The sequence below is a fragment of the Gymnodraco acuticeps genome, unplaced genomic scaffold (assembly GCF_902827175.1).
Source record: "Gymnodraco acuticeps unplaced genomic scaffold, fGymAcu1.1, whole genome shotgun sequence".
NCBI classification, from domain to species: domain Eukaryota; kingdom Metazoa; phylum Chordata; class Actinopteri; order Perciformes; family Bathydraconidae; genus Gymnodraco; species Gymnodraco acuticeps.
This window is the reverse complement of record NW_022990889.1, coordinates 2,262,527-2,385,659: the sequence shown is the minus strand read 5'-3', so window position 1 is coordinate 2,385,659 and position 123,133 is coordinate 2,262,527. Positions and strand designations below refer to the sequence as shown.

Sequence of the window (123,133 nt, the reverse complement as noted above, 5' to 3'; positions counted from 1 at the left end):
TTCAAGCCTTTTCAAATATGTTTGGTGGGCAGTTACAGTACATTCAATATCTCATCACATGACCCTTTTGTACTTTAGTATCCCATAGCCACATTGGTTTTAGTTCAGACTGATATGGGGTTGTATCACCAGCAGATGGCGGCACATGTCTAGCTGCTGTTGAGGTGCAAACTACCTGCTAACAACATCACACTGGTTTACAAAGTGGATAAAAAAAATTACAAACTTTCCATTGTTTAAAAATCTACATTAGAAAGATCCAGAGGCCATTTGCTCAACTACTATGTTCTCACATTAAATTGCAAATAGTAAGTAAACCAGAACGTCTGAAATGTCTTATTCAAAAAATAAATCACACTATCTCTCTTTCAGTCGGTGGAGAAATAACGTCTTATCAGCGAACATGATATTCTTTTAACTTTGTTCTTAATCAATCAAATGTACTCAAACATAGTGTGAAGGAAACATTCTGAGCCAAATTGGTGGTAATTTGCTATTCCTAGCTAAATACTTTACATACGGATTTTCCTGGTGTAAAAGGAAGTGTGTTTAAGTGTATGCAGGCATGTACTAATGTGGCAAAGTTGCAGGTAATTTCCTTTTTGTAGAAATAATAGGTGCCTGAGGCTATACTCTGACTTCTCTAAAACCGGACATGGAAACTATGACACATGTGAAGCTGGGAAAATGAGGATGTGGCTGTGTGGGTGTGTATAAGCTAAAAAAGAACCAATCAGAGGAGCGGATATATTCAGTTTTTGACTCTTTCAAATAAAGTACCGTATTCACTTACCGTACAGGACACCAATGTGGTTAAATGAACATCATCACACAAGGCCAGCTGCAGGAGGTTTAAACATGCTGGCCCTTAATAGGAGAACAAATCAATTAAAATATATTGACTGAGGAAATAGTTATTTTAAATTAATCGAACTGTTTGAAAAACTCCTTTTGTCTCTGCGAAATGTAGACTATCACAAGTAAACCTTTCACCACACCTTGAAGCGCAGGCAGGCACAGTAGAGACAAAGTTATGCATGCGTATAACACACAGGCACAGATACACACACACACCCTCTCTCTGAACTGTAGCACTGACATGTGTACCAACACATGCAGCCTCACATGGTGAGAAACATGTGCCCTGCTGAGATCTGAGCTGTGTGGCCTTTGAAACTCTCGCTCTCAACTGGCTACATGAGGCAAAGGATACCCAGCTGTGGAAAACATGCAGTATTGTAGCTCTCGGAGACAAACTGGGCAATAATTCACCAATTAAGGTTTTAAAGAGAGGTAAAGTGGTTACTCACTAAACTTCAAGCAGATTAGAAAGAACGCATGGCTAATCAAAACACTTTTTTCTCCATTGTAGATTGTGGCCAGAACAGCAAATGAAGCGAATAATTACACATCACAGATACTGTGGAGTGCGAGGCTATAGTTTGGAGGCTCAATCAGATGTCTTTCGATTTACTGCACTTTAACTGTCAAATCAACCGTGCCAAATACTGGATATGAATACATGAAATAACAAAGAGGAGCACCAAGATACCATCGATAAGAAAGTCAGTTATTGAGCACAATAAAAAAAAAAACGAATATAAAGGTTACAGTCAGCCAACCTATGCCGTCAACTGACGTGGATTGTTTCTAATTAAGGGAACAGCAATAGGCTCTGACCTCATCACTTCCTCTTTGCATACACCAGGGTCAGAACAACAGACACATCAAATACAGAGATGACGACAGCTGCCATTATAGACTCTACTATGTGTGCACCATGAGGAGGATAACAAACACCTTCTATGAATGTACTGGACAAAAGAAACCATATAGCAAGTCCCCAACAATACAGTGACTCCAATAAACTGAAATAAATCAAAACCAGTATCCGCCTATAGTGCAGTAGCAGTCTAAGACATATGAAGTAGTGCTTACAAAATGAATTGATTTATTGTTATGGTTGAATTGTTGATCATTTGTTCATTGATTGATTCTAAGTGATAAAATCAGAGAGAAGAAAATGGGTACCACTTTACAATAAGACTACCCTTATAAAGGATTCATAAAGGGTTTATAATTAGGTTATGAATTAGGTTGTAAACACTTTATTAATCATTAAGAACCATTTATAAACCAGTTCTAACATAGTTGTCATACATCAACACAGGCTCACTATTTGGCAAGATGACTAAGCCTTGTATTGGCTACTTAGGGAGAATCAACTCACTGAATAACAGATACCAAGGATGCTGGCTGATGAAGAAGACAAGTAAGCTAAGTAGCCAATATAAGGATTAGCAGTACAGATAAATGTGGGCTCACTATTTGGCAAGCAACCGATCACAGTTGCCCTGTTTATCTCATGTCTTATGAAAGCTTATTAATGATTTATAAAGTGTTCACAACCTAATTAATTAATTAATTACAAACTATTCGTAAAGTGGTACCAGAAAATGTTTACATTGTGCTGGTGATATCATCTTAATTGTGAGAATGTGCTGTTTTGCTGAGTGTTATATCACTGTAGGCCGACTTTAGGCTAGCCTATAGCCTATTGAATGTATTGTGTATTTGAACTTTTAGTCCTAAAAAACAAGCAATAATAAGATTGTGGTGACCACCTATTTAACCACTGGGACATAATTCAAACTTGGAACTACAGTTGCGGTTATTGTTCCCACACGGACATGTTATGGGTTACCTATAAATAGTGTGTACCCTCTTGGCTCTCTCTTGTCGACCCGGGCTGCGACCCGACAACATGTCCTTTGCAGCTTGTGAATAAATCACTATTCTTGCACCTTCCTTGCACCGCCTCTGACTCCATATCTCTCGGCACTACACTGGTGACCCTGATACGTCTTGAGAAGTTTCCGGGACGGAGCCGAACACGGCAAAAGGAACTCGAGTTCCTTTCTCGAAATGCCGGGGTTTGATTGGAGAAGTCCGTGGCTGCCACCGGCACGCGGACTGAGGCTCGGTGCGCGCTCCGCAGAAGGCTGGAGACGTTGCTCGCCGTTCCCGCATCGGCTTTCTATCCAACGGGGGGACGATGCACGACCTGCTGGGTCGACCAGCAACCCCATTGCTACCTCATGGGTTTGTTCTTCGGGGCGTGCGGCTGCACGTCCCGGCTGCTAACCACGTGGAGCTAACGACGGCTGGCAGCTACCCATGGCTGGCAGCTAGCGGCTAACCACGTGGGGCTAACGACGGCTAGTGCTAACAGCTATCAGCCCTTTTGAGTTTTGAGTTTTTCTGGTGCCGGAGAGGAGGTTCGACCAGCCGGTTGACCTCATGTGGACACTCTCACCTTTTTCACCACCTCCACGGCGGTTCCAGACGCCACTCACGTTTCCATCGACGCCGGTGCACTCCTGGACCCCGTCTCGCCTCGACGGTTTTGGACGTCGCCCATGCTGCCATCGGCCCGTGGGTGGCGCGCTCCGGAGCCTGTCTGGCCTCTCCTGCCTTCCGGGGATATCCAGACGCCACTCACGTTCATCGGCGCCTGGGTGGCGCACTCCTGGACCCCCTCTCGCCTCGACAGTTCCGGACGTCGCCCATGCTCCATCGGCCCATGGGTGGCACGCTCCGGGACCCTGTCTGGCCTCTCCTGCTTCCCGGGGATGCCTCCGCGCCTGCTGAGGACTTCATGCCCGCCGCCGCGGCACGTCTGCCTGCGGCCGGGTTGCTCTCCTGCTTCCCGGGGATACCTCGACATCTGCTGAGGACTTCATGCCCGCCGCCGCGGCACGTCTGCCTGCGGCCGGGTTGCTCTCCTGCTTCCCGGGGATGCCTCGACGCCTGCCGAGGACTTCGTGCCCGCCGCCGTTGCACGTCTGCCTGCGGCCGGGTTGCGCTCCTTCCTCCCGGGGGGACTGCTCCTCTCTTCCGGGGATACCTCGACGCCTGCCGAGGACTTCGTGCCCGCCGCCGTTGTGCGTCTGCCTGCGGCCGGGTTGCGCTCTTTCCTGCTGGGTTCTCCGCGACACCTACTGCGGCCCCCTTACGACGGCCCGCCCCCGGTGTGGGTGCCCTCGCCCTCGTTAGGGCCCCTGCCCTCTCCTGTGGCCCCCTTTTGTGGCCCGGTCCTCACCTGCGGCCCCACCCTCCTCGGCCCTTGTGGTGCTTCCTCCACGGACGTGGGGATATATATTTGTTTGCCATGTTTGAATTCTGGGGGGGCTTGTGTGGTGACCACCTATTTAACCACTGGGACATAATTCAAACTTGGAACTACAGTTGCGGTTATTGTTCCCACACGGACATGTTATGGGTTACCTATAAATAGTGTGTACCCTCTTGGCTCTCTCTTGTCGACCCGGGCTAGGACCCGACAACATGTCCTTTGCAGCTTGTGAATAAATCACTATTCTTGCACCTTCCTTGCACCGCCTCTGACTCCATATCTCTCGGCACTACAAGATAAGACTTTATTTATCCCGAAGGAAATTGTTGTGCCAGAGTAACAAAATACAATAAACACAATAGCAGCACAACAGCAAAACTGTACACTAAAAGTGCAGCAAAAAGAGCAATTAAACATCTACAGACAACATGAAACATAGATGGTCACACAATCAATGCAATTATTAGCAGTATTTAGTAGTTAGTAGTGCAACAAATAAAACGTAGTGGCAGTTACGTAATTGCACGTTATCATAGCATTATTAATCATACTAATAATAATATTGCACATAGTTATATATAGCAGCGAGTGTATTGTAATGATGGTAATTATATTGATATGTATATTGTAAATAATAGCTTAAGATATGAGGAATTGTTATGGACATTTCCACATGTTCTGAAATGTCTAAATGAGATTAGGCAATGTATGGAGAACAGTGAACAGCAAAGTGACCTAAAAATCTTAAGTTTTTTACTTACAAAATATATCATTCATTGCACTAAAAATGCAATGAATTATATAAACTCACAATTCCCATTAAGTCAATATTACAGAAGAAATGAAAGAGGCTGAGTGCAAGACAACAGTCACTGATTCTACAGTTAGGATGCATCGAGTAAGCAGAATGCTACTAGGCAGCAACACATTTGCAGAAAAGCCAGTAAAAATACAGAAACACCTTCAAGAACAACAATCTAAAACCATCAAAGAGTTATTTTGTACTGCTTTTTAACTCAACATTTAAGCATCATAAATCATGAACCAAACACTGATCACAGGAAAACCAAATTTGACAACAAGCCAATGTTTCACACGAGTCGACACACTGAAGACAGCAGCTTTAGCATAATGGGCGGTTAGCAACAACAATCATAGCAAACACCAGAACAACATAGCACAAAATAAATTCAAGTTAACACGTACTGCTCAACCTACCTTGTTCAAATGACGCAATGTTATCCAGCAGAAGAGTCTTTGGGAAGAGTCGTCATGGTCCAAAAAGGCAAGTTACTTCTCCTTGGTCTTGAAATGAGTATTAGCCTATAGGGTGAAGTTACACCTGATGCATCAAAAATATTCCTCCATTGCTTCATGTTGTTTTAAGTTATTGACAGGGAAGCTTGGTAGTGATATGATACTTAACTTGTGGCATCACTGTAGAGCCTGCATTAAAGCTAGGCCGCAGCTAGCAAAGCAAATCAGAGCGCAAGGATCGAAAGATTGAACCGGGTGCCATTCTGCAAAGGGTGCGTTTGATTAATGATACAGCGACTGGACAATTTCGTGTGTAGTACACGTTTAAACATAACTGTTTCTTGGTGTTTTTTCTTAACCCAACTCAAATAGCCATGATTACAATTTAATTGCCATAACATCGTTAAAAAAACAAGGAAAACACGTAATAAAGATAATAAATGTGCAGTTTCGAGTTACTGTGTTTTTTTGTTTTTAAAGAACATGATATGCAATTCTCCCTGTATGCATGGCTGTAACCTATCACTAATATTATTTTAGGCTGCCCACTATTTAAACTTTGCAAAACACATGGATCATAAAAAGGGCCTTGTTTATTAGACAAACTGGTAGTGTTATCCCAGACTTAGTTCACAGAAATATAGGGGATTTCTCCGTTTTGAAAGTGCTTTATGATCCAAGATCATTTTTGATAGAGTAGTTCTACTTCCCTAGAAATGAAAACATTTACTCCATGCATATTCTTTACACAGTATTACACTATCACCTGTGTGAAAGAGACCTGAGATAATGTAATATTTAAAGAACATGTTAAAGCCTTTTCAGTATGGTTAATAACACTAAGTAGCACTGCACTATTTTGCACCGAAACATTTGTAACTACTGTTATGGAAATCTAAAAACCCCAATACTGTAGAGTACAAGTCAGAGTGATTAAAACAAATAAATGGTGAATCAGACAGAGTTGTCTTTCTGGTGATGTTTATTCGAGGCCTCAAACAAACATTAGATACAATAAAATATAGACACAGGTCTCACAGAGTATAAAATATGTCTGCGCGAGTGTGCGCAGTTCAATAGAGTAAAAAGGCTTATATCCAATAAGGGGTGGGAAGGTAAGAAATCTGTCTTCACACAGTCACATTGTTATTAGACACCTGGCCTTGAGCTGTAGAAGTTCTCGTGTGACTTTGTGTGAGTCTCAACCCAGTAGCCAAAACAGCTCTGTGGCCTTGAAGTAGAGTAGATAGAGGCAAACAGCACATCTAACCAAATGAGAAGCATTTGGTTTAAACATATCAGGATATAAGGGACATTTCCACTACATTCCCCCCTTTTGATCATACTTGATCAATAAAAAAAAAAAAAATGACAGGATAGACTGATATAACACATCAATGAATACACTCCATCGCTGGTTTAAGTAAACACATCCCAAATATATCATAGAAAATTGGCTGTTTTTGTGGAGGACAGACTCCAATATAATGTAAGCATAAAGAGGAGAGTACACTCGATTCACATGATTATATTGATTATATTGTAGTGTCGGAATCAGACTCTTCTGATTCTAGCTGGTCTATCTCACTGTGGCGCAAAGGATTGTCTTGTAATGGAATAGCAGTATACTGAACGAAAGCTAAGGATACCAGGCTGGAAAAACCTTTCTTCAGTATTGGGATAATCAAACAGGTACAACTGATTAATAGGCCGAAAATGATCGCCAGGGGTGTAACTATCCTAGCCAGCCATCCTTCCTACCCGCCCGATGTAAGTCAGGACTACCAGTCCCAGCCACCTGCGTTGGATATGTCATCCGCTTTCATGTCAGCTAACAGGTTGTTAAAATGCAGCACGGTGTCAGTGATGTTCGTCTCGTAAGTGAGGTTCTCTAGCCGAACGTGTAAGGTATCTATGTTATGGGCTTTTTACCTTGTGGTGTTCGTGGTGTTGGAACTCTGGGTAATGATGTGTCGTGTACATTAAGGACGTGAGGACAGTGACTGCTGGATTCAAATCCACTAGAGTGCATGTACCTATCCAGAGGGGAGCCAGCATCTGATAGAGCTTGTCGCCGCACAACCAAACATAATCTTGTGGCGAGCTAAACCCAGCACTACTGGCCCAGGCCAGTTGGAGGGAAGTATGGTTAACATCAGGGAAGGCTACGTTAGAAAGGATTCTTCCAGGGACACTAAATATGCAATACGAGATATTGTAAACACCGTAACTGCACTGTGCTATCTTCCCCATCCCTTAGAGTAATGTTACCAATCCCTGTCTTGACCAGCCCCTCTGCCCATGTGGTTCGCCCTGCTCTCCCCATGTACCTCTTAGATACCTCGATTTTGGCTGACATTCTGTGTGCTGACCATGGATACATAAAATATAGGACTAGTCCTAACACAACTATCATGGCAAATATGCAGAGGAACCATTTTATGATTGTCCAGGCTCTCCAGTAGTATCCACATTGCTCACGGTTGCGTCGTCGTTTTCCCAGGCGAGCCGTCATCACGAGGTGGGAATGCTCCATGGTGTGTGTGTGTATTCCCTCGGTTGATTTTGTGACACGGACAGTCAGACTCCGCACACCGGTAACACAAACGAGGAACCAGAGAGCATATGGAACCGCTCAGCTGGCACTCGCTTGTGACACCTTGTGTGTAGTGTGTTTTGGTGTATGTAGTGCAAGTGTGGTGCTGGTGGTATCTAGGACACGTCACTTGTTGTCGTCTTCTTCTTCTGTTGGTGACTAGGACACGTCACTTGTTGTTGTCTTCCGTTGGTGACTAGGACACGTCACTTGTTGTCGTCTTCTTCTTCTGTTGGTGACTAGGACACGTCACTTGTTGTCTTCTTCTTCTTCTGTTGGTGACTAGGACACGTCACTTGTTGTCGTCTTCCGTTGGTGACTAGGACACGTCACTTGTTGTCGTCTTCCGTTGGTGACTAGGACACGTCACTTGTTGTCGTCTTCTTCTTCTGTTGGTGACTAGGACACGTCACTTGTTGTCTTCTGCTTCTACCGTTTCTCCTTTCCTGTGACTACGACCTTGCAGTGGCTGGCGTGGAACCACGTAGCTCTCTCTCGGCGACCTTGACCGCTGTCTGGTTGACCAGAAGCAGGTAGGGGCCAACGATTGGATTTCCAGCTCTTTCTCCGGAAATCCTTGACCAGCACGAAGTCGCCGGGTTGGAGATGGTTAAGTGGACCAGTGGCAGTCGCTAAAGTGGATGACAGGTTAACATACAACATAGCAACATAGCATCCTCACACAAAGTTGTGGAGGGAAGAGGACATCCTGGAGCCTTGAGTCCAATCTGTGGAGGAGCCCCAAAAAGGATTTCAAATGGCTGAGTTGGCTCCGTGTTCGTTCCCACATCCGCATGTACATCAGCACAATGGGCAGAGCTTGTGTCCATGACAGACCTGTGTCTGCACAGCATTTTGCTAGTTTATTTTTGATTGTGCCGTTCCCTCTTTAGCAAAATGTGAACCGTTGTTCTAATTTAAGATGCTCTGATGGGCTAAACTCAATTAAATCCAGCATTAGGTGCTCAAATGAATTTTGCATAATGCAAATTAGGCATGCTTCACCCCCCTTGTGAACCACTCCTGATTTATAACCTCTAACATCCCCCCTTTTGACACATTGTCCAACCCATGTGTCAAAAACAGCCCCAACAGCCTTCCACCGAGCCTTCTCAACTGGTGTAGCTAGCTGCTGAAATGACGACATGTTGTCAGTGAAAGAGGAGACAGGGATTCTAACAAATGAGTGTAAGGTGCGTGAGGTGCGAGAGGAATCAGACTCTTCCTTTGCGGCTGAGTCAGCAGATAAATTAGCGGACCCAATTTCTTAGGGAAACTGGGTCTGTACTGCTTGCAGAAATTGTCTACACTTCCAAATAGCCACAAAATCGTGCACTACCCCAAAAGCATAGCGTGAGTCAGTGTAAATAGTCACGGTTTTGCCTTCTGCAAACGTGCAGGCTTCAGTTAGTGCGATGAGCTCTGCTGCTTGTTATGAGAGGTGACATGGGATTGGTCCGGAACGGAGTACAGCAGAATCTGAAACAACAGGAAAAACCCCACCCGATTAGTGCCCCCTTGGTCGCGAGAGGCAGACCCATCAACATACAAAATGAGGTCAGCGTTGGTCAGAGGAACGTCTTTTAAGTCCGGTCTAGGTGTGCACACAGTCGTGTTCGTCACCTTCAGGCAAAGGTCAATAAGAGGGTTCTTACACCTTTTCCAAAATCAAATTCAAGCACTTTTCAAGCATCTTACAGCTGTTGTAAATTACATATTTATATGCACATACTCAAATGATTATTTCCCTACCTCACATTAACTCAGATGTTCTTTATGCTATAAACAACCAAATGTGTGTTTCGTGATAGCATTCTACACGAGGATGAAAAATTAAAGAAAAGAAAACTAAGTTTAATATTAATATCAAAATGAGTGATCTGTACATCTAAAAAAAAAAATTAAAGCGACCTTTCACCTCCACTTAATTAAATGCACTGGTTGCAAGATAAAAAATGTGAGTTAATTGATTTAGATAAACATTTTAAGTTGCAACATTAATTTATAAGTTGTGTTGACGTAATAATGTTGGTAATTACATCAACTTAATATTGTGTCATTTGAACTCTGATTTCTGCATTAATTGATTTCAAACTAAATTCAAGTTGAGGTATTGTAATGCAATTGGCTTGATAACTTAATTGTTCTTTTAAAGGCAAAAATATGAATAAGCTAAGAGCTTAATTAATAGGAGCAACTTAATTTACAAATGGCTGTCAACTTAAAAGCATCTGTCCATGTTCAACATGTGGTAATTAAGTATACACAACTTAAGATTACCTTTAAATCATACGGTAAAACAAGTTGGAACTTTGGAGTAATCAACTTAAAAACTTGTGTTTATGCTACCAATTATTAAGTAAGTGGTAATTAAAAACACCTCTGATTGTAGAGGAAACGCCTTTTCCCCTAACTCAAATGACTTTGTTGCTTTAACAAAATTTCATTAGAAGTTGTCTTAACTCAATAACCATCGATGCAACCTATTGCCTTGATTCTCTTTGTTAAGCCAAGCATTTGTTTTTAGAGTGTACGTAGACTGGGCCTCCCATACAACCTGGCTGAGCCTATATAAAAACAATCAGCCAAATAACTTTTCAATACATTATTGATTACTATTCTTTAAGGTACTTTTAGGTTGGCAGTGAACATAAGTCAGAGGTACATGGTGTACTTTTCCTTCACTACAAGTATTTAATACCTTTAGTTACTTCACAGACGTGGATGAATGATGTGAAATCTAATCAAGTGTTAAATCAGACTTTAGTTCCACCTGGAGTAAATCCACAAGCTACCCTGCAGTATACAAAGCCATTCAAACTAGCTGCACCTTTACCAGCTTTGAGAACACTTTCATGATCAATCATTATAAAACATATCATATATATTATTCTGAAATGGACCAATCTGCACAATGAATACTTTTACCGTATTATATTTTGATAATACTTTTCTACTTCTTCTTGAGGAACATTTTGAATGCAGGACTTTTACTGTACCACTCTGGTACTTCTACTTTTATTCAAGTACAAGATCTGAGTACTTATTCCACCTCTAGTAGTGTATTAGTCTGAATTGTAGCTACAAAATCACGCTGAGCTGCGTAAATATAGCCTCACAATGGTAACAAGTGGAAAATAATATTTACAAATGTATACAATGATTTTAGGTAATTTTGACTACTCAGAACACCTGACTTATACAAAGGAAGACTGTGTTCATTTTACAATTACATGGGATTAAAGTAACATGTAGTTGTACTTGTATAATATTTCCATTTTGTATAAAAGACAGTTTGTTTTCATCTGTTTTAGAACAAACCAAGTATTGGTCATCAGAATACTAAACTTGTTTCGGCAAATTCAGATGATAAATACAACTTTGAAGCTTGTAACGGCATAATTACAAGCAGAGAACGGACTAATGTAACATCACAGCAAGCATAACAACAGCCGTGTGTTATGAACACATACGCCAAAATGACATGACCCAAAAATGTAACTGTTCTTTGTACATATTGGAGTTTAGACAAACTAGCCTTCTGGCCTTCGGCTGCGAGGTATTTTAACAAGGAAATGGTATCAGCTCCACACTGTTCTGCTGTGGGTGCGCAAATCACAAGGTCATCAAACTGGCCTTGTATGAGAGCGGTGCCTTTAGAAACTTGGAGAGAGACCAACCTTGTATACAATGCCTGGTTGTACACAGTAGCCTTGACACAAACGTGTGAATCTGTAAGGTTTACCCTTATATTCAAATGTGAACAAAATTGACTGTCTTTGTGTACAGGAACACTGAAAAATGCATTTGAGAGATCTTATGACAGTAAAAAAAATGCTGCAGAGGCAGGAACTTGGGAAAGAATCAGATAAGGACTTGGGACGAGCGTGCATAGCTGCATAGCATTTACAGCTGTAAATCCTGGACAAATCTCCACTCGTCAGGAGGTTTTGTCTCTGATCTTTTTGACAGGAAACACTGGAGTGCGTACCGGAATCGTTACACGGAATAATGACCCTTGTTTAAACAGAGAGGTAAACACTGGCCGAATGCCATCAACAGCTTCACGTTTCAATGGGTACGGGGGTTGATTTGAACGGAACGTGGACATTAACCCTACGTCATATCTGTGAGCTGCCCAGAGTGAGTATGGCACATCTGAAAGCGCGGCAGGAAGCTCAGAGATATGAGAATTACCCGTAAAGGTGGAAAATGGCATCACCAACGTCATCCTCCTTAACCAACAGCAATGTGCGCAGAACGGCTACGTTCGTGCACATTTTCATCTTATACATGTCACCTGACATATAGTACATAACATATTCTGTGTGTGTAGGTGTCCAATCAGTGACTGACTCCAAATCTTTAACGATTAGATCCAAATCCCTCTATCTCTCAGTGGGGCCCCTGACTAGTGAAATGTGTGGACCGCCCCTGGGATTTGACACAGTTTGTGTTGTGTGGGTGGACAGGAACCAGCTGCGCAGCAAACTTCAAGCATAGTTTTAAGCATGAGCTCCTCATTCACACATTCTAACAGAAAACTCTCATCATTCCCGGTCAGGGAACCACATTTACACGGAACATCAACAACGTTAGTACAAAGTAAAAAGAAGCTTCCATGAACACCGCAGGTGGAAAAACACGTTGATCAGTCAAACGCAACAACGCCTGAGAATCAGGATATGTCAGCAGCCATTTCATACACATTGACACAGTTCTTTATCATCAAATGCCAGTTTTTGAACCATCGTAGGAGATGGCTGCCGGACTTTAAAACCCTCATTTCTGGAATAAATTAGATCTAAGCCGAACCGGAGTTTCAGATCACTGCCCAGTAAATGTATTAGGCAGACGGAGGATAAAAGAAACTGTTTTTGACTGATGTGGGAAATGGATTACTATCATCAACGTTATCTCTACTCTGAAGTGATACAAACACTTCTCCTTTACAGTCACCCCAGCCGCTCCTATTGAGTGCATAAATCCACTAAATTTGCAATCAGGCAAATCTGCCCTTTTTACTATATAACATCAACACGCATGATAGCTAAAGTTAGTGTGGGACATTTCTCAAATGCTGTTTCACTGTCATATTTCAAATATGTACCCTCTTTAACCACAGGCATGTCTTCTACATTTTCCAATTTTCAATAGCATGATGTGTGTGTGTGTGTGTGTGTGTGTGTGTGTGTGTGTGTGTGTGTGTGTGTGTGTGTGTGTGTGTGTGTGTGTGTGTGTGTGTGTGTGTGTGTGTGTGTGTGTGTGTGTGTGTGTGTGTGTGTGTGTGTGTGTGTGTGTGTGTGTGTGTGTGTGTGTGTTTGTGTCACTTCCCTGGTTAGATGCTGCTGGCAGTGGTTCTCTCTCTCTCGACCGAATTTCCTTCCTTTCCCCACTCCCTCCTTCGACTACAGTCAGTTTGAAGTATTGTCTTTGTTACAGTCCGATTTATCCGATCGAAAGTTCTTTTTCTGCTTCTCGTGTGGGCATTCAGCGAACCAATGACCCATCTCTCCGCAGTTAAAACATCTGCTATTGCGGTCTCTATTGCGGTCTCTTCCTCCTCTTCGGTTCCCTCTGCCCTGGCCATCACCTTGAGCCCAGGTGGTTGTAACAACCTGGACCATGGTCAGCTTTTCTTTGCGAGCGCGGCGTCTCTTTTCCTCACTGGCTTTTTCTTCTGAGAGGCGTTTCTCAGCCTGCACGGCATGTCGGCGAATTTCTTCCAGCCGGGCACCGTCCATTACGCCAATGCAGGAGTTTCGCACTGATGAAGAAATAGCCGGGATAGGCCTGTGAGGAAAGCGTTTGAGAGGTGTGTTTCCCAAACTCCCACACCGGCCTCTTGTTTGATAATGCCGCTGTTCTCAATGAACACTTTTTCTAAGCGGTGGTAATAGTCATTTACTGTTTCCTCCCGGTTCTGCCTGCATGCCCAGATTCTTGACATGTCGACTTTGGCGGGGAACTTTGTAGTTATTGCGGCCTCTGGTCCAGCCGCCTCCTCAGCAGGCAGGTGAACAGCGAGGGAAGGTGGGAAAGGAAATCCACAGTCGAGGAGAGGATCCCCCACGCCTGCAATGGAAAGACACAGAGATGTCTGGGGTTTACATGGTTTTGGAAATAATTTATTTTCCTTCTTTTCTTCACATTCATTCCAACCTTAATATTTTCTTTAATGCCCAAGGCCAACTGCCTTCTTTCACGGCATTCTGCTTAATCCTCCCAGTATTTATTATAAACACTTTCTGTGAGTGTCCAGTTTTCTATATAAGTATTTTACTTTAACTTTATTTTTACTTCTTCTTGTAATTTATTCTTTAGGTTCTTGATTTTTAATTTACTCAAAAACCTCCCTTTGGAAATCCAAACATTTCCGTCCATATCTTTAATTTAGACAGACTGTCCTCACCATATTTTACTCTCATGACATCCACAATCGGACCCTCAGGGGGGTGTACAAGCCCCCTACTTCGCCTTGCTCCCATGACAAAGTCTCTAGATGTTACCAGACCACCCCTGACAAAACAAGGGGTGTTTAAACACCTTTCTTTTGTTTTCATCCGTCGATGATGTGATATTTGTTTCTCAGTACAAATCACGCAAAAACTGATCGTAAACCCACGATCTACGACGGGATAAACCCTACTTTCGAGCAGTCCCTCTCATAAATGTCATGGAGTTTTAATTACGTTTAACTTTAAACAATTTAGACACTGCACTTCTCACCCAGTATTGGAAAGCCTTTTTAAGTCCGTTGGATCCCGTGAAGTCAATCAGTTCCACCCCCGGCGCTGGTCCTCTCGTCCCATACGGTTTCTGTCGGGGTAGAGGAAGATCCGCGGATCCTGGAGGGCCCACCACCAGCACCCGGAGGTGTCCCCAATCGAACTTGCAGAGACCCTGCTCGCAGCGCCAATTGTTATGGAAATCTTAAAACCCCAATACTGTAGAGTACAAGTCAGAGTGATTAAAACAAATAAATGGTGAATCAGACAGAGTTGTCTTTCTGGTGATGTTTATTCGAGGCCTCAAACAAACATTAGATACAATAAAATATAGACACAGGTCTCACAGAGTATAAAATATGTCTGCGCGAGTGTTCAATAGAGTAAAAAGGCTTATATCCAATAAGGGGTGGGAAGGTAAGAAATCTGTCTTCACACAGTCACATTGTTATTAGACACCTGGCCTTGAGCTGTAGAAGTTCTCGTGTGACTTTGTGTGAGTCTCAACCCAGTAGCCAAAACAGCTCTGTGGCCTTGAAGTAGAGTAGATAGAGGCAAACAGCACATCTAACCAAATGAGAAGCATTTGGTTTAAACATATCAGGATATAAGGGAAATTTCCACTACACTACAAAACTATTTTTTCTAATTTCATAATACACCATGGAGGATTCAACGTGTCATAATTGTATTAGACCCTTGGGGCACGACATAATTCTGACACATATGACAAGAATACATATCTAAAGATACCTAATTGAAACAGAACTTGGATTGTGGTGAAAATCTTCACCCACAAGCACTCATCTGTCATTTTCATAACCAGCCCCAAGACACCTCCATCTGTGTAGTCTTAGCATCAACAACTGAAGCAACACCTTACAACAGTTAAGACATTCATTAAGGCAGTATCGGTGTTTAAAAAGCAGCCAATTCTTCCTTCATCAGATTGATTGCAGTTTATTCTCTGACGTCAGCTGCCATGAAAAATGAGGCTTATGCTAACTTGAAAGTGCAGTTTTGGGGCTTCAACCATGAATGTTTCAGCCGTCTTACACATGGCAAACTCTTTCCTCAGTGCCAAGGGTTGTGAAACATTTGTTCAAAATGACACTGCAATTTACCCTGGTCTATATCAGTTGGTTGCCCAGTAAACCAAAATGGCAAATGACCCATCACCAGCTTCCATGTTTACCCTCAGTTAAATAACGTGACTGGAGGCTGTGGACCACTTGTTATCTCTTGTTCCTGATGCTGTGTTATATTTACAGCCCTTTTATGAATCATATGACGATACAGTATCCCAATGTACCGTGATGGGCATTGATTTTTCCTAGTCAGTGTCCTTTTACATTACACTGACTGAAGATGTAAACATATCACAAAGCCTATCATGCTGGTTATGCATGTTTTCCCCATTTCCATTACTAAAGTTCACCAAAATATTATTAAATCACCGAGTGACGGAGGTACGGGTTGAGTCATAATGTTGGTGAAAATTGAGCTAAAAATAAACCTTATTTTAATTCAAACTGATGAATGAGGAAGAGGGCTTTCATTTATATGGAGTATTTTTAAAGCACGACAGAGCTTTGAAATCATAATTAAGCTTTAATGGATCTTTTGGTACTTCAACATGCGAGCAGAGGAGTCTGTGTTTCATCTAAATGAGACTTCTAACCGTCTTGCTGGTTCATTATAATACAAATGGCAATTCATTGAATTAGGTATTTGTGGAACTACCGTGACATTGGATTTCTCCCCTAAAATAGATAATTAAGTTGAGAAATGGTATAGGATGAGATCATAAATCGAATAAACAATTTGTTCTAGAGTCTACACAACTTTTAGAAAATCTCCAAGTCAAGGACAAACAAAGTCAAGGGAATGGGGACTGTGAGGCCCCTCTGTGGTTTGTATGTTAGTTCTGTAAGTGGATCATAGTAAGTAGGACAGTTAAAATGACACAGACAGACCCAGATGTGTCTCATCACTTTTTCCTCTCAGAGAAACTGATCAAGCACCAGACTGTGGGTGGACTGGGCAGACAAAACACACTAGCTAATGACCATACCTTGCAAATAGATTTGAACTAATGGGAGATTTCATCAATTTGAAATGATCTCCCACCATTTAAAAAAAAAATACGCTTTAAACGGTTTTCAGTCCTGACACTGATTGTTTGGATTTTGATGAATACTACATGTAATGATTTACTTCTTTTTAAATGTGTTCTAGACCAGTGGTTCTCAACTGGTCAGGCCTCGGGACCCACTTTTTCCTTTGTCAATAAATCGCGACCCGGAATGTTGAACCACTCAAATCTATGCTTTTTAGCATACAATATTAATTAAAGTGAAGTACATTGCATATATCCCTTCACAGAACTAAAGTAGGCTTTAAAAAAAGGTTTAATGAGATGATGGATCCAAAGCTGAACTGTACATAAAAAAGGCACATATGCTGAAAACCCAACCCCAGAAGGGGGGTCTGGGGGTATTCTCCCCCAGGAGCTTTTTTTAAATACTAACATAAACTACACATTCTGGTACACTCTGAGAAGAAAATAAATAAATCTATTACTACCGGACATATTCATAATATTTTATGCCATTGTTTGTTTTTCACTTTGTTCTGACAGCTGAACTTGCTGCTCCACAGAGAGAAGAGTAAAGAGGAGATAGTCTGTGTGAATTACTTTAAATTGTGGGTAGGGTAGATAGCCCCCATTGTTCTGTGACCTGTCAATCATCAAACCGGGGGTCATATTTCATTATGTGTTCATTTTTATCTGAAGTTGTAGTACAACTTCCATGGGTACAACTGTTGTACCCATGGATGTATAAAGAATAGTTCTACCGCAAAGTTATTCTCCGTGGGGACTTCCGGCAACAATCTTGATTCTGATTGACCAGAAGACTGAGAGAATGATCACTACGTGACAGAAGTTTTCAACACCGTTTATGGTCTCCGGGCGGTATGCTACTTTCAGTCCAACGCCTACTGCATGCACAGCGTTAGAAAATCGGGTCTTCAAAATAAAAGTTTGAGTTTTTTCCACAAAAAATTAATAAATGTAAACATTGATTTCGATTTTTTTTTTTTCTCTCACACATCTGCGACTCACTCAAAACTAGGGATGGGTATCGTTTGAAATGTATCGATTCCGATTCCGGTTCTGCTTATCGATTCCGGTTCTTATCGATTCCCGGTTTCGATTCCAAAATTGTAAAAGAAAGAGGTCAAACGTTTAGACAACAAAAATATCTTTATTCTTTAAAGCTTTAACTGACATTTTTACAAATAAAAAATATACATGCAATACAAATGTATTGCACAATAGCTGTGCTTTATTTTAACTGAGCTATGCCTGTGGCAAGCTATTAACAGGCATTACACTGTGCCTTGTCTTTTTATTTTTTTGTGTAGTGGAGCCTCACTTTAGAGCATTTACCGCGATCCATCTTTGGTGTTATGATGAGCTCGTGAACTGTCTACGGGAGGGCGGGGGAGCCTCGCTGCGGGGCAACTGTAGACCTCTGTCGCCTGTCAGCGCAACTTACATGATGCCGTTTAAAAAAATTAAGGGCGGTGCCGGCCGTCAGCAAACCGAGCCGGCCGTCAACGGCCCGCTGACGGCCGGCTGTTCTGTGATTCTCCAGAACACACAGATGGCCAGTCCGCCCCTACCCTGGCTGTATTCCACTGGGTCACCGCGGCGCAGACGGACCCGGTGGAATACAGGGTCTACCGCGTTTAGGAACCGTTAAGCAGAACCAAAATTGTTTATTTTGTATGGGTAGCCTACCCGGTACCCGGCATTTTCTTATCGGTTCTCATCTGGAACCGATTTTCGGTTCCCAACCCTACTCAAAATGGGTGGGTCACGACGTGGTCACGACCCACCAGTTGAGAACCACTGCTTTAGATGTCATACACATGATGTTGTTAAGTTGAAATATTCTGATGTCTAACATTGATAGAAGAAGAAAGGAACTTCTATTGTAAGTTGATAAAGAAAGGGGTTGAGCTTTTTGATACGAGCATGTATAGGCCCATCATATTGACCATGGAGACAAGAAAGATAAATCCTTTCAAAAGCCATATAATCCTCTTTTACAATATTGAACAGCATTAATCAAATTACCTGATTAAAAGAGGTTAAAATGTTCCATGATGTCAGCAGTGATGCTGAGTGATTGTTGTTTCAGCGTCATGATACCAGTGTTTGTGGCCCCACTCTTCAAATTGGTAACACCTCCTTCAATGTTCATCCAGTACCAGGTTAGTCATGAGTAAGCTTTACACTTTATTTTAGCTGCGTCATTAGGCTGTGTGAGGACACAACACGTACAGTAAGATGAAACTAGACCCTACTGACACACACATACACACACACACTGCCGATGCCTGGTGGTGCTCCAATCTCAGTGGAACTGCAGTATTTATTTTTATTTATCCATCTATTATCTTTATTTCAAAAGGATAAAGTTAAGTTCAAGTTTAGGTTTCGGCTGAGACACATGAGCTACTTTATGGTTTAATTAATAGAATGACTTGACTCAATATATTCCACATTATTTCCAGTGTGACAGTGACCATTCTGCCTCTGTCTAGTTAGTGACAATGTCTTTTCAAAAATTGCCAAATTCAACCTGATGGAATCACCTTACATCTTGTTATCTGTATAGACATTTCCCAGTATATGATAAGGTCGAGAACACCTCATGTTGTACTGTATCTGCACGTAGCAGACTCATCACTTAGCCTGTGCACCTGTCCTGTGTGACAGCACCCTCTCAATCACCTCAGGCTCTGCATGGAGCCGAGTCCAAGCGTGACCGGTTCAGTATACAACAACCACACATACTGTAGGCAGGACTTCCTCACATCTGATCACACTTGTATAAACATAACCAAGGCGTTTCAACTTGCTCAACCCTGCTCTCATACGTACAGTAGGTGCTGAGACTCCATATGAAGCTGGTGTGTTGTTTCAGGCAATCACTCACAAGCAGGGCTGTTTAATTGTTAGTTATCTTGACAGTACGTCAGTAAAAAATGGGAGGCTAATAATAACTCATCATGTGGCATGTGCAACACAGCAGTTGTGTGTGTTCATTTCTCAGTTGCCCCCAGTGATGAGTCTGATCACCCTTGTGAACATGCTGTTCGGATGGTTAAATGCATTTGGACAATCAGGACAGGGCTTGCACAATGTTGTCTGCATAGCCATTAAACAGTTAGGCAAACAGTCTGCCAGGACACATATCATGTGACGGGGGGTGGACTCAGGAAAAGCTGGATTCATTTGATTAATAGCTAACTTTTGTCCATCTTAACAAAAGTGAACAAAATAAATCTAAAGTTGATTAAATAAACAACATATAATGTGAAATAATGACTAAAGTTTCTTTGATAATTATCTTCAAAGATAGCATAGCAACGAGAAGTATATTTAAACTAAATAAATAAAACTAACTGTGCATGATTAGGTAGGCCTACTGTGCACCGAAAGATGACACTGTCTTCCTGTCTGTGTTTTTTTTTACCTCTTGTGATAGCACCTCTACTCCCATGGCAACCAGGCTCAGCTCCAGGGGAAACCATGGAGATCCGTCCTTTCATGTGTGAGATGCTTTTATTTCGACACATAAGTTGATAGACGCTGTCCCTGTCTGTTTGATTCAGATGCATCTCAGCTTCAGTCGTGCTGCTGCTTGCATCCAAAGCCAGCTGTCAATGGATCCTTCCTGTGCATCTGAAATGAAGCGGGGGGAAAAGTCTGGATTTTGTGTTGTAAATATTCCAGGCTGCCTTCAGAAAAGTATTCAAATACATATAATTAAAGTACACTGTCTAAAGGCTATTTTCGCTGGACATTTGATTGATTGCAATGGGAGTTGGATACCAAATTACAAAAGAGGTCCACTAGCATTGTCCCTATTTCTAAAGCAGCTGTTACCCTGAGAACATAAGTAGGTGGGGTACCTACAGGTGACAACATTGGTCAAACATGTTTACAGTGACATTTGACGTTGTCTGCTGTGTGTTTTGGCACAATACAAGTGCCTGGTAAAACAGAAAATGTGATAAGGAGACTGGTTTGAACAGACTGATTTACACTGGGTAAAAGATATGGTAGGGGAAGGGAAACGTTTGCTTTTCCAAGTAAAAAAAACAACATTCGGTCTCCAATCCAAAAAACATTGAATAGCTTTTGCAGCAGTTATAAAGCTGAATGGTAGCAGGACATTCACAAATATGACTGTATATTTAAGTATATTAGTGTAAGTATACCTGATGTTTTCTAAGTGTAGTTGTTGTCTATTCCAGCTCATTACTTTGAAATTGTAAATGTGCATTAGCTGGGCAAAGGCATCCTGATGAATGAAGGTAACCAGGCAACTGTTTTCAGACACTTGAGATTAAGCCAGTGCACTTCCCCCTGTTGCGCCTTTGCATTCATGATGCACAGCTCTTAGGGAGACAGATGTTTCCTACAGATAATATGAAATCACTTCTAGTAATCAGAGGTAAGTACCAAAAACACTGCAAATTATGGACACACACCCACAATCTTGTATTCCCATTACTCAATCTTACATAAGTCTTTTATGTTCAAATGGCAAATATAAACATTGATTTGAAAAATATTATAGCGCATTTTAAACAAACATACAATATACTGTACTCATAGGTATGTGTATGTTATATTTCAAACTGTTAGATATGGAAAGAAAGGTTTGTTTTTTAATCATGTAAGAAGGTGAAAGGGTTAAAGAAAACGGGATACATTATTTGGATTTACATATGTTTTTCAGGAAGTAGCTTTTTTCAAGGGGTAATATCAATTGCTTACAAGCCGTTATTTTATGCTTTTGTTCAGGAGCAATTCACAGACTTTTGTATGAGCGGCACCAGCTTGGATCAAGGCCCTAATGCTGCTGTAACAAATGTGCTATATAAAACCAACGCTTCCGCTCCTTTGAATATAGATAGATCAGTGGAAATCCCTCTGAATCCTATCAGTGGTTGACCAGCACGGGGAATCACGGGTAATTCTCATTTATTACAGGGTATTCACAGCTGAGTCAACACTCAATGCAAAAGTGCCTAACAGTATCAGCCTCTTCACAGGATCTGGAAATGCATCCTTTTAAGAGAGGTATTGTTGAAAAATGTAGGTTGTCTGTGTGGGATGTTTATGTGTTCCTTTGTTAGAAATAAGATGCTCCTATGTATTATAATGACACAAAAGCCTGCGTGTTAGGCCTGGTATTTTAGAAACACAAAACCCTCATTTCCATCAAAACAATTGAGAAGGAAATGGAAGGTTTTTGTGGCTACGCTGAATCTGTAGTTCCAACTGAAAGTGGATCATGAGCTGTATTTGTCCAAAGGCTTTTTCTCAGTCGCACAATCCAGACTGGAAAATCTTGTAAAATATTTGCATTATAATACTTCATTACAGACACTGGACTTTAAAGCCAATCTCCAAGCAGGTAATTCTTTGGTGAAAAAAAGCTAATGATATGTATCTCCTCACATTACTGTATGTTGTTTTGACATCTACTGTATAACCAGCAGTTGTCAGTCCCCTATCAGTGCTTTTTCTAAGCCCTGAGAAACCTATTAATCTTTAACTAGGAGCTATAGTGGCAGCCGGAGCTTTTAAGCCTGATCTTTATTGCTGAAAGCAGCAGGATATATGCGCCTGCAGTCTACATTAAGAGCTCCTGCTCTGTTCAGTTGAGTAAACATGTATGTATTGCATGAAAATGTGCAGCTTTTTGTCTTCAGCATGAATTTAATCTACTTTGTTCTGTAGTTGTCTGAAAAAGACCTGTCTTTATACACAGCTGTTTTATTTTATTATTCCTTTTAGCAGCCTACATTTATTTGTAACTATGATATTTTCAGTTAGAGCTGACCGTAGTAAATTCATTTTGTTTCATAACAATAGTAAAAGTGTCATTTTGAAAAAAGTATTGTAAAAAATCCAAAACATCCTTGAAGGCGTCATATGATACAAAAAAAACACATGCATTCTACGTCTCGAGTATGGGTTGTTCATGAACATATTCCGTTTTAACGGTAATTGTTATAGGTATTATGTATTCATACTGGGTGAAAAACAGATCTTCTTTTGAACACTTTTTACAATTATGCATACTCGACGGTGAAAATTCCCCTCTCAGGTTTCTGGTTTGTAGTGATATTTTAATCATTGGAAAGGTCAGGAAGAAAACAACAGGCTTATGGGACAAATATGAGACTGCAGTTGTCTCTGGCCAGCTCATGCTGCAGCAACATTAACAAACCAAAAGCCTGTATATCATTATATTTACATCCTTGTGTTTGTTTATCAGCAAATCCTAAGTGGGGATTCACTTTGGTGGTGCATTTCTTTATTCATGCTTATCCTAGCATTGAATCATAAAAAACACATATAGAGAAAATTAAGTTATTGTTTCTGCAGCGATACAATTTATGGTTTACAATTTTTTTATAAATGTATTAAAGACAAACAATGTCATCGTTTTCCATAATTTAATTATATATAAAATCTTGTTTTACAATACAAAATAGAAAATAAATAATTCAAAACATAAATAAACAGTAAAGGAAGTACTTATTTATGATGTCACAATGCTAGAAAGAGGCAAATCACAGTTGCCAAGGAGATAGTCTCTTTTCAGGGTGGACATTTTGTTCACCACTTTAAAGCGAAGGGACCGCTGACTGATGTCTTCCTCTGAGATACTATCAAAGAAGAAATCCTCATTGAAGATTGGATTACGGCTCTTTCTGATGACTGTGCTGCGTTGCTTCTGGACTTTTCCGGGCACCAGAGAGAGGCTGACGCTGCAGTTGATAATCTTGGGGTCTACAGAGAGTGGATAGAGACCCTCAGCACTGATCAGTCGAACCCGTAGTCTTTGGTTATCTGGGCAGTACTCTGCTGAGAGTCTCAGGCTGCCATCTCTCCCTATGGGTGCCATTCTTTCCTTCATTACCCTCTCTTTGTGCAGAGTCATGTCCATAGGGAAGATGTTGGGTGGCGCCAGGCTGTAGCTGCTCGGCAGGCCTTCAGCTAACGCATCTGATGCCCTCCTCATGACATTGGGGCTATTGTCTGTGGAGCTGCCTTCATCTGTGGACAGGGAATTGTTCCTGGACACCATTGCCTTCCTCATGTTCCTTGACAACAGCAGATCATGGCTCAGTGCTTTGAAGAGGGAAGACTTGGCAGGGCATCTGGTCAGCAGTGGTGAGCTGTAGGGAGAGGATTCAGTGGAGGAAGTTGTATCGCTGTCCAGAGCGGCCTGCCAGTTCAGAGAGTATCCTCTCGGGGAAAGCCTGGAAGTCAGGGAGTTGAGGCTGAATGAAGAATGAGAGGAGGAGGGCGAAGTTGAGGGGGAGAGTTTGGAGCACAAGCTGGACCGACTTCGGGGCAGCAGCAGGGGAGAGGAGCCAGGATCAGAGTGGAAGAGCGACTCCTTCCTCCTGGTGTGGGGGCTCTCCAGTAGGGTGCAGAAGCCATAGCAGGTCTGAGCTCTGGCCATGTGTGGAAGAGACAAGGCAGCCTGGCTCTGGGGGTCTGCATTGGTGGTCTCCTCATCACTGCAGCCTTCATAGGGGCTCTCATCCACACTCTCCACCTGGATGATGTGCGGGTTCATGAGCTCATAACTTGTCACCTCTATTTCAGGGCTAGCCCTCTCACATGGCGACGCCTTGGTGACTCGAGCAGTTCGGCTGTGCTCCGTATTTTTCATCTCCTGGAGGGAGGGGATGGTTGGGGGGATGCAGAACTCTGGGATGTTGTCTGGGGTGATGACGTAAGGACACAGGTGAATTATTTTGGGTTTGTCGCCTTTTTCTCCAAACATTATGTCACCAATTTTAAAGCTTAGTTCTGCTGATGGGAGAGGCAGGTTAGATCTCTCCACTGACACACGGATCTTATCCACCAACCACATGGGTCCTCTGGTAGCAAGTGGGAAACTCTGTAAAAATCAAAAATATATCATTTAAAATTGTGGTATTATGTTCGGAAATGTAACACTCAAAGTGAGATCATATCTACAACCTTGAACTTTTCCGAAAGCTTTCCTTACCTTTTATATTCTGAAGATATAAATAATCCACAAGGCTGTCCCACACAGGATGGACGGATAGCTCCTGCTTAAATCTCAGCCTGTTGTGAGAAATCCCAGAGGCTCTCTTGACAGCAGATGGAGCTTCTCTCTTGGCAGGATCGGCACATCTGTGGCTGTTTGAGAGACAAACACAGTTTAAATGAAGCAGGAAACCAGTGGATGTAACACACGCCTCCCCCCTCCCAAACACTGATTGCACAGGATCCTCCCTCTCTCGTTGTCCACCGGTTCCCATGGAAATATCCAAACTACAACAAAGCGCATTGCCCCTGTAACCGCTGCTCTGTGTCGTGAGATAAGCTTTTACTTCTAGGTGAACAGCTGTTTTAAAGCAAATGGCAGACTTTTGATAAGATGGGGTGTATGAGTTTGTTCTGTGAACACAAACAAGGTTATCTGATAAGATACAAATTCAAAACATTTTTAGAACGTTTGAAGTTCCATTACCAAAAATTAAAGTGATAAAACAGGCCTGGCGTTAGAGCAACAGCTCAATCCGGCCTCTTTATAGCTTTCTACTGAAGCCCTTGTGGTATACAAATACATGTAGCAGGTGTTATTGGCTTGGTATGAGTATAATATCTACCAATTCCATTTCTTCATTGAGGCCCTACAGTATATCACTAATTTATTAATTGAATAATTGATTAAAGAAATATTAAGATGCTTAACACATACATCATTGCCTCATAATTTCGCTTGGAAAATTCCAGATATATTTTTGCATCACTAAATTCACATGTCCCAGTTGTACATTGCACCCTAGGTCTTCAACCTTCATGAAACATTGTCATATCAGTGCTACCCTCTTGTGGTGGCACAGAAGCTATAGGATGAATAATTACCAAAATGCAGGACAGAAAACTGTAATTGTGGTGGATCTGCACTTTAGCTATAGTAGTTACTGTATTTAATCTGAAAAAATACATTAAACTTTTTTTGACACAGACTTACACAGTACAACTGCAACAAGCATCAGTTGTGCTGGTTTTGGTCTGTTTTCAATAAGATGCTAATGCGACAAGGACAGTCCCTTTACTATTGTCCTTTGGCTTATCTCCGCTCTCTTGGGATTCTAGAGGGAAAGGAGGGATCGTGTCAAAAAATTCCACTCTGCCTTGGCCAAGGTTCAAGTGGAGTAACTTGTTTACAATGCGTTACCAGGCAGGCACTCAAAGACAGAATGATGTCAGTGTTAACAATATACCAGGAAAGTCCTAATTGGAGGAGCTTCTAAGAATTGTTTTTTTGAAAACGTTCCAGACTCATCATCAATTGAGGCTTGCGTCTTAAAAATCTTGTGCCTCTTACACCAAGGTTAAAATAATAAATTTGAGTTAAATCATAATGTACATACACAAATATTAACTATTTCAATGAAAATGTAATCTAAGACTAAAATTGATCACACACAGCTCCATAGACATACAGATGTACTGTGGGTCTTTGTGTGAGTCAACTTTTTGTTGGTGAATACAGTTTTACGCTTTTCAATATAACATGTCTAGTAATAAGCAGGAGGAAAGGTTTGAAGAAATAGTGTACTGTATAATACTGAATTTTACTAGTTTTCTTGACAACCACTGGTTTCTTTTCCAAGCGTTTATGCTTGTATGGAGGCTTGAACATCTCCATTAGATGGCAGTATCTGCTCAGATTAAAAAACAACAGCTCAGAGATGATACACTGAGAGAAAGACGTTAGTGTGATTGAATACTCTCTAATTATTACAGAGATGTAAATCCAGCCAAAAACTCATCAAATGAAATAGAATACAATGTTTATGAAGTCATGATGCAATTATTTCAATCATTATTTCAAATATCTTAATAGGATAGGACTACATGTGTCCCCCCCCCCCCCCCCCCCTCTTTTACATCTTTCGTGCGTTAATATTCAATCGCGTTTCTCGGGTTCATTTGATCTCGCACGATTGCTCATCTGTATCTCTGAGCCTAGCGTTGAACCTTTAAACCTATCTTCATCTGGCTAGGTCTATGATTATCACAAACCAGTGGTGCCTGTGACGTTGCTTCCTTTTTACGGCGCATAGATATGCGGTCGTTTCTCTTTTTTCCCCATCTCTCTCCACTGTACGATAAAACGAGGAGGGGCTTGATGCTGGGGAGGAGGCAGGCAGGCTGAGCTGACCCGCTTGCGGTGTGTGTGTATCGCTTAGCCTACATCCAAGCCAGGTCGCATGCATTAACGAGTGACAGACATCAGGTAGGATTTCAGATTATTTTCTTTTTTTACCCCCTGTGTGTTTTCAAACCCTGGCGCTGTTGTTCAAGGTGCTGTTCCTCCCAAACGGGCTCACTACAGGGAGGACCGCTCGATGTTGGCTCAGCAGAAGCGCTAGAAACATCTCATATTCATAGCCTGCAGACGACCTTTTCACATGATAATGGGATGTGTTTTACTTCTCCGGGTCCTTGCTTTTATTTTGATTTAACACCAGTCGATCTGCTTCATCCGGTGCGTTATTACGAGCCTGTCAAATCTATTTCTTCGCCTAATGTTTGAATGACTGCTTTTGACATTGACAGATAAGAGGTAATATGATGAATATTTAATTGGCTACTTGTTTGGCGTTGTTGCTGCATGTTAAATATCTAGGCTTGCCGAAAATCGGAATGGGCAACTAATGCTGCCCAGCTCCAGCATCCTTGCTGGCTGCTCTGCAAAGAAATGTGGTACAGTAACTTGGACTTGACCTGAATGTTATCTGGATCGGCTTAACATCAAAGCTGTGTGGGACTGTCGTAGCATGGAGGGATGTAACCAATGATGATTTACAGTAGGCTGACAGAATCGTGGGCAGAATAGGCAGGGGATACTCTATAATGGTCTGTTTGGTCAAGTTTGTTGAGCTTGCCAGCCCACTAATCCTTCGGCCCAGTGATAGAAATCTGCATTTTTTTGGATCTCTGTAAGAGAATTCATTTTTTATCTCCCAGCACCTGCATGCTTGCTGAGGTCAGAGTGAATGCTCACCTGGCTCTACTTTCTCCATGACACCTGCAGGGGGGATGTGCATCCCCTGAAGGACATGACTCCCTACTGTAGGCCGCCCTGCTGCCTCATACAGATGTGTGTGCGCTGTCAAATGTTACTGCGTGAATGTGAAATACAGGGGCCATGCAGTACACCCCTACATATTTCCATGGTTTCTATTTTACAGTTTGTGGAACACATGTATGAGACCTGGGCTAAATTGCTATGCCAAACCACATTAGCAACACGTCAGCCTCTTTCGACATTCTCATTTACAAGAAAAGCTTTTGGCTGCTATCACAAACTGTTAAAAAAAAAATCACCCCACCCCTCTACAGTATTAGCAGCTGAGCTTTCTCTATGAGAGGCATCTTCGACATTAAGGGTCAATCCAAGGATACTCATGGCGTGAGGGGGTTTCAAACAAAGATTGAAGGGTGACATGAGTGATTTAACTAGAAGAGTTGAGCTGTATCAGCAGGCAGCTGTGATTCTGGATAGCTTTATACAGTAAGGCACCACATAGAGAGCTGAGGCTTGATTCCAAGTGGGAGTAGCCGTACTAAAAATGGAATCCCTGGTGGTGCTGTAAGGCACCAGTTAGTGTAAGATAAAAGCATCCGACAACCACATTATAGGGAAAGGTAAGGGCTCCGCAGCATGCAGCATTGTTGCATGTTGCTTAATTGGTCTTTCTAATTCCCACATAGCATCTGTGTTTGTGTTTGTAATCAATTACATGCTACAGTAGGGCCGCTTTCTGGTTGTACATGTTCTAAAAAGTAAACAATCAGCATAAAGTGTCTCAAAACCAACGGTTCGGTTGACAGTTGATGGTGTCAAGCATTACCGTTTTAGCTTTTTTCTGCTTTAAAGTGTGCTTCATGTGTGATGGTAAAATGATCTCAGCTTTTAATTAATAGCATTACCAAAGCCATGGAATGTTTCTGTTATCAGATATATGGATACTTAACCTTAATAATGCTTACATTCAGTGATATATGTCTGTAGTGCCATTTATAAATGTGACAAGGATGATGTAAAAAAAATTGGGATTTTTTTATTTCTTTAATTGTGTAAAGTATTTTAATAAGAAGTGTTCAAAAGCTGATTGGTAAAATGTGCCAATAGAAAATAATCTCCAGATTACACAGTGCTGGAAAGGCTTTATGAAGCCTAAGTACCTTTCCCCTATAATGGCATTGAGCTGGATTGTCTGTAGGATTAATGTTTTGACTAGCCATAACATATTTGCTCCTTTCTTGATATTTTGTAATCAGATACCTAATTTTGCAGGTACACTAAAGCAAAATCTCAATAGAGGTACACTGCACCTGTTGGTTCACCGTACAGTAAGAGCATTCGGCTTGCCAATGAGTCCAGAAGCGTAGACCTTCCCAATCTGAGCATCTACAATGAGCACTGCACACTTTCCTACAGCACAGTACACAGATATAATTAGATCACAGCACCACCAATGTCACAAGCTCACATGAAGCATGCATCTGCCAACGGCAACGGATACAAGCCTAGTGTTCCACCAAACACAACACTGGATACTATTCACAAGACCCAAGGTTATAAAAGCAATGTTTGTGAGCTTGTGCCAAAATAAATCATAAACATATTAAACTTATAACATAATAAAGAGCCCAAACTCGTAAGTAATGTGAACATTCTACATTTCCTCCTGCCTAATCTTTTGAAGTATTAGATAGCGGTAATTAAAACCAAGCACTATTTAAACGGTGCCTTTTTCCCACTCATTGCCAGCTATTGAAGAGGCCATTACCACAGTGATTCCGTATTATGGGAAGCTATTAAGGGTATCTCTGCTACAACAACTTTAGTCCACTCTTTCAACTCTGCGCCTAATTTACTGTGAATCACAGGTCACAAACATGGCCTTTAAATGCACCGCGTGCTCCCGTAAAGTGCATTTAGTCAGTGTTCTTTCAAATTGTGCAACCCGGGGCGAAACATACAATCGTTGAACTGTTCCATAAATAACTGTAACAAGGTTCATGTATTTCCAAGTAAGTATTTTGATCCACAACGTGTTGAGAACAAGCACAATAGTTAAAGACAAAGGCTCAACTGTATTTGCTGTTCATTAGAAAGTGATTTTCCTCTCAGCTGTTTCAGTTGCTCCGTCATCAAGAATACATTCCTGGTCGGAATTCCCCAGGAAATGTTCTGCTGGGGATGGGAAGTAAGGGTTTTGAGAGTCATTGGAGAGAAAGATTGTTGAACCATATTTAATGCATGAATGTGTAGGAGGTGGAAACTCAAACACACCCCATGCTGGCGCTGTGACCCAGCCTTTGTGTTTCTTCTTTACCAGTGAAATAGATCTCTCTTGTGTATTTCCTCGCTGCTGTCTCTCTGTGATCGCAGCCTCTTTAGGGCCTGGCTCGTTTCCAGATATGTTTCTATAGAAAAAGAGGTGGATGTATGAGCTGGCAGCCATCCTTACTCCTCCACCACATCAATCTGAATTCATAATTCCCTATCAGATGACTGTGGCAGGCAGTCAATATGTGAGAGCTATAATGCAGATGGGAAATGTTTTCACTTGCAAACAGTTCCCAATGTGCTTTCAGATTTAAAGTCAGGTTGATCTCACATTAGTTTAAATTGGGGACACACATGATTTCTAATTGTTGGCCAATCTATCGATGCGCATCAGTATAAGCACATCCACAGGTCAATCTATTGTTGGTCCAGTAATGTGCAGCAGTTTAATATAACTATTTTTAACTTCAAATTTGGTGATTATATCTACAATTATATGATTTTACTTTAATCGAGAAAGAATGCAGTTAATTGTTGTTTCCTCTTTCTTTTTTTGATCAGATCAGCAGACCATGTTCACAGGACATGACATCATTTATTATAATTGATGTAGAAAGACCAATATTAGGTGACGTGGTAATGTACAGTATTGAATTGAATGGTGAATAGTGGTGTCTGAAACAGCACTTACCAAAGTATTTACCTTACATGTGGTCTGATCCGACGCGGCTGTAGTGATGCGTAAGCGGACTCAAGAAGTAGGTCAGTCGAAGCCGGTGTGGTCAGGTGTGCTTTGGGTCAGAGGCAGTGGCACAGCCATTGGCACTTCTCATCAACAGGTCGAATTAGCTGCCAGTTTAAAGTAGCAGATGACAGGTCTGACCTCCCCGTCATGCACTCAGTATAGCCCCCCGACTGGTTTAGTGGCATAAAAGAAAAGAGGTGTGATCTGAAGGTTCTCTTAGCACCAGCGGTCAGCTTAAGTAAATATCTGCCTACTTACCTTTGGTTGCCTGGCTGCTGATACATTGGAGTACATTTAGGTTTTTCAACTTTGGCAAATCTATCTCATACTTTCACCAAATCTCTTTTGTGTGTTTTGAGGTCGGGCTATTCTGTTGAATTATAATTTAGCATTGAGCAAGTAATCTGACAAAAGCTTCAGTAGTTAAGCTGACATTTTAAGTAACTCACACTTGTGCAAATTGCATAAATAACTCTATTAGCATTCAGTTGTACTTTTGGTAATTGTGTAATTCACACTTAATTCTGTTTACAGAGTAACACAGGAATGATTGGGAACATGACCCACTCTGCCTGAGGCAAACTGATTATCAGTGCTAAAGCTCATGTGATACCTGTGCTAAAGATCATGTGATACACAGCCTCCTCTGAAAAGGGTAGAGTGGCTGACATGTTTCTCCGTATAGCAAGTTTGAGGGAATACAATGAGATTCCATTGTCATTGCTTTGCATTTAAGTATAAAAGGAGTAGATGTACTCTATTGTGTTGAAGTCAATAATTTTCCTTCTGTTCTTACAGTACAAAATGGCAGGTTGGGTTTTAATGGACACAGAATCCATAGAGCACAGTTCACCACCTTGTAGTCTTTGTTCAGTTATAATGGCTGCTTTTGTCGACTTGCTGTAACCAGCCAAGCTTCTTGTAAGGGCTGCTCAGAGCATCTAACTGTCTCTTTGTTGAGAGATTTGAAGGTACATGCCAGTTTTTTTTCGTGCATTCACAGTTTCTTTTGGCTCTGAAGAAATGTTAATCACGAATCTAAAGAATATCTGCTGAGATTCTGTTTTTATTTGTTCTCTGATTTTGGTAGTGTTTGTTGTAGCCAGTACCAGGAAGGAATCACATTTGAGGTTTACTTTCAGAGGCTGTGATGGTTTTCCCCCATTTATCAGCATGCTGGTAGTGTTTTTTTCTGGCAGGGGGTCTCCTAGGACCGCCACAGGAGCTAGAGGTCAATGACAGTGGGGCAGAGATCCAATTGATTGAGACACTTGCCATCGATCTACATCAATGATACATCACAGCCAAATACAGCAGAGTTCAGACAATAATCATTTGATGAGGAAGTGAGTTTTAACACCGATGACACAATACTTTCAATTATTAATAAAGATCATAGAGCAGATTGAAGTGATCCCAGTTTGTAATTTGCACACAATAGGAAATCTCCAAAGCTTGAGAGGCTTACACCATTTTTGGACGGAGAAAAGCTACAGTAGCTGCGTTTGGTCAGAGGTGAAATGAAAACAAAACAGATTAATAAAGTAAACACAGAGATATTGCTGGTGAATGGCATGGTACATCTTGTTTTAAAGAGAATTGACGAGGCAGCAGCTTCACATCAAGGTTAATTGAGGGCCATCGGGTCCTCTGTGTTCACAGCAGCTGTCAGGCTGTTTTTGTGACTGCCTGAGGGGAAAGACTCTCCTGTCTGAAGAGCACCACTGAAATTACTGCTATCCTCTGCTCTGATCCTCTGCAGGCTGCAAGGGCCGCTGACCGAGCGAGAAATCCCCCCCTCCACACTGTATTTTATCCATCCTCTCTCTCTCTCTCTCTCTCTCTCTCTCTCTCTCTCTCTCTCTCTCTCTCTCTCTCTCTCTCTCTCTCTGCTCAGGGTGATGTAGTGTCAGCACCTTGAGTCTCAAAGAAGAACTGTGGACTGCCCTGACACACTCTTGTTGAAATGATTTCACATTGCCCTCAATGGCCAGGCGGAAGTGCATTTAGCAGCTGGATGCTGTACTGTAGTGTAAGTGATGGTGTTACTTTAGCCTGTATTTTCAGCTCATCAGCAGTGCAGTGACCTTGTGGTAGGGCAGAGGGACTCTCTGGTTACCATCAGTGGAAGGCAATAGCTAGGATTACATTCGTTGCTCTGTTTTTGGTGATAGAATGATAGTGTTCTCATGTGACCATGCGATGATTTGTATTATCTACCCTAGCATTTCTAAGTTGTTTCTAACACGTTGAAATCAGGATTATTTTATAATTTAATGTACTTATTTTATTGATGCTGCTGCGGCTCTAGATAGCATTTATCATATGAAAACGCTGGCATCTTTCGAAACAGAAAAAAGGGGTTTATAAAAGAAAAATGAAAATGAGCACTAGTGTCAAAAGATTTAAGGCTTTACGGCTGCAGCTTTACTAAAATGCACATGCAACACTTTAAAAGGTGTGCATAGTGAGCTATACAGTAGCTCATCGGTACAGCATTCAACATCTGTTAATTAAAAAAAAGAAATTACATTCATCTGCCCTCATGAATGTGTTGACTCAACCTTAGTTGTTCTGCTGATCCTCTGGGTCAAGTGCAACACACATTCTAAATGGTCGCTTTGGGAATAGGGTCACCTGGCCTGATGGCACAAAATCATTAGCAAAGGAGGAAATTGTAATTCAAGTCAGGCTTTCATTATACACAATCTTGATTCATACAGTAACCTTGTTTATCAGTGCGTTGTTGTTCTTAGAGCTGAACGAGAGCTGAATATAAATGTTGACTTTCCTCAAAACATGTATTGTCTGGGAAACCAGAAATGATGAGCTCACTTGAGTTTGTGTTCAATTTCCTGTAGCTGTGTCAGCAGCACTGAAGTGAGGGAGATATCAACATCCTCCTAAAACAGATTAAAATATAAATCCTCGACTCTCAGCATGTCCTTTTAACATGTCGTTATATCCATACCATATCTGTTGTACGTGTAGTACGCAAACAAGTGCTTTTTATTTTCCCTTCCCTTCAGGTTTTCTCTTTTACTTCTTCACCGTGGCTTTTCTGTTGTGCCACTGATTAAACCTGCTTGTGAACATGTGCATTACAATAATACAGGTATTCAAAAGGATAATCATGTTATTTATAGAAGCATTGCTTCATTTTCTGAATCATGTTGTCAAAGTCAGTGAGCCATCAAAGCAAGTGGTCATTGTTCCGATGATGCACTGCCTTTTCCATACAGCACAACATGAATGGAGAGGGTTTATGTAAGATGAGACATCTTGAAAATGCTCTAAATAGGGCAACCATTATATGCCTACTCTATGCACGTGCTTGCATGTTTTCACGGATACTCCCTAGCACTCAAGCTGTAAAAGTTGCTGGACTTGGACTGCTTATAACTGTTAGCAGTCTTTATTGGATAAAACAGTGGCTACTTAAACTAAATAAGGGGCTTAGTAGCTTTGATTTGAGGTCCCTAATGTACTTGGTTGTACAGACAGTCAATAGTTTGGCAGCAAACAAGAACAGCCCTATGTGCTACTTACAGTATATAGTTGATGTTAATAAGGAATATTTTGTACCTATTGGAAAACTGATATTTTATGCGTTCTACTCTACAAGATTAATGGGAAATTTGAACTTATACAAGCACAAGTTACAATTTGCACCAAGTATAATGTAGGCTCTCAAGACACCTTGAATCTCTTTTTCAAATTGGATCGCTTTCTAAAGGTAAGATGTTAAATATTTTCATCAGCTAAAGTGCTGCTGGCATCTCTGTATTTTTTCAACATCCCCATGAAATGCTCAAGTCTTTGTCTTCTCTATTAATGCAGTTGGCATACAGTAGGTAAAGTCGACGCTGTTTAAATTGCTATTAGATCTACATAACTGAGGACACTGCAGTCACATAGTCCCTCATTTCATGGCATTTGACTTGCAGGCCAAGCACACATGGATCCTTCTTTGCAAACACAAACTCTTGTCATCATCTGTTCATTTATGTTGCAAAATGAGAAATATATCCAAGCATGACAAATGTTTAATACTGTATGTGCAATAGTAATATAATAATTCTGCAACACTGCAACTAAAACTATTAGTAGCTAATAAAAAGGAGCTTGTCTAAGCAATTGCTTCCTCACAGTTGTCATTAAGCCTCTTGTACAATAAGCAGTGTTCCTTTCATCAAGAAAACATCAAAACATTTTCCCCTGATGGATATGAAAACATTTCTACGGAATCATCCAGTGTGCAAATATTACTAAAACAATCTGTATTCAAGAACATGGCACAGCTTTAGCACTACATTTGAAAGATATAAGATTAGAGAAGGGTTAAAGGGGAGACATGTATTTTTTTTTTGCCCGAATAGAGATGCTGTGTATAAGTTTAAAATGATATGGTGTTAAATTCTTGCCACCCTTACCATCTGTTGGGTCCGATATGGCAGCTGTTAGCTTCTCTCTCTGGTGGGTCTTCAGTTTCTTCAGACATGAGATTGATGGACCTGCAGCCAATAGAGGATAGCTGCTCACCCGCAGTGGATATGCTACCCCTGCGAGGCTATACCCACGAGATGACACCCTCTCACCCCAGTCTGGCTGGAATGGAGTCATATATCATAGCCAGGTGTGTGTGCCAGCCTGAGGTCAAGGGTCATCGCAGTGCTAATGATCACGGCTCTCTTTGAAAACGCATGAAGTGGCTGATGTTCATCTTGCTGCCTCTGGTAATTCTTAATTTCCTCTAATTTGTGGCTGCTGTGTCTCATTCATTATCCATGCGCTCCGCCCTTTTCATAATCCAAAATCAAATGTAATGTAGTTCTGCCACACTATTGATGCGGTTATTTAATGACTGTCAGGGTATTTGGCATATATTTGTGATTTACGGCCTATGTGAGGAGCTCATACTGGGAAACATGCACTATCTTTACAGTTTGATTTGATTTCTGTGTGCCTGGGAAAAGCCTGTCATAAATTACAGGAATCTCATAGAGTGAGGCACTGTGAAGCTTTTTTAATTCCCCACTGGGAGGTGGGACAAAGAGACAGCAGATCAGGCTGTGCTCTGAAAGGGCGATCTGTATGCAACTTCAGTGGGAGACAGCATCCTCGACACATGGCAAAAGCTCAGAGGCATTGCTAAGTATGTGGCTGGCTTGTCATATAAGGCGGCTCACTCTGCACTCTGTTAGCTGGACGCCCTCCTCATTCAGCCACACTTTGGGTGGATAAGGATTGCTCAGGAGGAACTCCTTGGTGTCTGTAGGGCATTGATTCCCAGGTTTATTTATTCCCAGCAGTATTTTAGTGCGTGAGCCTTCCTTTAATTAAAATCAACAGCAGTAAGGATGGGATGCCAATATCTTCTGTGCATGCATAGACCAGGCCTGCATGTCTCACTGAGAGGGATCCGTCTGCCTCCCTTTGGTGCAGAACTGTGGGACTAATTGAATTACACAACCCCCTCCTCAGCTTCTCAGTCCCATGGGAGTGCACGACTAATCATTTGGAATCTCTGTTTTTCAGAAATGGGGAATGGGCCAGTATATCAATGGTTCTCCTATGAGCAACCAACTGTATAGCCATTTATTTTTCCATAACATCTCCATAGCTACCCTAGGATTAGATGTCGTCACTCCAGAAGACTCAAAGCCTTTTGACCTCTGAAGGTCATGGTCCCGCCAGCTGGTGCCCAGATGTATCTCACTAAGCTACACTGCTCTTCTCAGTGAAAGGAGAGTTCAATTAAGTAAGTTGTCTGATGACCTTTCCTCATACCACAATATTTAAATGTGGTTACATTTATGTCATTCCACACATTTACTGCTCTTGATTATGTTGGTGCAGTTTGCCAAAAATAATTGTGTTTGTAATTTTGAGAGTGTGTATACAGTAGATTGTATTTTACATTTTGAACTACCATACTATTCTTTATACTTACACCTTATATATATATATTATATATATATATACATATACTTATATATACTTATATATATATATATATACACTATCATGTAAAATGCACTTTTTGATGTATTTTATACATAAATATGTGTCCCCGGTGTGTCAGGGAACTCACGCAGCATCAGAAAATAAAACCCTTTCTTTTTTTCTCCATACCCAAATCTTTTAAAAACGGGGGTACAACAAGCGGATACAGATTTGCTGCCGATAATTTCAGATGGTGGACCCACAGAAAGTTGCTATCAGAAACAATGCCTGACGTGTTTTGGACGTAATATGGTCTGTGTTTACATTAGCAACCCTCGCTAACACTCAGAGCTAACCTGTACTGGAGAGAACTTTAAATAGCAGGAAATAAAAAAAGGAACTCACCTTGTGATAAACCCGCAAGAGAAAAAGCATTTGAGCTCCATACTGTTTCAGAAATAATCCTTGATATGGTTTAGAACAGGATGGCGTTTTATCACAGCAGAATTTAACTTTATCTCTGGTAGAATTCTGATCAGGCATTAGCTCCGCCTCCTCTTTTTGTTTTTTTCAAGCTAAGGACCCAAAATCCACGTTTCTCTAACAGGGCTGGAATAGAGGGATATGAGGGATGTCTAAAATGCATGATCTGTTTGTATTTTGAGCAAAACACATCATGGTCATGTTTTTATATTTTTTTATATATCTGAGACCCATAATATATGCCTTAAAATAGCATGATAGGTGCACTTTAAGAGAGAATTAATTATATGAGCAGTGTAATTAAAACACTGAAATAGATTCTTTTTTTTTACGTTTGTTTCGTTATTATTGCTTGAGAGGTCAAACTTCACCTGACTTTTCTGTATACAGTTAATTGATTTTCTAAATGCTTCACTTTTAGTCATGATATTTATATAAGGAAAATCAGTTAAGCTTAGAAAAATCGGCCTTTCAACATGACTGTGGCAATAACAATCTGCAACAACAAGCAAAGTATTCTGTACCTTAAAGTGTTCCTCTTTGCCCTCTGTCAAAAACTCTCAAAGCTGTGGTGAAATGTAGGACATTGGGTGTCCCTATCATCTGTCATTATGGATCCTTGTGACTGTCTTTCATTGTCGCCCTCTCATCATAAATCAGATTTACTGCTACATCTGTAGGGCCCATGCTAATGAAGTAACACCCAGTGCAGAGACACAGCATTGATTTCATTTCCTGCCTCTCTGGCTGCTCCCCGGGCAGCTCGATGGAGATTACATGGCGATGTCATATAAAAGGAGAGATTAAAGAATCTGTATCCAACTAGAGTGTCACAGTTGTGTGCTCAGCGTCACAATTAGATGCAGAAATGTAAGAGACGGCAGCAGAGATGGGGCTCATACCGTGGGCTTCGTCTCTTTCCTACAGATCTTTGGAGCGAAACCTTTCTGTCTTGTTAGCCCATGCCGGATGTGGAGGTTGGCAGGTTATTTTCTCTCCCACACATCTGCTCCAATGAATCGGGTGATGCTACTCCCTGTCAGACATCTGCGGAGAGGCTACAATGAAATGGATGGGTTGTCCAGTTATTACAGGACAGAGGAGGGCACCATTTGTTGGCTGCCTGCATGCTTGCCTGCCTTCTAATATGCTTCCCCAGTGCCTGCAGTCTGTCTGCCAGTCTTTCTTATTGGTGGTAGAATGATAAAACAAGCTTGACTGAATTGTATAGTATTGTAACAATGTATTTATATTCTTAGTTTGTAAAATAAAATAATGTTGTGAGTAGTTGCATGAAAGCTGAAATATCTTCATGTTTAATGCATTGTTTTATACCTTTCTTTGGTGAGTTATTACAAGCATAAACTGACATTTTCAGTATGGCTGTTATCAAGAAAAGAAAACACGGTGTGTTTTTCTTCAATGAGGGCAGGGTGTTCCAAGCTTTTTGATTTCCCAGACAATTTTGATGATTGATTACTTGTAATTTGTATCTTTAGTTGAAGCTTTATTACCATGAAACAGCGAAACTGTTAAGAGAAGGGCTGGGTATCTTTCCAAATATTCAATAATAAGAACTTATTCCTGGGTCCTTTTTTTAATGTTATATATTTTTTCCAAACCCATTTAGTAAAATCCATTTTAACAAAAGATATTACAAATTACACATTATGGTACAAATCTTTCTTTTCATAACTGGTACGCATGCGCGGCAAAAATCTGAAATTCATACCGTCACTTGTGTCACTAAGCGCCTTTGCGTACCGACGTAGTTGTGATGCTTTTCCTGAGTCGGTCTCTGTGTGCACAGACGGGGTTGCTGTTAACATCGGTCTGTACAACGGAATTGTGCCAAAACTACGCCAACCGGCTGCGGAGGGAGACTCTCTTTTTTTGATACTTTTGTGTTGACTCAAATCTGGTGTTTACCTATAAGTATAGTTTAGAGCCCCTAATGTTTAATAGTAAATTAAATTGTCTTTCACACACAAATATTGCCACATATACAATCTCCCAAATATCTGTTTTGTGGCTTTGTCAGTTGAAATACTGCAGCTTCCTTTCTTTGTATTTCCCCTCAGTGCACTGCAATGTTTGAGTGTCCAATCAATCAATGTTTATTTATATAGCCCAATATCACAAATGTTACATTTGTCTCAGTGGACTTCACAGTTTGTACAGAATATCAGTATGACAATACAACACCCTCTGTCCTTAGACCCTCACACCGTACACCCCAGCACGTGCACTCCGCTCTGCATCAACCAAACGGCTCGCTGCACCCTCGCTGCGAAGGGGACCCAAGTTCCCATCAGCAAAAACACGTGGGTTTGCTATCCTGGCTCCTAGATGGTGGAATGAGCTCCCCATTGACATCAGGACAGCAGATAGCTTACACACCTTCCGGCGCAGACTGAAAACTCATCTCTTTCGACTCCACTTCGAGCGATAGAACTATTAACAAAGCACTTATATACTAATAAAGGGCTGGCTTATCTAAAGCCAGTTGAGTAGCACTTGAAATGTTTTTGCTCTATGAAGCCTGATGTACTTATATGATTCTGTTTTCTTCAAGTTTGTATTTTGTTGGTCGAACGCACTTATTGTAAGTCGCTTTGGATAAAAGCGTCAGCTAAATGCAATGTAATGTAATGTAATGTAATGTACAAGGAAAAACTTCCAGAGAAAAACCCCACAGTTTAAAGGGGAAAATGGAAGAAACCTCAGGGAGAGCAACAGAGGAGGTATCCCTCTCCCAGGACGGACAGACGTGCAATAGATGCCGTGTGTAAATCGAAGAGATAATACATTTTACAGCATAGGTAGACCAAATGTTTGGAAATGCATGTGTCTACAATAAGAAGATGAATCCACGAGGATGTCAACAATCTTGTGGAAGCCAACAGGGAAGTCAATCAAGTTTGGAGCAGATGCACTTGAGTGCCTTAAGTGTATTTCTATGTCAAGGCACTAAAAACAATTGGGCTATTTGAAACTCTGAATCCACATGCTTGTAGCACATTACTTGGTTAAAGCATGGCAAATGCTTTAAGCTTTTTTCTGTGATTTAATTATTTCTGTCTTGAAATCATGTGCTGTTCAATTTGAGAGTTGCACTGTGTGCACTTTCAACCTTTAGCCCACTAAACAGTTTTTGAGTATGTCTCCCTACTTTCTGTAAGACCGAAACTACTATGGCTCTCATCATTACAAAACGAACACATTTGAAACAATGAACTAACAAATAAATTATCTAAATTAATTGAACGGCTAATAATCTCCAACCAGAATGTACAATGTATGCTTTTTCATTCATTAACTGTGCCTTCCTCTTCCTCATTTGGGTAAAAAATCAAACGTTGTCCTAATGTCACTAAAAGGTAATTGCATTTTGTAATTTCAGATAACAGCCTTGCTATTATTGTGATTTATAATGGTGGAGCATCCAAAATATGTACTTTTCACGTGCTCGCTTTGACAAAACATGCTAATGTCCTCCATTTTCTTTGAGAGAAGAGAACGGCACTAGCCTAATTACTGCATGCAATAGATCCAAAAGACAGTGCACTTTACGCACTTCCCCCAACTAAAATACAAGGAATAGCCTTGTTGCACTTAGTAATTCGGACAGATCATTACAGATCAAATATGAAATGTTTTCCATGTTCCAGCCCTGTGGCCCGCTGTTCCTCCTTTTTGTTCTTACCTTTGCTGAGCACATTCTCTGCCCCTTCACTGAACATAAAAGTGTGTAAAAAATATTTTGGACAAAAGAGCCAATTAAATCCATGCCTACGGCCTGGAGCCTAGTTCTTTCTATGAAATTGTTAACTTTATTGTTGCCCAAGGAATTAAAATGTAGATACTTGAAAAGATAGTTTGTTGATGCCCAGATGTTCTTCAGAATAGATTAAAAGACAACTCTTTGTTGGGCTTTTTAATGAGGGCATTAACTGATAGTATGTATAGGAGAAGCTGATATTCAACTCAGGTTTACAATCACCTCTTTGATGTCCGGGGTATTGAGATGTCGTTTTTTTCAATTTTGCATTTGATGTCCTGATACTTAATTTAAAATCCAAATCCCCACACTCTCTGTGATAGATGTTTGCCATATTCTGATCCGTGCTGTCACTATACTCACCAATTAATGATAAATGGCTGTCGATTTTGCACTAACATCTGTAGCATGGTCAGTAGCAGTAACAGTAGCTACTGACCATGCTACAGATGTTAGTGCAAATTCTACAGCTCCTCCACCACAACCATCAGCAACAAGTGGACATGGAGAATTACATGAACTACATGTTGCTAAATCCACCACGGGGCATAAACAGAAGGGCAACCATGGCAACCATGCTCTGGGGTCTTCTTCGCTGCTTTTGGTGTATTTTGTGGCGGAAGTTACTACGCCACTTACAGGCCCGGCATTATGTACTACAGCAGGGGTACTCAAATACAAATCTTAAAGGTCCAAAATAAATGTTTCAATAAGACAAAGGTCCGTTTATTACGGTCATTCAAACTTTTAAACAATTGCAACAAGATTCTTAACACGAGGTTGCAAAAACAAAAATAATCTGTATGCAGCAGTTTTCATTGTTATTGTGTCTGTGTTTGACCCCTCAGAGTCGCAGAGTAAGAGCTGCACAGTTATGAATAAAGGCAGCTGCACCCTCTTTCATTCAGCATTCCCATTATTGCTTTATAAATGTCTTGCCCCCTTGTGTGTCCACTGAGGTTCGTCAGGCCCAACACATCTTCAACAAACTCCCCCTTTGCCTCATCATAAAAACTCACAAACACCAGCAACTGAGCATTGTCAGTGGTGTCAGTGGACTCACCCACAGCTAAGGAAATGCACTGTGCATTTTTTATTCCATCACAAAGCTGATGAATCAAATCACCAGCCAGTATTTATGTTCTTCTGGTTGCTGTGCAATCTGAGAGGGGATTTGCTTGATTTGACCTGTTATTTCCTCTTTTTGTTTGCCTTCAACATGGTCTCCATCACTTCAGTCATACATTCTTTTATACTGCAGTTATTATCCAGTGGAAAGCCCTTACCTACTGGCCTAGTTAAATCAAAGTGGTTACTTTTTTTTGGCTGGGCAGTGTAGTTTTACACACCGTCTTATTTGACTTTCTCAGGAATTAAAACAGTTTTTTGGGGGCAGACCCCCTCAAAGAAAACAATATATTTACACACGTAAGGTCATCATCTTAATAGTTTTGTATGCTCATCCGTGAGCAGAGCATCAAGTTGACATGTCTATTACAGCTGAATGTGGCGATTACCATCTTGTTCAGCAAAACGCCTCACAAACGTATTAAGATCAACAGCTTTAGTGCGTTTTGATTCAATGCTGAGTACAGCCAAACTGACAGTCTCTTCTCTGTCATTGTAGACCGCAAATACCTCATTCCTTCAGTGCTTGGGTCCGAATGCTTCTCGTTTTGCGCCGTCCAGTTAAAAATGAAATCGCCGCCAAATCGTATGTTCACGCTCGCGCCAGGACCGGGGGAGGGGTTACATGACGTGCATCTTGTGCTGCATTCACTTGCACTCGGACATTAGAGACTTTCTCTCATAAATGTCCGATGAGCCACAACTTTTCTTTCAAAACAAAGCTGCCAACTGGGGTGGCAGCTGGAGTGGCAAGGCCTATTTTTAGGGTGTCAGTTGCCACCCCGGTAGGTGAAACTAGGCTACTAGCTACAGTACAGATGGAACTAGATGAGCTGTTAACTCTCGCTCTGAATTTTTTTTTTTTTTAATTCTCGCTCTGACTTAGACAGGTTGAAAGAGACACACACATTTTTCCCACCCGCATTCCGCGAAGACCCGCCCTACTGTGCCTCTGATTCGCAGATTCTTTGGGGGGAAAAAACGCTGACTGGATGCTGAATGTGATTGGACCAAAGCGTTGACACACAGGTGGAACACAGTGGAACAGTCAGACATGCAGAGCGCTGTTTGCAGTGGACATAGCGGAGAATTTTGACTCGTTGCGAATGCGTTGTGGCGATGTCTCACATATAATACAGAGAGATCATACATATGAAAAGTATAATTTGCTCAGAGTCCGGAGACAGTGCTGGTTCGGTCCGGATCCGGACCGGAGTCCGTAGTTTGAGGATGCCTGTACTACAGCGTCTCCAGCGCTTTCGAGCGGTCTCGTGCGGAAGTACAGCGCCACTTACAGGCCCGGCATATGTACTACAGCGTTTCCAGTGGTCTCGTGTGAACGGACACGTTGAATGAGCCGAATGCGTGTGAACGGGAGACTTTTTTGAAAACGAATTTGGTGCGTAAACACAAACGTTCCCGTGTAAATGGGGTCTTAATGTATTAATTTGTAATAGGCTGTTGGTGTAGGTGTTGTGTTTAGTGTAGATAATGAAATGTTGTTATAGAGACTCAAAAAGCAGAAATAATAAGAATTCAATTTATGGGCTGGCTGAGTGCCCCCACTTAACTAATTACAAGTCTGTGTCAGCATCGGTCAGCATTAATGAGTTTGTGCTATGGCGGCGGAATTCATTTAGGCAATTAGTAAGTCTCAGAAAGCACGACACTCAACGGCAAATTGCTGAGCTACAGAGTTGCTGGGTCACTCATCACTGACAGCAATCAGCAATACGCTGCCCCCAGGAAGACCTCTGGTGAACAGACTGTGACAATCTGCTGCACGACAATGTTAAGTTTACCATTAAGCTGAGGCACCGTGTTGTCATGCTGTATAAAATGATATCATGCAGGGTAAAGTGTTGCCGCGTGTGTTGTGAGAACATCTTTTCAGCTGAGTGCGCAATTAACTTGCCATAACTAGAAATCAGGAGCAGATGATGAGAATATTCTATGAAAGAGACTTTTCAACATCAGAGTCACTTTGGTTATCTGAAGTATTTGAACCAGCTGTTCAAAACATAAAGAAGTGTAATATGTGAGATGCTTTCTTTGAGAAAATGTATATGTTTGGATATTGCTTCAGTTAGTTTTAAGTGATATTGTCCAAAATATGTTACTACAGCCGTTGACTGTGAGGCTTTACTTAGGCACATGGGAGCTTTGATCTTACTTCTAATGTCAACATGTTAACCATGTTCACATGCCAATGTTTAGCAGGTATAATGTTGTTTTTCACTATCTTAGTTTAGCTTGTTAGCATGCTGACATTTGCTAATCGGCACTAGACACAGAGTGCATCTAAGACTGAAGGGAATGCTTTTAGTTGTTATTGGACAAACTAAAATGTGAACCCGATGAGATTCCTAGATAAAAAGTCAGGGCATCACCAAAGATATTAGAATTCATCAACTGGTGACCATAAACGTCCCTAAAAGTTGTATTATGCTTCTAATTACTGTAGACATATTTCACCAAAATGATGGAGCGACAGACCTACCGTACAACCCGTCCCCAAAGACTGGAATATAGTCTTTCACTTCAGCCTCTGTATTGTGTTTTATAATAAAGAGCCTGGCAATCAAATTAGATTGGTTCTCAGACAGAACTGTTAAGATGTTTCTCCTATATTTCCATTCCAGAGAAAGCTAACTGGCATGTACAGGACAAAATAAGGCTTTAAGTATTGTTGCGAAGCTGCAGTGTTTTACAAATGAGTTTTCCAGTGGATAGGACATAAAGGCAGCTGAGATAAGCATGACAATGTGACAGCTAGATGTTTAGTTTGGTGCTTTTAAAGTAAGATATGTCGCCAACAGAGATGAAAATAACTAAATAAATACTGATCTTTGAATTGTATTAATTATACATGCATGTATGATATTTAAGGGAACATTGATATAAATATATTCTTATTCAATTGGTAATTTGACTGCAAATAGGCAAGTACTTGTTCTTTATTTCTCACTGTGTTGGAAATGTCAGAGGAAGAGATTATTTGTGAGTCTGCACCGTGCACCAGGGATCCTTTTCATTCCCTCAGGATGTTTCCAATCACTGAGTGGACTTCAGGTGAACCATCACAAAGAAATAGTGATGTGCTTGAGTTTCGCTAACCTCGAGACACATTGCCACATACTGTCTCGGGCTCAATGTTGTGTTACAGTTTATAAATGAGACACACCAACACAAACTCTAATGGATAGTCTGTTTGTGCCACTTTGGGAAATCTTGTTTTCCTTTTAGAGGATGATGGAGAATGAACCTGCAGAGCTGTGAGATAGTGAGTGAAGTGATGCAAGGGACACAGCATACCCACACACTGATGAGTGATTTTTAGATTATTTTTTTCAAATAGAAGTCAGTGAGTAACAAAAAATGATCCTTTGCTTGTTAGTATCAATCAAACCTCATCTTTATCTGACAGCCCCGTCAGCTAGTACCATGTAGTCCACACCTAGACTGTCAGAATTCTTGCAGTAACATATATTTTTTATCAGCGCTGTAAAAATGTATTTCCTTCAAGGACAGGGTTATTTTCACAGTTTCTGTCCATTTATAATAGTGTTGAATTTGCCCTGTCCTTCAACTGCTCTGTCTGTGACAGCCAGGCTAACAGACTTAATTACACTGTGATTGCAGGGAGGAAAATAACTGCTCTTGTAAATTATATTTTGCTCACGAACACCACTAAATGCCTTGCCAAGGTTCCCAGAGGGTTGTTGATGCTGTTTATTAGTTGATCTTGTAAACAATTTGAGTCAATGAGTTGTAGGGTTACTTAATACTTATTGTCATAAATCTCAGCACCTTGTGAGTAAGAATATTATGAATTTATGTATAAATACAGAGCTTTTAGATGACCTCCCACACTGCTGTTTAATCTACTCTCACTTACTTGTTAAATTGATATGCACAGTAATTCTGAAAATGAATAGTAGTGCCTTAAACTTGTCTTTCTCCTTCAGCATGTCCTTCAGTTTTTCCTTCAGAGCATTTCAATTATATTTAACACTTTTAATTCAGTTTAAGATACGACTGCATGATAATTAAATTGGCTACATCAATTATACAAATGTATCTTTATACTCAACATTATCCTGTAAGAATTTCACTATTAAACCTGTAAGATACGAAATATAACCTCTAGTTCAGTGGTCCCCAAACTAAGGCCCGCGGGCCGGGTACGGCCCGCCTCCACATTTGGCCCGGCCCCCTGAACAATACCAGAGACGCATTATGATTTTTTTATTTTGTTTCAGTCTGGCCACGCGAATCCTAGACTAGCCCCTGTCAAAATGTTGTGACCTGCTCCATCGAAATCAGTCGCATTGACCCGAAGACACCTTTTGAGTTGTATACACTGTTGGAAAGAGGATATTCCTAGCTTTCTAATGATATCAGGATTGTTTTTGTACTTCAAATATTAAGCGAAATATGTCACATTATATAATGACTGTCACCGAGTCATCATTTTGAGAAAAAGGCCTTCAAAGTTGTCTCTTCTCTGGAATCCATCGATCTGATTGACTATTAGCGGAGCAAATGATCAAAATACTACCGAGGGAAGATATTTTCGTTTGGAGGGGAAGCTCGCGAGTGTGTGTGTATACGTGTGTGTGCTTGTGTAATTTTGCGTTTGTGTGTATTGTGTTTGTTTCCCGGGGAAAACACTCACGAGAAACACCGGCTGTTGTTATGCCTGCCATTCTCCGCTTGTAATTATGCCGAAGCTTCAAAGTTGTATTTATCATCTGAATTTGCCGAAACAAGTTTAATATTCTGAAAGCCAAGACTTTGTTTAATTGAAATCAGATGAAAACAAACTGTAACGGACCCTGCCGTGTTATCTATGATTACTATACTCTTACATTCATAATTTCAGCGGAGTGAGGGGGGGGGGGGGGGGCGGCGCTGCGGAAGAGCAGATTGCGAGTGAGAAATAAATAAATTGGAAATAAAAGTTTCATATTCTGAAAGCCAAGACTTTGTTTGTTTAAAATCAAACAAAACGTAATAACGTAACCAGATGAGTGATTACAGCGCCCGGTATCGTTTGACACACATTTGTATCACACAGATGCAGGACTTGCACACGCCTGTTATCTAACCGACAGGTCCGCACGCACTCTCCAGCTGAAACTATCTCCTTATTAATTTAAGCATTTTACTTATTAATGTATGCAGACAATCACACAATCTATGTGATTTTTGGATTTACCGTGCCTCTCAATTGCCCGTGACAGGTTGGCAAGGTCGATGAATCCTGAAGTTGCCCAAGGATTGTTCAGGGAGCACGAATCCTTGTCAAAAAGAAGACATGGCCAGCAAAATAGACGCTGAAGTTTAGCGCTTCCAGTTAGCCACTCCGTGCGGACATAATTGTCCTCATTGAACGTCCGATTCTCTCCCTTTTTCCTCTGTGTACACACAGCTGGAGTGCGGGCATTGACCTGTCACCTGATTTAATTTTTAGTTGCTGCTGTAGCGGAAGTTTAGTAAAGTTATGTTTGATTAAGTACGCCAAATCTCCACCCTCCATAATGCTTCATTTGCTTGATAATTTCTAACGGCGGTGATTCAAACTGATGTTGATGTGATTTGATTGGATGGCAGTGTCCAATCAAATCGCCAGCCGCCTGAAGGGAAGCAAGAGGCGGCTGGCTTCCCTTGGCATGGCCCTGACCAATCACAGGTTGGCAGGGGCATCACGTGGGCCTCATCTGATTGGTCAATCCCTCCATTTTTTTTCACCAAAGGAAGCCAGATTCGGCTGGCCTCCTCTCGCAACAGAGAGTGCAATCTACTGTTTCACCATAACATCTAGAGGGGCGCTGTTTCACTCTTTGTAAAGTACTCAATGAGAATGGGGGAGAGACGGGCCGGCAGCAACACACAGCAAAGGAGAATTATCGAAACAAAACAAAGTGTTTTTATTTATTTATTGAAATTATAACTACAATCCGAAAAAACAGGAGCCTCCAGGAGAAAACGCCACTGACCCAGAGAGGGTTATCTGGTTATTATTTATTTCATAAATAGTGTTATTTATTTCATTAATAGTGTTATTATTTATTTCCTGACTTTTTTTCTGTGAAGATCCCGGAAAGGGTTATTAATATTTGGTTATGTGTGGCTTTCTAGAAAACAATAAATGTTTACGTTTAAACACCCATGCGATCGTCACACTTTTTCTGTTACAAACTGACCCGGCCCCCATCAGAGAAGGGAAAAGTTATGTGGCCCTCACAGGAAAAAGTTTGGGGACCCCTGCTCTAGTTGATGGAGATGAATTTCTTAGTGTCAGTCGTTTTTCTTTATACAACTTACTTTAATAATGGAGTAATGGAGTTTTATTTCCGTGTTCCTTTTATCCTTTTGTGTGCAAATGGATAACCTTATCATGGTGTTTGGTGAGCTTGCAACAAGAGAAAATCTCAATTGTTTTTAGTCCACAGATGATTACCCGATGATGAGTCAATTAATCATAATTTGGAGCAGCACCTGGCAGTAAGAGGCAAATTATACAACAACAACTTGTGTGTTGGCAGAGTTAATCTCATGTTACTCCAGCAAACATGCATCTATTAAATACTCTTGAACCAGCTGCATATGCACGGCCTGGCAGAATGTCCATGGATGTTTTGGAAATGTATCAAACCTCGGTGTCCCACTTCACAGAAATATTATAAAGTCCCATCCACTTGGAAATACAAAATATACCTGACTGGTTTAGGTGCATCTTGTTGTCTTTCTTGGTGTCAGATTGCTTGAAATGCCAACCAATGAACAACCTTTCCAAGCCAAAATTGCTTCTCCCAAAGGATTTTTCTTTTAATTAACATTTTTATTTATTCTACTATTTCAACAATTAGACAGTTTATACATCCGAAAAACACAATTTGTAGAAGCGGGAGGGCAGAAAGCATATCTTATACAGATGTAGCTCTCCCGTTAGTCATCCAGTTGCAGGATAAAGAAAAAAAAGATAATTCCGTAATTAAATACTCTCACAGATAAACAAAATTCTACATACACATACATATACTGTACATACATACACCAATTTCCAGGGTGAACATAAAAGTCCATGTTCAGATAACAAGACAGTTTCATTTATCATACTATTGTTATGTAAACTATGATAATTATGATAATAGTCATTATAATTATTATAGTATTTATAATTATTATTATCATTTTTGTTATTATCATTATCATATATCCATATAATGGTTTTTTTAATCTATTTTTAAGTTAATCCAACGGCACAATGACCGGAAATGTCCTTATCATTTATTACTGCCCAGACACATACAGTAATACAGGCAGGTATATTTATTTTGTCGGGCCGCATCATTTCCTAGGTATTTGAACAACTGTTCTTCGAAGCTGTCCTGCTTCACCTTTTGACCAAATGGCAATTTTCTGGGCTCATCCATTACCCTACCAATTTCTCCAATGAGGACCTAGCTTTGCACGGTTTGAGTCAGCTTTGCTTTCAGCTTGCAGTGTGAGTTCAGAGAGTGAGTGAGTGCAGTGTGTTTGTCTGCATTCACATTAGATGTTGTGCATCCAGCAGTCTCTAAGCTCATTACAGTAATCAGGTTAAAGAGAGGGGAACTGGGGAGCGCTTGGCCTGGGCATGTTTCCTCTGGACTTCCCCAGTGAGACGGAGAAGCTTTTAACACAGGCTCTTGCGGAGCTGCTGGGACCCGACCTGCAGACGCCTGCTCCTAATGATCGGCTCCCGCTGCTTCTGTTTGTATGAAACCCACACTGGGGTAGTCAACTGCCCCCATGCTGTCATAATGACCAGCTTGTAATTGTAGAGCCCTACGGATATACAGAAGTTATTCTCTAAGTTCCTGATCCATTTTTCATGGTTCAAACCAAAACATTGAGTAAATAGTCAATCCTGCCATCTGCAAATTACATTGACTTTGGGAGAGATCTTTTTTCGCTTATGTTGCTTTGGGTTTTGTAGCGAGGACATATTTTGCTGAGTCACAAAGTTGCAATTCAGCAGTAATAATAGTTTTAGCATGACCTTCCTGTTTGTGCCCTTTTTTCTGTGTTTATTTTTGCATTTCCAATGATAGGATTTCCACTGAAATTATGGAGTGAGTTCAGCAAAAGGGATCCAGACATATGATCGTAGTGAGTGTGTATATCCATTGTAGAAACCTCAGTGACCATCCTAAGAACCGCTAATGAAAGTCAGAGCCTTTTATCATTCATTGGTTTCTGTTGCAAACGGCACTGAGTCGAAAAGTCCCCATTTTTTCCTCCCAAGCTGACAGAAGCCACCCGACATGGGAATTGCCCAAAACCAGGGTTGCTATGGCAACCAGTAGATGTGGAGCATGAAATAGTGAGCCTGTGAGTCCTTAACTAATTGTGGCAGCATCCCTTACACGCTGCACTCAGTATCGTGTGGCTCCTCCAGCTGCAGGATGTGTCCAGAGGTGCAGCCAGTGTTTCCGCCAGGGGGGCGTCTTGCCATCATTAGACGCCCTTAGTCAGCTTGGAACGCCCTGAACTCGAACCGAGGGCGTCCAAAAATAATAATAATTCGAGAGAAGATCGAGAGTTGAAATTACGAAAAGGAAAAAGGACAAGGACATCCCTCTGTTGGAGGGGCAAAGGAGTCTGGTGGGATTCTTTTCGCCGCCAGCAAAGCGTGTTCCTGTGACGGAAAGTGTACTGCCGGCGAGCCTTGGTGTTAGTGAACTGCGAGCACTGAAGCCTCGCAGCGGCGAAACTGAGGCCCCGTGGTAAAATGAAGAGCCGTTTAGGAGCCGAAAGAGCCGGCTCTTCTTAGTGAGTGATAACTTAAGGGACGGCTCAATTCAAAAATTCAAGTCACGTGACACGACGTGACGTCACCCCCCCCCTCGCTCTTGGGGTGGACGCCCTCTCAGCCCTGGTCTGGTGGAAGAGCGCAGGAAGAATTTAAAGTAGTCAGTGTGTTTCTCTTTAGTTCACCCTGTTGCACAATATGCTAAGGACATCCATGCTGATTGTGGGTGGGTGGGATAGTTGACCAGATGTTTGTGATGCAGATTTAAGCCAGAGATGTTTGTTCCTAGTAATCAGGAACACTTGGGCGTAGTTTTGGGGTGGAAAAGGGGGAGGTTTTTGTGTCCCTGTTTAAACCATATTTATCTCTCTTGGTGCTGTATTATATGTTTCACTTGTCCTAAACAGATCCCAGGGGCTGAAAGGAGCTGAATACAAGAGCTGTTTTCTTTCTTTCTTAACCCTTGTGTTATGTTCATATTTCGCACCCTTTGGTAATGTTCGGGTCAAATTGACCCGGGACATATTTCAAGGTTTAAAAAAAATACAGAACTAAATTCAACATGCACAATTCCTTATATATATTGTCTTTAACTCATTCCCCAACAATATAAATGAAATATATGATTAGTTTTTGAAAATACTCTTTGCTAGATCAAATTTAACAATGGAAGTATCCATCGTTTTTTGTGATAAAAATGTAATTTATGTTAAAAAAAAATACACTTTAAAAAAACTAGGTTTACATTTTGCTCATGCTTTTCTAGGACAAATGTAAATGAAACATTTTTTCATTAATGTTTATTATTTTTAATCTGTCATATCAAAGCCCTGAAGGAAATAAAGCAATTTAACAGCAATTGAAACACAAGAACCACACATCCAAAAGTATTTGGCTGTGAAATATATAGAGATGATGAAACATCCATATAAATGACATAGAACAGATATAAACACAAAGCAAATAAAAACAATTAACAGTCACTATTCATAAAATACAGTATATCCGAAAAATATATTGATGAAGTGACGCTGCAGAACATCATGTGAGTCAATGGGCAAGTCCGTTTAGGAAACACATGATGTACAGAACTTCTTCGTGTGTATAGCACAGATGTACTTGTTGCAGTTACTGCATGTAGTCTGTGTCTTGGAGTCCTTTGAGGGTCCACAGACCTCACAGCTGGCTGTGGGGGTCTTCCAGCAGCTGGCTATGAGTCAAGTTCATCTTCCAATTTGCTGTCAAATTCTGAGTTTACCTCCACATTATCCTCATCTTCAGAAATGTCTTCCTGTTCCACTTCACTGTGTTCTTCTAATGCATTCCACTCACTCATCCATTATTAGCTCCAAGGCTCTCTGAGCAGAATATCTTTTGGCCATTTTGTTGGTAGATAATTGTAGTTCTGCACTACACTGTTACTACACTGAGGTTATGTCTCTGTTTAGTCCCTCCTCCGGCGTGCAGGTGCGAGGGGGACAGTGCGAGAAAATGTAAAATGTTTATACATTTCTGGAAGATCTAAAATGTTTATAATGTTCTAGGATAGTTTTGTGTACACACTACAAAGGGTAAAGATCAAGGGAAAACAGGATCAAATAGCTTCTCTATGCATACAATTGTGTGTGTGTGTGTGTGTGTGTGTGTGTGTGTGTGTGTGTGTGTGTGTGTGTGTGTGTGTGTGTGTGTGTGTGTGTGTGTGTGTGTGTGTGTGTGTGTGTGTGGTGTGTGTGTGTGTGTGTGTGTGTATTTAGTTTGTGTGTTTCTGTGTGTTTTTCTCTGTCTGTCTGTCCTGGTATTGTATCCGGGTCAGATTGACCCGAACCTCTTATGAAGGACATAAATGCGGGTGGGCATTTTTTCATAAGTGGAAAAAAACCAAAAACAATTCCACATGTCCTTCACAATAAATAAGCCCCGGCCATTGAGTTTCAGGTTGAACGAAAATATCCTTATATTTTTTTTTATTCATTGAAAATGGAAATTGGGTCCATTTGACCCGAACACCACACAAGGGTTAAAACGATATTTCTGTGATTGTAATACATTCTGGTAATATTTCATGCATTTTTCTGACAATACTCTGACATCAGGAATACAACTTTAGGTGAATAGTTATACTATATCTTTTTTCAACGTTTGGAAATGTAAGTTTAACAGACTTGTACACCTTAAATATACTCCCATTGCAAAGTGGGATTTATTTATATTTCAAGCATTACATCAAGTGTTTGCCGTTATTTGATTATTTTAAAATCAAATAACATGCTCTTTCTTAAATTGATACACCTATATTTATAGTCAAGCACAAATGTGAAATGCACTAGTTTTATATAGCACTTCTCCCCACTGGCTGATTGTTTTAGTAGAAGAGAAAAGAAACATCTTGTTAAATATAAGTAAGTCTTTGAAACATTCTTTCAGAAAAAAGATTTCCAATTTGTTCACCGGCCTCCACAGCCACAGCCTTCGCTTGAAGAACTTTTTGAAGTGTACAATATTTGTCTGAGGAAAAGTTGTTGTATACACCTTCTCCAGCCAATTCAAACATTTTACTCTCCAGTGCATTTAGTCTTTGCGGAGAGAAAAACAAAGCTGCAAGGAGTCGCATAATGATACTGGAATGTACTCCCAAGCTAACTGAGTAATGGGCTTTTCCGTTTGCTTTGGCCTTACAGTTTGCTTTTAACTTTATTGTTTGCTGTAGATGTTGAGCGATCATTCCTCATTTCGGGAGGGGACATACTTTAGGAGGCTGTTTTGTTAATTATGTGAAGGGTAAAGGTTCTCGTTTAAGTGCCTTTTCTTTTCATTCTGTGTCTGCATGTCTTTGTAAACATACGTCTTATTCATTACACCGTGGGGTTCAATGCGCTGATAGACAATATCACAGACAGTGTTTCATTCTCCTGGCTCTGCACAGAAAATGTTACATTATGTTTCTCTGTAGAACCTTCACAAAAGCAGTTAAACTGAAGTGACACTTTCACATAAAGGTAGTTTCATTTTTCCGACATACCCTATCAAAGTTAATCAAAGTCAACTCCCTCAATCTCTTTTTCTGCTGAACATCTCCATGTTCTGTGACAGAATAGCTAAAGGGGCCTTCTGAATGAATGTAGCATTGTGCAGTCATGTTACCAGAAAAAGCAGCCTTTAACATTGTCAGAGCTCTTTCTTTGACCTTGTCTGCTTGACATTTAAAAACCTAAGTCCTGAGAACAGTGCAGAGTGTACCCTGCATCCAGATGACCCTGGGTGCAGTTGCAGCTGCGGACCTGAGGGCAAAGTGGAGGTGGCTGCTGCTGCTGCTGTCCAGCCTTATATGTCCAGGGAAAGGTGGGCACAGCAGCAGCCATGGCAACTGTGGGCAGAGTTTCTGATCTGGAAACAATGGGCCAACAACATGGCCTCTCCCTGAACCTCGTCTCATGCAACACCGTGGTTTCACTCACTATCAACACAGGATTTTATTGTTAAAGAGACCACTTTGATGTGGTTATACATTACCATGTTGGTTAGTCTCATGCTCCTCTAAGCTTACTCAAAGAACGATTTATAACACAAGACATTGTGCAAATTGCACCTTGTGATTAAACTGATACGACTTCTTACTGCATGGTGTTCTTGGATAAATGGTTGGTTTGGCTTAAAGTGCTAGAACAGCAAATCTCCATCTCTGTGTGTCAGGTTTCTTCTTTAACAACATGCCAGAGAATATAAAATGCTGACAGAGTCCCTCTGTGCATCACACTTTGGAGAGAAGCCAGTGTATGTTCCGTACCGCTGCTCTTGATACTGTAATCAGCATGCAAGTGGTAGTCTGCTCCTGAAGTATGAGAGAGAGCCTCAGTGATGGGGGGGGCAGCGCACACCGGAGATTGGAGTCGCCTGATTTACAGGACATGACACTTCAGACAGAAGATGCTGATTGTGGGAGTCAGAGGTGTGTTGTCTTATACTCAGAGCACACTGCTGGGCAATCTGTTTGAGAATATCTAAACAAACAAACAAGTCGGTGTGGTTTGTATAAATGTATTATCCATATTCCCGTCACACTAAACCTTCAGTTTGCTAATAAATGCTCTAGATGACACTAGACCGAGAAATATACAGTATTGTACTAAAACATCCAAAATTGGAGAGTATATTTATTATCAAATATGCCGTATTTAATTTAAAACCTCATTCGTTAACTCCAACATGATTTGTTAAACAGTTCATAAAAGATTGTGATCATTTCTCATGTTTCGTGTCAGAAGATAGTGTGTGGCAGACAGATCCCAGCGCTGCTTTTCATGGAGAGGCTGCATCAGTTTGATTTTGTGAAATGGTGCAGGAAGACAGATCGACGGTGAGATATTCAGAGTGAGGTTAGCATCTTAATTGTGACCTTATTTTAATTATGACGCAATGTTTTCATAAGCCTGGTCTGCCTTGTTCTTACAAATTGTATCCTCGCACTAATTACTGTCGTCTTCTAAGTCGGTTCCTGATACTCCTTAATCTTTATGCGCCAGTCTGTCTGCATTTGATAAAATGGCGTCTCAATTATGTCATACTGTATTGCTATCAGATACAGTAGTCCTATCATGTTGTGGATAGGGAGAAAAAGAAGGCTTATTATAAGTCTCCCTTTTAGTTTGAGTGACATGGCTCAGAATCTAGAAGGTTATTCATTTGGTATGATATTGCGATTTTCTGAAATATTTTCATTTCTGGGTTGTGTACTGTATCACCAATCAGAAATAGACATGTAGATCAAGGGTCCATTAGGATAGTGATGTTTGTCTAGCTGACATGTTTGTCTAGCTGACATCTCTCAGTGGATGTCTGCTCACCACCTCAAGCTCAACCTTGACAAGACTGAGCTGCTCTTCCTTCCGGGAAAAGATTGTCCCACTCTTGACCTAACAATCAACATCGGCACCTCAGTTGTTTCCCCGACTCAGACTGCAAGGAATCTGGGTGTGACCCTAGATAACAACCTGTCCTTCACTGCAAACATCGCTGCTACAACCCGTTGCTGCAGATACACGCTTTACAACATCAGGAAGATACATCCCCAGCTGACACAGAAAGCGACTCAGGTTCTGGTCCAGGCTCTCGTCATCTCACGCCTAGACTACTGCAACTCCCTCCTGGCTGGTCTACCTGCATGTGCCATCCGACCTCTGCAGCTCACCCAGAATGCAGCGGCTCGTCTGGTCTTCAACCTTCCTAAATGTTCCCACACCACTCCGCTCCTCCGCTCCCTTCACTGGCTTCCGGTAACTGCTAGAATCCACTTCAAGACACTGGTACTTGCTTACCATGCTGCGAATGGATCTGGCCCTTCCTACATCCAGGACATGGTTAAACCGTACACCCCAGCGCGTGCACTACGCTCTGCATCAGCCAAACGACTCGTTGCGCCCTCGCTGCGAGGGGGACCCAAGTTCCCATCGGCGAAAACACGTGGGTTTGCTGTCCTGGCTCCAAGATGGTGGAATGAGCTCCCCATTGACATCAGGACGGCAGATAGCTTGCACATCTTCCGGCGCAAACTGAAAACTAATCTCTTTCGACTCCACTTCGAGCGATAGAATTATTAACAAAGCACTTATATACTAATAAAGGGCTGGCTTATCTAAAGCCAGTTGAGTAGCACTTGAAATGTTTGGCTCTATGAAACCTGATGTACTTATATGATTCTGTTTTCTTCAAGGTTGTGTCTTCCTGGTCGAACGCACTTATTGTAAGTCGCTTTGGATAAAAGCGTCAGCTAAATGCAATGTAATGTAATGTAATGATGTCAAATTAAATAAATATATAAATAAGGAACTGATTATTCATGATTATTCATGATTATTCATGAAATTGTTAGAATTGTCAAGAAACCAAAAAGAGGCATAATCACTTAGGAGATAGGATGATTTAAGAAAATCAAAAGCAATTCTCATCCAAATGTCCTTACACACAAAGTGTCTTCAGCTCAGTAAATACAGCAGAATGTGCACCACACTTTATCTCATGTCCTCCTGTGATTGGTGTGATTCAGAAAGGTGCTGATTACACTCTGCTGATTACCAACCATTTAACCATGACAGACAAACAACACCCATATCTTTAGGTACAAAAAAGCATCTGAGAGAAAAAAGAAAAAGGCTGAATAAATCATATCCAGTGACAAGTGTATAAACGCTCCATCACTCCAGAGATCCCTATGAAAGATGGTTTAAATGAAGCTGTCCTTTAGTTTGACAAATACATTGTGAAGATAAATTATCAACTCATTCTGCTTGCAGTCCATCACATGCCCATGCTGGTGATTCTGGTCCTTGCCACATCAGTTATGGTTCACCATCCCATAATGTTCAAATGCACTGCATGCAGCTAAAGTCACAGAATGTATGCTTTACAGTTGTTGTGAGTACTGACAGTAATTTCTCTGTGGTCACCAACCCAAGATGCAAATTAGTTTTACTGCTGAAAAAAGTTCATGTTTTTCCACTTAAAGTCGTTAAAGTTTTGCGGTTTTGTACTGCTGTGGTTCAGGTTTATGTGACAGTGTGGACACTTATATACTTTATTTCATTTGCAAGGTGAAGTTCCTTGTTGCCTTGTACACTCGGCTTGGTAAGTGCATACTGTGTACAGTAGGAACTAAATATGATATATTTAATAGATTATTTAAATAAGATTACAACTCTGTTGCTATTTTGCAGTTAGGAAATTATTTTCGGGATGTAATTATGGGGAGTATATGCCTACTAAATTCAAAGTATTAGAGTAGTTAAGATTAAACAAGCCATTGTGATATGCAGTGAACCGTGTTTAATAGGCAATCCTGTGAATTGAATGGTACTGTAAAGGCAAAAAGCACCTTTTCAATATGTTATTATCATACTGGTCATAAATATAGCCATACTTCTTGCATACATATTTTAGGAAATTCACAAGGACTAATTAAATAAAATGGATTTCTGTGATCCACCCCAATGCTTAAAGAACACTCACTAAACTGTGAATATTTGTTGTGGTTTTCATGTAATTGTTTTAATACTTTTTCATTGCATCGGTTCAACTCGATGTTTTTAAAACTACAAAACATTGTTAAAATCACACCAAGTGCAAACCAGCTGTTCATATTCATACATAAGTGTTTAAGTTAATTAAAATCTGAAACTGTAGGGTGCTAAATCGCAACTTTTCTGTTAAATTAATAATGTTGCTTCAAGGAACAAGTCGGATTGCCCTTATTTATCTTATTTTTGCAGCAGCGATTAACTATTATACTACTATAAAGAAAAAGTCCCGACAGGGCATCAGTAATGAGCAGCCTGAGAGTCATACAGGTTGGGAACACGTTTCCAGGTTAGTCAAACTGTTCTACACTGCTAAGAGTGCTTCTCAGTGACCGATGGTGGTGGTGGTGCTCACAGCTCACAGCTCGTTTCCATCAGGGGCTATTGACCCTGAACATGTTTCCTGTTTCATATCTCTACATCACTTTGTCTGACATAGTAATCAGTCAAAAAACAAATGTAGGCTAGTGGACCAGAGTCTCCATTCTGAAAATGCTGTTTAAGAAATGTATGGTTCAAATTGAGGCTGATAATGATAATGAAATCATCGTGGGCTGAGTCCTTTGTAGTTTTAGGCTGATCTGCATCCATCAGTGTCTGGAATTAAAAAAAAATGTTGGGTAACATCTGTCGGAGTCGCAGTAACCACTCCCACTGAGAGACTGATGGGTGGAGCGCTCCTCCTCCAGGAGCTGTTTCTGTCTCCATCTGTTAGCTAGCTCATTCTTCACATCTCTAAATGAGGGATGAGTGATTGATTGTACATATTGAATAAGTGTTGCGCATTCGATACCCAGTCTTATCATTTCTCAATGTAGTGAAGGATATGTTATCTTATCTTCAAGACTTACAATTCGATAATTTATAGAATTTCTTTATTATGTGCTGCCATGTATTCTAAGTGTAGGTATTAGTAAAGGCTATTGTCTTTTAACGATTAGGAAGAAACTGTAACATGTATTGCAGTGTTTCTGCTCTGGATCTGTTTGACACAGTGCTGCTGGAGGACGCTCTGCTTCACAGGATATTTTTAGTGTAACAGGAGCTGCTCTCTCCCTCCCCCGCGACAAGGGCAAGATTCATAATTTCTGTCAGCATCCATACCCTCAAATTGCATTACTGCAGAGTATGCCGCCCAGGAGCAGAGCCTGCACTCCAGAGGGAGGGTCATAGCGACAAGGTTCAATTTGAAATGGAACTGAAAAATAGAAGTCAGTGTAAATGTGTGCGGCTCTAAAATTAGAGCGAGGGTATGATGCCTTTTTTTATCTAGATCGACAACCACTGCTTCACTAATGCTATATTGAGTAAAATAAAACCAAACAAGCCACTTGTAATCTGACAGCTTGTTCATAGTAATTCTAGTGAACTTTAAATAGCTAGGGTCAGGTCTGCTTCATTATTCTGTCCGGTTATTACTGTGTTCTGCTCAAGCAATGATTAATTCATTTATGAGACGTATGGAGGAAGTGATAAGGATGGAAGTGAAAGCCTTTGACTTATTAATTATTTGAATTGCAGTCAGGTAGACTCCAGTTTCAATGGCGGTTCTTTGCAAGGACATCTTGATAAAGAAAATGATATATTCTCGGGCGCTGTTAAATATTGTGATAACTGTATTACATGAAATACAGATTTTAAGGTTCATGCAATTCTTTCTGTTGCTTTCACTATACTGCAAAAGAAGCAGAAACATGTTTTTGTTTAATTAAAAGACTAAGATTATATTGGTCAATCAATTTCATTATATTTTAAAGAGCAATAAGTATCAATATATTTTGCAATCATACAAAAGGCATGGTAGTTTTTACATCTGCTATCTGAAAAAAAGGATACTTATGCCCCTTCAATCCTATTTTTGGCAGTGAACAAATATTTGACGGTTCAGTGTACCTTAATCAAATTCTCCTTATGGTATTAATGTGGTGAAGCCAATGTCTCTTTGGCCCCAGGTTACTATTTAGATTACAGCCGTGGGCTGTTAAATACATGTATAATAATGTGCTATGAGTAAGTCAAGTATTCTTTTCACAGTTATAATAAAGGTGTATTTATGGTGATTGATTAATGCATGCTTCTTGTGCATTGCTAGGGCTCTAATTCAACAAATTAATATCATTAGGAGAAATGTTTAAAAAGCCGCAGTCAATTAATCTAAACACAGTTTTAACATCCTGTGGTTATAACATGCTTGACCTTGTCACATTTCTTCATGGTGGAGCTGGCCAAGAATATTGGATTTTAATACACAGAGGTTCAAAACAACAACCCTTGTTTGCTGTTACGTGACCCCCCTCCTTGCCTTTGTTCCAGTAAAACGTAATAGTCTCCAGAGACATACTATGGTCTAGCAGGAAACTGACCTTGCTTTCAATCAGACAGGGATAAAAGGCTGATGTTGTGCTCAGAGTGTCGTGCAGGATGTGAAGAGGAGAGAGAAAGAGGTGTGCTGCGGAGCAGTTTAGCCATTTTGCATTTTCTCAAAGCACACATGCTCTAATCCTGCTGTTCTCGACAGTCCTGAGAACTGCTGAGGTCGGAATTACTCTCAGCCCTCCTTTGAATCCATTAACATACTACATGCTTAATTAAAACAATAACAAACAGTCCTCTGGGATGGATATATGGTGTAGTAAATGCCAATTCAGTGTATTTGTGAGGTTAGTGAAGAAAGCAGCCACACTTTTTTACTGCCTCTATTCTCCCGCCTTTTCTTTTTTCTTTCAGTTTTGGGATTATTTTCGACTGCATCACAGTTTGTTAAAATGTAATTGGCATCCTTCACAATAACTGTGCCTGCTTAAGTCAACATACAACAACATTACACCAAAGTAGCTTTTGTGTAAGCAAGACAAAAGATATTTGCATCTGCATCACTTTTACTGTTTCCTCTCACAAATGGCCTTGTTTACCAGAGAATCATTACTGTTCCTCATCTGATCTCAGTTTCAAGGGCTGACCTTGGAAATCATGTAGCCATGTGGGGGGATGGTTTGGATTTGGTGCTTCAAGAATACACAATTATATGTATTATAAATGTGTTATATTCCATTGTAATTTAAAGGGGGCATATTATGAAAAACTCACTTTTGTCAGTGCTAGGGCACATACATATAGTTATCTAGAGTGCCTAGCAACCCTCAAACAATGAATTAAGACCACACATCAGATTTTGGTGGGCTGCCTGAGTAAAAAATAAATGGGATTCAACAAGCCTTTCAGAGGTGGTCCCCTTCCTTTGTCACATGGAGGATCATTAGAATAGACCGCCCCCCATCTGAGTATATATGAGAGTGAATACAGGTTAAAAGAAGAGTGTTATATGAACCTTAAAGCATGTAAACATGGTCTAGTATGAACCCAAAATACAAGTATGAATTTGAAAATTGGCCTTTAACTCAAGTTACTTTCTGTGTTTTCTCTCAATAAATAACTAGAGAACTAACTCTAACAAGTAGTTAGACTGTGTCTTCCTATATCACAAGCTTTTTCATGTGTTTCGAAAAAATATCTTGCATTTCACAAAATACAAAGAATGAATTGGTTTGGACCGCCCGCCCGTACTCTGTTGTAAATTGCAGTGAACAATCTTGCGCACCGTGGGTGGCACACACAATGCTGTAATTGCTATATCATATTTACATTGAACGTGTTCAAACCATCTGTACACATCTTGTATGCTTCATTGTTGTAGTCACCTACAAGAAGCCCAGGCAAAACTCTTTCAGAAGAACAATTGATGTTGTCTTTTGTTGAACTCTGCATGTCCTACAGTACATCTTCATGTCCTCACTGCATGAGGCACGTGATTTCTCAAAAAAAACGAAGACTGAGGCACCCCAGTATGCACTGTTTGTATTGTTGGTGTCCTTGGAGGAATGTTATTCATTCTCATCCACACCCTGGTATGTTCTCAAGGGTCATTCTGCTTCAAATGTGTTCTTCTAGTGTAAGTATTTTGAAAGCTGGTCCAAGCAAACAGCTCCGGCCTGGACCAGCACTGTTCGAGTCACCTCCTAGGTTGTTGTGTGACGGGTGCAGAGATCGGGGTCTGAGCTGCTGCTGGTAATACAGTCAATCATTAGAGCTGTATCCTCTTCAGATGGCTCCTGCGCTCCCTGGTCTCTATTGAATTGTCCATGTTTAGACCCCTAGCAAGCTGCTCTTTGGCCATTTCCATGTCTTAATTTTTAGAGTAGTGGCCGATAATTCAAAGCAGGACTCTTTTCTGATAAACTAGTGATTGTCAGAGTGAGATTATCTAGAAAACGTGATTAAATAGATAACACTCAACAGATATTCGTAGTTGTTTCTCTCTGCTCCTCTCGTAGACGTGGATGCAGCCATGCTTTAAATCCAAGCTAATGAGGAGCTGGCTGCTTCAGACTGTTTGCACGAGGATCGTAGTGAAAAATGTGCTCTCTCACTACTGTAAGCTCAGGGATTATCATTATCCTCATGGGTTCCATCATGTGGTTTCTGCAGTGCTTACTCTCTGAAGTGACTGATGCTACTCACAACAGATACTAAAGTGACTGTTGCTTCAGTATTAGACAGACAGTAATCTTCAGCAAATAGCCGTCGTCAGAGGCAACATTGGCTTTTTTATGTTATGGACCTATCTGAAAATCCATCAAAACTTTACAAAATGTAAGAAAAAATGTATTTGCAAAATCTATATTTTCGGTGTGTGGGTGTTGTTATCTGTGAGTCTACATTGTGAGTGCTCATATTACCATGGGGTCTGTCATGTTGTCAGTCTGGGGTCTGAAGCTTCCTGTCTAGAAGAAAGTATGTGTAGAAAAGCCGGATGACAGAAACTCGGTGGGGCTTCTCTGCCAGCCTGTAGACAGGAGAACTCATGCGGCGCCATTACCCTTTCTTCCTTGTGTTGTCTTTCCTACTTTGTATGAAGACAAACTCAGAGAGGGAGAGGGGCTATTGGAGAGGAACCCATAGCCATGAGAGAGCCACAGTCACAAGTGGTCTCTTTCACAACTCCATCATTATAGAAAGTTTAGCGCTTCTCTGCTTTGGCTCATGAGGGGCCTGTGGACGCCTGAGCACCAAAACTGTTTCCAAGTGGAGCCGAGTTCTGAATCATGTCATTATGAAGATTTTATACATTTCCAAAAACACAAAAATGATCTTGGTGTCCAAGTAGAATTTGGAATACAGTAAAATAATCAATTGAATGATTAGTTTAATAATCTGCAATTATGTTCATAAATGATTAATTGTATGTATTTTTAAAGCAAAATTATAAAAATAAAGGATTTGTCTCAAAAATGTATATTTAGTCTTTTATGATATTACTAAAATTCAATAAAAACATCATGTTTTGGACCACAGAGAAACCGGTTATTTGAACATGCCAACTGGATTTTATATAAATTTGATGGGAATATTTTCTTTTCACCATATTCTCATCAATCAATCAATAAATGGATAACATAGTGAACATGGTACACTTGATAAAGAAAAAGCCTGATAGTAGCTACTTGTATGCTGATATACTTACCTCTCCAGAGGCCTAAATATTTGTGTTCACACAAATGAAAAACTAGATCTTAGGTCTATAATGTGATTAAGAATGAGGCTGTGAGAGCCTTTCAAGTATAGATGGCCTTATTTATAATTGCCATGCCTTCCCCTGCTAAAGCCAAGGTCAAGGAAGAGGAGAAACACTCTGCAGTATCAGTCTCTTTCCTTTTTTTGCGCATATGAGTCTCAGAATAACCAAATTGACTCGCCCTAATTGCAGTATGTGACAAAACACCCACTGATTTGTCTCACAGTGAATCTGCTTCTGGGGGGAAATGCGAGCCAGGAGAAGAGCGAATAATGATGCGGTGGTGGAAAGACATTTTCTGTGTTTTGACTCGGCTCCTGTTATTGCTGACGATTAGAGAGATTTGCTCTCATTTCCTTTTTTCTGCTGAAAGGTTATGTCGCTTTCCTTGGTTCAGATAATTCTACACACACAGCAATCATGCAGAAGCTCTCCGTGCACTTAACCATTTAGTGTCCGTAGCACAGCAGAATGAGGAGCTGCTGAGGCAGGTGTACAGCGAGCTTATCACACTTTTAATTTAACAGCTAAAAATCTCTCCAAGGAGATAATTGTGACGGTTTGTTTTGTTCTTTCTGGTGTTGCGCTTGCCATCTGAGACTTTGTCTTCACACTTTCCTGCAGGACTTTCTTAGAGAACATTTTAATTATGGTGTGTTAATAACACATGGCGTCTCTTTTGGATTTTAACCAGCAGTATGACTTTACACACTCCACCTTTACTTAATGTTTATACTTCTGTGTTTTCCAGGTGTGTGGGTCGGTGAGGCCATTATACTACCTTCCAAGATGATGGCTTTGTCACTAAAGATCTGTGTGCGCCAGTGCAATGTGGTGAAGACGATGCAGTTTGAGCCCTCCACGCCTGTGTATGACGCCTGCAGGATCATCAGAGAGAGAGTCCCCGAGGCGCAGTCAGGACAAGGTTGGTGGATGATTTGGGAAATGTAATTTGCATAAACTAAATCTATAGGCATTTACATTTTCATGCTGAGTTTCACTTTGTGTTTCAGCGTCAGATTATGGCCTCTTCCTGTCTGACGAAGATCCCCGGAAAGGAATCTGGCTCGAGTCTGGAAGAACCCTGGATTACTACATGCTGCGAAATGGAGTAAGATTAAGTCATATAGTTTGGGAAGGAGAACCTTCAGTTTCAATTATCATCTCTTAATGTGATTTACATTTTTTCTTCGGGCACCTGAGATATTCATGCTTCCCTGCTTTCTGGGAGCGACTGGTATGATCACAGGGGTTGTGGATGTCATTTCGCTTCCTCTCCTATTCTCTCAGGATGTTTTGGAGTATAAGAAGAAACAAAGGCCGCAAAAGATCAAAATGCTTGACGGCGCAGTTAAAACCATCATGGTGGATGACTCAAAAACTGTGGGGGAGCTGCTTGTCACCATATGCAGCAGAATAGGTAAGTCCAGCCATCGTCCAAGGCTTGAATTATTTATCCTCTATTTTATTTTTAGTCTAAGTCATGCCACTTGACTTCATATTGTCTTATTAGATACTATTGAATTCATATTTAAGCAGCAGCATTTGTTCAGTACCTTAGAGCATTCATGTATGCTTGATAAATTCCTAATCACGTTTTGTTCAGAGCACAATGGTCATGATTCATCACGCTTAAAAAAGCATGTTTCTATTAAACTGAAGTGTTCTTCCTAAGGCAAAGGACCGTGCCATACTTGCCTGTCACAGAGGTGTTCCCTAAGCTGTATATTTCAATTATAATGGCCTGCCATCAAGCTCAATTGGGTGAGGAGGAGAGGGATGTGTGCGTGGCAGATAGCTTTATTGGAAAATGTTTGTTTAGAGTTGGTCTTTCTGCTTGGCTTCTTCTCCTCCCCGGCTTCCATTTTAGTTTGCTGGCTCTGTACCAGCTTCCCTTCACTTCTGTTTCAAAGCAGAGAGCAATAGATAAAAATAAGAGTGCAAGAGAATTGCAGAGGCGCTTTCTCTATCACAGCTCTGCTTATCGTGCCGGTTTAAGGCATCTCCTCCTCTGAGAATCCCCTGGCAAACTTTCACTCTTTTCAGGAATCACCAACTATGAGGAGTACTCCCTCATTCAAGAGGTGACGGAGGACAAGAAGGAGGATGGAATGGGGACACTGAAGAAAGACCGAACGCTGCAGCAACGAGATGAGAGGAAGATGGAAAAGCTCAAAGCCAAACTTCACACAGATGATGACTGTGAGTGTGAACTCTGGGAAAAAAGCCTCCGGAAGTATCGCTGATATCATGATGACTTTTGCACCAGTTTCTTATGTTCGCATTCATAAATCTGACTCCTTCATCTGGACAAGTGCTTTATTACTTAAGTTTAATTTATTGTGCGGACATATCCAATGAATTACATCTGTTATCTCTTGCCAAGAGGACACCAATTATAGTCTGAAACATAGGAATATATAAATCACACTTTGATTTTGGCTGGAAACAAGCATTCCACTGTAAAAAAAGACGCCGGGCAAAATGTTCACTTGACTGTGATTCATTTGTTTGATTCTCTGTCCAAGCTGATCAGTCATGTGTTTGAGATTCATTTCACCATCAGTATCTTCTTCTAGTAACATATTTATAAAGTGGATGTCTATTTATTTCAGCGTGTGTGTTAACAGAGTGTGTGTATTGATTGTTCAGTGAACTGGCTGGACCACAGCAGGACGTTCAGAGAGCAGGGGGTAGAGGAGAGTGAGACTCTGCTGCTCAGGCGCAAGTTCTTCTATTCAGACCAGAATGTGGACTCCAGGGACCCTGTGCAGCTGAACCTGCTCTATGTTCAGGTAAACAATCACACATACCTTCATGCTGGTGTATCAAAAAATGGACGTTTAAGAGGATGACCTACTGCTCGCTCATATTTCTGCTGTTCAGCAAAACCTGTAAAATTACCATAGGAATTACACTGCCATTTTTTGGGGGGGTGTTGCTGTTTTTTTCCAAAGTCTTTCAGAAGTCACTGCACGGTGTAATTTGGCTCAATAACTATGTTGTAGGAACAATCTGTGGATTTGCCACACAAGCAATCTTTTTCACATTACTGATGCTTGATTGATCCATTTTATATAACATTTATACTCTAGCCCCTCTCTCCTTCATACATACATATAGTTGTCAGCGCTGTTTCTATTGCCTTTTGATGAGCTAAAACCTTAAGAAAGCCAGATGTTTAATTGTTGCCGGAGTATATTTGCAACACCATTTTCTTTTTTCTCTGTGTCTTGGTAAGATTAGCTCTCTTTATACATGATTGAATGAATGCACTACTTAATGGGATGGCTTTGGTTTTTGCTTTTGGTTTACAACTTTCAGAAATATAGCTCTGGTTTTGGAAAGTAACTACTAAACTGTCCAGTTTCTTAAAATCAGTGATCCACAGTGTAACTTCAAAGGCTCTCTGGGACAATGAGTTTGCAAGTCTGTACTGACTGACAAACAAGTGATTTCAGTGGGTGGAAGAGGTTTTATCTAAAATAATATAATAGTTGTTCCTGAGGTTCAGTAGTTTTCAGAGGCAGTGGGTCACGTACTGTTGTTTGCAGATTTGTGCAGCATGTCTGGTCCCAGAGATATAGTTTGGCTTTTTGGAGTTACATCTAGCTGTGGCAGTGTGTTTTTATTGAAATCGTTTATTTTTCTATCTGTGAGTGTGTGTGTTGGTTCTACAAGTTGTTAAACCGAGGCAGCCCTGCTGGCACCGGGGGGTTCCCTGAGGGGTTTAGCTGAGTTCATACCACACAAGTCAGGGTTGACTCACTGCGCACATCATTACATGCACATTAACCCCTCCTGGAAACAGCATGGTGTGGAGTACCCAAAAACACACACATGCAGATATTGGATAGAGGGAGAGTATGGGAGGGATACTCACAGAAATGGATGCAACATATGAGTTTAAATAAATACACTAACGATAAGATTCTACCCCTCACACACAACATCTCTGCAAAAGCAGCACTTACCATCTATAGTATAGATTATACTAGATATATACCGTGTCTGAAATGTGTCGTAGCTGTTCAAATTGCGCTCTCTTCAGCCCTTAAATCCCTGCTGTGTTTCTGAACATGTTCATAAAAGGCATCTAACCACCAACCCTCCCTGCCTGCTCCCGCTGCTCTTCTCCATTCAATCTGTCTGTTCCTGTTGTTGCCTCTATTTTTTTTACCATCCGTTTCCTTCCCTTAAGGTTTCGCCTGTCTCCACTCCCTTTCCATCTCCTACACATTCTGACATAATCGCACACATCCCCACCCTGTTACCCTGGCACACATTACAGTTTAGTTCATATCATCCTCTCAATAATTTCCTTTGACAATAACAACCCCGCCCCTTTCCCCACGCCTCCTCATTGCCTCTCTTTTGCATTCACCCATCTATCTTTCCCTCGTTTGACACACACTCAGATTGTTACACAGGCAGATCGCTGAGACTCTTCACATGGCAGTGGGTTTCATTTGTCACTATGTTAAAAAGGCCAAAGGGAGCCAGAAGGGTTCTCTTCCACTCTTGTGTTGTTAGATAGCTTTTTACCCCATCCATTTTCCTCTTTAACGTCCTTCATCATTCATAATTCCTGTTATTCTCACAAACTCTGCCGGATTGAGTAATTTAATTCAGATGGTGCAGATGATGACATTATTGCTGGCATGTCTTTGACAGAGCATCCCTGCAAATCAGCGATGTCAAATGTTTATTAATGGTTTGAGGCTTCCATGATTTCAAACCCTCCCACACACACACACACACACACACACACACACACACGCACACACACACACACACACACACACACACACACACACACACACACATATACGCATAATGGAAGCTCTGCCAGTAACAGACTAATCTCCTTTACTACTCGGCCACTCCCTTTCTGTCATGTATTTGTGCTAAGACTGGGATAAACCTCGAGCAATAGCATCACCATGTGTGTCCTGCTCTTTTGCTTTAACTTTTGCTGATTTTTGTTGATTCCGAAAGTGCACTATTGTACCATGAGACTACATTTACCAGAGCAGGGACAGAGGAAGAATATGCTGTCAGAAAATTAAATATCTAGCTGCTTCCAACCATTTCATCATGTTTGTTTTCCATCAACAGTTCTGTTGTGACAGTTTGTGATAGCATTTTAAGCATTAAGCATTTTAAACCTTATGACAAATGTCTGCTTTAATGGAAAATAAAAGGACATTTCGAAATGAAATAAGCATCAAAGGTTGGATTTGAACTAAGGCCAGTTCAGGTACAGTGCTGTAGCTTACTGAGCCGTCAGGATGCCCCAAAATCATCTTATCATTCAGTATTTGTCTCAGAGTAAATCTGTGTTATCTAGGTCATGGAGCTGTTCAATATTCCTTCACTCTCTGATTTATTGGTAACCGCCCTGATCGAACACAGTGTGCATTTACTCACTGCAGTGTATCCCTATGTCAGCATTTATTTGTAAGGCTGCATTATTCTGTGCACTCTGCTGGTCAGTGGACTGGTTGACCTCAGTGTTGAAGCCTCAGGCTGTATGTGTCACAGCTTCAGATGTCTAGTGCTTCACTTCCACTCAGGCAGCTCTATTAAAATGTCCTAACACCAGTGCTTGTATCACTTGCCTTATCCGCTCTGTGGAAATTGAAGGTATATCCTCACTGTCTTGTCTGTTAACAATCATGGTAGAATACTCTAATCAGTCCTTTGATCAAATACAGACATGTACAGTATGTGTTTGCTTAATTAATGTGAAAGAAAGACACAAATTATTCGATTTTGTGTTTATACTAAACTTTATAACGGTTTGATCGGTTGCTTGGGGAGCCTGTTAGGTCAGCGGCCAACAATATTTCTTGAATGAGTAAGTCAATATTTCCAAATTAGTCAAGCACACACTGAACTCAAGCATAGAGCATAAAAAACACAACATTCATATCTTGAACCCTAGAGAACACAAATATGTATAGTAAAGGCCAACTGTCAATATTACATTACATTACATTGCATTTAGCTGACGCTTTTATCCAAAGCGACTTACAATAAGTACATTTGACCAGGAAGACACAACCTTGAAGAAAACAGAATCATATAAGTACATCAGGTTTCATAGAGCCAAACATTTCAAGTGCTACTCAACTGGCTTTAGGTAAGCCAGTCCTTTATTAGTATAAAAGTGCTTCGTTAATAGTTCTATCGCTCGAAGTGGAGTCGAAAGAGATGAGTTTTCAGTTTGCGCCGGAAGATGTGCAAGCTATCTGCCGTCCTGATGTCAATGGGGAGCTCATTCCACCATCTTGGAGCCAGGACAGCAAACCCACGTGTTTTCGCCGATGGGAACTTGGGTCCCCCTCGCAGCGAGGACGCAACGAGTCGTTTGGCTGATGCAGAGCGTAGTGCACGCGCTGGGGTGTACGGTTTAAACATGTCCTGGATGTAGGAAGGGCCAGATCCATTCGCAGCATGGTAAGCAAGTACCACAGATATGTCAATTCAATTGGATTTATTTAACCTGACTATTTTGTCATATCACTCTGCTGACAGCCCTACCAACACAAACACAGGACCCCCTTGAAGGTTTTGTTTTGCCTTTTAAATAATGTGTTATAAATCGTCAAGTCCTTAACAAAAACAAGATATGACATTTGTCTGCACTATTGATAACTGGTCATTTTCATAATTCTCAACAGACTAGTATCGAGGTTGCTGATAATCTGTTCCTCATTTTTGGAACAACTGACACAATCATTTATGAGAAACCCACTTTGCTTTCTGACCTGGCCACTGTTGCATTTACCACTCTGCTGGATATTGGCTCCCTCATTACATCCCCAGTAATGGAAAATGAGAGCAACAACCGATAAAATATTTCCCTTGCATTACCAGTGTCAAATTTTCACTTTCATTTTAGGGCGTAGATTATTATATGTATTGTTTGTTTTTATGGCAAAGTGGAACTGGAGAAACCTGGATAAAGAGTTTACATCCAACAGTATCCTAGTTTCTGTCAGTGCTCTAGCTAACACATGAGAGTTTCTTGAAACCAGGAATTGTGTGACTTTATTTCCGAAACCATATTTACATATGCAAATGCTAACCAGGATACTGAAAAAATACAATGTTCTACTGGTCTACATGTTACATGCTGTGAGATAATCAATGTCTCTAATTAAGTGAGCAAACCCAAACATAGGCTCTTAAAACCTAAATTATTCTCGCTAAATAATAGGGGCCCTTTTTAGCAATCCTCACCCACCAAGCAATACTTTCGTTAAAATTCAAATTGGTCTTCTAGTACACCCCATCTTTCACAGCATGTCTCAATAATACTGCCTATTTTCAACAACATAATTACTCTGTAGCTATGTTAGTTTGACAATAAAGAACCTTGAACCCTAGTGAATAGTGTGTGTACCACAATGAATGACATGTGAGGGGGCTAATTTTAGAGTATCTTCTCATGTTCAGTAAGAGCTTATACACTCCACTGTGAATTGCGCTTGGGAACGGACTTGATTGTGAGCGAGGAGATTGTTGTCCTCATTACAGCAGTAAGCTTCTGCTGCTTAGTCTTTCATTGATGTAATGGGACGTAAGAATAAGTCAAGTCCACGCTGTGCACTGATATGCTAATGCTTAAAAGCACTGATGGAGCCTTTCTCACTGGCAGCGAGGCCTCTCAGCTTTTGGAGCCATTAATTTTGCAGAAGTGAACTAGAAAGAGGGAGTGAGAAAAGACAGAGTGGAAGAGAGAGAGAGTGGTAGAGCTGACTGCCCCCTGGAGAAAACAACACACACTGACAGCCATTTGAAAGATGTCAACAAAGGCTTCTCCCTTTCCGTCTACCTTATCCGTGAAGATAATGTAGACAGCCTGGCTGAGAAACAATGAAACATAATTGTTGTCACAACAGCAAACAGGCACATGCTTTCTTTTCTTTGGCTCGGTGGAAAGAAAATACATCCAGTCATTAGATTTCCCTACAAAATATTGAGGGCCATTCTGTAATGCAGATGGGATATTGTGAAAGACTGATGCATTCCTGTAATGTGTTTTCCTTTTTAATAACACGTAATGGGCTGCGATGACAGATTGTTGTAGCTGGTACATTTAAAAGCCAGCAGATTGGCTTGTATTGTCACAAACAAATCGTTATCTAGCTCCCCTGCGTGGATGAATCTCAGTGATGATGTCCCTGCTCTAGAAATACACTTAGTCACTCACTTAGAAGACATCCTCTCTGAAGCCACAGTGCATTCAAAGCACACAACGAAGTGCTCATTATGGAGCTCTGAAGGGTGAATTTGGGATAATGCTCATGTCTTTGTAGTTCTATCCTTTTCCTGGATGTGTGTGTTCTCCCTCTCACTTTCTCACCTCCCCCCTCCCGCTCTCTTCATGTCTCCTTCAGGCTAGGGATGATATATTGAATGGATCCCAACCCGTCTCCTTTGATAAAGCCTGTGAGTTTTCAGGCATTCAGGCCCAGATCCAGTTTGGACCCCACGTGGAGCACAAACACAAGCCCGGATTTCTGGAGTAAGTTTTGAATTCTCGAAAATATGTCTTGACTCCAACATTCATAATAAGTCTTTACAACGTGCTGAACTTTTACATGTTCACATCACAGCTGTGCATACACAGTGGTTATCTCCTGCTTCAGTACAGGCTGTTGCTTCAGGGATTTCCTCTAGTGGAAAGCTCAGGGGTGATGTCAGCTGTTACAACTGTTTTCTGATATGTAGGCAGTAGGGCAAGAATGACCTCATAGTAGAGGTATGTTAACAGAAAAGAAAGGCCTGTAGCTCAAAAGAGTAACCATGTAAAAATGTATCTCCGTAGCCTGAAGGAGTTCCTACCTAAAGAGTACATCAAGCAGAGAGGGTCCGAGAAGAAAATATTCCAGGTATGTACATTACAAAAAAGAAAAGTGCTTAAAACTGTTTGCCGCCCCCTTTGAATAATAGTAATTGGTTTTCTGTTGAGGTATACGTTGAAAAAATCTCAAACTAGAAGACAATGTGACAGAAAACATGACATATGTAACACTCAGTCAATCAATGATGTGGAGGTGTAACTTCTTCTGTTTATCCAGGAACACAATACCTGTGGAGAGATGACAGAGATTGAGGCTAAAGTGAAGTATGTGAAGCTCGCCAGGTCTCTGATGACATACGGAGTGTCCTTTTTCCTGGTGAAGGTAAGAACTAAAACCATTACACTTTACACCACTAAAGAGGGGAAATGAATGACTCACATTTACCAAAAAATACCATTAAAGGATTAATACAACATGCATTTTATTCTCCTATTCTCATTACAATTGTATATGCTATGCTAACAAGTTAATTGCATTACATTTTAAAATGCTGCAACATTGCCAAAAAGAAATAAGATAAATAAAGGGACAGAATCAGTCAAACCTATTTGGAATAGAAAACAAATGATAATGATGTACTGTTCAAATTCCTGGTTCAACTTTTACCTTACAAATTGATAGATAAACTCTTGGCCTGTTTAGAAGTGTGGTAATCTAATTAATAATAATTCCTTACATTTATTATAGCGCTTTTTCAATGACTCAAAGCGCTTTACATATACACACATTACACATACACATACATGCAATGGTCAGATACTGTGGACAATACCCACAGGAGCAAGTTCAGGTGAAGTGTCTTGCCCAAGGACACACCGGCTTTACAGACACAGCAGCGGCGGGTTTCACCCCTTGATCTGATGATCATTGCACTGCGCCACACCGTCCATCTTCACGTCCATCTCGAGGTCATCGAGGCGCTTTTACAAGTACACATTAGTATTATACATGTACTGTGGACAATACCCACAGGAGCAAATCCGGGTGAAGTGTCTTGCCCAAGGACACAACGGCCTGACGCAGTGGCGGCAGGAGCGGGTTTCAAACTGGAGTTCCCCAGCACTCCCCCTTGATCTGATGATCGGATGCACAGACCACTGCGCCACCCGTCCCACAATCTGGCTCACTTGCCTCTTTGTTCCAGCAAAGTGCCATATTTAGCACATATCTCAGTATTAACTAATGGTACAATATCATCATAAGTGATACAAATGAAGGCCAAAGGTGTGAAAATGAAACCAACTAGTAATTATTAAGCAATATCAGTTTAATGATACATCAGGTTAGAGAAAACATGCACATGGTGCTTCTGTGCTAATGAGTCGCAGCTGTGATTAGAGTGCTGTTCTCATGTACACTGTGCTGTGAAACAGTTATTGAAGCCTGTTGAAAACACCACAATTCCCATTATCACAACACATCAGAAGCTCGGTGTGGAGGCTTGTGCGTTCAGCAGCACACTCAGTGCTTTAATTACTTGTGACAATACAAATTCTGTTCTGGTTTGGCGGACACACAAGTGGAATTGGAGTGCAGCATGTTAATGGGATGAGGTCGCACCAGTTGCTACTCTAAGAGCTCTCAGACAGCAGCCCATTTGGTTAGGAACTTGCCGGAGAGGGGAAAAAGAGGAAGTGTACAGTTGTCTGATGGGGTCCTAATGGATGATAAATGGAATGTTTGGCCCTGGAGTTAAAGCAGGCTGCAGAGTTCAGAGTATGTTTGTGCGTGTATGGAAGAGTGTGTGTGCATCAACATGTACCAGCGCTGTCTGTGTTCAATGAGGAGATGTAGTGATGGAGATTGCAAGACTCTGTTAAATAATTCACTCCAGCTGCACTCTGCTCTCGATGCTAGCAGAAAGCACAGACCTGGCTTTGAGGAGGCACATCTGAGAGTTTATTGTTACCTTCCTTTTCTCATCTGTCAATCTTTAATCACTGCAGGTTCTAGCTGGGCTAGCCTTATATTGCTGTTCACTTCACAGCAATGAAATACTGTACAAGGGAAGTAAATAAGCCTGTACTGTGTGTGTGTGTGTGTGTGTGTGTGTGTGTGTGTGTGTGTGTGTGTGTGTGTGTGTGTGTGTGTGTGTGTGTGTGTGTGTGTGTGTGTGTGTGTGTGTGTGTGTGTGTGTGTGTGTGTGTGTGTGTGTGTGTGTGTGTGTGTGTGTGTTGTGTGTGTGTGTGTGTGTGTGTGTGTGTGTGTGTGTGTGTGTGTGTGTGTGTGTGTGTGTGTGTGTGTGTGTGTGTGTGTGTGTGTGTGTGTGTGTGTGTGTGTGTGTGTGTGTGTGTGTGTGCAGCCATGCACAATACAAAGCTAAATCTCCTATTGTGAATTCTGTCCCGAGCAGATTTTCAGCAACAATAATCAAGGTCAAACCATTTAAAATAATATAATTCCTCAGCTAGCCACTTAAGATTAGAAAATCAAACTTCCTGCTCTTATACAGTTTTGATTATTGTAAAACAATAGAAGTTTTTAATAGACCATTGTATGAAGATATCATGAACAGTGGGATAATGTTATCTGTCCTTGTGTTTAAGAGCCCTGAACCTGGAAGCTGATCTACTTATCGGCCTTTGTGCGCTAAAAAAGAAATGATATACAATAGCTGTGAGAATGCATGTATTTTTAACTCACCATCTCTACAAACCTCTAATTTCTGTGTCGTCCTCTAAACCCCTGGAGGGGAGCCAAGTGTGGGTTATGTCTCTGAAGTGAGCTGTAATAGATTTTCAGTGGGCAGAGAGAGAGGACACAGAGCTGTTGGAAGCACCATGCTGGTGTGCTGACAGTGACTAAACCCTGTGGAGACCCTGCTCAATAAAGCAGCCGTTAAACAAGGCCATACTCTCCTGGGTCATTCCACAGCTGCCCTCCTCCTCCATTCGGAGCCTTAAGCCATGAACGCAGCATGTGTAATACAGCAGCAACCAGCAGCAACTGTTTTACATCCGCGCCTTGAATTAATCATCTGTGTAGGTGTTGTAAATGTTGTCTGATATTTTTCTCTATCTGACAGGAAAAGATGAAGGGTAAAAATAAGCTTGTCCCGCGGCTGCTGGGGATAACCAAAGAGTCAGTGATGCGAGTGGATGAGAAGACGAAGGATATGGTGCAGGATTGGCCTCTGACAACGGTCAAGAGATGGGCTGCCTCCCCCAAAAGCTTCACGCTGGTACGGTGTGACTCTCTACATCAAGTCTTCTAAATTAATCAGATTATTCACTTCTAATGCGCATATTCAAATATTCTGTCCACATTGTTAATTACATGGCTCTGCATCACATTAACTATTCCCTCAGTTTTCATTTCCCAATACAAACAGCCTCCTCAAAATTGTTGAAACCTCATACTCCAATATTGAACATTTCCAGCATGCAGAATTTAAAGTGGACCTATCATGCAAAATGCACTTTTGTACGTCTATTATACATGAATATGTGTCCCCGGTGTGTCAGGGAACTCACCAAGTAAAATCAGAAAACACAACCCTCTCTCTTTTCCTCCATACCCAAATCTCTAAAAACGGGGCTGCAACAGATCTGATACAGATTTGAAAATTCGTCAGGAACGAGGAGCTCCGCCTATATGGGCAACTCTCCACCTATCAGGAGGAGACAGCCACGGCCATTGCCGTTCGAAAGCGCTGGAGACGCTGTAGTACATATGCCAGGCCTGTAGGTGGCGCTGTAGTCTGCCACAAAAGCAGCGAAGAAGACTTCTCAGATTCAGCCCTTGCAAAAACAGGGCTAAAAAAGAGCAAATAGAGCGAAATGAGGCATGGCTAAAATGCATGATCTGATGGTATTTTGAATAAAAAACTTCGCAGACATGTTTTATATAGGTATGGCCCTACAATATATTATTCAAATATAGCATGATAGGTCCACTTTAACAATAGATGCCCTGGAAAGAATGTGCAGAAATTAAAGGAGCACTGCATTTAAAGATGAATAGATTATGCAAAATACAAATATATACTCTAAGCCAACATTTATTTTACCTAAAAATATTCACCCTTGCATTTCAGTAGAAGGCTTTGAAGTGAGCAGTCTTGAAATTCACTCAATTTAATTTTAAATCAGCTCTTTAGAGAGATGAGATGGGCCCTAGAAGCTTATTAGTTATTAAAAGTGTTTGCGATGCCAGATATATGTTAGAATACTGTCCTGAATCTTTGCTGTTTTCAACCAATATCACAGGATTTCGGAGAGTACCAGGAGAGTTACTACTCTGTGCAGACTACAGAGGGAGAGCAGATATCCCAACTTATTGCTGGATACATTGACATCATTCTTAAAAAGGCAAGTAACTAGAAATTGAATGTAGAAAACGTACACTACATATACTTCTCTATACATTCAGCCATCATTGTTAACTGTGATGTCTGTTTTTTTTTTCTACAGAAACAAAGTAAGGATCGTTTTGGCATAGAGGGAGATGAGGAAGCAACCATGCTGGAGGAATCAGTGTCCCCTAAGAAGTGAGTAGTGCTTGTATATTATACTGTAACAAAATATTGACCATTCAGATTCAGCAAACACATTCTTGGTATTCTTCATTAATCGAAACCTCACTGTTTAATTATGCATGTAATTAAATTGCCGGCAGCCCAGCAAACTAACCCCAAGAGGGTTAGAATTAAATACAAAAACAGCACTTTGAATTTCAACAAAAACATTAACACTGTTCCGATAATCCAGAATACAATTTGCTAAATTACTCCCTCGCATTATTTTAGTTTGTTCTACCCTGCCTCAGGGCGAGGACACACAATTATCATCTAATTACACAATAGAAAGCTGCATCACTCAGATGTTAAGATATCATGCAGGTTGAGATATCACCTCATTGAAAGATGGTTTATTCAATAATATTCATCTCCCAGTTGCATGTCGTCTCTGCTGATTTCTCCCATGAAGCTTAGTAACTGATGAAGATGAAGGTACTGCTGATGGATCAGGGCTCTATCACACAGAGCTTGGAAATGTGTTGTCGTTGAAAATCCACACGGCTCTTAGTGAAACCACTATCTGGCAGAATGGGGCATCATATTCCTGCTGCTTATGGGCCAATTGACTCATCTTGTGGTTCTCAGCACAAAAACATAATTGCTGCCTCTCAAAACAAGCCATAATTAACCAATGGAGTCAGTAGCATCTGTTGAGCTGGGCAGCAAAACAGACTTTTTTTTTCTTGTACCATATTTTTTCTGACAATGCCTACTCACTGTGAGAACAGTTGTTAGTGTGATAATTGTTTTAATTATAATATTGTAATTTCCATGATTCAAATTAGTAACGGTTGCGCTGTCATATGGGACTACTATCTGCATACAAAGATGCACTCACTAGTAACACAAAGGAATACAGTCAACACTAGAACACCTTGACACCTACTGTAGATTGAATGTGTTTAGTTATGAAGTTCAACCTATCTCTTTTTTTCTATATCAGGTCCACGATTTTGCAGCAGCAGTTTAATCGGGTGGGTCGTGTGGAGCATGGCTCAATAGCACTTCCAGGTATAATTAGGTCTGGGTCTATTGGCGGCCCTGACACCTTCAACATGGGAACCATGCCCTCTGCCCAGCAGCAAATCACCACAGGGCAAATGCACAGAGGACACATGCCCCCGCTGGTGAGTGAGAGCACTTACACCTTCATGCAAACATGGGGCCCTTCTCACTTCTCTTATTTTTCATTTCCTCGCTCCTCGGTCTCGGTCTCACCGGAAGTTGATTTGTCTGCGCCATCTTGAGTAGCGTCCCAATGGCCTAATTTTTGCCGGAGGAGCGAGGAGCGATAATAGAGGAGCTATAACCGAGGAACCACCAGACCATCCTTCGATGAAATCCTCAGACACTCGCCCCGCCCCCTTACTGTGTATCGCTCACTGATTGGACGATGCAGCGCATGCACTGATCTGATGCTTCTTGACATGAGAGCAGTTTCCCAGCGGAGTGAAGAAAATACATGAACCTCACGGGAGTCACTCCTCAGTTTATACCGTGTTTTGTTTCAATTAATGTATAATTTAGTTACAAATATGTGATATATCTGAACAACAAAGTGGTAAAAAATCATTTTATTCATTTTTTGGAAACATTTTCATGATCGCTTTTTTTGTTTATACATTTTAAGAATGGCGTTTATCTTTTTTGAGAATTAGTTCTTATTTTATTTAATGTATTTGGGTCTACAACAGATGATACAAATGTTTGTGTCAGTAAATGTGTACTAACAGAGACAGAGCTGGCTGCTGTCAGACGATCAGCTGTGCAGCGTCATCACAAACGGACGTCGCTTCACGTCACGCTCCGGAGGAAAGGACGTCCCATTGCTCTTAAAACTCATTTCCCTGCTTCTCGTGGTTTCCTTGCGTCTCTCCATGCTTCCCTGGTGGGAGGGACTAGTCACAGGGAAACGACGCAAGTGAGGGATGCAAGGAATCCATTTAACCGAAGTGTGAAGGGCCCATGGTGTCCTAGATAAATGTCATAGTTCCTCTTTATCACCAGATTTGGAAATGAAATGGTAGCACCCAAACCTTTGATTCCGATCTGTGTCATTTGAAAAATGAGTAAACAAAAAAAATGGAATAAGGAAATTATGCAGCAATGCTCAATCGAGTATGTTTTATATTATAATATCAGCATACTGTGTCAAGGTACATTATGAAACATCATGCAAATATTATTGCTGTCAACAATGAAGCACAATGAACAATACAAAGAGGCTGTGAGAGAGAAATACAAGGACATTTTCTCATATTCACACTAAACGCCCATCTGTCTCTGTTTATAGACATGAGATTGAAAGACACAATACATATTATGTATTTAAATTGCTTTTCTCATTTTCATGCTCTGTCTCTATTGTTTGTTGTTTTCAGAGTCTGGCCCAACAGGCCCTGATGGGGACCATAAACAGCAGTATGCAGGCTGTGCAGCAGGCTCAGACTGACCTGGGATATGTAGATAATCTGCCTCCACTGGGCCATGACTTGGTAAATCTTCTCACTTATTAGGACATATTTTAGAATAGCATGGATAGACGCACTATTAGTCCACATCATTTACGGCAATTCCTTGAGTTTCAATATTCTGACACTCATGAATGTTTGCTTTCTGATATTGTAGCCTCTGGTTTAGCAAAGACAGATTGGATAGAATTAAGCATTTCCATCACATCAAAGTCCATCATATTTCTCAAATATAATTATAACACAGCACTGGCTGTAAATACGGAGTCTGTATTTAATGCTTGAGTGTTTCCAAAGCTGTAGGTGTTGTGCAGCACTAGTCCTTTAATCCTGTACGAGAAAGCTTATGTGAACTGAATATCACCCACTGTGATGAAAGCCAATCGCTCTGCTTTTCCTCCTCCACCAAAAGGCGTCCAGGGTTTGGGTTCAGAACAAAGTGGATGAATCCAAACATGAAATCCACTCTCAGGTTGATGCCATCACCGCTGGAACAGCATCTGTGGTCAATCTCACAGCAGGTGAGTGCCCAGGAGAATATTAAACAGCTTCAGCATTCATATATCTCTACACCAGAATGGTGGCTTATGAAGTCTGCGCTGGGCAAAGGAAATAGCTTTTTTATTGAAATATTGTCTTATTTTTACATTACTGCAACCCCAAGGTGTGAATCAATAAAACGGATTTTGAGTTAAGCCCCCACTGATGATGAGCTTTTAAACAAAAGTGGTTTTCGATTATTTTCTCCTAATAGAAATTTCTACTGATAAATAAATGTGGAACTTTGTATCCTTAAGCTCATCTAACTTGTAATGTATCTCTCTCTGCTCCTCTTGTTGCTTGGCACAATGCCCGTCAAGTTCCTGCTGGCTTTTTTGTGGCTTTTAATCTGACCTCACCATCTGTTTGGCTGCACTAGCTAATACAACGTTTTTCTTCTTTATGGCCACTTACTTCATCAACATGGATCTCAAATAGGCTCTGATTATGACATTGACACTGATATGTGTGTCTTTTACAGGTGAGCCCACAGAAACCGACTACACAGCAGTGGGCTGCGCCATCTCGACCATCTCGTCCAACCTCACTGAAATGTCCAAGGGTGTCAAGCTGCTTGCGGCATTAATGGATGATGAGGTGGGCAGTGGACATAAGCTCATGGGCGCTGCTAGGATGCTGGCAGGAGCTGTGTCAGATCTGCTCAGATCTGTTGAGCCTGCAGCCGCTGAGGTGAGACGCCCACTGATTGTACTAACTTGGACTCCATCCTCCATTGAAATCATAGTAGCCTCAAACAGTGTTTGACTGCATGTTGATTGTTTATCAGGGTCCCAGTGAAGATGAAGGTATTCTGGGATGATTTTTTTTGATAAATAAAGTTTCAGATAAATCATGTAGGCCTGTGTGAGGACAGGCCAGGCTGAAAGAATAAGTGTGATGATGTCATTCTCCCACAGCCCAGACAGACAGTGCTGACTGCAGCAGGAAGCATCGGACAGGCCAGCGGAGACCTGCTCCGTCACATGGGGGAGGGCGAGACCGACGAGAAGTTCCAGGTTGGACACCACCCACTCACTGTTCCTATGACACTGCCGGCCAAACAGGAAAACACAAAGTCTCAGGCCCCCTTTAAAAATGTCAATACATACTGAAGTTATCACCTCAGACTCTACTACTCACGACTTTCACGTTATGTGGATTTTATAACAAAGAAGGAACATTTTTGGTACAACATTAAACTGTAGTGTCTTAAACAGCCATTTTAAGTTATCTGTGGCCCTAAATATCTACCTCATTCATGATTTTATATTGAAATATATTTACCTGTCAAATACACATATTTTAGTTCCCAGATATCTTCTCATAGCCTCAACAACACATGGATATATAATGCTACACAATATTATTTTCTCCCCCTACAACTCATAAACACTCTCTGCCTCTGGCTTATTATTATGTTATTGTCGCACCCCATTTAATTTGTGTATGCATTTGATATCCAGTATTCACACTCACACAAATTGAGCTAAAACATTCACTCTCCTGGTCCCTTTTCTCACATGTGCACAGCTGTGTAGTGTTTGAGTGAATGACATTGATTAATATGTTGCAGGACACGCTGATGAATCTGGCCAAAGCAGTGGCCAATGCAGCTGCTATGTTGGTCCTGAAGGCCAAGAACGTGGCCCAGGTGGCCGAGGACACCATATTGCAGAACCGGGTGATCGCAGCTGCCACTCAGTGTGCCCTGTCCACCTCACAGCTGGTCGCCTGCACCAAGGTACTGATTTAAAATGGATCCTCTCAGTAGCCAAGTAAGTAAAGGACATACCAACATGCAGGAGATCATCCAAAAGGATATATGTCCCTGACCATTGCAGCTTTTTACTAAAGTGTCCTATGGGGATGTGCAACATTAACCTAAAAAAAAATTATTTGTGTCATATCTTGAAAAAATTGTGACTTTTTTAAATCAGAAGCTTTCAAATCACAATTATAAGTTATTATACTTGGTTGTATAAAACAAGAATTACCACGATATAATCTTTCAAATGTGATACAACTTTTCTGATTCTCTGCTGATGACTGTGTGTGATGCAGGTGGTGAGCCCAACAATAAGCTCCCCAGTGTGCCAGGAGCAGCTTGTGGAGGCCGGAAAGCTGGTGGACCGCTCAGTGGAAATTTGCGTGAAGGCGTGCCGTTCAGCCAGCGACGACGGCGAGCTGCTGAAGCAGGTCGGGGCCGCGGCCGGCGTGGTGAGCCAGGCCCTCAGCGACCTGCTGCAACACGTCCGACACTATGCCACTTGCGGAGAGCCCATCGGACGCTACGACCAGGCCACAGACACCATCATGAACGTCACAGAAAACATTTTCACTTCTATGGGTGACGCTGGTGAGGACAAAAATAAGTACTAGAGAACATGGGTGTCAGGAGTTAGTAATGCTTTCAATTGAAGTTGTTTAGTGTCTCTCAAGTTTCTGTTTACCCACAACAAGGACTGAACAGTAAAAACTAATCAGGTGATATTTAACAACTGCTTTCATTTAACCTGTTCATATTTGTTTTGACTACATATGAGGGCCTCAAATTGTTGTCTGTATTTTTGTTCATGTTAAGAGATCTAAAAGATCCTGTGGAAACATTGTCAAAGCTCAGGCTATTTGTTATGGTTCAGGCGATGAGGCTGAAGAATTTCCAAACTCTGACAATTCTCAAGGGGTTGCCAAACATGTCATCCAAAACCACTACAGAGCTCTCAATCTGGTCTCAATCAGTATCAGGCCGGCTTTGAAACCTAAAAGGAAACATATGAATGTGCCATTTTTGGAAGGATAAACCTTTTACCTTGTATAAATCTAAATATAAAGAGAGGGAAAAAAGGAAAATATGTTGCAGTAGATTCAGTGATTATACTCCATTCTACTGATAGTGTATTAGTTGATTCTCAAGGCCATTAGATGTAGGTTGTAAAGCACCTTGATGTCTTGTCTTTCACAGACTCCTCTGAGTTATTTCCAGCTTGAGGTGGGTGTTTGGGAAACATAGCTTTTTATAGTGTATCTGTGGGGAGATGTTTCATGTATCTGAAAGACTTTGATTTATGTAAAAGAAGATGACTCACTAGATTCCTTCAGCTATAGAAGTTCATAAAGGTGAAAACAATGGTGTGACTAAGCAAGGCTACGACACTCACAGAAATGTAGTGATGCATTGGTTTGGATGAAAATATAATACGATGAGATGAAATATGTTCATGTTTTATTCAAGTCACGAGATGAGTCCAAAATAGACATTTCCATGGGTTACTTTATCCCTACAGTCTTAACTCATTATCCAGAAAATAAAATAAATAGACAAAAACAACTCTGAAACTTAAACATCCCTTTCAAAAAGATGTGGCTGTCATAATGGATACAAATATACGACAATGTGCACAACAAACAGTGCTCGTTGTACAGATGTACAGAGACTCCAAATCAGATTTCCCGCACAAACCTATTTTCAGCTGTAATATCGGTTTGCGTGGGGCATCTGCCTTTATGTGCTTACTTACTGTCTGTATGTGTGAACAGGTGAGATGGTGCGCCAGGCCAGGGTGTTAGCCCAGGCCACCTCTGACCTGGTCAATGCCATGAGATCTGACGCAGAGGCAGAAGTAGATGTCGACAACTCCAAGAAACTGCTGGCTGCAGCGAAACTGCTGGCCGATGCCACAGCTCGGATGGTGGAGGCAGCTAAGGTAAGAGCATAAGATGTTCAATCTCACAATGTCATGTAACAAATATGATTTCTTATTTGCTCAAGCATTGAATTAGTATTGTTACGTTTTTATAAATACCTCAATTAAATACCCTTATCTTATTTGTTTCTGAGAATATGACATTACTTTAGTAATCAAGCACTTTATTCCAAATGAATACAACAGACTTAGATCATTGAACACCATTAGTCAGTTTGATCCACAGCTGGTAATTCTGTGAATATTATATGGTCTTCTTACATTTCTAACGTCAAACTGAATGAGTGCAAGATCAGCTGAACTTAGTTGTATGGAATACACATTTTGGTATTACTGTATGCACTAACTAACAATATCATTTCAATATAAATAAAGGGTACAGCATCAGCAGCTTTTAATAATCTGTTGGCACTGTCGAGCAGGACACTATCAATTTAAAAATACCCAGACAACTGAAACGCTGCCTATACGGCACATTAGATGTTTCTGATCTGTGACACATTAATCACCACATCACTGTCATTATCAAAGAGGAAGAGGGAATCTGGCACTGACTGTTTCCTTGGAAACTGCCAGCAAGGAGACAGAGCTAAATCCAGTATTTGCATCTATTGCACAACGAGTGTAACCACAGTTGTTAAACTTTCCTGGCTAAAGTCTGAATAGCTATTGTTATATACTGTATCTGTGTGTCACCGACATGTGTGTTTGTGTGTGTTTATGTGCTCTCAGGGGGCGGCTGCTTACCCAGAGAATGAGGATCAGCAGCAGAGGCTTAGAGAAGCAGCGGAGGGGCTCCGCGTAGCCACCAATGCTGCAGCTCAGAACGCGATAAAGAAAAAACTGGTCAATAGGCTGGAGGTGAGAAACTGGAGTCAACATGTTCTCATCTTTGTGTTGAAAAACCTTGAAAAACACAACACTCCTCCTTGTTTCTCCCTTTCCCACATTTTAGAATAACGTGGTAGTTGAATAACAAAGAAAAAGGAAACAAATGCCCGAAGGAGAATAATAAAATGCCTCAGCCGTCATTTGTAGAAATATGGCCCATTTAGTTTATGGGTCTGTGTTATTTATCTTTTTACCTGTAGCAGTGAGCTATAAATCCCATTAGTTGTGTGAATAAGCCATCTGAGTGTAAAGATCTGCGTTTAGCCCTTGGTATCAGTTCAGCCCAATGACTACCCCCTCTTAGCTCCAGAGCGCACAATGTTCAATTTCCTAGGCACATAAAGTATGCATTACCTAGAGCTGGGATCAGCCTGCTATCAGTCCGCCTCCTTTCCTCAGATGGTCACAATAATGGTGTTTACGGTGGCCTCCATGAAGGAAATGAATGAGCCGTTTAAGATCAAAGTGTTATGAATCTGCAGGTGTGCTTGTAGCAATTATCACCGTCACCCCTTAAAACCCAATTAATCTTACTTGTGTTATCCTGACACACTGTCATGCATCTGTTGTGCATATGTGCATGCTACACTGTATAACTGAAAAGTAAATAAAATACAGAGAGCCTGCAGAAACATAGGTAGAAATGTCCACTCCTACCTTTGTCCAATTCCAAACGCATTCTCAGTGTTGTTTACTCCTCTCTCAGTATAATGATATCATGTATCCTGGCTCTCTTTCATCCTCCTCGCCTCCTCGGTGGTTTGTGACCCTTTTGATAAGAACAACACTGACTGAGTACAGCCTAATAACACATAAGACAGCAATAGGGACTCTCAGGTTCCACTCTCTTACTTTACTCTTTGATTTCCATGTGTATCTTTTTAACAGATAGCTGCTAAGCAGGCAGCGGCCGCAGCTACTCAGACTATCGCAGCTGCCCAAAATGCTGCTGCTTCCAACAAAAACACAGCCTCACACCAACAGCTAGTGCACAGCTGCAAGGTATGATCATTTTCACTTTATACTGATGTATTAAAAAAGTTAACTTTGAAAAAACAACCGTATAGTGGATTTTTCTTCTGGCTGCACTCTTTTGTATGTAATCGTGATGTTGTGGATGTGAAGAATGTATTGTTGGTGTGTTTCATTGCAGGCAGTAGCAGATAACATTCCCCAGTTGGTGCAGGGAATGAGGAGCAGCCAGTCGCAGCCCGAGGAGCTCGGTGCCCAGCTCACCCTCATCATGGCCAGCCAGAGCTTCTTACAGGTGAGACCCTTCCCCAGGAAACAGTCAGCAACTATCAAACCCTCTGTCATCAGATACACACACATAAACTGCTCATGTAGTGCTTATGAATGTGTTGTTGTTCTTTTCTGTCACCATTGCTCAGCCTGGGAGTAAGATGGTGACGTCTGCAAAGTCAGCAGTTCCCACAGTGGCCAACCAGGCTGCTGCTATGCAACTTGGGCAGTGTGCCAAAAACTTGGCTACCTGCCTGGCCGAGCTGAGGACGGCCACCCTGAAGGTATTTATATACTGTCAGAGATAGCAGGAGTCTTCTCACTGATGCAGGAAATGTGTTGCCATCTCTTGTCTGTTGTAGAGCTTTACAACTCATTTAAAGATAGCAGGCACAGCATATACAGTAGGCTGTTATCCTGTCTGCACTGCTTAACAGACATGTAAGTCAAATGTATATTTGTGGGGTTTTTTAAGGCTCATGAAGCCTGTGGTCCACTGGAGATCGATTCAGCCCTCAAAACTGTACAGACACTGAAGAGCGAGCTTCAAGATGCAAAGATGTCCGTCATCGACAGCCAACTCAAACCTCTTCCTGGGGAGTCGGTCAGTACAACATCTGCTGGGAAGTTCTGTTGAAACATTATACTGTAGATATCCAACTGTAAGCATACTAACATGATTAGATCACAACTATGAATAACATGGTTTATTTGCGTGTTCTGTTGCTCAAACAGCTGGAGAAGTGTGCTCAGGATTTGGGAAGTACATCTAAGGCTGTGGGCTCCTCCATGGCCCAGCTGCTAACATGTGCTGCACAGGGCAATGAACATTACACAGGTAAGGGAAAGGAGATTTTTAAGTAACCACTAAGCTAAATCATGTACCTTTGTCTTGAGTAGTTACATTGAGAGAATGGAAATGAGACATCCTGACTGAATTTTGTAATAAAATATTTTGTTTATTTTTTTGTTTTCTAAACTGTGACGAGTGGGAGTGAAAGGATAAAGCAGGCATACAAACATTATGAATCATTTATTTGTGCCATCATTATTGCTATAAACTGAACCCTTTGAATCCAGCATTGCTTGGCTGATTTGCCGTCAATCTGGCCCAATTGTGAGTCTCACGGGACAAGAGATGAAGACAGATAGAGAAAAGCATTTCTAACAATGACTGCTCCCAGGCAGCACTTCATGCTGTGGCCCACAGGGCTGCTCGCTACTCATTAATCTTATTTTCACTAGATTTAACATTCCATCAGCAAATGGCTCCACTTGGCTGGTTAATGCAATTTGATGCAATTTGCTGCTTTTTCTTCTCTGCTCTGTGTATAATAAGTTACGGTCACCTCCCATGTGGAGCCATATTTATTATATTAGCTCATTTATTTAAACAATGAGAGCATTTCAGTAACACAGCTTGTTCTCAGTGTGGTACAGCTAGCCCCTGCCAGCTGATTTGCGCAATGAAATTACAATTATAGTAAAGACAGCAGATACACATACCTCTCAGTTGCTAATGCTTAAACAGGACTGTAAAACTAATGGGAATTCGATTAATGTTTAGTAAAGTGTCAATTTAGTCTGTTTATCTCTGTCCCTGTGATTGATAATATTCATTATAATTCCATCATGTATTTTGCAGGTGTAGCTGCTAGAGAAACAGCTCAGGCTTTGAGGACGTTGGCTCAGGCAGCCAGAGGTGTAGCAGCCAGCACCAAAGAGCCTCAGGCTGCTGCTGCCATGCTGGACTCTGCCCAGTGTGTCATGGAGGGCTCGGCCATGCTGATCCACGAGTCCCATCAGGCCCTGGTGCACCCGGGGGATGCTGAGAGTCAGCAGAGACTCGCACAGGTATCATAGCTCCCAGTAATGTATACCCTACAGGCAGGGAAACTTATATACCCATCATATTGTTCTTCTCAGGACTCTCCCTCTCCTCTGCTGATTTATAAACATTCTTTCCATAACAATCATCCAGCTCTAAGCGTTGCTATTTTCTCTCTGCTCTGCCTCTCGCCTGTTCCTCTCTCAGGAGTGCCACAGTGAAAATGTTCAATATCCAGCAGCCCTTCAGGGCATAAACATATTGTTTGGCATATATCTGTGACAGCAGCATAAATTAGTGACCAGGATTACTGTGCACCCCGGTTAGCCCAATTTGCATTGGAGATGTTTTTCCCCATATAGATGTGCTCTGGGACTTAGTGTTGTGTAGCACATTGTTAGAGTGAGTAATGGTGGTCCATTGACAGAGCATTGTGCTGTGTTTCAGGTGGCCAAAGCAGTGTCGCACTCCTTGAATAACTGCGTGAATTGCCTGCCAGGCCAGAAGGATGTCGACATGGCCCTCAGGAGCATTGGTGAAGCCAGCAAGAAGCTGCTGGTTGACATGGTGAGTCCCGTCTTTATCTACTTTGTATTTACACAGCATCTGTACTGACACCATCATTATTATACAACCTGAATACTGAATACTTCTTAATGAACGGGAAGCAGACAACTCTGTCTGTAGATGCGTTTTATGATGATGGTGTGATTGTGACCGTGTTCGCAGTTATTGTTTTTTTTAATGTGTTCTGTAACTGCTACTGCCTATCTTGGCCGGAATTATCTTGAAAATAATAAAGCTTTATTTATATAGCACTTTTCATACAACACATGCAGCTCAAAGTGCTTTACAAAATGACACATCACAAGTAAAAAAACAAGAAGTTCCCCTGAGATTATTTGTTTAGAACTTTACAGGTACATGCAGCAAAATATAACATTTTAACAGGTTAATAGGCACAAGGAGGTTAAATGTATGATAATAAAAATAAAAAATAATGGTTTAAGACACAAGACAACTGAATCGATGCAACAATATAAAATATAAAACAAAGTGAACATATAGGTACAACAGAAATACAAATTCTGAAAATTAAAAATGAGATGTTTTATCTGAATGAGTATTTCCTGGTTAAACAAGGGCTTAATAAATACAAAATATCTCAATCTTTGTTAGATTTTTGATAGTCTGTGTTTTACATTAAGCCCTAATTGGTGTGTGTCATGTCTTTGAAGCTCCCTCCCTGCAGTAAGGCGCTCCAGGAGGCCCAGAGTGACCTGAACCACACAGCCGCTGAACTCAACCACTCTGCAGGCGAGGTCGTCCACTCCTCTCGGGGAACGAGCGGCCAGCTGGCTGCCGCGTCGGGAAAATTCAGCCAAGACTTTGATGAGTTCCTGGATGCTGGCGTTGAGATGGCAGGACACACCCAGGTAGGTTTCATGACCATACAACCCCCTCCACACCACATGGAAACAGTTCAATGGTAACTCACTGTCATTCAAACCTTTGATGGATAAAGTCTTCAATGCTTAGCGAAGAAAAGCTCTGTCACTTTATTGCCGAACATATTTAAGCAATTTGTTAATAAGACCTTTTCATCTAATTCACTTTGGCACATGATGTCCCCAAGAGCAATAACGCAGTCTGATGTAATGAGATCTCATGATGTTCCTGTTCCGGTTATTTTGCTCATTAATTTGGAAAGAACGTCTGGGATTGGAGTTGATGTAGCATAACCCCCAAGCTTTAATCAGGTTTAAAGCTGCCTGCTGAGCGAGGAAATAGGATATAGGTGTTAGGGATAAATCAAATACATTTGTACAATAGTTTATCTCTTGATAGTTATTGCAGATACAGTAAATAATCTTAATCTAACAATAAAATCACCTGTATTTTTCTTTTTCCCTTGTCTTTGCAGAGCAAGGACGACCAGATACAAGTCATTGGTAATCTGAAAAACATCTCCATGGCGTCCAGTAAGCTGCTGCTGGCTGCCAAGTCTCTGTCTGTGGATCCAGGTGCAGCCAATGCTAAGAATCTTCTAGCTGTGGCAGCAAGGTGCGATAAGTTGAAGATAGGGCCTGATATGTATCAGATGTTCTCCTTCCCAGTACTTGTTTGTTATTGTAAGCATATTGTCAAAAATACCTGTATCAAATTTAGAAAAATCCGATTTTGTTATTAAATGTCTGTCTTTGCTGCATCTGTATGCCACTCCCAAGCTGTGTGTGTTCGGTATTGCTAGAGGGATGTGCATAGTAAGAAGCCAACAGCTGATCCCGCAGGGCTTTGGGCCTGGTCGACTTCGCTCTGTCTAATTAAGAAGATGGAAGCCTATGCTAGGGCCTGTCTGTGCTCAGCGAGGCTGAACACAAACTCAAGAGAATCTCTGCTCTTCTGTGCGCTGTGTTAGCCCATCGCAGTGAGGGGCCGGCGGAGCCATGCTTCAATGGGGAGCTGAAAGCATGGCTGTGTGTGCATGCGGAGGACACATGTGAGAGTTAAAAAGCCTGTGTGTGTGTCTGTGTGTTTCAGGGCAGTGACAGAGAGTATTAACCAGCTGATCACGCTCTGTACCCAGCAAGCAGCAGGACAAAGGGAGTGTGACAACGCCTTGAGGGAGTTGGAGGTAGCCGTCCTCACATACACTGTACCACACACAGACTCCTTCTCTTCAGGACTGTTTTCTGTTGCCTTTTCATGCCTGTATGGGTTTTATCGAGGAAACTAAGTGCATTTTTTTCATCCTTTTCTTTGCATCTATTTTGCATTTGATTACGCCCCGAAAGCCATTACTTGTGGATGGATAATTAATTCAGAACTATAGGAAGTGCATTAGTGACACTGGTTGAGCCAGAGCATTTTTGCATACTTAAGCCTACATGCAGTTATACTCAAGTTACTGAAAATGGCATAAGGTTGCACATTTTAAAGGATTGACTATGATGATTTATCAAGGCAGTATATTCTCATCAGTTTGATTTACATTTATAGTATTTATTTTTTCTTTGAGTTTAGTTGCTGATTAAAGTGTACTATCAAGGCAGGAGTGTTTTAGTGGTGTGTCCATTCTAGTTTTAGTTCTCATCATCTCTGTCTGTGTGTAGGCTGTCAGAGGCCTGCTAGATAATCCCAATGAGCCTGTCAACGAGCTCTCCTACTTTGACTGCATCGAGAGCGTCATGGAGAATTCAAAGGTACAGCTTTTCAAAAATAATTGTCTCATCTATATACTTCAACTGTCAGAGATATTTTATATATTAGGCAGATGAAGATGTAATTAAAATATGTTTTCTCCGTTTCCTCACCCCTCAGGTCCTAGGAGAATCAATGGCAGGTATATCACATAACTGTAAAACAGGGGATGTGATGGCCTTTGGGGAGAGCGTGTGCGTGGCGTCCAAAGCTCTGTGTGGCCTGACGGAGGCTGCAGGACAGGTGAGATCACAGCATTATAGTAACTTTAAATATTATGACTATGCTTTGGCTTTCATCTGAGCTGTTTCCTCTTCTGTACTACTCTTCCTGTTTGTTTCAATCTACTTAGAATTCATCTGGTAACATTTCAATTAGGAAAAACTAATTGTTGAGCATTTTCTAAAGGTTGTTACAGCCCTCTCAACAATACATGAAAACAGATTCAAACATCTTGACATGAAGGAATCCATTCATAAGTGGCATTTAAAGCTTAGCAGGCTATGACAGATAGCCAGGTTGCATTGGCTCCCATCCCTAAAGCTGAAAACTGGTATTCAACATTCAGTTGCCTTGTGTAGAAAAGGGCATTCTGACAGATCTTTTGTTTCCTCTGCAGAAAGCTCTCCTGTTATGCAAAATGTATACAATATCATTTAAAAATGTATCTGTCCATGTACTGTAATCATGTGGTCATATTTGTCAGAGAATGTGGACTGCATGTGGTGGGTGTTAGCTTGTTTTTGACAACAATTGGATCATACAAAACAAAAATACTTTCTTAATTTGAAAACTGAAACATTAATATAACTGTTTGTGTTTTCTTCCTTCTAGGCCTCTTATCTTGTAGGTGTGTCTGATCCGAATAGTCAGTCAGGGCACGAGGGGCTGGTGGACCCCATCCAGTTTGCCAAAGCCCACCAGGCCATACAGATGGCTTGTCAGAACTTAGTTGACCCAGCCAGCAGTCCCTCACAGGTAAGAAGGTTCAAACCCTGGCCAATGGGGACTGATCTTAGAGCAGTAGTGTTTTACATAAATCTCTTGTGACTGATTTAATAACAATTTAAGTTTGAAAACCTTAGAATACTCTACACACCTCACTGGGATGCCTCATTTAATAAAGAATCTGCTTCCTGCTGTTTGTCTTTTCTTTGTCAGATCTTGTCTGCAGCAACAATTGTAGCCAAGCACACCTCAGCTCTCTGTAATGCCTGCCGCCTGGCTTCTTCTAAGACATCCAACCCTGTGGCTCGGCGACAGTTTGTCCAGTCAGCCAAAGAGGTGGCCAACACCACAGCCAACCTTGTCAAAACCATCAAGGTCAACTCCCCAACTGATCAAAACGTTGAGTGTAAATTTGTTACAGAATTCTTTCGTCACGTGAGAAGCTGTGATTGTGTGTATAATTCAGTGGCTTACAGAAATATGACCAAATTAGACAAATATTTATATGCAGTCGTCTTGTTTCAGGGCTCAGACGGGGATTTTTCGGAAGATAACAGAAACAGATGCCGTGTTGCTACGACCCCTCTCCTTGAGGCTGTAGAAAACCTGTCAACTTTTTCCAACAACCCTGAGTTTGCCAGCATCCCAGCGCAAATCAGCCATGAGGTATTCATCTAATTTGATCCGTGTTTGTTCAGAACCTTCTTTTTGATTCTTTCCTCAGTTCCTAGTGATTTAGCTGAATGAAAATGACTGGTTATATTTCACCAGGGACTCAGAAACATCCAATTAGCTTTCTCTTCTCACTCATCCTAGTGAAGCTACTCTTCAGAGAGATTTCGTGAATATGTTGGTCACTCCTGCTCTCAATCCCCTTCAAACAGACACTTTGATATGTGCCAACACAGAAAGGTTTTTACAGCGAACATAGGGGGGAATTGGATTAAGGTCCAATGTCCCCTTTTCTTTCTATGTTTTAAAGACTCTAGAATAAAGATGGCTTTTTATTTTTCAATCTGAGTGAAGCAGTTCTCGCACAGTCCTCTAAAAGCTTTATGGCTGTAATCTGTTGGAGGGCAGTGTTTAACTGCACTCTTTTTTCAGCACAGCTGCTCTAATCTTTAGCTTGTTAATCTAATTGTCGAGGGAAGCTTTGACTGGGATCATAAAGACTGAAGGTGTTTCTTCCTGCATCTGTGTAAAGCTGCCTTTTTAATCTCATCCCTCCCTTTGATTGGGCCTTTGATCTCTCCCGGGTAGTCAAGGAATATTAACACCTCTGTCATGAACATGTGGCTAGCTCTTTGCTGTTGAGATGCTCCCTGGGCTGTTGTTTCACCTGCACTAATCTTTTTATTTCCACAGGGCTCAGCATCTCAGGAGCCCATTGTGCGTTCAGCCCGCTCCATGCTCGATAGCTCCACTTATCTATTAGAAACAGCCCGCTCGCTGGTGCTCAACCCCAAAGATCCTCCAACATGGTCCATACTGGCTGGCCACTCCAGAACAGTCTCTGACTCCATCAAAAGTCTGATCACCTCCATCAGGTTGGTATTATTCCTATCTCCTGCCACATCAGTCTCTGAAGGATTGTCTTTAATATGATGCTGAAGCCAGAGGGCTTACTCTGCTCAGATAAGCAATAAATGGTCACATTAGTTCATACCTGCCTCGTAATAGATTATTTAAAGCTACTGTATTGAGCATTGGAGATATTCCAGTGGATCTGCAACACATTTAGTCAAAGGTACTTACCCACCTAGATCTATCGAGTCATCATCCCCCAAACCAAGGCATATGCTATACTCACAGATAGATACGGTCCACAATAGACTGCATTTGGTTATCACATGTCTGAACGTGTGCTTAAAAGTGAGCTCATGGTGATGGGGAGACCCCTGGCCATTAAATCCTGTAAAACCCACTCTGCAGGTACAACAAACAAGATATTGGCAGTTTTAGTTTTATCTTTGGACAGAGACAGGTTAGCTGTTTCCAGGCCAGCTGCTGTAGCTCCATATAAAACATACAGATGTAAAAATGGTGTACATTTTCTCATCCAACCCAGTCAGAAAAGTGGGAAGAAAATATTTTCCGTATTGTCAAACTATTACATTTAAATGTATTTAAGTATATATTTGAGATTAATTGGGGATTTTTATACCTCTTAGTCTTTTCAATATTCAAACTGTTTAAATGTATTGTATATTTATTGCACAACAATGTAAAACACTATTAACACATGTATTTCTTAACATTTCTGATAACAGGGACAAGGCACCGGGCCAGAGGGAGTGTGATTATTCCATTGATAACATCAATAAGTGTATCCGGGACATTGAGCACGCTTCCCTAGCTTCAGTTGGGCAGACTTTACCCTGCAGAGATGATATCTCCATGGAAGTGAGTTCAAGTACCTCATCAGCTCCTTCTTGTCCGAGAGAAAGAACTGAATGGGATCTGTAGTCTTTCTGCTGTGACTTAGACCGTAATTCTCTGCTGTTGTAACTCACCAGGCCCTCCAGGATCAGCTGACATCCTCTGTGCAGGAGATTGGGCATCTGATTGATCCCGTCTCCACAACGGCTCGAGGGGAAGCTGCCCAACTAGGACACAAGGTGCTGGTCTGACCATATATCCCTTTATCCCCTCTGGATTTAGAAAGAAAAACCCATTCCCTCTGTCTTCTGTCTTGTGATGAAACCTTTCCTCTCTAATACTTCTTCTCCCAGGTGTCCCAGCTCGCCCGTTACTTTGATCCTCTCATAGTGGCAGCGGTGGGCCTGGCCTCTAAACTGCACGACCACCAGCAGCAGATGACCATCTTAGACCAGACCAAGACCCTCTCAGAGTCTGCCCTGCAGATGCTCTACGCTGCCAAGGAAGGAGGGGGAAACCCAAAGGTGCTAAGCTGCTCATACAGTATAGACACAGACTGTTTAACCTATCATTACCTCTATTACAAGGGTCACCTGTGATATCAAGCAACATTTCCTGTTCTTTCAAGGGTTTATTTATTTTTGATAAAGGGGATCATGAAGAACTTACATCTGCCTAATTTTCGGAAATTCTCTATACCGTTTTCTTTTAGTCTTTTTGCTCGTTTCAAACTCAGAACAAATCAGCAGGAGCTTTTGCTAGGTTTTATGATTCCCTATTCTTTTTGAACTGATTGTAGTGATTGTTTTTAAATCCCCTGTTTATTACACAACTTGTAACCCCTGGTGTTTCTGTTGTTCCTCAAGCTCAGCCACCATAAGTACTGTAAAGAAAAAATACAAGATCCTTGTGATAAACCTCTGTTGTCTGTCTAACCTTGCCTACATTATTCAGTGTAAGTGAGAACTGTAGGGAATTTGTGCTCTCTGGGATAGTGCTACATGTCATATTTGTTATGTTTAATAAGTCTCATATTATGTTCACTGGAGATAAAACAAAAATAAATAACAATGTTTCTTTTGTTTCATTTTGAGTTTTAATATTTCAAAAATAGTACAAGTCCTTACAGCAGCAATAATCCAGCCTGGTGAAGTGTCCTTCAGTGTGACACTGCGTACTCACCAGCTGTAGGGACATGCTGATGAATTTCATTCTGGTTAGACCAAGATATTGGCACAGAAACGTTAATCTGCTGGCTGTGTCCCCAGGCGTCCCACACCCACGATGCCATCTCTGAAGCATCCCAGCTGATGAAGGAGGCGGTGGACGACATCATGGTTACTTTGAATGAGGTGGCCAGTGAAGGAGGCATGGTCGGGGGCATGGTGGAGGCCATCGCTGAGTCCATGGGCAGGGTGAGTAAGGGTGTGTTTGTGTGTGTTTTGTTAAAGAATGCATCAGTGTGTTACCAGTCTGCTCAGGTGGTTTTAAATGGATTTCAGGTTGACACTTATTCCCAACCTTAAGGCAAAAGGAGCTTTGCCTGTAAGAGAAAAAATCCACAGTGAGTGTGCAGCGACCGTGTCCTTGTCGTGGGTTTAAAACTTGTCATCCACTAGACTAATGAGAGTCATTAGTCTAGTCGGATGACAAGTTTTAAACCCACAGCCCACTGGTGATGTTAGCTGTCACTCGTCCTGCTGGACATGTCACTGTAGTCATCACAGTTAATAATTGGTGATGATCTGCTCATCCTCTTGGCAAAGATCCTTGTGTTTTTAATTTCATTTTACCCTCAGCTTAAGGGAGAGCAACAGTCATTAAAACCCAATGAGAATTTATAAAGTGGCCCTATTTTACAATAATGTATACATACATTTTTTTATTTTTCCTCAATTATAGCTTTTTTATTGTTAATAAATTATATATGAATTACCTTGAACTGTAAATAGATCCTGGGCTGCCAATAGTGTGTTGGTATTCCTAACTGATATCTGATTTATCTTTGAAGCTGCCTCATACTTCCCCTACAGAAGAGGACTATTTATAATTGAATTATTAGCTTTCACAGCTGGAGACGATTTTTGTAATTTAAAAAAAAATTCTTTCAGCAACATCCAACTTGATGAGTAATAACTTCAGGGGAAAAAACAACACAAGCTGCATTGGAAACAATTGTATCCTTCACTTGATTGCGCGCTGACACAACTGTTAAAAACCAAAAGATCCTCAGATTTGAACATCATAATAATACTTATCAATAAAGCATGACATTTAGGAACAAAGTTTAAAGCAGAATCTGTAACTAAGCTATTAGACCAGGCCTTAAAGAAATGGTGGAATAATTATTAACCATTAATGGAATAAGCAAATAAAACCTCAAAACCTTTGTTTAGTATGCTTTATATTAAAAGTGATACCAAACGATAAAAAAAATCTCACATAAAGTAAATTGTAGTAAACACCGAGGATAGCTTTGCGAGAGATGATAACTAAAAGGTTCATCTTCCCAGCTGGATGAAGGAACACCCCCCGAGCCTGAGGGTTCGTTTGTGGACTACCAGACCACCATGGTGAAGTACTCCAAGGCCATCGCTATCACTGCGCAGGAAATGGTGAGTGCACTAAGATATTAATGCCTGACTCTGTGTTTTCCATTACATTTCCAATCTTCCATGACAATATTTGTCAGTAGGGCTGGAGAAACATCAATCTGCCTCTGCTGATAATGTATGTTCTCTCTGTCGCCAGATGACCAAGTCAATAACCTGCCCTGAAGAGCTCGGTGGCCTTGCCTCTCAGGTGACAGTGGACTACGGACAGCTCGCACACCAAGGACGCCTCGCTGCAGCCACCGCAGAGCCCAACGAGGTGAGAAGCCATATGGGGAAAAATAAAATGATGATATAAAAGATTGACAATATCCGCAGTATATCTCTCTTGCAATTGTGCCCCTGAAACGTCAGACTGAAATATCGGCTAAGGGCTGTATTTTACACCAGAAACGCTTTGGGATGTATTCACTCACTCAGTGATCAGAGCAGATGTGAGCTGTGACGCCCCTTCCTCGAGGCTGCTCCCGACTGTGTGAGATCAAACAGAAATAAAACCCTCCAGCGTCCAGACAGACTTTTCTTAAAGCTTCTCTGTGTAGTCCAGAGGACAGCATTGTGTGGAAACATTGCACTAATAAGCGCAAAGCTCTTATCAATATCTTGTACATAACAGGCTGCTAGAAACCCTGCTGGTTACCATAGCGACATTGTGCCTCTAAGTACAAGTCTAAAAGCCTATAGTGATGCTCATAATGAAGTACCACCCACCCGTGAATCTCAGTCTGTAAATTAAAGGTGTAGGGCCACCATTCCCTCTGTGAGGGTGCTTCAATTCATTTTCCTCCAACTGCTGGATAAGAGACATGCCAGTTAAAGACATGAGTGCAATTGTTTCGTACTGTGACACAAATTAGAAGATGGATGCGGCGTAAGTCGATGTCTGGTTCTGCTTTCAGGTTGGGTTCCAGATAAAGACACGAGTGCAGGAGCTGGGCCACGGCTGTATCTACATGGTGCAGAAGGCTGGAGCCCTGCAGCTCAGCCCCACGGATAGCTTCTCCAAGAGGGAGCTCATCGAGTGTGCCCGTGCCGTCACCGAGAAGGTAAGCCAGGGAGACTGGAACTGGTACAACATCTTTAACTGTATTTTATGCATCTGTACTTATTTAAATAAAGTGATTAAGATCATTTAATGTTGTGTAGCTGCAAGAAGTTGCTGCAGTTCAGGCGTGAATAACTATTTACTATACTGTTACAGGTATGCTTTGTATTATGATTATTATTCATTATTATTAAAGGTCTCCTATCATGCAAAATGCACTTTTGTATGTCTTTTATCCATAAATATGTGTCCCCGGTGTGTAAGGGAACTCACAAAGTGTCCAAAAACAGGAGCTGATCCAGATTTGCATCCGATATGACGTAATATCGGAAATATGGGCTGGCTTTACGCCCACGGCCCTATCAGATACATCGCTATCAGAAACAATGCACAACGTGTTTTGGAAGTAATATGGTCTTTGTTTCCATTAGCAAGCACCGCTAACACTCAGAGCTAACGCTGTACTGGAGAGAGTATGTCTAAAAAAAGCAGGAAATAAAAAGGTACTCACCTTGTGGTAAAAAGAGAAAAAGCCTTTGAGCTCCATACTGTTTCAGAAATAATCCTTGATGTGGTTTTGAAAATAATATGGTGTTTCATCACGGCAGCATTTAGCTGAGTAATTGGGTAGAATTCTCCTGCATGAGCAGGCATTAGCTCCCCCCTCCTTTTTTTTGTTTAAAGCTACGGACCCAGAATCAGCACTTCTCTAACAGGGCTGAAATAGAGGGTGGCTAGAATGGGTGATCTGTTTGGTATTTTGAGCAAAAAACTGCATATACATGTTTTTTATATATCTGAGACCTATAATATATGCCTATAAATATTATGATAGGAGAACTTTAAAGTGTAGCTTTAGCCCAATATTGTTCTAGTATAGAGTCAGAGGACTATATTGTATGTTATTCTAGGTGGGAATAACAGTTTTTTTACTTTATTTTGTACCATGCAGGTCATGTGAGCCTGCTCTCCTGATCAGCCCCTCACTGTGCTGTTAATGATAATACTAATGTCCCCCTGCTGCGACCCGGCTGCAGCTAGCTGTGCTGCTCTCACAATTTCTCTCCGCTCTGAGGCAATGAATTGATTAAGGGCTGATACCAAATGTGGTCCTACGTTTGCTGATACGTGAAGCGTACGTTTGAAATGCACCTCGAAGAGCTCTCCATTTGTTTAAGAGGGACAGGCGGACAGCAGTCTTCAAGGGAGATGTGTGATTTGCAGACTCAGGCTCATTGACTTAATGTGATTGTGCAGCAGACTCTAATTTGATGCATGTTTAACCCGGCTCCCTCTTCTTACTCCCAGCATCCTCCTTTAATCCAGCTCGACCATATCTTTCACTCTAAATATTTACAACCTCACTCCCCTGATTTATAAGGGCTCTGCCAACATCCCAGAGAGTAGAAAAGCTGCTTGTTAATCAATCATAACAAAAATATGCAGAGCACACCCAAACTAGGGTTATTCTTAGGTTATTTTTACACCTCTGAAAACAGCGTGTTTGAAGGACTATCTGCATATCTAATGCTCTGCTTCACATGTTCCAGGTGTCCTTGGTACTGTCAGCTCTGCAGGCAGGGAACAAAGGCACCCAGGCCTGCATCACAGCAGCCTGCGCTGTTTCTGGCATCATCGCTGACCTGGACACCACCATCATGTTCGCCTCAGCTGGAACACTGAGCCCTGAGAATGAAGAGTCTTTTGCTGACCACAGGTGCAACGACCTTGACCAACACACGATGTTAAATGAAAGTCTCTAAAAATAGAAAAAGTTGATGAGGTTGAAAAGGAAATGTTAACGTGTTCTGAGAAAAGGGGTAATATAAAATGTTATACTAAGATTTCAGTTGTTAAGTATTTACATTGTAACCTCAGAGCTCCATTTTCCTTTTGATGACTCACTGAGCAGAAATGCAGTTTGTCAATAAAGCCCAATATCCGGATGCTCTTTACGTAATGAATGAACATTATAAAATAAAATGTTTGAACACACTTTCTTTTACAAAAACAACAGCTTCCTTGCGTGTTGCCGGTACTTGAGTGTGACTGTGCAGCAGATTGTGACACAATGTGTCCCTCAGGGAGAGCATCTTGAAGACAGCCAAGGCGCTGGTGGAGGACACCAAGCTGCTGGTGGCTGGAGCCGCGTCCAGCCAGGAGAAACTGGCCCAGGCCGCCCAGTCCTCGGCCAAGACCATCACCCAGCTCACTGAAGTGGTCAAACTGGGAGCCACCAGCATGGGCTCTGAGGACCCAGAGACACAGGTGAGGAACAAATAAAACATTATTGTTATTTTCTAACAAAAATCACTTGTTTGGCCGTCATTGAGACTATTCAAGGTGACACAAGCTATGCCTTTTGTTTTTGGAAACACTGGAACAAATGTCTGTAGGTGTTGGATTCATTGTGTTCATTGTAAATATGGTCCTGAAATTAAGTTAAATTTGATACAATAATTACTTTGGTGACAATTTCTATGACACCTGATACATACTTTTAATGTCTTATAGCACTGTATAATCATAGTTATAAAAACTAATATATTATTCATAATGCTTTTAACAATCATTTTATAATTATTAAGACAGTGTTACTTAAATGTTATCCTAATACTTTCATAATCGCCGGTCACCAGGATTTTCTTATTGCATTATAGTCATGGGCATCCTAGAAAGTTTGACCATTACTTTTACACTAAGCTAAACAGTGCTTTCTATTGTAACACACTATCACTATACTATTATATTGTATTATTCATTTAGAATGAATTTAATTTATCTTTCTCCACACCCAGCATTAGATTCATTTGTAATTACAGTTTCATGTGATACCCATTGTGTCTCCTCTGTGTGTATGCCTGTATCTCTGCCCTTCACCACTGTAAGTCTGAAGTATCATGACGAGGTGGCAGTGATGAGGTGCAGCGGTGTTAAATCCTCTCCCCTGGGTGCTACTGATAAACCTGTACCCTCTCCATTATTGATTCCCGCTCTATCTCCTCAGGTGGTTCTGATAAACGCGGTGCGAGATGTGGCCAAGGCCCTGGCCGAACTCATCAGCGCCACCAAGTGTGCCGCGGGCAAGCCAGCTGACGACGCGTCCATGTATCAGCTGAAGAGCGCTGCCAAGGTAAAGGAATAATCTGCTTTAACAAATGACTATCATATCTGGTTTAGCTGTGTATTGATTGCAGCAATGTCTCCATTTTAATATTCAGCGTATGCCTCCTCACTGAGAGGATACTGCATACACTAGATATGTGATAAAGAAATGCTCTCTTTTTATATTACTGCTTTGTTTATTTTGATGTATCTGGTAGCACAAAGTGCGGCTTTTTCAAATGAACTATATGATAGTCCTTGAAGGTTTGCAAGACATTCCATGTCTCTGTCTTATCTGCATGTGGCACTGGACCCATCACTATATATCTACATTGTTTTCATGCATCTGTGTGTGTGAGATAGAAAGTGAGTTTGCTTTATTGAAAAGGAATTGTAAACACAAGAGTCCATATATTGTGTCTGTAGAGACGTTAGTCCTTTATGAATCAGCTTGACTGTCAAAACCTGATCCAAGTGATGCTTCAAGGATAGTCAGCCCAACAATATTGTTTGTCATGTCGAGTCAGTATTATTTACATAGCTAAAAAACAAAGACTTCTTTCTCAGAGTGTTTTACAATCTGGTCAAGACATGTTATATTATTATACCCCACATAAATACCTTAAAGGTTAAACAAAACTAGATAAAAGGAACACATGGGAACGATTTCTCCTTAAGAAAAATATGTGATTAGTGGTGATAGAAATAGCAGCAGTTGAATAAAGAAAAAGCAACAATTTAAGTTAAGAAGTGCTAGTAGTTAAATTAAGAAATACACAAATTGTAATTGTAATATAAGATAATATAAAGCTTATGGACAGATACACAGTATGTGTAATGTTTGTTTTAAGGACACTGAAGAGAAGAAAATATGTTTAGCAACTACTAGGTGCTACAAGATAATCTGGACTATACATTCATTAGAAAGTAGAGAGTGGTCATTTTACTCTCAATCATCATGAGCACAGTCACAGCTGCCAACTGCTGTAGAGGAGACCAGACATTTTGCACACGACCAGCTGTGGCCACTTGAATAGAGAAACAGATATCAAAGTGTCTAACCAGTGACAGTGCCTCACATACGTCTGAACCAAATATATGCTAGTGTTCTGCAAACTTCCTCAAGTTATTTATTTATTGTTCTCACAACTATCATCCCAACACAGCATGTACTGTAACTCCAACTGTTGCATGGGGTTTCTTGTGTTTTCTCATCTAAATGGAATAAGGGCCACCCATGGACCTGGCTATGTTGACAGATTGTTTCTGTTCCTCCAACATATGGTGACCTCCAAATGGGACCCTCTTAAACTCCTGCAGATCATGTTGCTCAAATTCCTAACCTAATAATGTACACTCTGCTGAATGCTGCACTGACAGGCCAGAATGTGTCACCATGAATACAATTTCAGTTGTTTTTTTCCATTGTAGTCACCATTGAATCATCTGAATTACAAGAAGTAAATCCTCCTCCTTTTAATTTGAAATACAGACCTCAGGCCTCTGTTTCTTCAGCAGCTGTTGTCTTTAATTTTCATTAGAAAAGCACCTTCAATGCATGTAACCATTATTCACTGTAATGAAATCAGTGAAGGGAAAAAACTATCTTGTAATGTGACGTTTTACAGCTGAGGATAAAGAGCTCCACCTCCTGGTCTGACGATGAGCCTCATCATGTCTCCCTTTCTTTGACAGGTGATGGTGACCAACGTGACGTCTCTTTTAAAAACGGTGAAGGCAGTGGAGGATGAGGCGACTCGCGGGACGAGGGCACTGGAGGCCACCATTGAGTGCATCAAACAGGAGCTGACAGTAAGAGCCTCTCACAGGCCCAACCTCTTCTTTATATGCAACTGATGAAACACAGGCTCTTTGCAAAGCTGGCTCAAAGAGGGTCAGAGATATCTGTGTCTATTATTCTGAACGCAACAGGGGAGCTTTTTGTTACTTTTCCTTTATTATCTGTCCAGCGCCGTTCCTCTCAGCCCCTGCATGTTTTACAGCTCTTATCAGGGTCTGGCTAGCAGGCCAGTGAGGCAAAGTGAGAAAGGAAGGGCTTGTTTTTTGTAATTTAGTGCTAATCCTTATCGGAGGACCCCCAGCCCGAGAGGAGGCTTTACCAAGAGCTCCAGCCTAATTCAACACAGTCTACCTAAGTACTAATGACACATTTCCCTATTTATGCATCCTATCTGCCTCTCTGATTTCCTACTTTATAATAATGTGCTCACGTAGAATTTTCCCATCTATATTAATATATCTGAGCTCCTGTCGTGCCTTTATCCAATTACCTGTGTCCTCCGGGTCTTCATCATGCCAGGTGTTCCAGTCCAAGGACATCCCAGAGAAGTCCACCACACCTGAGGAGTTTATCCGCATGACAAAGGGCATCACCATAGCAACGGCCAAGGCAGTGGCTGCAGGCAACTCGGCTCAGCAGGAGGACGTGATCGCCACGGCCAACCTGAGCCGCAAAGCCATCTCCGATATGCTGTCTACCTGCAAGGTGCTAATCCCCCCCCCCCCTCCCCACCTGGCCAGAGCAGGCACTGGGCTGCCAGGAAACACGTGAACCCAGAGAGGACGTTCCAACTTTCCAACGTTTTGCAGCAGAGCAGCATTTAGGATGTCCTTCAGTGACAGTAGAGCACTTACAGAGAAACACAGAAGCACTATGGCATTGAAGGATCAATATATAACAAACAAATTAGTCAAGAGTATTTAGTTTTTTAATAGCTGTTATGATTGGCACTAGATTAGGTGCATATTCCACACCTTACTAAGCACATATTTTCATATCAGTGTGCCTTTTTTTATTCTATAAACAACATTGTTTCTCCCCCTTCCAGCAAGCGGCTTGCCACCCAGAAGTGGACGAGGACTTGAGGATCAAGGCGCTCCAGTACGGCTCTGAGTGCACATCCGGATACATCAACCTTCTGGAGCAAGTCCTACAGGTGAGAATGAGACGTGTGTGTGTGTGTGTGTGTGTGTGTGTGTGTGTGTGTGTGTGTGTGTGTGTGTGTGTGTGTGTGTGTGTGTGTGTGTGTGTGTGTGTGTGTGGTGTGTGTGTGTGTGTGTGTGTGTGTGTGTGTGTGTGTGTGTGTGTGTGTGTGTGTGTGTGTGTGTGTGTGTGTGTGTGTGTGTGTGTGTGTGTGTGTGTGTGTGTGTGTGGTGTGTGGTGTGTGTGTGTGTGTGTGTGTGTGTGTGTGTGTGTGTGTGTGTGTGTGTGCAACACGCTCTCACTCCCATCCCGTCACATATTGACGGACGGTCAGGGCCCCTCCCCGTCGCTATATTACGTACATGGTACCCCGTGTTATTTTCGGTGGAAAATGCCTATTTTAAGGTTCATTTGGCCATTAAAATGCGTTTTGATGTCATTTTATGCGAGTAATATGAGTTTTTATTTCTGATTATTTGTGCAGTACATGTACATGATGTTTAGTTTGCTAGTTATGACGAAGTTTACTTCATGAATGTGTACACATTCATGGTTGCTAACGTTTTTTTGGTGGAAATGTGTTTTTTCACAGCAAAGTCACCCTCTGTACTTGGACTTATTGGGAGAATCTAAAGGCAAGAACATCCCAAATATTAATTTAGGTCTTTATTTTAGACCTTTAGTGTTTCCGTCTGTGAGGAAAATAAATGGGGCTCAGAGCCTCAGGATACTGAAATCTGTATTTTTTAAATCTTTTTTTCCTTCTAATTTGTTATTCTTTTCAAAATAACACACTGTTATTTACTCACCAATAACACACAATTATCCTTGCTTTTATTTATTGGTTTAATTCCATAATCTCTGGCTTTTTTTGGCGTCCGTCAGGAACTGAATTTCAAAATAAAAATAACCGGAAACAGACGTAGGCATTTCGAGCGATTACCCAAGATCCTCAGCTATGGTTTAAGCTCGCTGATTGGATGTTTTAGCCGCAATGCATGCTGGGATTTGGTGTTTATATTATATGAAATCCGGAAAACATTTTAAAATAATAAAATAATACTTAATTCCGAGTGCTCCTGCTTTTCTCTTTGAAAGTCATCACATAACGGCATTGTAATGCACGGTTCGGCTGCATTACATATTACAGATCTGCCGTAGGTCTTTATTTATAGAGCCCTGATGAGAAGACCTTTGGAAAAACTGAAGAAATGCCGCCGAAACTGAATACTTGACGTGGATCATAAATATATCAACAATTAAACAACATCTTCAATTTCTCTTCACACAATACTTCTCCTTGTAGTATCAACACTAATTCGGCTGACTTTTACATTTGATCTAATTCATAGATGGGTTATATTTACACCATAACGGTGCACAGCTGATATAAAAGGACTTGTAGTTTTTAAAGATATTACTGATTTGAATTGAATTGAATTTTGAATGTAAGAATGTAAATACTGAGTCTGAAATAGTATAGCAATATGCTGTAAAATGATGTGAAAGCATGAATAAAACTACACATCTTCAGATGTTGTACATACATAAGTGTCCTACACTAATAATACCAAGTTATTATGGCTGTGTGTACCTTGTGTGCACCGCCTAGTGGTTAAAGCACGTTATTGAATTATTGTTTTTATGTGTTATATTTGATTAAAAACATATTAAGAGTACATACTTTCATAGGGGGAAAGTAGAAGGTCTGTGATAGAAATATAGAATATAAAAAATCAAGAAGATACTATAAGTGATCTCTACAATAAAACAGTTTAGTGTTGTACAAAGATATTAATAGGAGGAGGTGCAAAACAGAAAAACGAATGAACCTTTATATAAATCAAATAACAGATTAAGGTATTCTTTTAAATAAGAAAAAAACGTTGGGGGGAACTATCTACAGATAAATATTAAGCCTGACAAAGTACTTAACGTCTAATATATTGCTTTCCTGCAATGTTAACTATGTTGAAGCACTTATTTTAACTGATATTATACATATGGATTATACTCTTATGTATGTAGATAGAATAAGAAATGTGCAGAATATGACAGTTTAATGGTGGAGGAACACACATATTGATAGATGTCTTGTAATGCACTGTTGAGGAACCTGTGACCCAAGTTTTTCATTCATTGCATAACTACACCGTAGTTGTGTATATGATTATGTCAATAAACCTTTGAAAATCTTGAAAGGGATGTGCAAAATAGCCATAATATACAGTCTTTAATTAACTATTAGAGAATAACGAGTAATGAATATACTTTATTACTCGTTTCCATTCATGTCAATTGCAGATACATGTTTAGTCTTCTCAAGCACCAACTATCAAATATCTCTCCTGATTGTTGGCACTTGACAATCACCTTACCTGAATTTTACTCAGGTGTAACTAAAGTCTGATTTAAGGGTTGTTTATATTTCACATCATTAATCAGAATCCGCAAAGTAACTCAAATAAGTGTAGTGGAGTAAAAATACCAGGTTAACCTCTGAATTATAGTGGAGTAGAATTACAAAGTAACAATGAGCTGTCATGCTATATATTAATGCTGCGCATTATGGACAGCGATTTTCACCCATTTATTAATTATATGTTTTACATTTGATAACACCAATGTGTTTAATACTGGCAACTTCTAGTTGTGGGAAAAACGAAAACGTTCAGTAGAGACGTCCCATAGAACATTTTGCGAAACACAATAGTGTAGTGTGTAGTGTGTGTAGTTCTGGGGGGGCATTCGATTCCAGTTTTGGATAGTCTGGCGTGGTTTCGTTCCATTTCAAACAGCTGTTTGACGCTCGGCGTAATCTTGGCGCACTGCCACTCCAACATCCAATCGCAGACCTTGAAGATGAATCACGGGGACTGTAGTCCTAAACGATAGCTGGGGATTATGGGTAGTGTAGTGTCTTCGGCCATCCTAAACTCAAAAATGTTGACAATCGCAATGATGCTCGAAATGTCCCTTATAGTTCTACGTCTGTTTCCGGTTATTTTTATTTTGAAATTCAGTTCCTGACGGACGCCAAAAAAGCCCGAGATTATGGAATTAAACCAATAAATAAAAGCAAGGATAATTGTGTATTATTGGTGAGTAAATAACAGTGTGTTATTTTGAAAAGAATAACAAATTAGAAGGAAAAAAAGATTTAAAAAATACAGATTTCAGTATCCTGAGGCTCTGAAATAAAGACCTAAATTAATATTTGGGATGTTCTTGCCTTTAGATTCTCCCAATAAGTCCAAGTACAGAGGGTGACTTTGCTGATGAAAAACACATTTCCACCAAAAAAACGTTAGCAACCATAAATGTGTACACATTCATGAAGTAATCTTCGTCATAACTAGCAAACTAAACATCATGTACATGTACTGCACAAATAATCAGAAATAAAAACTCATATTACTCGCATAAAATGACATCAAAACGCATTTTAATGGCCAAATGAACCTTAAAATAGGCATTTTCCACCGAGAATAACACGAAGGTCGGCCATTGTTGTTGATCACGTGGTCTGGGAGCTGTTGCAGCGTCCATAGCAACCACCTTAGCAACCATGAATGTGTATTGATTGATTGATTGATTGAAAAGTTTATTAACAGCTTGTATATTGGGTACAGTACAGTACAGCTCAAAACATACAATTGTTAAGGGGATGCAGACCAGAGAAAGACTTTCGTCTTGTTTACATCAGGGTCCCCCATTTCAAATTCATCATGTCATTTAAGACATATAAGACATATTTGACATACAGATGGCTTATTTACAATTTACATACAGGTGGTTTTTTTACATACAGATTGCTTGTTTACAATTTTCATTTTAGATTTCGTTCTAATACATCCTAACCGGACATTTAAGACATACCAAGTCTACAGATATACAGTTAGTAACAGAGTCTAAAATGCGAGTATATACATAGATGGGGGGGAGGAAGCTGTCCATTGAACGACAGGTTGAGATTTGTACCATTACCGGGGCCAGTTTTGCAATGCTCTCCCCCAAAGGTGCTCTTTAAGAGAGGTTTTGAAGGTAAGTATAGTTTTACTTTCCTTTACAGTTGTGGGAAGAGCGTTCCACCTTGATGTGGCATAATTGCGAAACGTGTATTCCCCCTTTTTTGTGCCAAATCTAGGTTTCACATGATTTGTGGAGCTCCCTCTGGTGTTATGATCATGGTATTCCTTGACCTTTGGGAAGAATTTTGACATGTACATGGGTACCATAGAGGTGTAGTGGATCTTGTAGACCAGGCCCATTGCAAGTAGCTGTACTCTGTCGTCTACTCTAAGCCATCCTAGGTTGTCAAAGTGGGCAGAGGTGAGGTGGGTTCTAGATGAAAGGTCAAGCAGTAGTCTGACCAGTTTATTTTTGCGATGTTTGAAGTTTTACTTTTAGCGCCTTGGAGGTGCTATGGTACCATGACGTGCAAGCATAGTCATAGTACCCTTGAATGAGTGCTCCTGCCAGAGTTTTCAGGGTGTTTTTGTTTACCAGAGAGGAGATCCGGTATAGGAATCTAGTTCTTTGATTGACTTTTTTGATTACATTGGATGCCATTTTGTCACAGGAGAGGTTTGCCTCAAGAATAGATCCTAGGTATGTAATTTCCTTCTTACTTGTGACAATAATGTCGCCCACTGCAACTGAGAAGTCGTCGGATTTGCTGAGATTATGTTTCGAACCGAAGAGAATGGACTCTGTTTTACCCAGGTGTAATGATAATGTATTATCGGCGAGCCAGGTGCAGATTCTGCCGAGCTCGGAGCTGAGGGTTTTTTCAACCTGCAACCTGTTCCTGTGAGAGACCAGCAGGGCTGAGTCGTCCGTGAACAGGAACAAGTTGCAGTCACATGCTGATGACATGTCATTTACATAAATTAGGAACAGTAACGGACCTAATATGCTTCCTTGTGGAACACCACAGCTCACTGGGAGGGGGGGGGGACAGAGTACCGTTTACCTCCACCATCTGTTCACTCCCCTCCAGGTAGGATTGCATCCAGCTCACCGATAGTTTATCAAAACCAATTGCTTTTAGCTTGTCAATCAGAATGGGGTGATTGACAGTGTCGAAAGCCTTTTGTAGGTCCAGCATCACCATGCCGCAGTACTTGCCCTCGTCCACCTCTTGTTTGATGTGGTCGCTCAAATAAAGAAGGCATGTGTCAGTGGAGTGGGATGTTCTAAAGCCAGATTGAAATTCATAGATTAGTTTATTTTCCGCGAGGTACTTTTCGACCTGTTCATATACTATTTTTTCCATGACTTTCGAGATGGAGGTAAGTATAGAAACAGGGCTGTAGTTGCCTGGGTCCAATTTGCTGCCCTTTTTGTGCAGGGGGGTTACTCTTGCAATTTTGAAGTCTTTGGGTACTTTTCCCTGTTTTATGGAGAGGTTAATTATGTGAGCTATGACTGGTGAGATGGCGGAATGCTGTACACATTCATGAAGTAATCTTCGTCATAACTAGCAAACTAAACATCATGTACATCTACTGCACACATAATCAGAAATAACAACTCATATTAATCGCATAAAATGACATCAAAACGCATTTTAATGGCCAAATTAACCTTAAAATAGGCCTTTTCCACCGAGAATAACACGAAGGTCGGCCATTGTTGTTGATCACGTGGTCTATGAAGGTCTATGGGACCATAGATATATATAAACACTAGATGACTCACCCGCGCTGCTGGCCAATGGAGACCGACGTTGCCACTTGGCCGCCATCTTGCTACAGGCAGTTCTCTCATTCATAACATTATGGTTTACTATTTAAATAACCATAGCTTGCTCAATTTTCAACCAATTTTCAAACGGTTTGGTTTTTTATAAACATCAAAGATGTAGTTATGATACTGTATACTTATAGTCATGGACTTTCTTATGAAAATAACATTAAGCAGATAAAGCAATAGCTATACACACACAAGGTATTTATATTAAATATTTGCCGGTGTATATATTTCCATTTATCTTTATTATATTGTTAATATTTAAAATAAATTATAAAATAAAAATATATTTATATTTTATATATAAAAATCGGTCTCATGTTACCACTCTGTAAGCCAAGAGTTGTTAATTTAGCAATGCCTTAGCTTGAAGAATAGGGACACAACTAATGACAATAGCATATGGTGGTATATTATTTAGATATTCACACCTTTATCAGAAGAACCAAACCAACATAAAATGAGCTCACAGACAGGCCAGTTCTGTCTCATTTATCACAATTATACGAATATATAAATAATAGTAATATGGAAATTAATAAGTTACTTTTTTAACAATTCAATGTTCACTTATCAATACTGTGAGCCTGATTTTTCTTACATTCTCCAACAGAAAACACAACTCAGCGTACTTTTAAGAAATTGATCTTAATAGGCTTTTCCCCTTATAAGGCAAAAATATGTTTTGAGGCTCTGGACAAAAATGGCTATTTTGATTGTAAAGGTTGCCAATCCCTGGGTGTAGTTTCAATGTTTGCACATGTTTATTCAAGTGTATGAGTGACATAGAGCAAGTGAGATGGCCAGTGGTTCTCAAACCTTTTACACAGAGTACCACCTCAAATTATATTGGGCTCTCCTAGTAACACCATCATAGACCTTCCAGGGTACCACCGAGATAAAGGATTTAATATGACAAGCCATATGATGCTCTCATTTGTTAGTGACATTCCACATGCAAATAAAACAAGATAAGATGGTACTTTATTGATCCCAATTTGGGAAAACATTTTTAGTTACAGCAGCATAAGGGACAAAGCATTTTACAATGAATTAGAAATAAGCAAGAAAAATAAAGAAAAGAAAGAAAGAGGAAAATATACATGTTGAGTTTGGCAGGATATTATATATATAATATACATAAATATAAGGCATATGGAATATTAATGTTACATATTAAATAGATTATATATGTGTAAAATGTACAACGTGGTTATATTCAAGATAAACTATGGAGCAGAGAGTTATCTTCCAGCCAGAGGTGATTTGTTGAGTTATGGCACTGCGGAGCTGCAGCAGTCTGTTGGAGAAGGAGCTCCGTTGACTGTCCAGCTGCAGGTGGAGAGGATGGGTGGGGTTATCCATGATGGACAACAGCCTGTTCAGTGTCCTCCTCTCCACCACAGCTTCAAAGGGGTCCAGCTTGATGCCGATGACAGACCCAGCTTTCCCAATTAGTTTATTGATCCTGCTGGTGTCACCGGCTCTGATGCTGCCCCCCCAGCAGACCGGAGCAAAGAAGAGTGCACTGGCCACAACAGACCGGTAGAAGATCTCCAGCATCTTACTGCACACGTGGAAGTATCTCAGCTTCCTCAGAAAATAGAGTCTGCTCATCCCCTTCTTGTGCACAGCATCAGTGTTGATCCTCCAGTTCAGTCCGTTGTCTAAGTGCACTCCCAGGTATTTGTAGTCCTCCACAACATCCTCTCCCAGAATGCACAGGGGTAGAAGAGACGTCCTCACCCTCCTGAAATCAATGACCATCTCTCTGGTCTTGGCCACATTCAGAATACTCTCAACATTAGGCTGAGGTTCATCTTCCGCTCTTCTTGAAGTGGTTGTGCTTCTTGTTGCTTCCGGCTAAAATAAACATAATTAAAGACATTTTGAGTGTTTAAAATGTGCTGTAATACACAACACATTATTTATTCCTAAACTTGCAGAAAGAAAAACTAAAGTGTGACATTTAATCACATATGTATCAATCAATCTTATACACCTTGAATTCTTGTTGGCCAATGATACACATACCCTTTGAAGATGAGCTGGGAAATTGAATACTGTTGGCACAACACCATCTTTAAGCCGGACAGTCTGCCCCGTCCTGTCAAAGTCCTCACTCCTGAAGTACTCACTGCAGAGCAGCGTCCTGCCAGAGGAAACAAAACCGTCCCTTCTTAGGGCGAGTTCCCACTGCCTCCTCCTCTCTCTGGTTTTGGGAAACCTTAAAAACATGAGAAAGGTAGCCAGATATATAAATTATTGTCAACATTGTCCGCCCTTCTTTCCTTTAACATTAAGGGTAAGGACAAAAATACACACCGAAATGATCATATTTTTGGGGTAATTGTATGTATGTATGTAATGTATGTATGTATACTTTAAGAATAAGACAACCACACTAAGAGTAATAAAAAAGGTGTCCAAAAGAAACATTACATAATTGTGTAAAGAAATGGTAGCAACATATTCTAAAGAGGCTGGGTCAACATCAATCTTGCAATACTATTATCTCACATAGCCCCACTGATCCTGTGTAGCAGGACTTGTAATGTACATACATCCACTAAATAATTAACGATTATCCTAATTATAGTCATAATATTGTCATATCTTACACGTGAAAGGTGATTCCACGGGTTCTTGTTTGCAGACTGCGGCGATTAGAGCAGCCGTAGCTTGCACAAAAGTCAGGCATAGTCAGGTACTTCTGTAAACACAAAGCCAGCAATTTCCTGTATCATAATGTATCTAAAAATGTAAGATGTTTTTAACAAGCCAAACCACTTGGAAGAAATCATGTGTAACTTAAGTTATGTTGAAAAGAAAGAGCAGTTCTGCCTCTCCCACTGGTGTAAAGTTGCTGGGTGAACTTCTTAATACTAGGTCTCACTCACAGCCTCTTGTTATTAGCCAGCTAATAAATACAACCACATACACAAAGAAAAGCTGCAATTTCAACATGTCCAAGCATCCTGTATCATAGCCATGCTAATAACGTTTATAATAAACAAAACCGTTTGTAAATCAGTCAAGATTTCAGCGATTTAAGAGTATTTGTGTGCAGATCACTCACCTTACAACAGCTACCATAGCGCGTACCAGAGTAGCTGTTGACTGTAGCAAGATGGCGGCCGGTGAGCTACGCTGGAAAATCTCCCATGAGCCATCTAGTGTTTATATAGATCTATGGGACGCCCTGCCCGTAGAAGCCTGACGGTCAAGGGGTACCCTGTACGTAATATAGCGACGGGGAGGGGCCCTGACCGTCCGTCAATGTGTGTGTGTGTGTGTGTGTGTGTGTGTGTGTGTGTGTGTGTGTGTGTGTGTGTGTGTGTGTGTGTGTGTGTGTGTGTGTGTGTGTGTGTGTGTGTGTGTGAACAGTGAGAGCATCTTGATATCTAGTATTACCCAGTGAGGTTTCACAGGTGTTATCTGCAGGATTCAATTATATGATGCTTGAGAAAGGTTGTATGGGTTTCCATTTGTTGTGTTTACTGTTGCAACACCCTTACTAAAAGAATAAGGCTGGTGATATTCTTTTTTTTTTGCTTTTTCTTTTACAAATTCCACAAAAAAACAACAATGTATCTTATGCCTTCTGGGCCATAGAACTCACATTATTGTTTACAAAATAAAACAAACACAAAGCGCTGTACATGAGCCATACTGCACTGTGTAATTTGTTATTCTCTATGAAGAACTTGTAGTTCATTTTGAATCAAACCTGCAAATCAATCCTGGTGATGTAAATACCCACACAAATGCACTCAATTGTTTGAATAATGTTTACTTAAAATCACACTGCCCAGCTGTTCAAAAAGATTGATATTGAGTGTCACCATCAGGGAAAGAAAGTCTTTCACACTGTTATTTGGTCTTTTCTTGAGGCTTGTTGTCAACTCCATTGGCTCCCCGTTAAATACCGCATAGATTTTAAAGTGTTGCTCCTCACCTTCAAGGCCCTTCACACTCTTGCACCTCCATATCTCTCTGAACTCCTTCACACATACACTCCCTCTCGTGCCCTCCGATCCTCCTCTGCCTTCCAACTCACTGTACCTTCTGCCCGCCGGACCACCATGGGGTCAAGAGCCTTCAGCCACAGTCTGCCCCCCGTCTCTGGAACTCTCTCCCACAAGACATCCGCAATATGGACTCACTCTCAACCTTCAAATCCAGCCTGAAAACACACCTTTTTAAACTGGCATATTCAATATCTTAATAATTTTTCTAAACTGATTGTTGTTTTTAAGTCTTTGTTTTTAAGTCTTGTATTACTGTGTGATCTTTGTTGCTTGTTTTTAATTATGCTCTGTAAGGTGTCCTTGAGAGCTTTGAAAGGCACCCATAAATAAAATGCATTATTATTATTATTATTATTATTAATATCAAAACAATAGTATAATGCCACCATTATGCTCAAAGTATGGTCTCATGAACAATTGCCAGCCATTAACAAATGAACTGAACACATTATTTCCACATCACACATCGGTCCATAGCAACATTCATTACAGAAATACCCCTACAGAAGATCTGATTAAACGTTGGAGAACATTGTGACATTAATCTAAATATCAATCAGTAACACTTGTTTTCATTGAATTCCTTAGTTCATAATATAATAACACTCCCCATATTTTTATTTTAAGACAAATGTATTGCCATGTAACAGTTTCTAATGTATGTGTTAAGTAACTTTCTTAATTATCTCACTTCAATAATTAGTAAATACTGTAGTACATCAAGTTGACTCTGGCAGAGCATTAGCTTCTTAAAGTACCTTGTGATATAGTTAGTGATTTATCATAAAGAGTGTGCTGTTGCTTCATTGCCAATAATAAGGGTTGCTAAAAATATATTTTAATAACATTTCTGGAAAAATAACAAAACAGATGTACTTGTTTTTCCCAGCTATCACCGGCAGTCATTTCAATCTTAGAAATAGAGTATATATAACAATACATGTACGCATCCCTCTTATATTTTCAGGTGCTGCACAAGCCCATACCGGAGCAGAAACAGCAGCTGGCCTTACACTCGAAGCATGTTGCAGCGAGTGTGACAGAGCTCGTCCAGACAGCTGAGGCCATGAAAGGTGAGGCCACACATTCTGTCACACACTCTTACACAATGCACACTAACAAAAGTTAGGCTTAACAACCCTTACTGACCGTTAACCCTCTGGCCATTAAACACAGAAGAGGGTTGTATTTTTAGTATTCCAGGCGTTTATGGTTACCTATAAAACAAATCTTATTTTATTAAGCGATAACATTTTATAGAAGTTTGTGTGCTGTCCAAAAATAGTTGGCAGGAGATTTGGATCTTAGAGTGACTGTGAGACATTATAGCCACTGCAGCGTAAAACTGGGAAAGCTGAAATAGCCAAATAACTTCCATTTGAAGCGAGAAGATTTCGATTAGAGGCCTATTCAATTTGATCAAATGAAAACATGACAGGATTGTGGAGATGTTAGAGATTAGTCAAAGGAGTCCTAAACCTCTTGTGCATGAATGATATTATAGTATTATTGCGCAAAGCCAGCAAACCTGTCTGTGTTAATAATAAAGATAGGTCACTTCACAATATTGAAATCGCAGCATAGAGAGATTGCTTTGAAAATTGCTCCAAATGAAGCTGTGTAGGATGGTTATTACACCGAGTGTTTCCTATAGAAGCTGCACTGCTGCATCTGACAGGAGTAATAGATGGTGTTTGGATGAGAATTAGATTTCAGCGTATAGCCTGGGACCCAGCGGGGCTATCCACTTCACCTCTCTAATGTCCCATGTGCTCTCTCCCTCTCTCTCCCTTGCTGCCTCAGATGGAGGTAAGTGGGATATGGTGTGTTTTCTTCATCCAGATCACCTTTCATACACTCAGAAGGGGGTAGCAGAGTAGACGGCCTGGGGGGTAGGGGTGCAGAACAGATTTCCCCAGAGCTCAACGTAATCTGTGAAAACATCGTTCCATCTGCCTTACCAAGCTGTTCCCAAACAGCTCCGCTTTATGGGCATTTAAAAACCTATAAAAAGACAATGATCCATCAAATGTGAATTTCTTTTAACTTTTAGTTTATCTTATTTAACTTGTAGCCATTACCGTCATTCTGAAAACAATTGTGTGCAATACTCATGAGCTTTGCTGCAGTTGAAGTAGGTGGAGATTGAGCATCTCTGTGAGGCCTGGATTGTGTGGATGAGTTATTATTGGGGCATAGTTTTGTTCCATAAAAAGTGTTGGTGTTGATTCTGTGAGCCTGTTCCAAAAAGAAAAAGCATGTGATGAACAAGGTCTGGGTATGTGTCGACCCCTTTCAGGCTCAGAGTATGTGGACCCCCAGGACCCCACTGTCATCGCTGAGACTGAGCTCCTTGGAGCAGCAGCGTCCATTGAAGCTGCAGCCAAGAAACTAGAGCAGCTGAAACCAAGAGCCAAGCCTAAGGTATAAGTGCCCCTCTCCACCCTTTCCACCCACACAAACCCACACACAGGTTTTTGCCATTAATCAGCAGAGGAAGATGTGGGCCGAAGGTAGGAAAAGGTGACTCTGACTTTGAAGTGGAGTCATGTTTTTCAGTGACTGAGCTGCTATCTCGATGTCATTAGCGGAGAAAAAGCCTTTCTTCTTCACACATCCCATGTTGACTCAGACAGCTGGTCCAGTGAGCTAACGTATGATGCTTGGAAAACTTTCTTCAAAGGCACTTTTGGACATTATTTTGAGTTGTGTTGCCAGGAGACGCAATTACACTGCTGGGTCTTCAAGCTTATTTTGGAAAGAGTTCAAATGTGTGATGAATTGTTGTGACCCTTTCTGGAAGAGAGGGTCTTTGTCTTATTGAACCCATTTCCTTTGTTTTATTGCAGTGTTCCTCATATCTGAACTAAAATGAGGGAGGCTTTTTCAGCCTTTTCTCATCTCCCCACCCCCCATGCTGCACGTTTGCCTAAATAACTTTAGAGCATGATGAATAGAGACAATAGGGAAAAAATGGGAGGTGGTTGTGATAGTGCTTTTGGAAAATGAAATGACTTTTAGAATGTGTTTGTGTTCTACTGCATGATTGTGTTGTTTGTTTATCTGTCTCTGGAGACTGGATAGTTGGATCCTTCTGTGCCTGTAGTGATTTCCCCCTTTTCTATACCTCTTCCTGTACACAGACTATATTTAGGTTACCCCACTTTAAATAAAGCCCATATAATGCTGTGTCTCAGACTATAATTCCACAGACACAGACGGCATCTATGAGGACCTTTGTGTTTATGAAAGGGGATTAGTGAGTGAAAGGCTTTGCCCCCTTTTTGGATGTCAGTGTCTCCCTCTAGTGGACTAAAAGTATACACGCTTTACCAAAAAACATTTAAATGAGGAATACCACTTAATTTTACTTTCATTATACGTTGATGCTAGAACAGTTACATTTGTATTTAGGAACATGCATTCCTATTATCTATATTCATAAACTATTTTAAATAATTGTGCTTCCATAATCTGTTTTCAAACACTGTGCACATACCAGACTCCATTGAAAAAAAAACACAGAACACCAGAGTTGATGGTCTGCCGCTGACTTGATCCATTAATTTGTCAGAACTAACCAAATAAACTAAACAAATTAAATAAACTCACTATGGATAAGAACCCAATACAACCCTAATTTAAACAATCCAGGTTTTACCTTTAAACCAACCCTTGTCTGTAAAACAGTTAATCACGTTGTTGTTTGTCTGCTTGTGATCTTCTTCCTCCTCCTCTTCACTCCCTCTCCTGTCTGCTCCTTCATCCCTCCCCACCCTAAATGGGGGGAGGGCTCTTGTTCTCCCAGCATGCTCACTCGCCCTGCCTCCCCCTCCCTCTCTGAGCCGTTGTAGACCTGGAAGCCTTCTCTGCAGGGCTCTGTCTGATATGTTTGATATATTAGGTTGTTATTCAGTCCAACTATATATCAAACATATTCCTACAGTGTCCCGCCCTGTCTCCAGCCACGTGTGCCTTATGTGTTTATGGAGGTCAATCACATGCTGCTGACTGCTGAGGCAAACATTTGTCTCTGAACTGATGCACTGTGATTTTTTACAATGGTGTTAAGATCAGGTTTGGGAAATAGGAAGGCCTGCTGGATGGTGTTTTTTGTAGAAGATAGAGTTAAATATCTGGTGGATATTCCATGTACTACTTTTTATATTCTCCGTATACAAATTATACTTATTTAAAAATAATTTTAAATGAATACATATTCCCCCGCAATAACTGTATTCCTGACACAGTGTATGGCTTATAAAAAGCATTTAGTTAAAGCCTGTAAATAAAAAAGAATTATAATAATGTAAATATATTTTTTTCATGATCAGAGTATTTATAAGATACTGGTTATGGCCCGTGTTGACTTGGTGACACACTGATTTATATGTATTTAATGCAGGATAATTGTCTAAATTATTGTGTTTTACTTTCAGCAGGCGGATGAGACGCTGGACTTTGAGGAACAGATCTTAGAAGCAGCAAAGTCCATCGCAGCAGCGACTAGCGCTCTTGTTAAATCTGCATCGGCAGCTCAAAGAGAACTGGTGGCACAAGGAAAGGTCAGTCAACACACCTACTCAGACACTCAGCTCAGATGTGAAGAATATATAATAATATTAAACAACATGTCATTTATGTTCTTTATCCAATATCAAACTCAGGTTGGATCCATTCTTGCCAATGCAGTGGATGACGGCCAGTGGTCACAGGGTCTCATATCCGCTGTAAGTTGCCTTGTACACATTAACAAATGTCGGTAATAACTTTATAATTTTACCAAGATAAAAGGTCACCTATTATGAAAAATCCACTTGTTCCTGTCTTTTATACATAAATGTGTATCCTGTCCTGATCCATTTATATAAAAACCTGTCTGAAAATGAGCTGATCAGATTTTGGCCACTTTATGATGTCATAAAGATGTTTTGGCTTGTGTAACCATTAGCCAATCACCAACCAAGGTAACACCCGCCCACCTTACCACCTGAATCTCCTCCTAGAGCACCATTGTGTTCTTTTTAACCAAATATCTCTCAGAGGGGCGTGGGGAGTGGCTCCTTATTTTCATCTAAGTAACAGACAGAGAATCAGCACTTTTGAAACAGAGGGGATTATAGCATGCTACAATGCACGATATGTTTGATATTTCCAGGCCAAACACTTAAGAGACATGTTTTGTATATGTCTGAGACCTATAATAAAGTAATAAAAAACAGTATAATAAATAAAATGTAAACCCAACCAAAGAGCATGTGTGAATGTGTTGCTTGCTGTAGGCTCGTATGGTAGCCGCAGCCACCAGCAACCTGTGTGAGGCCGCTAACGCCTCGGTGCAGGGCCACGCCAGCGAGGAGAAGCTCATCTGCTCCGCCAAGCAGGTCGCCGCCTCCACGGCTCAGCTGCTGGTGGCCTGCAAAGTGAAGGCCAACCAGGACTCTGAGGCCATGAGGAGGCTACAGGTAACGCTGAAACACAGTCTTAATTTGTCCATGGTAATTGTTTGCATATGGATTGTGTGAATGGCATTCTAACTTTGAGATGATCTGTTTGAAGGCTGCTGGCAACGCAGTGAAGCGAGCTTCAGACAATCTGGTGAAGGCGGCTCAGAAAGTAGCTTTTGACAAGACTGAAGATAACAGTGTGGTGGTAAAGACCAAATTCGTCGGAGGCATAGCTCAGGTGAGACACAACCCTGAAAAATGTTCATGTGAAATCATTCCCATTCCGCGGTTTGCCCTTTTCACTGCGTGTTTGCACCTTTCACTGACGTGCCAAAAATGCCACAGTCGTTTCTTTGAGCTTGTGATGAGCTGCTGCAGATAAACAGCCCGTCAGTTTCATTTCAAAGCTGTTTGCCAGGTTTACCAGAGACCCACGGCTGCAAAACATCACATCCTTTGAAGATTACTAGCTTTCTTTTCATCTTTGCAAAAATGTGAAAGTAATTGAAAAGTGAGTGTCTCTTAAAACACCAGGGTGCCACAGAAAGCTTTACTTATCATCTTGATTGATTATGTTTCTGTTTCACTCATTGGGGCACACCAGCTGGGCATCAGTGAGGCTCACTGTCATATTGATGTCTGATGACTGTCTCACTGTGAGGAGCATTGGACCATGTTGTCTCTTAATAGATTCCGATTGACCATTTATTATAATTTTTAGATGGCCAAAATGATAACACAAATATTCATTATTTTCATAGCTGTATACCCTGATGTTTACAATCCAGACTACTATTAATTTGATCAAAACAGTTATCTAATTACCCTTTAGGCATAAATAAAAACAACATAAAAACAACTGCTAAACCAACAATATAATACATACAGTCCAAACGGGTGTGAAATCATTTTGTCAAGTGTTTGTGTTTAATGCTTCTCTAATCATGCATCACAACCAATCGTCTTCACTCATGTAAACGAATAGACTTTAAAGTGAATGTTTGCTCATTTATCTCTAATGAGCGTGCAGTTAAAAGGCTGTACAGTGTGAGCTGAGCGCTGTGCAGCTTTTAGTCTTCAATACGAAGCTATCCACATGAATGGGATTATGATGAGTGGAAGGAACATTCTCCTGTCAGCTGTTCCCGCTCTCCTCAGATCATTGCGGCTCAGGAGGAGATGCTGAGGAAGGAGCGAGAGCTGGAGGAGGCCCGGAAGAAACTGGCTCAGATCCGACAGCAGCAGTACAAGTTCCTGCCCAGCGAGCTGAGAGAGGATGAGGGCTGATTGGCAGAGGCGGTGAGCGCCGCACTGATGACACCCTCCTGTCATGGGGAGACGATGCCGATGTACGATTGGCTGCTTTGCTCTCATATAACCGAGAAATATACAGCACTTGAAACAGGCCTGTTTGGTGAGAAAAACAAGTGCCTGTGCTCTGTAGTGTGTGTGTGTGTGTGTGTGTGTGTGTGTGTGTGTGTGTGTGTGTGTGTGTGTGTGTGTGTGTGTGTGTGTGTGTGTGTGTGTGTGTGTGTGTGTGTGTGTGTGTGTGTGTGTGTGTGTGTGTGTGTGTGTGTGTGTGTGTGTGTGTGTGTGTGTGTGTGTGTGTGTGTGTGTGTGTGTGTGTGTGTGTGTGTGCGTGTGCATGTGTATGTGCGTGTGTGACGTGTGTATGTATTAGTCAGTGAACAGCATTGGCATTCAGAGTTCAATTAAAGAGAAGGTTGTTACAGTTGCCACTATAAGCAAGTGGAGAAAGTATGATGAAGTTGTATGATAAACGTATCATTGCTTTGTGAGTGTTGCTGCATCATGAGCATTAACGACTGTTACAATCATACATCGAAGATGTAACCAATGCAGAAATTATCTATAATCACTGAATGTTATGTACTTGTTGAAGGTTTTGAGCAAATAGAAATGAAATTCTCTGCAACTGGTAGAAGAAACCTAAGGGTCCATAGTTTGTATTCTAAATGTAAAAACCTTGAGGGGTTCACAGAAAGGCAGGAGGGGGATGCCTCAGTTCACCACTGGCTTGCATGCAGCATAATGTCTATACATATCAATGAAGCTACTAACCAATAGAGTAGTATGGAGCGGAAAGGCACTTGTGTTTTACTAATAAAAATGTGAATATGCGGTTTGCTGTTAAAGTAGCAAATCTTTAGAAAGAAAGGATTTGAGGGGTTCTCATGGATTAAATAAGAAAAATACAGACAACTGGCCAACACTAGCTACTATATAAAGATATTTATTCTTGGCAGATTTTTTCTTAAAGAGCAGACAAGAGAATCTGGAATATATGTGACCAAATATGACATGCTTATGTAAATCATGTCACTTAGTTCATCTTCCCTAACATACACAGAGCTGTGTAAGGAATATATGTTTACATTGTCCATCATATTTTTTCTCTCTTGTCTCCATGTTTTGATTCCTCTTCTATTAACACTGGCCAGATTTAGTTTGTGTACCCACTGTACTATACACACACTCACACAGATATTATTCTCCCCAGTCACTGCCCTGTCATTGTAAAGGCATTTTCACTATAGACTGACTGTCTACAGCAATACATTACACTGAATATCCTGGCGAGATAGTAATGAGAGTCTGCGCTGTTATTGGTTGTAAGATTGGTTATGTGCAATGATATTTGGCTTTGGGCTCTTGAATGAAACGAGCATACGTTATGCACTGAAGTTGCTCATAAACATACGCACTGAAGATGACAATTTAAAGCTTCCATTATATTAAATGTAGGACATTCTCCTTGCAAAGTAGAAGGAAATGGCTTCAAGCGCTGAAAGAGGAAAGTCATTCAATGCTTTTTTTTTCTTAGTATATTAATGTATAATATATTGGACATTTTAAGCAGTTTATCTCCTCAGTCCATAATAGTGTCTGGACTGCATTGTGTACTAGTGCCTTACTTAGAGTCTGCGCTGCGAGCAGCTGAAGATCAGGCTGAGTGGGAGCCTGAGCCTTGTCCTCTCTGGATCAGAACAATATGCCAGTCTAATCCCCATTGGGGTCTTAAGAAACTACCACCTAGTCCTTTGCCATACAATACAATGCCTTGGCTGGTGGCCTACTTGCCTACAACATTATAATGCTGATATAAAAGGGCATCTGTGGATACATTAGGATTTAGAGACCATGTTGGAAGACTAACACTAGACTGCATTCCATGAGCATGTGGCAATTTGTGTTTGAAGTCGAGAAATTGTTGAAATCATATGCCAAGTTTCTCTCAAATGTTGGACTTAATAACTTCCTTGTTTCATTGTCTAACCACTATTAAAGATGATGTTTTTATCAGTAAATGTAAGAGTTACCCTGAAATATATTGTCTTACTGATTTGTCTGAGTATTAACGGAAATAGAAAAAAAGTTACTAGCTCTGTAATGAATAGGTGTTGTGCTTTCTTTAACAGACTGCATTAGTTTCATGTTTTGATGCTGTATGTATAATATTTATCTGGTCACAAAAGTATTTTTTGTATTCACGAAAAAAATAAAGAGTTTGAAACAACCAGTACCGTCAATACTATTTTGTCCTTTTTCACATCATCCTATGTATTTGACAGAGATGTCTACTAGAAAATAAAGTCACCCTGCATTCTTTCCAGCAGATGTCAGTATTATCCTTCACAGTTCGGTCAGTGGATGTTTGGAGAAATACAGTATGTTCTAGTGGAAGGATTGGCAAAGTTAGCCAGACCAAATATGGACATAGTGGATGTGCTTTTTTTCTCCCGGTTCACAGACCAGACCCTCAAGTATGCAGTGATTCCCATGTAGATGTTTTGGTCGAGAATGAGAGTTCACATTCATTTTGCACTCTGGGTTTCACAGTTACACCTCTAAAACTCGCTGTTTAGAGGTAACCTG

General features: G+C 40.9%; 2 protein-coding genes across 7 annotated transcripts; one reads left to right on the top strand and one right to left on the bottom strand.

The window, feature by feature from the left end:
* Positions 1-23,355: 23,355 nt before the first annotated feature.
* Positions 23,356-25,117, bottom strand: c2cd4a (C2 calcium dependent domain containing 4A). Its single transcript, XM_034233682.1, has 2 exons — positions 24,845-25,117; positions 23,356-24,729 (listed from the first exon to the last, which is right to left on the bottom strand). The coding sequence occupies exons 1-2, from the start codon at positions 25,115-25,117 to the stop codon at positions 23,356-23,358; spliced, it is 1,647 nt and encodes a 548-aa protein (XP_034089573.1).
* Positions 25,118-26,986: 1,869 nt separating this feature from the next.
* Positions 26,987-122,774, top strand: tln2b (talin 2b). Of its 6 annotated transcripts, none has more exons than XM_034233609.1 (58): positions 26,987-27,108; positions 64,451-64,624; positions 64,713-64,810; positions 64,990-65,119; positions 65,746-65,901; positions 66,352-66,494; positions 72,108-72,235; positions 72,539-72,602; positions 72,792-72,896; positions 75,601-75,756; positions 76,784-76,885; positions 76,988-77,064; positions 78,038-78,221; positions 79,476-79,589; positions 79,978-80,086; positions 80,587-80,795; positions 81,023-81,121; positions 81,679-81,846; positions 82,167-82,461; positions 83,643-83,809; positions 84,542-84,670; positions 85,589-85,702; positions 85,854-85,967; positions 86,092-86,226; positions 86,418-86,546; positions 86,678-86,780; positions 87,588-87,796; positions 88,218-88,337; positions 89,009-89,206; positions 89,695-89,834; positions 90,312-90,405; positions 90,884-90,973; positions 91,092-91,214; positions 91,806-91,949; positions 92,133-92,318; positions 92,445-92,585; positions 93,285-93,466; positions 94,190-94,322; positions 94,436-94,537; positions 94,652-94,822; positions 95,567-95,713; positions 96,812-96,913; positions 97,050-97,169; positions 97,810-97,956; positions 99,506-99,672; positions 100,040-100,223; positions 100,963-101,088; positions 102,756-102,872; positions 103,381-103,566; positions 103,910-104,017; positions 114,757-114,862; positions 115,593-115,598; positions 116,089-116,213; positions 118,229-118,354; positions 118,457-118,519; positions 119,072-119,254; positions 119,349-119,474; positions 120,395-122,774. In XM_034233609.1, the coding sequence occupies exons 2-58, from the start codon at positions 64,489-64,491 to the stop codon at positions 120,521-120,523; spliced, it is 7,665 nt and encodes a 2,554-aa protein (XP_034089500.1). In that variant the 5' UTR covers positions 26,987-27,108; positions 64,451-64,488; the 3' UTR covers positions 120,524-122,774. The 6 variants fall into 6 exon arrangements, with proteins under 6 accessions (XP_034089500.1, XP_034089501.1, XP_034089505.1 ...); XM_034233610.1 differs by lacking the exon at positions 26,987-27,108 and adding an exon at positions 27,276-27,360; XM_034233614.1 differs by lacking the exon at positions 26,987-27,108 and having other exon boundaries at positions 64,489-64,624; positions 92,133-92,294.
* The last annotated feature ends 359 nt before the right edge of the window (positions 122,775-123,133 follow it).

Excerpts from the sequence above, each read along its gene's own strand:
- c2cd4a (XM_034233682.1), bottom strand. The coding sequence starts at position 25,117 with ATGGGAACCGGTGGACAACGAGAGAGGGAGGATCCTGTGCAATCAGTG. Across the intron at positions 24,730-24,844 it reads ATTTATATCTTCAGAATATA|AGTTTCCCACTTGCTACCAG; the intron begins AAAGGTAAGGAA and ends TGATTTTTACAG.
- tln2b (XM_034233609.1), top strand. The coding sequence starts at position 64,489 with ATGATGGCTTTGTCACTAAAGATCTGTGTGCGCCAGTGCAATGTGGTG. Across the intron at positions 88,338-89,008 it reads AGAAGCTGCTGGTTGACATG|CTCCCTCCCTGCAGTAAGGC; the intron begins GTGAGTCCCGTC and ends ATGTCTTTGAAG. Across the intron at positions 96,914-97,049 it reads CTATCACTGCGCAGGAAATG|ATGACCAAGTCAATAACCTG; the intron begins GTGAGTGCACTA and ends CTCTGTCGCCAG.